At 52.0% G+C, this 138,344-nt stretch overlaps 8 protein-coding genes across 11 annotated transcripts; 3 read left to right on the top strand and 5 right to left on the bottom strand.

Moving 5' to 3' along the window:
- Window positions 1-36,656: 36,656 nt before the first annotated feature.
- On the bottom strand, window positions 36,657-38,495 carry FOXA2 (forkhead box A2). Its single transcript, XM_066547742.1, has 2 exons — window positions 38,409-38,495; window positions 36,657-37,904 (listed from the first exon to the last, which is right to left on the bottom strand). Exons 1-2 carry the CDS (start codon window positions 38,493-38,495, stop codon window positions 36,657-36,659), a joined length of 1,335 nt encoding a protein of 444 aa, XP_066403839.1.
- Window positions 38,496-56,438: 17,943 nt separating this feature from the next.
- On the top strand, window positions 56,439-60,015 carry SSTR4 (somatostatin receptor 4). 3 transcript variants are annotated; one of them, XM_066546099.1, is made up of 3 exons: window positions 56,439-56,555; window positions 56,885-57,025; window positions 57,492-60,015. In XM_066546099.1, exon 3 carries the CDS (start codon window positions 57,539-57,541, stop codon window positions 58,769-58,771), a length of 1,233 nt encoding a protein of 410 aa, XP_066402196.1. In that variant the 5' UTR covers window positions 56,439-56,555; window positions 56,885-57,025; window positions 57,492-57,538; the 3' UTR covers window positions 58,772-60,015. The 3 variants fall into 3 exon arrangements, with proteins under 3 accessions (XP_066402196.1, XP_066402195.1, XP_066402193.1); XM_066546098.1 differs by having other exon boundaries at window positions 56,440-56,560; XM_066546096.1 differs by lacking the exon at window positions 56,439-56,555 and having other exon boundaries at window positions 56,629-57,025.
- THBD (thrombomodulin) lies at window positions 59,476-62,941 on the bottom strand. Its single transcript, XM_066546095.1, has one exon. The coding sequence runs from the start codon at window positions 62,939-62,941 to the stop codon at window positions 61,307-61,309; it is 1,635 nt and encodes a 544-aa protein (XP_066402192.1). The 3' UTR covers window positions 59,476-61,306.
- A 3,044-nt stretch (window positions 62,942-65,985) lies between these two features.
- On the bottom strand, window positions 65,986-69,737 carry CD93 (CD93 molecule). Its single transcript, XM_066547741.1, has one exon. It carries the CDS (start codon window positions 69,689-69,691, stop codon window positions 67,949-67,951), a length of 1,743 nt encoding a protein of 580 aa, XP_066403838.1. The 5' UTR covers window positions 69,692-69,737; the 3' UTR covers window positions 65,986-67,948.
- Window positions 69,738-88,000: 18,263 nt separating this feature from the next.
- On the top strand, window positions 88,001-96,537 carry LOC136554248 (GDNF-inducible zinc finger protein 1-like). Of its 2 annotated transcripts, none has more exons than XM_066546091.1 (8): window positions 88,001-88,094; window positions 88,312-88,495; window positions 90,087-90,998; window positions 91,572-92,441; window positions 93,263-93,357; window positions 94,302-94,469; window positions 94,989-95,146; window positions 95,984-96,537. In XM_066546091.1, the coding sequence occupies exons 3-8, from the start codon at window positions 90,088-90,090 to the stop codon at window positions 96,224-96,226; spliced, it is 2,445 nt and encodes an 814-aa protein (XP_066402188.1). In that variant the 5' UTR covers window positions 88,001-88,094; window positions 88,312-88,495; window position 90,087; the 3' UTR covers window positions 96,227-96,537. The 2 variants fall into 2 exon arrangements, with proteins under 2 accessions (XP_066402188.1, XP_066402189.1); XM_066546092.1 differs by having other exon boundaries at window positions 91,572-92,389; window positions 95,984-96,130.
- A 119-nt stretch (window positions 96,538-96,656) lies between these two features.
- LOC136554249 (GDNF-inducible zinc finger protein 1-like) lies at window positions 96,657-105,180 on the top strand. Its single transcript, XM_066546093.1, has 6 exons — window positions 96,657-96,775; window positions 97,935-99,231; window positions 101,387-101,481; window positions 101,950-102,117; window positions 102,750-102,907; window positions 103,628-105,180. The coding sequence occupies exons 2-6, from the start codon at window positions 97,949-97,951 to the stop codon at window positions 103,937-103,939; spliced, it is 2,016 nt and encodes a 671-aa protein (XP_066402190.1). The 5' UTR covers window positions 96,657-96,775; window positions 97,935-97,948; the 3' UTR covers window positions 103,940-105,180.
- Window positions 105,181-105,625: 445 nt separating this feature from the next.
- Window positions 105,626-113,986, bottom strand: NAPB (NSF attachment protein beta). Its single transcript, XM_066546094.1, has 11 exons — window positions 113,787-113,986; window positions 111,849-111,928; window positions 111,440-111,556; window positions 110,647-110,693; window positions 110,492-110,569; window positions 109,754-109,809; window positions 109,441-109,525; window positions 108,760-108,864; window positions 108,449-108,517; window positions 108,191-108,241; window positions 105,626-107,234 (listed from the first exon to the last, which is right to left on the bottom strand). The coding sequence occupies exons 1-11, from the start codon at window positions 113,882-113,884 to the stop codon at window positions 107,130-107,132; spliced, it is 891 nt and encodes a 296-aa protein (XP_066402191.1). The 5' UTR covers window positions 113,885-113,986; the 3' UTR covers window positions 105,626-107,129.
- A 9,218-nt stretch (window positions 113,987-123,204) lies between these two features.
- On the bottom strand, window positions 123,205-136,571 carry ZC3H6 (zinc finger CCCH-type containing 6). Its single transcript, XM_066546088.1, has 12 exons — window positions 136,001-136,571; window positions 132,209-132,389; window positions 131,800-131,925; window positions 131,003-131,258; window positions 130,663-130,784; window positions 130,456-130,572; window positions 129,419-129,530; window positions 128,788-128,897; window positions 128,063-128,316; window positions 127,113-127,615; window positions 126,496-126,735; window positions 123,205-125,625 (listed from the first exon to the last, which is right to left on the bottom strand). The coding sequence occupies exons 1-12, from the start codon at window positions 136,090-136,092 to the stop codon at window positions 124,124-124,126; spliced, it is 3,615 nt and encodes a 1,204-aa protein (XP_066402185.1). The 5' UTR covers window positions 136,093-136,571; the 3' UTR covers window positions 123,205-124,123.
- Between the last annotated feature and the right edge of the window lie 1,773 nt (window positions 136,572-138,344).

The raw sequence follows: 138,344 nt of genomic DNA, 5'->3' as shown, positions 1-138,344 counted from the left end.
CCCAATTTTCCCGCGGCGACCCCGCTGTCTCACCCCTCTCCCTGAATTACGCCGGCTTTTCCGACGCCTCCTGCCGGAGTCAATTGTATGTGGCCACCTCCATATTTCATTCCCGCTTTTCCAATGTCTGCACAAGGTCAGGTTGATATTCTCCGGGAATCATCAAGTGACACTCGAGATAAACAGAATGTTTACTCTCTCCATGTGAGCTGGAGCTGATATGGAAATTTATCCGGCGGCGGGAATCGCATTTGCATTCCCGCTCTTGGGCAAACATTCCCGACTCCAAATCAAACAGCTTTGGGGGCTCGGCCCCCTCTTCCCACTGCCAGGCCAGGGAGCAGGGAGCAGTGATTTGGATTCAAATGGGAAGAGGGACACGATGGAGCGAGCCTCAGCCGTAATTGGATCAACTTTGCATCCCAACGCCCCGGCCTTGGATGCTCGGCTGCCCGGAACGGCGGCTCCGGGTGCTCCCGGTGTTTTTCCAGCTCCTTTATCTGCTCCGAGCAGGCCGTGCTCACCTCTCAGTCATTTTCCCTGCTGAGCAAATAAATCCTGCTTTTTCCCATTTTTTACCCTTGTATTTGCATGAAAGAAGGGGAATTGATTGATGGCCTCTTCCAGATGGAAAGTTTGGGATGAGATGGCATGGCATGGGATAAAAGCACCAGGGCAAGGCGGATTCCCAGCTTTGGGATGGAATAAAACTGGCAGGACCGGGTGGATTCCCAGGCTTGGGATGGAAAGGTCAGGATGGGGTGGGATAAATCCACCTGGACAAGGCAGATTCCCAGGTTTGGGATGAACGTTGGGCTGTAGGGAGGCTCATTCCCAGGAATCTCCCAGGAATAAAGGACTTTGTGGGCAAGAATTTTGCCAGGGTCCACAGATGCAGGGAATAATGGGAATCTTCCTAAAAATCCCCAAAAAAGGGAAGGTACCCAGCAGCTGAGGCAGAGGGAACATAAATTATGGTGGGATTTATGGATCAAAGGAGGAACACAAATTATCGTGGGATTTATGGATCAAGGTGGGCTGAGATCCCACAACTTGTTGCACTTGTGCCTTTGTCTCACAATTCCAGAGGGGGGGAAGAACACCACTTTTCCAGCCTGTATCCAAAGAAAAACGGATTTTTTGGGGTCTCTTAGACTCACACACCCAGAGGGGAAGGGACACCATTTTTCCAGCTTTTATCCAAGGAAAATCGGGATTTATTCGGTCCCTTAAACTCACACATCCAGAGGAGGAAGGACACTGCTTTTCCAGCCTGATCCCAAAGAAAAACGGCTTTTTTTTTTTTCTCTTTCTTTCTTTTCTTTTTTTTTTTTTTTTTTTGTCCTTAAAACTCGCGAATCCAAAGGAGAAGGGGCACCAGTTTTCCAGCCTGACTCCAAAGGAAAACCGGCATTTATTTTTGGGGATGCTTTCTCACAGACATTTGGGGCAAAGCAGAGCCAAGGGGCAAAGCCAAGGCCCAGAAGATCCCGGGCTGAGATTCCCGGGAGCAGGGGACGAATTTCCCGGGAACAGGATTGAGATTCCCGGGAGCTCTGGGCTTCCCGGGAGCAGGACTGAGATTCCCGGGAGCAGAGCTCAGATTCTCGGCAGTATAGGGTTTCCCGGGAGCAAAGCTGAGATTCCCGGGAGCAGAGCTGACCTTCCTGGGGATCAAGGCCGGGATCTGCTGAGCAAAGAATGGAAGGGGGAAAAGAACCGCAGAGGTGTTGGGATGCAGCTTTCCTGGGAAACGAGAGGTTTGGAGCCAGGAATGGTGGAGCCAGGAATGCTGCAAAAAAAACCCTGCAAAAACCAGAGCAAAAAGGAGAGGAAAACAAACCCGAAAATGAATTATTTCAAAGGCAAAAAAAAAAAAAAGACGGAGAAGAGCGGGGGGAAAAGCCAATTTTCCTTTTGCAGCGGCTCCCTTGGAGCCCCAGCTCCGGCGGCGCGAGGGCGGGAAGTATTCCTGCCATTCCTTGGAGCGCCGGGATGCCACACACATGGTGTTTGTTCACGGCGAGCAAACAGATTGTAAACTGGCTGATAATTTCGGTGCTGACAATGTCATTTACAGCTGTCAGCCCTTTGTGCGCCGTGTTTGCTTTATTCAAATATGAACCCGCCGCCCCTCCCTCCCCGCGCTTCCTTCTGCATTAAAATCCCATCAATTCCCTGCCAGCCCGCCTTATCTAAAATTCATTGGAGGCCAATCACTTGCATGAATGCTTTGGGGTTGCCATGGAGGCAAGAAGTCTAGTGGCGACTTCGGGGGATTAGGAAGTTTCGCTTGGAAAAGCCTTGGAGTGCTGGAGAGGGGAAAAAATTTTTAAAAAACCAAAACAAAAAGACCGCGGAAAAATCAGTGATTTCCGAGCTGATTTCAAGCCTCGCTTAGCCACCAATTCCCGGGGAAAAATCCCGGCGTCTCTCGCTGCTTCCCAGCCCGCTTCCAATAATAAATTCAAGGCCGGCTCCCGGTAGATTGATTTGGATCCAGCTGCTTCCCAGGGCGCTTCCCGCAGGTCGGGAAGCATCTCCCATTGTTAATGGAGGTCATGGCACCGCTGTTAAATAATTCACAGCGGCCTCTCCCCGCCTGCCCGGGGCAGCTGCAGATGTTGCCACCTGTATCCCAAACCTTTGGACATTCTGGGAATATCCCAATGATTTGTTGCTCCAGCCAGCGTGAAGCAGGAAGGATCCAGCGGGATGAATTTTGGGGGGATTTGGGTTTAGCTTGGAGCTTCCCGGTGTTGTTGCAGTTGGATTTTTGGGGGTGCTTCTCCGGGATAATTTGGGAGCCAGAGCCCCAAATCCCAAATTGCAGCTAAATCTTGGATCCATGGATTGGAGCGGAGAGGGAAAGGAGGTGTTTATCCAGGGAAAAGCGGGGATAAGACTCCTCCAGACTGACCCACAGGTGACAATTCAAGGCACCTTTTCCCATCCTGTGTCATCCTCCTTTTCTCTCCTGCCTCATCCTCTTTTTTCCCCCCACCCAGGGATTAAATCCCTGGAGTCAAACCTCAAAGGGAAAAAACCCCGGACTGGTTTGGTGAGTCTGGATTCTCCCCCCCCAGCCCCCCCCCCAAAAAAAAAATAAAAATAAAGGGTCCTTTATTTACCTTGGGGGTCCCGAAATTCCTGAATTGCTCTTGGAGCACTTGGAGCTCCACTGCCTGGAGCTTCCAGTGCCACAGGAGGGGCTGCAGCAGGGATGAGATTCCCAGGAGAAGGGCTGAACTTCCCAGGAGGAGGGCTGAGATTCCTGGGAGCAGAGGTGACACAGTCCCAGAGCCATCCCAGCCATCCTAGCATTCCCATAGTGAATGGATTCATGGCATCAGGGAGACTATGATGGAGGTGGGAATGACAAGGATTGTCCTGGGCATTCCCTATGATCCCATCCCCTTCTCCTCTCAACCTGGTGGCAGGTCCAGCCAGATTTTTGGGAAGGGATTCCCATTTTCTGTGGCTTCCTCCACAAAGTACACCTCAGTCTGGACTAATATTGAAGGGAGAATGGAAACGCCATATCCATTAATCCCAGAGCTCCATCTCCTCCTGGAAACCTTCCCATTATCCCACTTGTTCACAAGAACAAACACCCAACACACCCCAACCAAAACTTGTCAGGATGACCCAGGAAGGGATGGAAGGCCTGGGGGGGCATTTATGATTCCTGATCCCGTTCCAGGCCGTGGATGTGCCTTGAATAATCCCTAAGGTCCTGAAAGGGATTTCTCCTGGATCCAGCACCTAGCCCAGTGCTGAGGTGACTCCAAAGCTCACCCAGGTTTTCCCCACCACATCCTGGAGCAGTTCCTGCTATCCCAGGTTGCTCCAAGCCCTACCCAAGCTCTTCCTTGGGATGGGAAATCCACTCCCCTCCCGGGATCAAGGCAGTCCAGCCTTCCTGGGAATGACTGAAGCTCCTTTTTCCCTTTAATATTACATATTTAACTTGCCACCATTCCCCATTTTCGCCCCTTTTCCTCAGCTCCTCCACCTCGGGAAGCTTTGGGAATGACAGAGGTTGTTCCCTCGCAACCCTGGCGCATTCCAGGATTTGGAAATCCCCGGCCACGGAGCCGCTGACGGGTTTTGTTCCCTTGCTGCTCGGGCTCATCTTCCTTTCAAGTCGGGCTCTTTTTTTCCAAATTACAAAAGGGAAAAAAAAAAAAAAGAAAAGGAAAAAAGTGGGAAGGAGCTTTTCCCTGTCATTTGTCTTGCTGGGTATAAAAGCAGGAATAAAAGAGGGAGAGGAGAGGAAAGTTTTCCTTTGTTTCAGGAATGTCTCATTTCAATTTGAAACCAAAATCAACCTGTGTGTGCTGCTTTATAAATTCCAGCTGGGAAAAGGCCTTGGAATTGTGTCAGGGCTGAGGTGTTTTTCAAGCATGGGTTGCTCTGTTTTGCCCCAGAATGGTGAAGTCCAGGGAATCGTGGAATTCTGCTGTTCCAGTAAAATTTAATGCTCAAAACACCATCTCTTTGGAAAACTGGGTATTAAAATATCCTGGAATGGTTTGGGTTGAAATTGAACTCAGAATCTAAGTTTCATTCCAAGAGATACCTCCCACTATCTCAGGTTGCTCCAACCTGGATTTTAAAACTTCCAGGGATGTGGCAGCCACAGCTTTTCTGGGAAAACTCAGTGCCTGCCCAGCCTGCCAGGGAAGGATCCCTCCCCAACATCCCTGTGGCAGTGGGAAGCCAGTCCCGCTTATCCCATCACTCCCTGCCCTTGTCAAAAGTCCCTCTCCAGCCTAATTGCTATCAATGGGATTCGGGATCACTGGGAGATGCCGTGTGGTCCAACAAGCCCCACAACCAAAGCCCAAATCGACTCCCAATGGAGCTCCCTCTTTTTTTTCCCATTATTATTCCCCTTCCCTTTCACCCTTCCCGCTTTCTTTCCCAAACAAAACCGCCGCCGCCGGCTCAACCGCATGCCGGACAATGCCCCCCGCACAATCCCACCCCACAATTCCAGGCCTCTCCTGGGATATTTACGACACATCCCACAGTTGTCATGTCAACCCCCCAGGCGAGGGCGGCCCTAAATCAAGCTGTCAAGGGGCCGGGAGAATCCCACTATGGAAAAGGACATCTCTGAGTGACACCCCGGGAGCATCTGGCATTTCGGGATCGCTGCCACTGCTCCCTCTTTTTGGGTTTGGAAGAGGAGCGGGGCAAGGCAGGAATATCAATAGGATGGTGGGGATGGCTCCCATTTTTTCCTTTTGTTGCAGTGTCCGGTGGTGATTTTCCTTCAGGAATTCTGCGGTTAGCAGGGGTGGATCCAAGTGTCTTGGAGGTTTTTTTTCAGCTTATAAAATCCTGGGATTCCAAGTTCATCACAACCTCTTCCCTCTCTCCACATAGGAGGCAGCTCCTCTCCATCCTCATCCTGCCCTAAGGAATTTTCCTCCCTTGCACCACAATTTCCATGATCTCCAGGATCAGAAAGGGATCCTTCATCAGGAATTGGAATGATAGGATAAGGAGCAATGGTTCAAACAGAAAAAAGGGAAAATTAGATGGGGTATTGGGGAGAAATCCTTCCTTGAGTGGGTGGCACATTTTTCCATGAGAAGCTGTGGCTGTCCCATCCCTGGAATTGTTCCAGGTTGGACAGGGCTTGGAGCAGCCTGGATTAATGGAAGGTGGGGGGGGGATGATTGATCTCCCAAGCCAGACCATTCCATGATTAAGGAAGAGCATGGGATTCGATTAAACACCTCAGGCCCACCAAAACCTTCTGCATTCCTGTTGTACGGGAAAGGCTGTGTTTTCCAAGCCTGGAAATCCATTTATCCCCCCAGCAAGCCAAGCCTCAAGGTTGGAAAAACCAGGCTAAAAAGATTCCTGAGAGATCACAGCCCAAACCCTAAGGAAAGACTTCACTCCTGACTGCTTTAGACCAGGGTTTAGCTCTTACTTAGACCCAGGCTTCGCACCCCAACTGCTCCATTGATCCCGTGTTTCCAGCCCCGCGGGATCGCTGGGAATGGCGAGGCGCTGCTCCGCCGGGGTTACAACCCCTCGGAAGCTGCTCCCGGGCGGAGCGGCCTGGGTGGCGCTGCCACCATCAGCGAGGCGACAGCGGCGCGGGGGGCACAGACGGGGAGGTGCCAGGCAATTAGCGGGCCCAGCAGCATTCCCGGGAAAGCTCCCCGGCAGGAGGAAATCGCTCCCCGGCCCTCGGAGGAGCGGCTTGCCCGGTGGCCAGATGGCTCCCGAGGCTATTCCAGCCGGGAGTGACAGTTTTCCAGGGATGCAAATGACACCGCGGCGGTGGCAGCGCGGTTGTTCCCGGCTAATTGCCGGGCTGTCCATCATTATTATATTCCAAGCGGACACGGGTTTGCGGCATTCCAGGCATCGATTATTAGGTTTGAAATAAAAAATTGCGGGCGCTGCACGGGGGTGAAAAATCCCGGGATTTTTGCATCCCAGCGCGGAGTTGGCAAACAAGCTCCAAAGGGCGGGCGGGGAGCGCTTCCCTTTGTGTCCCGGCCGAGGGCACGGCAGGATCACAGAGCCCATCCCGGCGCTGTTTGCTTTGGGAACAATCGGGAATGGCGGGACAAGAATGGCACCCCCTGACCATGACTAATTGAATCCCGGCGGGAGCGGGGCCCGGACAAAGCGCCGCTCCCGCCGCTCCAGCCGGGAGCAGCCGACAGTGATTGATGCCGCCGTGATCCCGAACAAGGCTCCTGAAAGCCCCGACCCGCTGGATTTATCCAGAGGCTGCTTTTCCCCTTGGACAAGGTGCCCTTGGCTGCAGCCTCCAGCTCTGGCTGGGATTTCTGTCACCGCTTCTGGGATCCCAGTTTCTCTGCCTGGATCCCTCTATTCCCACTGGAACATTCCCATCCCTGCTGAGACCCTGTTGTCCCTGCCAGACCCTCACCATCCCTTCCAGGACCCCATCATTCCCACCAGCACTCCTCTATCCTTTCCAGGACCCCACCATTCCCACCAGGATCGCTCTATCCCTTCCAGGACCCCACTATTCCCACCAGCACCCCTCTATCCCTTCCAGGACCCCACCATTCCCACCAGGATCCCTCTATCCCTTGCAGGACTCCCCCATTCCCGCTGGATCCCCACCATCCCCAAAGGTGTCACCCTGATTCCCAATGAGATTCCAAATAAGTCTCCATCCACAACCACTGGCACATATGGACCTGCAGTTCCTGGATTTATCCATTCATTCCCTTAAAAGTCCTTCCAGAGGCTGCTTTGCCCCTTTGGAAAGGTTGGAGCAGCCTATGGGAGCAGCAGGATAGGGAAAGGCAGGAATTTTCCTTTAGCATCTCCTTATCTCTCTGTGTCTATCACAAAAAATTTTATGTTGGAAATCCAGAGGCAGAGCCGGATGGGAAAACCCATCCACGGCTTTTAGGATCAGCCAGGATACTAAACTTCCAGCTCAGCACCCTGGAGCAATGGTATTCCAAAAAATACACCTGGGAAAAGTGCAGGAGAGGAGCTCCACATCCCTGGGCTGGGGATGGCATTTCCACCCTATGCTTCAAGAAATCCTCACTTTTCCATCAGGAATTCCCACAGCAGCCACAAATCCCATGTCCTGAGGTTTGGAATGGGCATCACAGCAGCGGCTCCAATCCCAAGATCCTGAAAGGCTGAAAAATGAGGATTTGAGCTGTGGGCTCCCAGCCCGGGGCTTTTTCCAGCTGCCCCCAGCACACATTCCAATTTGGCTCCTTCTCCATGCCCTCCAGGCAAACATCCAGGCTCTGGGATACTTCCCTTGGTTGAGGGGAGGCCGGGAAGTCCATTAAATCCTTTCTTTCTGGATAAGATGGAGTGAAACGTCAGGGATTTATTTGCTCCTCCTGAAGTCAGGATTTTGGGATCCAGGTGCCAGCAGGGCCGGCTCCAACTCTGGAGTGGGAGTCAACAAAAGTGGGATTGAGCAATGGAAAACCCAAGGGAATCCAGCCTTTGGACCTTGCTACAGCAGGACAACGAATTTTGTGGCAAAGCCTTTTCCTGAGCTTTGTCTCAAAGCTTTTCCTGTGTTTTTTCCTGCCATGCCCTTGTCCTGGAGGTGTTCCTGGAGCAGCTCCTTGTCCGCTCCCACAGGGGCAAATCCTGGGAGAAAAGAGCTTCATTTCCCTCCTGGAAAAGGAAGTGACTCTGACTGGGATGCAGAGGGGAAGTTCAGGCGGTTGCTGGAGCTGCTGCAGGAGCATCCCGGGGATTGAGCTTCCCAGTGGGAGCAGCCCAGTGCTGTGTCCCTGATCCTTTGGGAGAGCCAGGGATGCAGCCGAGCATCCCCATCCCATCTGGACTTAGCCAAAAATGGAATAACTGGAATAATTCCTCTTTCACTCCACTCCCTGGGGAAGCCTCTGCATTCCAGGCTGTGGTGAGCACTCCAGGGCTGGAGCATCCAAATCCAGGAGCATCCCAGGACTGGAACATCCCAGTCTGGGAGCATCTAAGCCCCTGATCCCTCAGTGGAATCTCAACAGCACAACATCCCTATCCCAGGCCAATCCCTGCTGTTTGCGCTGGAATAACTCCACGTCCTCCATCCTTCCTGGGAAGCCGCCACATTCCAGGCTGTGATGAGAATCCCAGGGCAGGAGCATCCAAGTCCAGGAACATTCCAGGGCTGGACCATCCGAATCCAGGAGCATGCCAGTCCCTGATGCCTCAGTGAAATCAGGGAAGCAGCAGAGCATCCTCATTCTCAGAGCTCTCCCCTCAGTCCCTGGGAAGCCTCTGCATTCCAGACTGGGGCGGGAATGCCAGCACTGGAGCATTCCAAACCAGGAGCATCCCAGCGCTGGCACATCCCAGACCTGGAACACCCCAGTCCAGGCCTATTCCAGCCCCTCAGTAAAATCCAGGATGCAGCAGAGCAGCCTCATCCTCAGCTTTCCCCCCCCTCCCTGGGAAGCTTTTGCATTCCAGGCCATGTCAGCCACTCCGGAGGCTCCTGGTGCCCGGCGCAGCATTCCCGGCGCACGATCCCGCAGGATCTGTACACTTGGCCAGACTGTGTAAACTCTGACATGTGCCTGTCAATCTCTGCCATATTTGCCGACGGCTTTATCCCAGCCTGATTAGTTTCCCGAACAAATTGGAGCGAAGGAAAACATCACCTCCAGTCTGGAAAAGCCAACATTCCGGGGAGTTTTCGGATCTCTCTATTTACATGGACACGGGGTGTTTTCCTAAGGCTCTGGAAGTGATGGTAATTGAACAGTGCCAGCGTGTGAGGAGAGGCTGATGAGTGGGAAAGGTTTTCCAAACAACGCCGCTGGATTTGGCCGCGGCCTTGGCGGGAATGTTTGTGGAGCGTGCGCCCGGCGCAGTGTCAATATTCCCGAATTTCGAGGTGGCGGGAGCGGGACTTTGTTTGGAAAATGGCTCCCTGATATCATCAGCAAGTTTACAAACGGCCCGTGGCCAAATAGAGCCAGAGCTTAAGGAAGCGCCCGCCCAGGACTCAGGGAATGTTTGCTGTTTGCCCAGGGATCCCAAAGAACTTCCATAAATACTGCCCTTATCCCGAATCTTGGGAGGCAGCCCCAGCGTGACGTAGCAGCCCCACTGCTTCCGCTTTTCCAGGGAATCCCCGGGCGCAGCAGGCTCCCGATGAAGCTGTCTCAGCTTCAGGAATCTTCCTCTGCATTCCCATTGTCCAAGTACTACCAGGAGGAAACGGCAGCCCAAAATTCCAGCCCAAATTCCCATTTAACAAAATACTGCCAGGAGGAATCTGCATCCCAAAATTCCATCCCAAATTCCCATTACCCAAGCATTGCCGAGAGGAAGCTGCATCCCAAAATTCCAGCCCAAATTCCCATTTAACAAAATACTGCCAGGAGGAATCTGCATCCCAAAATTCCAGCCCAAATTCCCATTACCCAAGCATTGCCGAGAGGAAACCGCATCCCAAAATTCCATCCAAACATTGCCGTGAGGAAACTGCGTCCCAAAATTCCATCCCAAATTCCCATGAACCGCTAGAGGGCCCAGAAATTTTACCAGAGGGTTTTTCCCTCCTGCAATGAACTCCAATTTCCCCTTTTTTATTTTGTGTGTGTGTGTGTGAGAAGGAGGAGCAAGGCGGGAAGGGAACTCTGGGGGTTAATAAACAAATCCCGGCTCCGGAATTATTGATGGAAGCAGGAATGAGGCACGGTGACATTTAAAGGAGGAATTTGTGCTCCACAAATCCAAGCGTGACTGACAGAGCCGGAGGCTCTGGAATCAATACAAATAACCCCAACCTTAATTCCTTGATCCCGGGGAAAACAGCGCATTCCAAGAGCTCCCAGAAACTCGGGATCAGCCTGCTGGATGCTATCGACTGCTTGGGAGCAAGGACAATTAGGATGTTCCTTAGGGATGGGGCTTTTCCCGATGTTTCCCTGGCATTTCCACAGCAGCACTGTTCTTCCCATTCCCAAAATGCCAGGCTCATTATCCAATATAAAGGGAGATTTCCCAGGATCATCTCCCTTAAGGAATGAATTCCGGGTGCCTGGGGGAGATGAGGGGAAGGAGAGGTCGGATCTCCCTCTGGATGTGGGGGAACCCAGCCTCTAAACCATGGAAAACCACATCCCAAGCTGAGGTATCGCATAAATGTTGGGAGCAGGATGATATGGGATTCTGGGATAACTCCATCCTGTGTCCCCATGGATACATGGATCAAGGTGGGAGGAAGAGAATTATTCCTAAAACATCATTCCCAACACTGGGAATGTCCACCAGCACCACAAATCCCAGGAATCTCCATCAGTGCCACCGTCCCTTTAATGCGCATCCATTGGAATTTTGTTTGGAGTTCTAGGGAGAAGTGTGGCCAATGTTGCCTTTGGGAATCTGAGATCATGAGAATTTTCCAACCCCTCACTCCTTCCCAGCTTTGGGCACTCATTCCCTTTAGGAACATACAAAGAGCCGGCAGGGTCTCCCTGGCATCCCTGGGATTGTGGCTTTGGAATTCCCATCCCACCTGGAACCAATGGGAAACACACCTTAATTCCCTGTTCCCACAAAACCACAGGCACCTGACGTCCCCCAGACTCCCAAATCCCCGTTTTCCAAGAGCAGGACGACCCGGAGCACCTCGGGAGCTTATCCAGCTTTTTCCTGATGTAAGTACAGTATTTCTCCGGGAATTATGGCCACTGGAATTCGCCCGGCCTTGTCCTTGCTCCCATAAAAAACCAGGAGCCGGTGGAAATTATGGGATCAAATCAAGCCTTCCTTTGATTCTGACCCTACAGCCACGAGAGTTCCAGAGGGTCCTGCTTTTCTCCTTCCCACTTTCCCTAATTTATGGCTCATTCCCTCTTTTCCAATCAAGCTGGCCGGGGGCAGCTGCTCCCTATCCCGGGAGCTGCCATAAACCATGGACAGCATTCCTGCTTCCGGGTTGCTGTGGATAGAAAGTCCTTTATGGAGCAGGATGGGGATCCAGAGGGTGTTGGGAGGAGCAGGATTGGCTCAATGGATGGAATTTCATTCCCCCCTTTTTTCCAAGGCCTCCCTGAAGGGCTCGGGCAGAGCAGGAATGGCAGTGGGGTGGGAATACCCAGGGGGTTTGATATCCCCAAAAAAACCCACTCCAGGCTTAAATCCAGCTGTTTGTTCAATGGGAAATCACCCTTGGGAAGGTGGGAATGGTGGCAGGTGCGAGCTGGGACTGGGAAAATCCAGGAAAACAGCACCATGTCCCAATGTTTCTTCCTATTCCAGGAAAAAAAAAAAATCCCCCTTTGCCCCCCTTTTCTGGGATGGGGGAGGATCAGAGAATCCCGCAGAGCCACCTCCTGAATTTTCTTCTGGAGAAACAACTTCCTGGCAATTCCTCTTCCCAAAATCTCTCTCCAAAAATCCTTGGGAATGATCCTGAACCGCTCTTTGCTTCACGAAACCCATCCCAAAAAGCCAAGGCTCTACTTGGATATTTCCAGCTGGGCCTAAATACCCGGGAACAGAATTCCTGGGGATCTGTAAGAAGCAATTGTCAGGGATATTTCCATGCCAAGCTGGCCAGGATCCAGGGAGAATTCTCAGATCCCACAGAAACTCCAAGTGCCTTTAAAATCCTGTCTCCCACTCATTTTTTGGAGTCAAATCTGATGCCTGGAAGGATTTGGGAATTTTGGAATTTTTTCCCTGTGAAAACTTAAAAAGGGACATTTTTTGGTTAATTTGGAGTTAATTGGGGTGGAATTTTTAATTAATTTTTGTGGACTTGGAATTATAAAAATATTTTTTAAATAGTTCCTGGATGAAAAATTGTGGGATTTGGAAAAACCAGGATATTTTGAATGACGCTTTGAAATAAGTCTGAAAATCGGGAGCATTCCCAATATTCCAGAACAGCCCCACCGGCTCCATTTTGCTTTTCCTTTACTCCCAGACCCCCAAAAATTCTCATTTCCAGGATTCTCCAAGCATATTCCTTGTTCTCCTCCCACTGGGATGTAACTGGTAGCCCAGTATCCCAGGAGGAGAAAATCTGGGATCCAGGTGTTGGAGCAGGGACACAACCCCGGCTAAAATTCCTTCCAAAATCCAAACCCAGGAGGGTCAAAAGTTCATCCAGGCCCCAGCAACTCCTGGGAGTTTTTCCCCTGCTTGGAAAAGGGTGAAGGAAAGGGAGAAAAAAGAAAAGAGGGAGAAATCCAATAAATGCCAGGGTGGGAAGGGAGAGGGGCCGGCGGTGGGAAAAGCAAACAATACGGGAAAAAGGGAACAGGCAGCATGGAAAGGCCCAGGATGGAAGGCTGAGAGCAGATGGGAGAGGGACTGGAAGTGGGAATACGAGGGACTGGAAGTGGGAATACGAGGGGGTGAGAGTAGGAATGCGAGGGGGTGGGATGAGGCTGATATTCCATGTGCATCCCACCTCACAGGCTGGACTTCCTCATTTTTCCCCCCTCCTGTCCTTTTTTTTTAGGAAAAACTCCTCTTGGATACATCCCAAAGCCTCTGCCTTGCCAGGAGTCATCCTGGTCCCACAGAAAAAAATGGGATCAAACCCACAAAACCCCTGGAATTTCCCCCTGGATATGGCTGGAGCCAGGATCCACTTCCCTTGGTGTCCACCAAGGGAGGATCCCAAGGAAAACTCTCTGGAGTCCCTGGGAATGCAGGGAGGGAGAGGTGGAATGAAAAACTGCATCAGGAGCTGTTTCCCAATGGAATTCCAGACCCTCATCTCCATGCCACCCATCCCAGCATTTCAAGGATAACTGGGAAAAGCTCAGTGCTTCCTCCTGGAGCCCTTTCCATGCCTCCAACACCGGCTGCTCCCAGGTTTTCTGGGAAGCATTCCTGGGATGAGCAGAGCCCTGCCCCACTCTCGGGATTCCACAGTGTCCATGTGCAATTCCAAGGCTTTATGGCTCCCCCATGGAGCCTTCCTGATGCCCTTGGATCTTGATTATCCCGGGAAATGGAGCCTTTATGGACTCCAGCTGGGAAGTGGGACATTAATGAGCCCTCCTTGGCACAGCTCCATATGTTTTCCGCCTTCTCCCGAGATCCCGGTTTTTTATGGTGACATTTATTTCATGGAAATGAGCCTGGGAATGAAGATCCATGGCCCTTCCTGGAGATTTGCAGGAATCACTTCCCACTGCCAGGGATAAACCTGGAAGGCAGAGGGAAAACACAACTGAATATTCCTTCTTCCCACCTTGCCAGGAATCCAATAAAATCTGGGATTTAAAAATTTTTGGGGAGTTTTTTTCCAACTTTTCTCCCATTAAAACGCCACAACTTTTCCAAATCCCAGCTCCTGATTCCAAGAAAATTTGCTGCTCAAATGTTGGCATCTCCAAATGCAAATTTCCTTGGAAATCACCTCCTAGCAGGAATTCCACCTCCAACAATAAATCCTGAGGTGCTAATTCCTTGTTTTTATCTGAAAGGACCTTTCCTTGGATCCCCTTGGGTTTGGAATACAATGGACAATCCAGGGGCAAATCTAGGTGGACAAAGGGAATTTGGAGACAAAGGGAAAAGGGACCCAGGGATGGATGAACTCCCAGGAGGAGAGAACCTGGAGCTGATTTGCATTCCCAGGCTTTTCAGAGCCATTCCAGAGGTGCAGCTGGCGGGATTTTGGGAGTTTCCAAGGGGCAAATCCATCAGGAATGGGGTGGGGGGTATTGGATCTGTCCTGGTTTGAAACCCCTTTGTGGGCTCTGGGAGATATTTGGGATATTTTTGTCTCTTTTACCTGGAAAAACCTTGGAAAAAAGGGAGAGGATCAACCTTGGGATGAGCCTGGCACAGCAACTCCTCCCCAGATCTGGAATTCCCTATCCCATTTTTCTGCCAGTGACCTCAGTTAAACCAGCATGGGTTCCTGAATTCCAAGCCTTTCCAGGCCTGTTGACTTCCCAGAAAAGCAGGAAGAGGAGAAAGCCAGGAACTGGCTGCTCCCTCTGCTGCCCAAAAGGCAGGAGAGGGGGGGTGTGGGGCGGGAATTCCATCCAGCTCTAATTTATCCTGGATTTGAGCGTATTCCAGGTCACTGATCACATACTGAGTCAGGATATGGGCAATAAAGGAATTCTTTCCATCCCTTCATTTGCTTTCTCCCTAAGAAATCTTTATCCTGATTCCAACGGGATCACTTCCCTTTTTTTCTGTCTTTTTTTTTTTTTTTCAGGAAAAATATGCCTGGATACAGCTCAAACCCTCTGCTTTTCCACACTGGGTTTGGGAATCCAGCTTTGCCAGGAGTCATCCCTATTCGCACGGGAGAAATGGGATCAAACCCCCAAAACCCCTGGAATTTCCCAATGGATGCTGGGATAAAACTCCCTTGGTGTCTTGGAGGGTCTGGAATCACTGGGAATGCAGAAAGGGAGAGGGGGATATTTCCAAGCAGGAAAAGCTGGATCTGCTCCATCTTTCCCAATTCCAAGGGATGTCCCTGTCCTAGAGCAGCCCAGCATATCCCAGATCCCAGTTTTCCATCTTTTCCCTGCCTGGAAACCAAAAGCAGTGGATCAATGAGAAATGTTCAGCCAAGGAGTAAAGTCAGGTTGGATGGGGCTTGGGAACAGTGGAAGTTGTCCCTATCCATGGCAGGGAGTGGGAATGGGATCGTCCTTAAGGTCCCTTCCCACCCAACCTATTCTGGGAATTCATATAGGAAAAAATTCCACACTAGGGAAAAAAATGGGAGACAAAAATCTTTTATTTGGAAAGGAGGCAAATGAAGGGTTAAATTCCACCTGCTATGGATCAATCCAGGGATTTGGCTTTTCCAAAAGCAGAAACAGGGGGATGTTCCAGGTTGGTAATCCCCATTGGATGATCGGAAGTGCTTGGGATTTCCACTCCCCTCATTGTGAGATTTAGATTCATCATTCCCAGGAATTCTGGCCTCAATCCCAAAAACTGCAATCCCTAAAATGCCAAGATCCAATGGAAACAACATTTCCAAACTGAGCAATATTTCCCTCTCCAAGAAATCCCTCCAGAACTTTTCCCAACCCATTTTCGTAATTTCCCCCCACACACACACACATTTTTTTCATTTTTTCACTGGAAAACAAAGTTCCAAAGACATCCCGACAGTTTTCCCATTTTTCCCAGCCTCCATCCCATTTCCCCTCCTGTTTGATCTGCCTCATTTGGATGATTTGCATCCCAATTTCCTGGTTTTGTCCTTCCCTTCCCGAGTGTTTGTTCCCACTGATCCAAGGGCATCACTGGCTTCCATCTTTCCCAATTTAATGATATTTATCCACCATCGCCTGGGAGAGGAATTGGCTGGAGCTCAATTTGGCAAAATAAATCGGGATCGCTTCCAGGATAATCCCACGGAACACATGGAATTTAATGTCCCCTTTTAATGTCCCCATCTGCAGCCGTTGTCCTTGGGATAAGGTCTGGATGCTGCTTCCCAGTTCTCCTTGTGGAATTCTGCTCTCTGTCCCAACTCTCCTCCTGCTCCATTCACCAGGGCAGGTTGGTTGTTTTTCCTGGATTTTCCACATGATCCAGCAGCTGGATCAGAGTGATTTCTCCTAAAATCCACTTTGTGCTGAACTCACCGAGGCAATGGATCATGGAATTTCATCATGGACTGGGATACAAGGGAGCTTGTGGATCATTCCCCTTCAGCTATCCCAGGCTGTTCCAAGCCCCATCCAACCTGGATTTGAACATTTCCAGGGATGGGACAGCCACAGCTTTTCTGGGAAAACTGTGCCAGGACATCCCCGTCCTCACAGCGAGAAATTAATTCCCAATGTCCCATCTATCCCTGGCAGTGGGAAGCCATTCCCTGTATCCCATCCCTCCATCCCTTATCCCAAAACCACACCCTATTTGCACCAAAGACAAGCCCCATCCCAAAAAAACCCCTTGGATGGTGCAGACTGGAATCCTCCTCTCTCTGTGGGAGTTATCCCAATTTTTGAGGTGCAAATCCACAGGGATATTTATTCCACGGGGATAAACCTGCGGGAGCCAAGCCCTTCCTGCAGCAAAATCCACAGAATTGTTCCAGCCTGGATCACCTGGCGCGGCAAGGCTGCAAATCCCTCCCTTGGAAAAGCGGGACGCTGCTCCCCTCCTCCTTCCCGCCGGGAAAAGAGGCAGCATTCCCATTCCCCATCCCAGCGCTGCTGTTCATTCCCAAGGCTGCTCCCGGGAATTTTGCACCCCTTCTGCCATCTCAAAGTTCTTTTCTGGGACTCGATCCCCATTTTCTGCTGTTTGCTCCCTACAGTGGTTGGGAGCCGGGATAAATCTTGGAAGGGGGAATAAAACCCCGGCAATTCCTCATGGAAGCAAAGGAAACCACTAGAGGGACCTTCGGGCTGAGCCACAGCGAGGTCACACCCGGATTCCGTGGGGAGACATCCCCAAATTCCCCTTTTCCCTCCCCTCCCGCTGCTCCAGGGTTATCCCACAACATCCCACGCACGCGTTTGCTTGGGATTCCCCAATAAATTCCCTAAAAAAACCAGGAGTGCGTTTTATTTCCCTGTTTAATAACTTCCCTCAGCTTTTTCCACGTGAGGAGCCTTTGGGGGAGTTTTCCCTTTTTTTTTTTTTTTCCACTCCTTTTCTTCTCTCTCCCTGAAAGCCTCAAATGAAAAAAAAAAAAAAAAAGAAAGCAGGGAAAATCTCCCGGCAGGAAAAACGGGAGGCAAACACAGGAGTTAATTTCGGCTGGAATAGCTGCGGCTGTTTGTGGTTGTCCCTGACTCCGGAGCACCTGTGTTTGCTCACGAGCTTTTCCCAATCTGCCACAAAATGCCCGGGATTGTCACATGGGCCTGGAGCTTCCCGGCGCCTTGGGAATGAAAAAGCCGCAGCTTTTAGCGGAGTTAATCATTAATGCGCCGGCCTTTGTCCCGTTCCCCAGCCTGACAGGCCTTTGATATCCCAGATTTGCCAGCGGCGCCTGGAGCCAGGTACCGAGGAGCAGCCTCCTGCCTGGAGCTGGCCTTTCCCTTGGGATTCGCTTCCTGGGGTGCTCCGTGCACCCCTGGGCCCTTCCAGGAGTTTTTCCTGCAGCGCATCCAACCCTCTGCTCCAACCTCGTTCTTCTTTTGGGGTAAAAATCCTTCGGGATATCCCGCTGAGCTTTGGGATTCCTGGGAATTGTGGGGCGCTGGGACAGGAATGCAGCTGCTCCAACTCCTCTCCTGCTTCACTGTCCCTTCCCAAATTTCTGCCTCCCCACTGTTTTCCCAGGGCCTGGTTGTTCCAAGGGCACAGGGAGGGAAAGCTCCAAAATGGCTCCACATCCTTGGAATCTCCCTTAAAATCATTTTGGATCAAAATCTCCACACAGGAAGGCCTTGTTTTTCCAGGGGTTGTGGGAAAGAGGGAGAAGGAAAAGGGGGAAGCTCTCCCTGGGCACCAACAGTGGCTCAATTTCCTTGGAATTCTCCAACAAAATCAGTTTTCCACCAGCTTGGAGCAGAATCCTCTCTGGAGGAAGGCCCTGTTTTTCCAGAGGCTATGAGAAGGGGGACACAGAGAGGGAAAACTCTCCCTGGGCACTGAACACAGCTCTACTTCCTTGGAATTCTCCCATAAAATCATTTTGGAGCAGAAGCCCCCCCCCCGGAGGACAGAAGGATTCCCATAAAGCTGTTGGGAATGTGATTTGTGCTCCCTGAGCCCCGAGGCACAGTCAAACTCCAAGGTTCCTGAACTTTTCCTTGACTCCATCAAATCCTGACAGCTCCTCCATGGAGCTGCCAGGACAGGGATGGAGGTGGAGCTGTGCCAGGGACTTCCCAAGGCCCCGTTCCCACATTTATGGCATCCAGTGATAGAAATCCAGCTGGATCCCCCCATTTATAGCACCCAGGGATGGAAATCCAGCTGGATTTCTCCCATATTCCCAGCTGGAGAATTTCCATCCCAACTCCAAGTGCAGGTGGAAATCACAAGTCCCAAAATTTAAGGAGGAATTAAACAATTCCTCAATTTTTTGGCCACCCTGTTGCTGCCTCTGGAAGCTGGATAGGAAAACTCAGTGGGCCACGGATTGACACTGTTCCCTCTGGAATGCCTGGGGCGGAACTCTTGGAAAATTATCCAGGGGTTGCAGCCTCTGGGAAGAGTTTTGAGGCCACTTTTTCCCAGGCAATTCTGCCTCTGGATCCCTCCTGATCCTGGCACACCCCAAAACCACAAAGGAATGTGGGGCTGGCTCCCGTATTTTCAGATCCAAGAGGAAACTCCCTTCAATGTCCAGGATTTGCCTTGGTGACTCATGGAGATAAAGCTCCCAAGGTCACCGAAGGAAGGAGCCAGGAAACCTGGAATTCTCCCCCCACCGGCTCCCTGCTCGACTGGGATGTGTCTGGACAAGTTCCGAGCCATCCCTGGAGCTGCAGCATCCCCCCAGGAACCTCAGGCTGGAATATCCTGGGTTGGGTGGAATTCAAGGATCAGGCCTTGAATTGGGAGCAAATCCAAAGCAGAATTCCTAAAATCCAGGGAAACATTGGCGCTCCAATGTTAAAGCAGAGCTTTAATCCATCCCCTCACCTGCCAGAACACCCAGGGAGGCTCCGCTCTTTTGCAACTCCGACCAAGAATTCCACTTAAACCACTCCAGAGCTGGAGAGCCAGGATTCCAGCCCTTGGAGGACACGGATCCACCCCCAGGCCAGACTCCCAAGGGCTCTCCAGGCCTAGGAAATGCCTCCATGCTCGCGTCATGGCTGGAATGCTCTGGGAGCTGCAGCTCCTGCACCTCCAGCTCCAATCCCTCAGGATTACTGGCTCCTTGAAGCCTTGGAAAGGCAGCCAGGGAAACACAGGGGCTGGGGAGCCAGGATATGGGAAGCAGAGCCCAACTCCTTCCCACCTCGGAGCAGACCCCAGCTCCCTCGGGATTCCAGCTGGGAAAGGAGGTCAGATCCCTTTGGAGGGTGGGGCTCTCTGGGATTGGCCACCAGGAAGATGGGAAGCAGGATTTCCCCTCCTTTCTGCCAAATCCCAACGCTGCGGAGGTGGGAAGAGGCCTCGGGAGGTGGGAAGGAGCCTCTGGATTTCTCTCCACAGCCTCCAGCAGAATGAGGTGTGAAGCCCTTGCTTTGCTCAGTCCTTATGGAATTGTGGGAATATTCCAGCTGGAAAAGACCTCAGAGATATCAAATCCAACCTTTGTCCATTTCCCACTTTATCTGAGCACTGAGTGACAATTCCAGCTGTTCCTTGGACACTTCCAGGGATGAGGACTCCACCAGTGTCCCACTCCAAGCCTTTCCATAAAGAAATTCCTGACGTCCAACTGAACTTCCCCTGAGGCCATTCCTTCTTATTTTATAATTTGTTCCTGAGGAAATATCCCGATTCCCACCGGGCTGCACCCTCCTTCCAGGCAAAGGATACAGCTTCCCATTTGTAATTCCCAGAGGGAAGATTTTCCTTGCTTTCCACAGGCTTTAGCTGGGAGCTGGATGTGTCTCTTGCCCTGGGGGATAGCCATGAATTTAACACTCTGAACCTGAAGCTGGAGTGTGCTGGAAGCAGGAGCAGGGCTGCCCGGGATCATGGATAAATGAGCATGGGATCAGCTTCCTGGGAGGAAAACTCCAGGGTGCTAAAAGGCTCTTTGATCCAGCGGGGAGAAGATAAATGGGATAAATGGGATAAATAAACAGGACCTGCTGGAAGCGCATCCACACTGGGAACACAAATGATTAATTATGGCCTTTTCCAGCCACAAAACTCCAATCCCAGTCCTTAAAAAACTCCGGAGGCTCCGAGGGAAAAGCACATTTTAACACCGGCCTCGGAAACTGCTCTCGGAGTGAGCGATCCAAGCTCATTCCCAAATCCTTGTTTAAATATTTTCCCTGCTCCTTCCCCTCCACAGCCCGTTTGCGGTGTGCATCCCACGCCGGAGCCAGGGAGGAAGCGTTCCTGGAAAAATCACAAAGCCACTTTCAGCCGCAGAAATCCCCATCCCGAATCCAAACAGGGAAGCCTCTGTCCCTTGCCAGCCTAGGCTGGGTTTCCGCCCGGAATTAGGCAGGGAAAGGGAAGGGGCCGCTTTTCCAGCTGTGGGGTGGAAATCCTGCTTTTTCCAAGGGGCTTTTTCCAAGCTCTGCACACTGACGGGACAGTCAGGACTCCCTGGATGGATGACCACGGAAGGGAATGCTCCAGGGAGAGGGCTGTGGGCATGGAAAATGGGTTTCCATGGAAAAGCCTGGTCACTGCTCTAACAGCTCCCTCTGGAAGGGCTGGAAAAGCTCATTCCTGGAGCTGGAATCAGACAGATATTTGCTGGAATACGGGGTTATTCCAGGCCAGGTATTCCAGGGAAGGGGGGTGAGGATCTTCAGTTTGCCCCTTGGATCACATCCAACCTGCCTGGAATGTCCCGGGAAGCCCCCTCAGGATAACCCCTGGGCAGCAGGGGATCAATCAGCCCCTTCCTGGTGACATTCACGGTGACCCGGAGCCACTCCGATGTTAATGGGATAATGAGTCTTCTGTGGGGAAATACGGAATTCCAGGGGATGCTCTGGAGGGCTGGGATAGCCGGGATGTGGCTGCACATTCCAGGCATGTCCATTCCACTAATGTGATGGAAAAACACCCTTGTCCCATGGAGGAGAGGCTGGAAGGAGCCACCAGCAGCTCCAGGATTATTTTCCATTATTAGTCAGGAGCTGGACTTCCCAAGGTTTTCCATACAACCAGGAGGGAGCAGAGGGTGAGTGGCGCAGAACCTGATTTTTCCCAAACAAAGCTCCTTCCTGCTCTCATCCCGGCAACTCCAGTGGCAGCTGTCCCTGCATCCCGCAGATCCAGAGCTCATTCCCGCCCTCCTTGTGTCCCCTCACCATCATCCCACCAGATCCCGCAAGGACAGGCTGGGCTCCCTCCCAGGAAACCAAGGAAGTCATGGATCATCCTGATGTGCAGCACCAACATATTCATGGCAGATCCCTTCCAGATGGGATATTCCAGAGGCTTGGAGGATGCGGAGCTGGTGCAACCTGGAGGTGACACTTGGGATCAAGGTCTGGATGTGACCAAGGCATGGATGTAACCAAAGCATGGATGGGACCAAGGTGTGGATATGGTTGGATTATGGATGGGACCGAGGCATGGATGGGACCAAGGCATGGATATGGTTGGATTATGGATGGGACCAAGGCATGGATATGGTTGGATTATGGATGGGACCAAGGCATGGATGGGACCAAGGCATGGATATGGTTGGATTATGGATGGGACCAAGGCATGGATGGGACCAAGGCATGGATATGGTTGGCTTATGGATGGGACCAAGACATGGATAAGGTTGGAGCCATGGAGAGCAGGTCCATCCAGGGTGTTTAAGCACCAGGAGACTCCAGGATTTTGTTCAAAAGCCAAGGGAACAGCTCAGAGCCCCTCCATGGTGAAAAACCGGGAGCTGGGGCTCCGGCTGCGCTCCCTTCCCGCGGGATCAGCCGGCTCCCTGCTCCTGCTGGGCAAACAGGGCCGGATGAGATAAGGGCTGTGTGCACAGCTCTCCACCAGCAATTCCGAGCCCGACCTCCCTTCCCAACATCCACCTGCTCCCAGCTCCCTCCCTGTGCCTCAGCCGCACTGGCCTCAGCCCCTTCACCCTTCCCATTCCCACTGGGAATATTCCATGCTGCTCCCACTCCCACATTGTGCTGGGGAGATGGTGCTGGGCATGCAGCATCCCAAAAAAACTGGTGGGATACAACCCCCAAACAAAACTTTGGGAAGATGAGCGGGAGGTAGTCAGGATTTTGGGGTTGGGATGATGGGATGAGTCCCACCAACGTGGATCCAGCGGACTGGGAATGGTAAAACCAGGTTTAACATTAATACTGGGATTCCTGGGAGATTAATCCCGGAGATAAGCAGGACAACGGTGAGACTGGAGGGCCCCGTGGCTCAAACAAAGGGATCTGGGAGCAGGAGCAGGGAAAGACGGATGGGTTGTTAAACATTGCCAGCATACCTGGCTGGAGCTATTCCCGGGTCACCGGAAACAGCAGCCAGGATTTGGGGTGGCGCATCCAACCAATTCCAGCCAGCTTCTACCCTCTTCCTTATCTCTGGCTCGCACAGAGGTGATCTAGGGATTCCAGAGGCACTCCAGGACACGGAAAACATTCCTGGCTGTCTCAAGGTGACCAAACCCACCCTACCCAGTGGGGGCTGCGATGCCAGGGGCTCACAGTTTTCCCAGCATAAGGAATTTGGGAGAGCAGCAGTGTCTCCACCTGGGTTTCCCCTTCCAATTATTTTCCACAGGGTCCCCAGCTGGGCAATTTGGAATTTGCTCCAGCCTCTTTATCAGGGGCTTTTTACCCTCCCCAGGTGCTGCTCCTCTAACCATGGGATCCATCCAGCCTGCAGGATCAATTCTGCCTAAAAACTGGGAAAAACCATGGAATTAAAATTGGCTTAGGCAACAACATCCCCAGGCAACCTCTTCCCTGTTTTCCCATCAGGTGAGGGCTGTGCCTGGGGAGAAAATCAGGATAGATCCCATCAACTTCCCCACTATCAGCTTCCCTCTCTATCAGCTCCTCCACTCTCCATCAAATCCTTTCCTTGCTCTCCATCACCCTCCATCCCTGCTCCTCCATCAAATCCCTTCCTGGCGTCTCCCAGCAGAGACGAGCCACTAAAGAATGGGATGTCAGGGCCACTCGGCTGCTCCCCTCCATCCATTATCCCACTCCAAAGGTCTCACCTATCCAAGAGCCCCATCCATCCCCATTTCCAGGCAGCCAGGGCGGCCCCTCCCCTCCCAGCCCTTGGAGCCCTCTGCTTTCCATCAGATTTTCCAAGACAATGGGTGTCTGGAAGCTCCTTAACTCCTCGGGAAGTGTGGGGGGTTTGTGGACACAGCCCCAGTGCAGGGGGATGGCTCCCAGGAAAATCCTACTCCTGAAGGAAGGGGATATTCCTTCCTTTCCAATAAAATGGAATCACATTACCCCAGGTTTTTATCTGCACTTTTGATTAAGTTTTCCCAGCATTTTCCCCCGAACTGGACGTTCCTAAAATCCCTGGGATATTCAGGGGGGTAATTAATGAGATGTATGACTCTGACATCCCAAACCATAATTTGGGATAAGGAATATGAAATCCTCTGCCAGGGCAGCAGGTGAAATTCTGGGATCTTGGTATGAGGCCAGGAGTGGGAGATGCCTTGTGGGAGTCATCTCTTCTGGGTGGGATCCTCCTGGGATAACACTGATCTCATCACCTCCTGTGTTTGGCAATTCCCCACAGGAATTGTCTCTGCCCCCCCGTGCCTCAGGCTGGATCCAGGGAGCCCCAATTGTCCAAGAAACTTGGGACACCAGGAATTCCATACAAGCTGTCAAAAAATTCCAAGGAAAGGATTAATTATATTTTTAAAGATTTTTATTAATATTAGTGTTGATATTCCACGGATATTTTTGTTATTTTTATTATTATTCCCACCATTCCCAAAATTATTTTGGGGTTGGAGCTGACCATTCTCAGCACAGACAAAACATGGATTTGGGCTCACCTCAGGTGGGATTTGACTCCCAAAACAACCATGGATATTGGAAGCACAAAGAGGGGATGAGGGGCCCCAAATCCATCCAGCTGGACCTAGAAAACTTTGGGATGGTGCTGGAATGGTGCTGAAACGATCCCTCATTCCAGGGCCTTATCTCGTGGCAGAGAACCGGTGCTGGCACTGCTGCCAGGGGCACTTTATTCCCTTGGAAAGGAAGGCAGCAGAATTCCAGTGCCAAATCCATTGTTCCTGGAACAGGAATGACTCCAGGTCCTGCCAGGTTACAGAGCTCCCATTGTTATTCCAGAGCTCAGGATCACCCAGCTTTGAAGTAGCTGAGGCAGGAACGCTCCTTCCTCTCCGCTTTGCTGCTCTTATTCCCGAGTTTTTTCCCCCAGTTCCATGATTTAACTTTGATGGGGATTGGAAAAAGAGGAGCTTTAGGGTCACTTCCAACGTGAATCATTCCATGATTCAGGCTGGAAGCAGCATGGCAGGAAGCTGGGAGAACCCCCCAGGACCAGGAATGTTGTCTCTGGCTCTGGAGTTCGGATATTGGGATGAGCTGGACACAGGTGGGAACAACCAAATGCCAATGGCTTCCAGAGGATCCGAGTGCTGTTGGATCCGGAGCAGCGGGATCAGAAAGCTGGGAATCTCCACAGGACACGGGAATGTTGGATCATCTCCAGGTGCTTCCTGGCCACCTCTCCCTGTGTTATCCCACCCCTTGAGCCCGTGCATCCTGCGGGAAGGAGCCGCTCCCTCCGGCAGCTCCTTCTGCTGGCTTTGTATCCAATTTAACCGCTGGATTTGAAATGCCAACGGAGTTAAGAGGAGCTGATTAAAAAGCGGGAGCCTCATCCCAGTTTTTAAACACGGAGTTGCTTGGCCGTATTTACATTAGTGTCAACTTTAATTTAAATCCCGCATAACGATATTTGCTTCCCTAAATTTATTCCCCGGGAACGCCGCGCAAATTACCCGGCACCACCGGCACCTTCTCTTTGTCTCCGGCAGAGTGGCTCAGGAATGAGCTCCTGGAAGTGTCATTCTGCCTCTTTAACGTCTCATTAATTAACCCATCCTGCTTTTGGGATGAGGATGGAGCTGGTGGAGCACGGAAAAGGAATTCCAGCTGGATCTGCCTTTCAGAATGGGAGCAGGGATAGGGCTTGGTGAGCCTCATCCCTTCCAACTTGGGATATTCCTTGGGAAATCATGGAATTAAGGAGCCCAACTATGGTAAAGACATAAAACCCCTTTCCTGAGGGATTTTGGGATGAGCAATGCCAGGAATGGAAATCCAGTTGGATTCACCTTTGAAATGGGAACTGGGATGGGCTTGGTGAGCCTCATCCCTTCCAACTTGGGATATTCCATGGGAATTCATAGAATCAATTAATCCAGCCCTCTTCCGGAGGGATTTTGGGATGGGCAATCCCAGGAATGCAGTATCAGAGTATCAGGGAATATCCAGGTACTCCGGGATTTTAGAGATATGTGGGATGAGCTGTGGGCAGCCCAGGAACAACAGGAGCCTCCAGTCTGACCACCCTGCAGGAAAAAGTGGGAGAAGGGGAGAAAAAACACAAAAAATCCAGTGATTCCATGGATTTTTGGGACAGCAACAGAGCTCAGGGATTGCCAAATCCACAACCTTTTTCCTGTTCACTCCTAAAATCCTTTCAGGATTCTTTCTAACAGCCCAGGGCTATTCCCATCTCCCAGAACCAACAGGACAAAAAGTGGGAACAGCAAAGGATGGATCATCCCTGCTGGCCTTGCTCCCAATTCGTTTAGAATTCCAGCATTTCCCTGCCCCGAGCAAGAAGAGAGGTGGCCAGGCCTAGAAGCGGCAGAAATTCCCCTGGATTTTCAGGGAATTGGGGCCTGGGTGCAGTGGTACCCAGCAAGGATATTCCCAGTATTTTACATCTGGCTCCCAGATAGATCTCCCAGGAAGGCCGGCGCATATTTAGGATTTTTACATTGCAGGCTCATTGTGCCCTAAATAAATATGGAATTCTGCATTTGGCACCTCTGCATCTCCAGCCCAGGCTGGAAATATCCCTTGGAAGGTGGCATTCCTACAGCTTGCTTGGAATAAGGACAGAATTCCTTGCCCAAAAGGTTTTCCTTGCTCCAAGAGGTTTTCCTTTATCCAAGAGGATTTTCCCTTTATCCAAGAGGTTTTTCTCGCCCAAAAGCACTTCCTTTCCGTAAAATGTTTCCTTGCACTAAGAGGTTTCCTGTGTTTTCCCCTTATCCAAGAGGGTTTATTTTCCCTTGCTCCAAGAGTTTTCCTTGCCCCCAAAGGGTTTTCCTGCCGCTAAAACTTTTCCTTGTCCCAAAAGGGTTTCCTGACCATTTCCCAAAGATGCCAACCCAAGGCTGTGGGAATGCCAGTGGAGGCAGCTTTTGCTGGATCCATGGAGTCAGGGAAGGGCTGTGCTTTTACCTGGCTGAAAGAAGAGGCTCCACAACAAAAGGGATTCAGGATCCACAGAAAAACCATGGGCCAGAGCCCGGATCTTGGCTCAGGAATGCCAGCGGAGGCAGCTTTTCCTGGATCAGCGGGATAAGGGAATCAGGGAATCAGGGAAGGGCTGCAGCTGTGTCCTTATCTGGCCGGAGGCCGGGGCTCCACAACAAAAGGGATTGGGGAGCCGGGTGATCCATGGAAAATCCATGGGCCCGGCATTGTGGACGCCCTTCTGCTGAGCAAATAGTTCAAACTGTTCATTCCCATCTCCCATTCTCTCCCTGGAACGTTGTTTGTGTCCTTGCATTTCATTCCGCAGGAAGATTGCTCCCTGGGCCTATGAGCAAACAGTCCGGAAAAGAGCCAACTATCCTGGCTTTTCCCTGGAGAACTGGCATTTTTATTCCAGCTCCAAGCTGTCAAAGAGCTGGAGAGTTTATGTCCGGATCCTGAATTAATTGCTTTAAGCTGGAGCAGCCTCCAAATGGCCAGGAGATGTTTATTAATAACGGTTCTCCCGGTTTTTTCCGGAATTTTTTTTTTTGTTCCAAGCTGTGCTCTCCCATCCCATGCCCTCCATTAAGTGCCTGGCCCAAGGAAAAGCCACTTACAGGGAATTAGGGAACAGGTCCGGAGGTTTTGGTGGCACGGGGAGCTCCCGGTAGGACTTCGGGCACGCCGGGAAGGAGATGGAGATGGATCAGTGGGAGAAGGAGCTGGATCGTGTTTAATCCAAATATCCTCTGTAATTAACGAGGAAATTAATGCTGGAAAAAAATTCCAGGTGGGAATTAAATGGATCTGTGTTAGACATAAAATATTTGAAAGCTTTGAAATCCTGCTTTAAGGAATCAAAGAATAAAGCAATTCCAACGCCGCTGGAAAAGCAGGAGCCGGGAGCGCCTTTGTGTAAATTTTCCACTTGACTTTTCATTATCTACCTGCCCCAAATCCATCTGTATGGATGGGATCAACATGGAATGGGAGAGATAAAAGCCAGAATAAATGTGCTTTGCATATCCCACCGATAAAGCCCCCTCCCCTTTCCCCGGAGCCGCTTTTCCAGGCAGCTGCATTTTCGGGAATAAATCATTTTGCCGAGGAAAGGAGAGGGAAGCGGAGTGGGGCTGCTCAAGTGTTTGCTTGGAATATTGATCCTGTCAAAGGAACTGCAGTTAATGAGTAACCGGGAAAAATATGCCGGATCTGCCCGGGCTCCCTGCCGGAGCATGGATACAGCTCCTGGCCCCCTTTGGATCCAGGAGCAAAGCCTGGGATGGGGCCCTGCCTCCCACGGGGAGACCCTGAATTCTGGGGTGTTTGGAGTCTCAGGACTTTCTGTATCCCAGATCCTGCCATATGCCAAATCTTGCTGAATCCCGAACTGTGCTGAATCTCTCACCTGCAGTATCCCGAATCCTCCCTTATCCCAATCCCTGCCATATCCCAAACCTCACTCTATCCCAAATCGTCGTGCTTCCCAAATCTGCTGTATCCCAAACCCTATGACACCCTAAACCCTGCTGCATCCTAAATCCTGCCCCATTCCAAACGTTGGTGCATCCCAAACCCTTCCCAAACACCTCTGATTCCCAAACCTTTCCTTGTTCCAACCCCCTTGCTCATTCCTGTATATGATTCCATGGGATCAGCCTCTTGCGCATCTAGGTGGTTCTCCCTCTCCTCATCCCAACAGGAGCTATTCCTGATCCCAAATATCCCCAATTTCAGCTGGATGAAGAATATTCCTGACTTAAAGCCAGCTGAAATTCCTGCCTTATCCATGGGATGATCTGGAGCAAGCTCCCTGTCCTGTCCAGTTCTCCCTTCTCCCACATCTCCTCCTTTTCCATGAATCCCAGCACCTTGGAGAGCTGGATAAAACTCCTTTCTTTTTTTCCCCCTTGCGAGGACAGCTCCTGGTGGGATTTATTTCCCCTTTAGGAACAGGATAGGGAAAAGGTTAAGAGGCACTTCAGGAGATCCACCCCATTCCGGGGCTTTTATTCCTGCAGAAAGCCCGATCCCATTTCAGCAGCTCCCGTCATCCCAAGTGATGAATTCCTTCTCCTCCTCCTGCTCCTCCTTTTCCTTCTCCTCACATCCTTGTGCTGGGAAAAGGAGCCCTGCTCCAGCACCTGCTTCCTGCTGGATTTATTCTTTGGAGGATCTTTCCACATGGGAATTTCTCCTGGTCAGGCATAGGATTTTTGCCTTTCCTTATGGAAAAGGCCCTTCCTGGTCTTCTTCCTTCTCCCCTTAAAAATCCATATTGGGAATTTATGGGGAAGAGGGTGTGGAAGCAGACAAAACAAAGGGAAAAGCAGGGATGAACCAACGACTTCCCAAAGCAGAGATTTCCTCTGGATGCTCCCAAAAAACCATCTCTGCCGTCAGCTCGACATCTGCAGGGATTTTATGGGTTTGGGAATGATGGCTCCAATCAGACCCAAGGGGACAGAAACTCCTGAAAAAGCCCCTTTGGAAGCAAGTCCCACCTTCTGTCCCCTTTTTCCACCCAGGGCTGCTGGATTTGTTCCCCCCTCATTCCCAGGAGTGAGTCCGAAATGGATTTGTACATCCAAACTTCCATCCCTTCCCTGTTTTTCTCCCACTGTGGATCCAAGGTGGGGCATTTCAGGAAAGCTTTGCGAGGGGTTTAATCCCCACTCACTTTTATGAGATTTTTCCAGCTGGAATTTTTCCTCAGGAAACCCCCCCCCATGCCTCCCCCAAATTTCTGGGAAGCTCAGCATTCCCGAGGTGCTGTTGTGATTTTACAGCTGTTTGTTTCCATGGGGGCCAGCAGGATCCATATCCCAGCCAGGATCCATATCCAGGCCATGTCCCCGTTCCTGTCGGGAATTACTGGAGCGTGACCCAGGTATCGCTGCCGAGGACAGACACAAAGAGGCAATCGGAGATGGGAATCTTGGCCTTTAATAAGGATGAGGACATGGATGAATCCCGATTTATCCCAACTCCCGCTGCCACCGACTCCGTGTCCATTAGCTGAATAAATAAAGGAGAGGGCAGGGAGAGTGGGAGCAGGGAGCACAGAGCAGGGATAAGCAAAGCATTCCAAGGGCTCCCAAATCCCTCAGTATCGCTGCCTTGGGGAGCGGGGCAGGAATCAAGTCCCCACCTTTCCATTCCAGCTGTTTTCCAACAGAGATAAGAACATTCCTTGTAATGCTGGTGGAAGGAAAACCGTGCGGAAAAGTGCTCCTTCCCAAGGAAGAGCTCCTTGCCCGGCCTTCCCCGGGATCCGGATGCAGGAATCAGTGGAGTGTCAGGAATTCCACTTTGGTGGGAGGCAAAGCACAGCCTCATCCCAGATGATCCCTGCCTTTCCCACATTTTCCTTGGAAAAGGGCTCTGTGGTCCAGGGGAAGTGGAGAGGGTGGAGAGGGAATGAGGTGGGATGTGAGGAGGGGGAGCTGCTGGAATGGGATGGGAAAAGGAGAGAAAGGGGGGAAAGAATGAAAGGGGAAAAGGGGGGGAAATGGGGGGAAAGGAGGGAAAAGGGAAAGGAAAAAAGAAAGGAAAAAGGGAAATGGAAAAAAGAGGGAAAAGGGAAAAGTAAGGGAAGGAAATGGGAAAGAAAAAAGGGAAGGGGAAATAGTTGAAAGGGAAAGAAAGGGAAAGGGGGAAAGAAAGGAAGAGTAAGGAAAAAGAAATGGGAAAATAGGAGGAAAGGAAAGGAAAGGAAAGGAAAGGAAAGGAAAGGAAAGGAAAGGAAAGGAAAGGAAAGGAAAGGAAAGGAAAGGAAAGGAAAGGAAAGGAAAGGAAAGGAAAGGAAAGGAAAGGAAAGGAAAGGAAAGGAAAGGAAAGGAAAGGAAAGGAAAGGAAAGGAAAGGAAAGGAAAGGAAAGGAAAGGAAAGGAAAGGAAAGGAAAGGAAAGGAAAGGAAAGGAAAGGAAAAGGGAAAATCCAGCTGGAGAAATCCGCTCACCCTGCAGCCGCCTCCACCTCATTTCCTGGGTTTTAAACAGTTTTCCTTTTCCTTTCCTTTTTTTCCCGCTAAATTTTTCCTTTCTTTTCCCTGGAATTCCACTTCCAGCTGTCGCTGCAAACAGAGCAGCCCGGAGGGAGCTTCCATCCCTGCATCCATCCCTGCATCCCTGCCTGCATCCCTCCGTCCATCTTTTCCCAAAGAAATCCGGTCCCGGGCTCGGGGCAGCTTTTCCCGTTCTCCCGTTCCCTCTTCCCGGTTCTGTCCCTCTGGGATCCATCCCTGCGGGAGGCAGAAAACCCCTGTCCCCGCCGTCTGGAGCCGATCCTGGGATTTTCCCAGTGTTACACAGCCTCTGGACACGCTGGGACGGGAGTGCTCCTTTCAGAATATTTTGGGGAAAAATAACCAATTGCGGGGATATTTTTTCTACTTTCCCCCCCTTTCCCCCATTTTTTCTTTGTATATTTTTTGCTTCCTTTGATTTTTCTTCTTTTTTTTTCCTTTTTGAATTTTTCTTTTCTTTTTCTCTCCTTTTCTTTCCCTTTCCCCCCTTATTTTCCTATTCCTTTTCCTTATGTCTCTTTCCCCTATTTTTATTTTTTCCTTTTCTTTTCCTTTTGTTTTTATTTTTTTTCTTTTCCACTTTAGGATATTTTTTGGTTTCCTTTATTCCCTTTTATTGCCTTTTGTGTCTTTTAATTAATTTAATTAAATTTTTTTTTTTTATTCCAAGAAACCGAACCGCTCCCAAATCAACCTCTGCCACCTTTCCTCGGCTCCAGCGGGGTCGATATGGAAACAACACCAAAAAAAAAAAGAAAAAAAAAAGAAGGAAAAAAAAGGAAAAAAAAGAAAGGAAAAAAAAAGGGGAAAAAAAAGAAAAAAAAATCCCCGCCAGTTCCTTTTGCTCTTCCCACATCCAGCGGCTCCGCAATCCCAGGTTTAACATTCCCAGAAATCCGGAGCCGGCGGATTCCCCTTCACCCTTTAATATTTCCTCTCCTATTCCCGGGCACTGGGAATAAACTTCCAACCTTTTTTTTTTCCCCCCTCCTTCCCTTTTCCAGTCTCTTCCCTACCTGGGTTTTGTGGGGTTTTGGATTAACCGAAGCGGATTTTCCAAAAATAATCTAGGATTAGGGCAATTTCTGGGAGAAATAGTGGGAATTGCCTTGAGCCTGAGCAGAATTACAGCTCGGAAAAGAAGGCTCCATCAGTTTCCCGGGAGACGGGATAAGCCCTACTTGGGTGTTCCAGCTCTTTTTAGCCCCATTAATAATTAGTCCCATCCTCAGCCCGGAGTTGTCCTGGTTTTTTGGGGTTTTTTTGGTTGTTTTTTTTTTTTTTCCTTGGGATCATCCAGAAATGCGCTGGATGCTGCGGGCAGGGAAGGCAGGGCCGGCTCTTCCAGGGTTATCCTGGGGAAAAGGTTTGGGGGAGAATTTGGGATCCCACCGGGGCTTCCCCGTCCTCTTTGTGCTTTGATGTCCTTGGAGCCATCCCTGAATGTCATTAAGGGCCGGGATAATTAAAAGGGGAAAAAAAAAAGAAAAAAAAAGAGGGGAAAAAGTAGCTTTTCCTGGAGGGAGAAGTCATGGAAAAATAAAAGAAAACTACGGAAAACGGAGGGAAGAGGAGCTGCCGGAGCGGGGCTGATTTGGGAGCTCAGGCCCTGCCCGGTCCCGCTCGGCATTCCCCACCCGCATCCAAAAAAAAAAAAAAAAAAACCAAACCAAAAACCCAAACCCGCGATTTGACGGGGAACTGATGGGAAAGCGGATCAGGGGCGCAGCGATCCCGGCGATCGCGGAGAGCTGGGAATGCTCGGGAATGCTCGGGAAAAGCAGCCGGGAGCGGCGGGGCAGGAGCGGGAATGCGGCGGGATGGGCGCTGCCCCCGCGGGGGGGACGGGCGGGCGCGGAGCGCTAATTGGAGCTGTCAGCGTTAATTAGCCGGAGCTCATTAGCCGTGTCACCTGTCGCCGTGAGGGGACACGGACGGGGGGCAAGGAGAGGGACATGAGGACACGGCCACCCTCTCCGAGCTGTGACACCCCCCCGCCCACCCCGTCGTGTCCCCGAACCTCGGGAAGGGCCACTGAAATTCCCGGTTTTCCCGGCGAACACACCCGCGGGAATGTTTGGGTCCCGGATTTTTTGGCCCAGGCGGGTGCAGGAAAGCGGGAGCCGCGGGAATGCCACCGGGAGAAACCCCCTCCCGGAACAAAAGACTGGGAGAAAAAAATAGGGGGAAATGGAGAAAATCCGCTACAATTAAAATAGAACTCGCAAATTTCAGGGAAGCTCGGGAATTTGAGAATTTGGGAAGAGGGAGGGAGCCGGGCCCGCACGTCCCGTTCCTGTCCCACGGTTTGGGGCTAAATCGGAGCCTCGAGGTGGCCCCCACGCCCCAAAATCCCTCCTGAGCTCCAAGACTGGGAGACGGGACCCCAAAAACCGCGCGGGCTCTGCGGATCCCTGAATCCCCCCTGAATCCATCCCCCCGCGGCCTCCGCGGCGCTTCCCGCGGCCCCGGCAGCTCCGGGGCGAGCTGAGGGGGAGAAGGCTGAGCAAGAAGGGCTGGGAACGAAGCGGGAAGGGAGAAGGAAAAGGGAAGGGCAGGAAAAGCAGGAGAAGGAGCGGCGGGTGTCCCCTACCTGCGCCCCGGCCGCCGGCCCGGCTGTGCGGGAGCTTGGGAGCATCCCGGCATTTATTGGAGCTCCAACTGTGCCACTGTTGACTTTAGCACAAAGCAAAGATTTCGCCGGGCGCCCGTTTAAAAATGAATATTTTACCAAGATATCGATCAGCTTTATAAAATTCACTTCCAGCAGCGCCGCGGCTCCGAACGGCGCGGGCGGGGGGGGGGCGCCGGGAAAGGGGCCGCAATATAAGATCTGTGTAAATTTGCTGAACTCTGACGTGGTGGGGAAAGTTTACCCTCCTGGAATTTGGAGCTCCAGCCACCCCCCCCCCCTCAGCCGCTCCTGCTCCTCGTCCTTTTTTTTTTCTTTTTTTTTTTTTTTAGCCTTTTTTTTTTTTTTTTTTTTTGTTTACTGACTTTGTTTATTCACAGCTCACGGTTGCTTAACCAGGCAGGAGCAGAATGCGCTCGGCTGCGAGGTTGGGATTGTGTGGAGAGAGAGAGAGAGGGGAAAATGCCAAGGGGAGGAGGGAAAGGGAAGAAATAGCGCCCAGCCGGAGGATTTTTGGGTTATTTCCCTTTTTTTTTTTTTTTTTTTTTTGGGTGGTTTCTGACTGAAATCGTGAAGCGGGGAGGAGGAAGGGGAATGGAAAATGAGGAAAAAAAGAGGGGAGAAGAGTGGGGAGGGAAGAGGGAGGAGAGACAGGCAGAAGAAACGAAAGTGGGGAGGAAAAAGGGAGGGAAAAGGAGTGAGAAAAAAGGAGGAAAAAGAGGGAGAAGAAATGAAATTGGGGGAGAAAGAGGGACGGAAAAGAGGGAGAAGAAAGAATAAATGGGAGGAAAAGAGGGAGGGAGAAAAAAGGAGGGAGGAGAAATGAAAGTGGGGAGGAAAGAGGGAGGGAAAACAAGCAGAAGAAAAAAAAGGAAGGGAAGAAAGGGAGGAGAAGAAATGAAGGGAAGGAGAAGAAATGGAAGTGGGGAGAAAAAAAGGGAGGGAAAATGAGAGGAAAAAGAAATGAAAGTGGGGAGAAAGGAGGGAGAAGAAATGGAAGCGGGAGGGGAAAGCGGGGGGAAAAAGCAGAGAGAAAAAATGAAGGTGGAGAGAAAGGAGGGAGAAAAGACGGAGGAGGAGAAAGAAAAGAAAGGGAAGAAAGGAGAGAGAAAAATAAATGGAAGGAGAAAAGGTGAAGGGAGAATAAAAAGGGGAGAAAAATAAAAGGAGAAAATAAGAGGGGGGTAAAAGGCGGAGGAAAAGAAAAGGAAGTAAGGGGGGGGGAAAGAGCGAGGAAAGTGAAAGGAGGAGAAGAAATAAAGGAGAAAATAGACAGGGAGAGAATGAAAGGGAGGAGAGGAAAATGAAAGGGCTGAGGGAAAAAAAACGAAAGGAGAAAAAGTAAAACGGGAGGAAAATGCAAGAGGCGAGGAAAAAAGAGGGGGAAAAAACAAAAGGGGGAGAAAAAAAACGAAAAGGGGAGAAGAAATAAAGGAGGGAAGGAAGAAAAGGGGGGAAGAAGGAAGAAAAGGGGGGAGAAGGAAGAAAAGGGGGGAGAAGGAAGAAAAGGGGGGAGAAGGAAGAAAAAAGGGGGGGAAAGGAAGAAAGTAGAGGGGGAAAGGAAGAAAATAGAGGGGGAAAGGACGAAAGTAGAGGGGGAAAGGACGAAAAAAGAGGCGAAAGCTCCGCGGAGGGAGGGAGCGCGACGCGAGCGGACCCGAGCGGGGCCGGGCCGAGGCCGGGAGCGGGGGCGGGGGGGGGGGGGGGGTGTCCTTGTCCCCAAAGCGGCGACACCCCCGCGCCCGTGCCCGCTGGCCGCGGGAGCCTTTTATGTGCTAATGCCACCCCTTGCACGCCCCGCTTGCCATCGTGTGTGTCCTTGGAGAGATCCCGACACATTTCAGCCCCGTTTTGTTGGGTTTTTTTTTTTTTGGGAAGGATCTTTTTTTTTTGTCCCCCCTTCTCCTCTTTCCCCCTGCTCCCCCCTGCCCCCCTCGCCCCGCTCCTCCCCGCTCGTTCCCTTTCTCCCCTTTTCTCTCGCCGCGGACAATGCGGAATTTTAAGAAGGATTTGGATGTTAGTTGGGAAAGCAACATCGCGGCGTGGCCGGCGCCGCGTGGGAAAAACAACAAGTGGTTGGGAAGTGGGGGGAAAGGGAATGGAAGGAGAGGATGCGGGAGGTGTTGAAAATAAAAAAAAAAAATCTGCGCCTTTTCCACCGCCCGCGGAAAAACCGGGATGCTCTCCCGGGAAAGGCAGGGATGCGCTGCCCCTGCGAGTCCCAAATCCCTCCCGGTTAACGCAGCTGGGATGATTTTTCCAGGATCGCGGGGCTTTGGGAAAGGGGTCCCTGATTCCCACCTTGGGCGGGGGGTGCGGATTTTCCCTGCCCGCGCTGTCGGGGTGGGATGGGTGGGAATAGCGGGATCCTGGCGGGGATCCCGCGGGCATGGAGGTGTCGTGGGATCCTGGAAGGAATAGTGGGATCCTGCGGGGATGGGGGGATCCTGGAAGGGATGGAGGGGGTCCGGAAGGGATGGAAGGAGGGCGGCAGGGACATCGCAGATTCCAGCGGGGGCTGGAGGGGGTTCCCGCGGGGGATTGGAGCGATCCCAGCCGGGCATGGAGCGATCCCAGCCGCGTTCGGAGCGGCCGCAGCCGGGGCCGGCTGGCTCGCGGGGATCCCGGGAATGCCGGCAGGGAGAGCGGCGATGCCAGCCGGGAGCGGCGGGGGTCCCGTCGGGCGGCGGCGGCGGCGGAACAGAGATGCAGGGGGAAAAGCACCGCCAATACGACTTTAATGGAGTTCTGCGGCAGCGGCGGCCGCTCGCTACCAGAATACACAGCTCGAAGCCATAAATAAAGCATACAGAAACGATAAATTAATCAGATCCAAGTAGTTTACTCTCCCGGGAACATCAAGCATTTGCTTCAATTACAACAATCTATCCTGCCTTTTTAAATTTTTTTTTTACGTATTTTTTTTCTTTTCTTTTTTTGCTTTCCCCCCGTTTCCCCCCACCCCACCCCTTTTTTCCTCTTTCTCCTGTTTTTTTTTTTTTTTTTTTTTTTTTTTTTTTACAACGTTGCAAGACTTTTGGTTCTTGGTTTCCGAACTAGGAGTATTCACAAGGAAGGAGGGGTTGGTTCTGCCTCGGTTGGGGGTTATTTTTCGCCCCCCTCACTCGTACACAAAAAAATAGATATATTTAGACCTCGTGGCGACAACGACAACGAAAAAAATCAAAACAAGCCCCGGAGAAACACCCCCCCCCCATGCCCACCCCGCCAAACCAAACCACCCCACACGGAGGCCCCCCCCCCCTCCCCGGGTGGATTTGGGAAGGGGCCACACGGCTGCAGATTCCCGAATGGATGCAAACATCTGGAGCCAACAGAAAAAAAAATAAAATATATATATATATAGATATATATATATACTGGATATGTACCGTGCTCAGAGTCCACTGCGAGGGGTATGGGGGGGGGAGGGTTTTCCCCCTTTTCTAGGAGCATTTTCCTGCTTAGGAGGAGTTCATGATGGGCCGGGAATACACGCCTTGGTAGTAGGAAGTCTCTCCGGCCAAAGGCGAGGCCTCCAGGGTGCTTTTGTTCGTGACGGGCGCCATGGCCAGGCCCGCGGGCACGGGCGAGGCGTAGCCCGAGTAGTGCATCACCTGCTCGTAGGCCTTCAGGTCCATTTTGTGCGGGTGGTGGTGCTGGTGGTGCGGGTGGTGGTGCTGCTGCTCCGAGGAGGACATCAGGTTGTTGATGGAGAAGGGGTGGTTGAAGGCGTAGTGGTGCTCGGGCTTCAGGTGCCCCTCGTGGGCCAGCCCGGCGTGCGGCGGCGCCAGCAGGTGCTGCCCCGGTGAGGCCGAAGGCTCCCCGGGGCTCAGCCCTTTGAGGTCGGCCAGGGTGCGCTTGTGGTCCTGGCAGGGCGAGGAGCTGGCCGGAGACTCGGCGCCCGCAGAGCCGTCGGAGCCCCCCGAGGAGCTGCCCTCGCCCAGGGGCTGGCTGGCGGCTTGGCCTGGGCCTTTCTTGCTGCCACCGCCGGCGCCGGCAGAGCCGTCCTTGGCCGCCAGCTGCTTCTCGCACTTGAAGCGCTTCTGGCGGCGCAGGTAGCAGCCGTTCTCAAACATGTTCCCCGAGTCCGGGTGCAGCGTCCAGAAGGAGCCCTTGCCCGGCTTGTCCGGCGAGCGCGGCACCTTGAGGAAGCAGTCGTTGAAGGAGAGCGAGTGGCGGATGCTGTTCTGCCAGCGCTGCTGGTTCTGGCGGTAGAAGGGGAACAGGTCCATGATCCACTGGTAGATCTCGCTGAGGGTCAGCATCTTGTTGGGGGACTGCTGGATGGCCATGGTGATGAGGGAGATGTAGGAGTAGGGCGGCTTGGCGTGCGTGTAGCTGCGCCGGTAGGTCTTGGGGTCGCGCGAGCGGTTCAGGTTGGACTGGCCATAGATGGGGCTCATGGAGTTCATGTTGGAGTAGGGCGCCAGGGCGTTCATGGAGCCCGCCTGGCCGCCCATGGGGCTCATGCTGGGGCTCAGGTGGGCGCCCATGCCCGGCACGCCGGCCGAGCCCATGGCCGGCATGGCCCCCGCGCCCGGGGACATGCCCGTCAGCGAGGGGCTCATGCCCGTGTTGGCGTAGGACATGTTCATGGAGGTGGCCGCCGCCGTCATGTTGGCCGTGCTGCTCATGGCCGACATGGTCATGTAGGTGTTCATGCTGTTCATGCCCAGCCCCGCGTTCATGTTGCTCACCGAGGAGTAGCCCTGCGGGGACAAGCGACACAGGGCACGGGGATGGCGCGGGGGGGAGCGCCAGCCCAGCCAAGCCCAGCCCAGCCAAGCCCAGCCCGGAGCCGGAGGCGCCGCAGCCGCGGGGCTCCGCGGAGGGCACGGGAGGAAAGGGTTAAATCCCGGCGCGGGGTGGTGGTGGGGGAGGCGAGGGGGGGTAGGGGGGGGGGGTTGTTTTTCTTCTTAATGAAACCCAAATATATTTTGGTATCTATATTAAAAAAAAAAACCCGCGGTGGCAGCAGGAGCGGCGGAGCCGTCCCGGGAAGCGGAGTTGCAGAGGAAGGGAAAGGGAAAGGAACATCCCTGCCCGGAGAGAGAAAAATACCTGGAGGGGTGGGAGGGAAAACAGGGAAGAGTCGCCCGCACCCCCACCCGCACCCCGGGACCCCCGCCCGCAGCGCCGAGCCGGTGCCAAAGTTAATCCCGTGCGGGGCCCGGGACACCGCGGGGTTTTGGGGCTCCCGGCTCCGTCCATACCTCGGGCTCCCCGTAGTAGTTGCTCCAGTCCGTGTGCTCATGGCCTTCCATTTTCACCGCTCCCAGCATACTGGAAGTGGAGTGCATGGCAGTTTAAAATTTAACAGCCACAACAAACGACGGCGGAGAGCGACCCAAAAAAAAAAAAAAAAAAAAAAAGGAGGAAAAAAAAAAAAGGAAAAAAAAAAAGTCCCCAACCCTCCCTCCCCTCCGCCGGAGCCTCTGGAGGAGGAGGAAGAGGAGGGAGGGAGGAAGGGGGGGATGGAGCGGCGCTGGGGCTGGGGTGGGTTTGTTCCGCCGCCGCTCCTTGGGTGGGTTTTCGCAGCGCTCCGCGGCGAAGAGGCGCCCGGAGGCGATGGAGGAGCCGGAGGAGGAGGAGGAGGAGGGAGGAGGGAGGAAGAAGAGGAGGAGGAGGAAGAGGAGGACAAGTGCTGCAGTGACGTGGGTGCCCCAGTGATATAGCACGGAGCGGCCGGGCGAGCCTCCAATCCCCAGGTCCTCGGCTGCCCATTTGAATAATCAGCTCACACCTAGGCGGGAGCGGCTCCTCCGCGGCCCCGCGCACCTCTGCGCGCCTCCGCCACCGCCCCGCGCCGGGGGACACCGCTGCCACCCCATCCGCTCCCGGGGGACACCGCTGCCACCCCATCCGCTCCCGGGGGACACCGCTGCCACCCCACCCCGCTCCCGGGGGACACCGCTGCCACCCCATCCGCTCCCGGGGGACACCGCTGCCACCCCGCTGCCCGGACAGCCCCGACGGCAGCATTCCCCCGCAGCATTCCCGCTGGGAACGGCCCCGCTGGAGCCGCCGAGTGTCCCCCCGAAGTCCCCGGTGCCCTCCCCACGCACCTTTGCTGCCCGCGGCGAACGGGCCCCGGGCTCTGCCTGGCCGGCAGGTCGGGACGCGGCTCTTCCCGGCAGGAAAACCGGGAGTGAACGGAGCAGGGAGAGCAGGGAAAGGGGCGGGCAGCGCCGGCGGGGCCGCGGGGGCCGGCCCTGTGCGGATCCCGGTGCGGGTCCCGGTGCGCTCCGTCGGGGCAGCGCCGCTGCCGGAGCGCCCGGGAGCGGGGGAAAGCAGGAAAGGAGGAAAAGAGGGAAAGAGGAAGGAAGGAAGGACAGACGGGTGACCAAAATCACCCCCCCGCCATGGGTCTAAATCCGCGGTCCTGGCGACGGGGGGGGACCAAGGGCGGCAGGGAGGCACCGGGGGACTTCCCCCCATTCCCACCGCCCCTTCCCGGTGCCCGCCTGGCTCCTCCGGGAGCATCCCCGCCGCTCCCGGGGAGTGTTCCATGAATTCCCACCTCGATCTGCCCACCGTCATAAAAAAAAAAAAAAAAAAAAAAAGAAACAACAACAACAAAAAAGAAACCAAAAACCCAAGCCAACCGCAAACCTGATTTATTTGTTTTTTTGATTATTTATTTATTAATCTATTTATTTAATTACTTATTTATTTATGGAGCTTGCGCTCCCCAGGGGGCTCCTCCTGCCCCACATCGCCGAGAGTTTTTAACCCCTCCCCAAAACCCCTCCAGGATTCTTTCCCTGCGCTCCCAAATCCCTCAGGATCCATGGCCAAAGCAAAACAACCCCGCTCGCCCGCTTCTATCGCGATAGCCGCGGCGACAGCCACAGCCCACCTCCCTCCCAGCCATCCGCCGCCCCTTCCAGGCGTTTTCTGCCGGGATTTGGGTGATTTTGGGAGCACGGCCCGGGAGGGAGATGCCCCCCCAGGAGGGGGGACACCCCAAAAAGAGGGAGGGGCGGCCCCAGCGCGGTGGCGGAGCGCCCTCTGTCGCCTGCTGTGCCTGCGGGGGGACGGGAGCGACACCCCGGGGTGGCAGCGAGGGACACCCAGGGACCCCCCGTGGGGTCACTCCCGGGGTCCCCCCCCGGCACCCCCTGCCCGCAGCCCCAGAGCGCCCGTCCCGGCTGGGAGGAGGTGCTGGTGCGCCCCAAGTGCCGGGCCCCCACTCCCTGCGCTCCCAAGGAGCTTTCTGCTCATCCGAAGGCTCGGGAAGGGGGGAATTCTGGGAGGATGGGGTGAAATTTGGGATGCGGCTGCCGGGCAAGCTCAAGGATCCTGCTCTCTGCTCCTGGCTGGATTCAGAGGTTTTGGATGAGACCCCTCTGGTTTTCCACCCCCTTTTCCCTCGGACCGTGAGGTTTGTTCCGATGGATTCCGGAGAGGCCGGGATGAGCCTTTCCCTGGGCAATTCCCACCCTCAGGCCTGGGCCCTGCAGATGTTGGGGCAGATGTTGGCACAGATGTGAGCACGTCTGGCACCTCCACGTGAGGGTGGCCGGAGGTGACACCATCCCGAGCTCGGCAGCCTTTCCCAATTTCCTGCTTTTTCCTCTTTACCAGGTGCCGCTTCCCTGCTTTGGCTCCGCAGGACTTGGAATTTTGTCCCCACCAAAGGTGAGGATTTTCATCCAGGTGTGGACTGGGAGCTGTCCTTAATCCTTGGATTTTTGATCCTTCAGGACATTCCTACCATCCCAGACACTTAAATCCCGTTTTCCCTTTGTCTGTCCCACAATTCTCCCATCCTGCTCCACCCATGGAGCACATCCCGCCGGGAATGGTGGTGCCCATCCCATTCCATGTGCCCACAGGGACAACCACAGCCACCACATCCCACTCCTGCTCCTCAGACAAAGCCTTTGTCTCAGGAACACGAGGACACGGAGCAATTCCAACATTTGTATTCAGCAACGCGGGCCTGGAAAAGAGGCTGGATGTGGGATCGACTCCGGAGGCTCTGCTCCCACATCCAACCACCGCCCGCTCCCTTCTTGCCTTCCACACGGATAAAATTCATCTCTCCTAAGGAAAAGAAGCAGGAAAATTGATATTTTTCCCATAAAAAAGAACATTTTTAGGAATACCAGGATGGCTAAAAAAGAAAAAATTTCTGTGGTGTCTTATTTAAACATTCCCGGTTGGAAAGAGCGAGTTCCGGGCCATCTCCACCTGATTTCTTCTCTTTAATATTTAACTAATATTTATTTTAAATTTAATTTTGAAATGATGCTCTTATTTGCATTGGGAGCCAAGGCTTGGGAGGCGGCTCCCACTTCCCAAGGGATGGCCAGAGCCTGGATGGGCTTTTTCTGCATCCATCCCTTGCGGCAACGCCGGTGCCTTCCCTCCAAGCTGGATAATTATCCCTCTTCTCCTGATAATTATCATCATTAATCCAGGATAATGAACTCTCCCAGTTGTGCTGCTCCACTGAAAGAAAGGCAGGATTGGGTTTTTCCCTTGAAATCAGGAAATTGGGAGACGGTGTCTCCTGAAGAGCCGCCCTTCAGGAGGATTGCTGGAGACAAAAGGCAACTTGTCAGATTTATTGAGACCTTTCCCTGATAAGAGACGGAAATTATGGATGAATCAGTGCCTGGAAGTACTTCAGGAAGAGGTGAAGAGATGGGATTGAGGCGGGAAGAGGGAAGGGTGAAGGTGGAGCGGGATGGGAAAACTCCCATTGGTCCCGTGCTGCCTCTCACTGGGTTTTATTCCCAATTTTTCCTGTAGGATCCATCTTTGTAAGGTCAAGAGCTCTGCTGGGTTGAGAGCATTCCCAGGAGCTTCCATTCCAACAAGCAGAACAAACCACAGGAAGATGAGGATGAGGATGAGGATGAGGACGAAGATGATTCACATTCCTGAAGCTGGGAATTAAGCTGAGCATTCCCACCAAAGCTCTCCAGGAAGAGCCAACAGCCCATCCCAAGGTCACATCCAGCACCAATTTGGGAGCACACACCAGGATCCTGCTCCCACAAATTCCATACACTGGGCAAACCTACTTGAAGGACTCGGATGGGGACCACCAAAATTCCCTCTTTTTCCCCACCCACGGAGCCTCAGCTCTGGAACAGGTGCCAGAATTCCACTGAGAATTCCCACAATTACACCGGCCAATATGGACTCAACTATTTGAGGAACTCTTCAACCAAGTCCCTCCTAATTAGATTCCATATTAAATGGGGCTGCTTAATTCCAGGAAAGATTTTCCAAGGCCTTAGGAAGGCTAACAAAGAAAAAGTCGGGAGTGTGCAAAAATTTTGTCTCTTTAATATCCCAAGGATATCCATCCTTTTAACTCTGGAATGATATCCTTCAATCCCAGGGGCAGGCAACTTGGCTTCATCCACAAGGATTCCTGAGGATCCAGACAGTCGGGATACATCCCTATTTCTGGCATTTTCACTCCCTGTTTTAATGTTCCTTCTTGCTCTGTAATTATCCAATGTGTCAATGAAGGGAAGGAACTGCTGGAATAAAATAAACCCCTGGAAAATCCCAATGGGAATAAAGCCCCATTATTAGGAATGGAGCACCAGCAGTTATCCCAATGGGAACAACAACTTCCTGGGACAGCATTCCTAATGCTCCCTGGGGACAATGCCGGCATGAGGGGGGGATCCTGGGATGCTGGGATGGGATCACAGTGGGAATGGGCAAAACCCCCTTGGAAGAGCCCAGCAGCCTCTGGAAAAGCTCCGGAGCAAAATCAACAGAGGGCATCTGCCGGCTGTTTGCCGTGGGCCACGTGATGCCCATTCCCGGCTTTCCAGCAGCACGTTTTGCTGGATAAACAAGATGCGCAGGCATCTGGAATGACGGCCGGAGGAGCCGGCTGGCTGCGGAAAACCGGGAGTTAACGGATTCATCCCCAGCTCCCACGGCACAGGGAGAAGGATGGGAGCGGAGGGAGATGCCCAGATCAAGAAAGAAAGGAAAGAAAGTCTCCCTCACATCCCAGGAAAATCCTGCCGTGGATATTTTCTCCCAGCGGGCAGGGGAATTTTCACCTGACTGAAATATCCAGGGTTTGGGTTCATCCCGGGAATTATTTTTTATGTTTAATGATCAGTTGCTGAAAACTGAAATGTCCTTGGGTTCCCAAGAAGAAAACAAACAGGAAGAAAATGGAATCTGGAGCCTCCTCCCAAAACCCTGGGCTTTAATAGCTCCCTGTTATTTCCTAACAAAACCCCTGCGCTGCTGGAGAGCTTCCAGCCTGGCTGAGGTGCTTCCATTCCCACTGGGAATTTGCTGCTCAGTGCAGGGGGATGAGTGACCCCAAGGTCGGTCCGGCACATGATATAAGGAGCAGAATTAAGGGACCCAACTCCCAAATTCCTTACACATCCCACAAAAGCAGAGATGTGCCCAGTTCAACCAGTCCCAGCCATTCGGAACTGACGGGATTTGGAATGGGTGCCGGAGCAGGGAGACAGGAGCGTGTCCCAGCTTTCTCAGCGCTCTGGGAGGCTGCTTTTCCAAGGAGATCCATCGGAGACAGCCTCTCCGAGGATTCTGACGGACATTTATAGCCCTGTGAGTCATTCCCGGCCTTGTTTAAACCAGTTAGACCTGGCCAAGACCTTGAAAATAGCTCCATTTATCCCGAGCGGCTCCATTCCCGCGTTCCGGGTATAAATAGCCAACGGAGCTGCTCCGAGCTCGGCAACGCAGGCACCGCTCATTCCATGTCACCCTCCATGTCCCCTCCTGGCAGTCCGCTGCCAGGGCACCCCGTTTTCCTGGGAATGAGGTGTCCCTGGCAAGAGCCCGCAGCAAAACAGCCGGAGTGGAGATTTCTGCTTCCAAAAAAACCACGGGAGCTTGGGATCGGGCCCTGTCTGGGAGTCTGCGGTTCCGTGACCACTAATAGCAGGCCAGGATCACCCCATAAATCTGTTCGGGGTCGGCACAATCCCGGGTCTGTGCCTCGGGATGAGGCACCGGCGGCGCCGCGGTGGCAGCAGGACACTCGGATCCCCCCGCCCTCCGCCCGGCCCCGCTGGATCACGGTGGGAATTTCGGAGCCACCCCATCCCAGAACCGCCCTGCAGGTCGCTGCCACCTGCAAGGATGTTTTCATTCAGTTCCACTCTTTTCCAGGGGCAAAAAATATTCCATTTCAACTCAGGCTTTAAAATCCAGGGAAGCTTTGAGGGTGGGATCAGCTTAATTTTGCCAGACAAATGGAAATCCTTTGTTTCCACTAAAAAAAATGATTTTCAGTTTGAGGAGGAGCCTTTGACACCTGCTCCTAGCCCTGGTAAAGGCGGAAAACAGGGAATTTCAGGCTGCCCGTCCTGAGTGGGATGGTTGTGGCTCCCACAGCCACAATCCAGAATATTTCCAAGACTTCTTCCCCCTTAAAAGCTTTTTCCCCCTAGATACAGTGATTCTCTCCCAGTAAAATTCAGAATTCCTGTGTCCTTGGGACCTTGTCCCCTGTGCTGGGGGCCCATGGCAGACAGATGAATCCAGAGCCTTTGGATGCTCCAGTGGGTTCGGGCTACTAAATCCAGGGATTTTGGCCTTCAAAATCTAGTGGTGTTGGTTACTAAATCCAGTGCCTTTGGATTGGTAAATCCAATGTCTTTGGTTACTGAATCCATTGTCTTCAGGCAACAAAATCCAGTGTTTTGGACTACAAAATCCAGTGCCTTTGGATTGGTGAATCCATTGCCTTTGGCTTGCTAAATCCAGTGCTTTTGGACTTGCTAAATCCAATGCTTTTGAGCCTGCTAATTGCAGTGATTTTGGACTGCTAAATCCAGTGGATCTGGCCTGCTTAATCCCATGCCTTTGGGCTCCTAAATCAAATTATTTGGGCTACTAAATCCAGTGATTTTGGCCTGTTAAATCCAGTGCCTTTGGCTACTAAATCCAGCATTTCTGGGGCTACCAGATCCAATGCTTTTGGCCTGCTAAACCCACTGTTTTTAGCCTGTCAAATCCAGTGCTTTTGGCATCTTAAATCCAATGTTTTGGGGGCTACTGAATGCAGTGGTTTGGGACTGCTAAATCCAGTGCTTTTGGCATCTTAAATCCAATGTTTTTGGGGCTACTAGATCCAGTGGTTTTGGCCTGTTAAATCCAGTGCTTTTGGCCTCTTAAATCCAATGTTTTTGGGGCTACTGAATCCAGTGGTTTGGGCCTGCTAAATCCAGTGCTTTCGGCCTCTTAAATCCAACATTTTTGGGGCTACTGAATGCAGTGGTTTTGGCCTGTTAAATCCAGTGCTTTTGGCATCTTAAATCCAACATTTTTGGGGCTACTGGGCTGCTAAATCCAGTGCATTTCCAGGGGAGAGCTGTTCTGCAGAGGGATGGAAAAGCTCTGTGATGGCGGCAGCTCCGGCTCTCTCCAAACATTTCTCCCCCCTCACTCTGATTTTTTTTTCCCCTCAGAGGAAACAGTGCCCAAATCAACACCCGCCCCAGGAACGGTTTTCCGCGGATCGGACGGCACTTTCTGTCGGAAAAACTTCCAATCAGCTGCATTCCCGAGCTGGGCTTATTTTTCACAGTTTTCTGAGTGCGTTTTGTTTTGGTGCCAGAGTAAAGAGCTGCAGGGACGGACTCCAGCCCAACCTGCAGCAGCAGCAGCAGCAGCATCCTCGCTGGGTTTTGGGAAGGAGAGTGGGCTCTGACCTACATTCTCCACTTGGAAAAAGACAGGCTATCTCTTAACATCCCAAAGTGCTTCTCTCGGGATATGAAGCTGTGATTTGGAGGACGAAGGAAAACCGCCCTCTCCCCCAAAAGCAGCCTCCGGCTGTTTTGCAGCTCCGGCTGTTTTGCAGCTTCCCAATCCCTTTTCCAGAGGGTGGAACAGCCTTAACCAGAGCTTTTTAAAGCTCTCCCACCTTTGCCTCCTCTCTTCCTCCGGCTCGGTGTCCCGGCGGCGGCAGAACAAGACGGCTACAGAGCCCGCTGGAGCTGGTGGCGCGGAATACACTGGGAGGCCTTTTTTTTCCTTGGAAAATATTTCCCTGCCGCAGGCTGCGGTGACAGCAAACATTCCTGCCGGGGCTGGCGCGGGGAGGCATCACCCTGCGGGATGGCTGGGGCTCCCGGGGCGGCTCCAGCCCTTCCCTTCCCAGGGTGCGATCCCGCTGCCGCTCCCCAGGGATCCGGGCACAAAGGCTTTTTATGCTCCGGGCACCGGGGGTTGTTTTTCCAAGGGAGAAAAGAGGAGCTGGCGTGGCCCCCTGGGAATATCCAGGGGAGCCCTGGCCGCTCCGTGTGCCCTCGGCTCACCGGGAAAAAGGGAGGATTGTTAAAAAATAAAACACCTCGGATCCGGAGCAGGGAAGTCAGGGCTGTGGTTGTGAATCAACAGAGCTGCTGCTATTTCCAGCTTTTTGGGAGCAGGGATAGAGCCCCCCCTCCCCTGCCCTCCCTGGGCCAGGTGTGCACCGAGGGATTTCGGGAGCCGCCGGAATGGTGGCACGTGGCACACACGTGGATTTGGTCCTTCCCTGAGCTTCCACGGGCAATTCCGGTCCTATGGGAGAAAAGTCATGGGGCAGGACACCCTGGAATATCCATAAGCTTTTAATTGTATTTTTGTCATGGATCATGGAATTCCAGAATGGTTTGGGTTGGAAAGGAGATTAAAGCTCCATTCCATTCCATCCTGCCATGGGCAGGGACACCTTCCACTGTCCCAGGGTGCTCCAACCGGGCCTTGGACATTTCCAGGGATAGGGCAGCCACAGGTCCTCTGGGAAAACTGTGCCAGGGCCTCATCACCATCCCAGGGAAGGATTTTTCCCTCATATCCAACACGAATCCACCCTCCTCCAGCTTTTCCCCTTGTCCTCTCACCCCGTGCCTAAAGTCCCAAATGACCATGGAAAGGAGATATCCCGAAATCCCAGGAGCTCTGCTGGTACCAATACAAGGGACTCAGCTGGACCACAGCAGGAGCTCCTGGTTTTCCTTCTCTTTCACAGCAAGGAAAAGCCATTCCCTGGGGCCATGCAATGATTCCAGTCCCACCCAGCCCTCATCCCACCGGGAAGCACCGAGGGCTGAGGGCTCCGCTTATCTGCAGGAGCAGCCTCCCTGTCTCCATTCCCAACATTTCCAGCCCCATTTTTCAGCTGATTCAATCTCAGCCGAGGAGACAGCGCTTCCCGAGGTCTCCCACCAGGGATGAAATCCACTCTGGAGAGGACACAGCTCATCAGTCCCGGCTCCACTTGGGAATGGCGGGGCTGCTCCTTATCTCCAGAGATAGCAGCTGAGAGTGACCTCATCCACCGGGATTCACCTGATGGAGCACCGGGATTCTGGTTCATATTTTGGCGTTTATCCCAGCTTTCACTGGGAGGATGCAGGCATATCCCAACTTTCAGGGTGAGGGTGCCAGAGCATCCCAATTTCCACAGTGAGCATCCCAATTCCCCCAATGAGCACCCGAATTCCCACAGCGAGCATCCCAATTTCCACGGCCAGCATCCCAGTTCTCACGGCGAGCCTCCCAATTTCCACACTGAGCATCCCAACTTTCACTGGAGCACACAACTTTCACTCCCGCCCCTTTTCCCCCTCCACTTCCATCACAAAAGACTCCCTAACAGGACAACATTCCCAATCCACAGGCACCACCCCTGGCCCCTGAGGCATCCCTGCATCCCGAACTTCCACTCCACTCTTTGCCCTTTTAGGCTTGGGGCGTGGGGTTTCCCACTGCTTTTCCCAGCTGGCTGGGAAGCCGGGATGCAGCCGTGCCCCCCTGAGTGCCAATCCCAATCCCTGCTCCCATTAACACCTCATCAGCTCCCGGGGATCCCGACAAACACAGCGCCGCTATCCAAGGAAATACCGCGGGCCTTGTGATGCAGGGCCCCCGGAGCGGGAAGAGGATGAGGAGCGGGATATTTCCTGGCCCTTGGATGCGCAGCTGCTCCCAAGGCCAGCACCTCGGTGGGCAAACAGCACCTGGGAGCGCAGGGAAGCCAGGATGTGGATTCAGGAAGCATCCCTGCATCCCGCTGCTCCATGGAGATGTTAATGGGCTCCCCATTATCCCGGCTTCCCGCTGCTCCCGCCGAGGGATGCTCCCGCTGCTGGATTAGGAGCAGCGCGGGGGGCTCGGCTGGCACCCGGCCGCCGGCCTTGGGAAGGGAGGGAAGGAGGGATCCAGGATTTATTCCCGCGGTCAGGAACAAGGCGCTGACAAACAGCCGCCGCTGGCACCTCCTTTGTTGGGAATGCTGCAAGGAGCATCCGGAGGCTGCGGCGGAGATAAAGCAGCCTGGCAGCTCCAGGGAGGTCAGGGCTGGGAATTCAGGGTGCTCATCCATCCCTGCTCACCGGGAATGGGACAAAATTCGGGAGGGAACATCCGTTGGAGCGGCGGGAATGGGGGAAGGCACCCCCAGCTCATCCCGCTGCTGCTGGATCCATCCCGAAGGATTCAATCCCTGCAAACTGCTCCCACTTTCCTGTGCCATCACCTGCAGGGTCTCCCAGAAAATTCTGATCCACAGGGATCCTCAGCTCCCACTCCTGGACACCCCAGAATCCCACCCTGTACCTTAAGGCGTTTTCCAAGCATTTCTTAACAGGATTTGCCTGTGGAAAAGCTTTGGTGTCCCAAAAAGGGGATTTTTGGCAAGGAAAGTCCATGCCAAGGGCATGAAGCATAGGACACGCTTCCCATGCCAAGCTCCAAAACATCCCTATGGAATTTTATACCTCACTGTGCCAGAGCCTGTTCTATTTGGAAAACATTGGGAAAGGGGAATCAAACCTCAGGCTGGCCAGAGTGGGATGCTCAGAATCCCTCAGGATTTATCCCTGATGGAGCTTGGGATGGGAGCCAGTGGAATCATTCCCGTAATTCCCTAGGGATGTGGGTATTGCTCTCTGGAAGGCAAAAAGTCCGGCTCACGCACAGGATTCATCCAGAGGGAGACATGGAAGCTCCAAAGGGAAAATCAACCCATTTGGAAGCAAACTGGGAGCAATCCCAGTTATCTCCCAGTGGCTCTGGCTGAGTGATGAAATCAGGGATAATCCTGAGCTCGGGGCAGATAACACCTTCCCAACCCCTCAGAATCAGCTCCCGCTGCTGGATTCTCCATGCTGGAATTTCAACAAAACTCCCAGAGCTGCCTTGTCCAAGAGCAGCTGTTTTTTTGGGGGGAGAGCCAGTTTGGGAGCTTTGGGGTATTCCATAAGGTGGCAGGGATGGGAACACTGCCAGGATCAGCCCCATCCCCTCTCTCCTCCCAGGAGGAATTTTGTCATTCCAAATGCTGACATCATCAGGGGCAGCTCCCAGGACAAGGCAAATCCCAAGGCACATCCCAAGGGTTTCCCTGCCATCCCATTCTACCCCAGTCTCCTCCTGCAGCGCCTCCACATGGGAAGAGCGGCTCTGCCTGTGGGCCGGAGACTCCGGGGCTGGAAAACCCACATTCCATCCATCCCAAATCCTTTGGGATTCCAAGTCATGGATGAGCACAGGCCAAACTCCATCTCAAGCTGGGCCCTTCCATAAGGATCATTTTTCAGGAGCTTCCCAGGTTTCAGTTTAAAATATCCAGAAACATTCCCCAACCACAGAATCTGATGTTTCGGGAACAAACGGATGTGAAGCGTCATTTTCTAAGGAAAATCATGGAATCTCAGCAGAGTAAAGGCTGGAAACATCCAACCATTCCCTCACCACTAAACCACATTCCCAAGTTTTAAATCCCTCCAGGAACTGGGATACCTGGGCAGCTCTGCCAGGGTTTTCCAACCTTTTCCGTGAGGAATTTTTCCCTCCTAAAATCCATGGAAAAGAAAAGGTTGTGCCCCATCCCTCCCTTAGACATGGCCACACCTCCAGAGCTCCCCCACTGCCCCCAGTTCTGCCTCCCAAGGATTTATGCCAGAAAAAGAGATTCATTCCCTTCCCAGCATTCCCATTATCCCAGAATTCCATGCACACCCCGGCAGGCGGGAGCTGCTGGCGGCCGTGTTTGACTGAAATAATTTTATTTGAACACAATTCCCTGTTTCAACATTTTTAAGGAGCAGGGGGTTATTTAAGATGGATTCAGTTTTAATCAGTTTAATGGGATTTTCTGGTTTTTCATGGAAGAGCTTCCAAATGGTCCTGATTAACTTTTCCGAATCAATACGCTTAAGGGCAAAGCATACAATTATCCCAGCAAATGAGCCCCTCCATGGATCCTGCCGGAGCTCTGCCTTGGATCTGGCCCTGGATTCCCTTCCCTGACTTGTACTCCATGAGGAAAAGGGGCAGCACCCCATGGATCCCCTTCCCAGCTCATATTCCATGAGGAAAAGGGGCAGCACCCCATGGATCCCTTCCCAACTCATATTCCATAAGGAAAAGGCATGGCACCCCATGGATCCCTTCCCAACTCATATTCCATAAGGAAAAGGCATGGCACCCCATGGATCCTCTTCCCCAGCTCATTCTCCATGAGGAAAAGGGAGGGTCAGCCCCAGTTCTCCTTTCCCAGCTCACATTCCCTAAGGAAAAGGGGCAGCACAGGTGAGGCTCAGACCCCGGATGCCCTTCCCCATATTCCCTGAGGAAAAGGAGCACCGCAAGCACTGGAACTGGAATTCCAGAGGAAAACATCCGGCTCTTGCCTTCCTTTTCCCATCCCAGTTTTTAATTCCAACACATTAAACACCCCAAAAATGCCCAAACTCCTGGAAAAGCTGGGTTGGGATCAGCACTGGTGCTGGCACTGGGATAACCTCAAACTATCCCATGGGATCCCATATTCCCATTATCCCAATCCAACCACAGATGTGGGATCACATCTGTCTCCCATCCATCCAGAGGCCATGGATCACATCCTGCTTCCCATTTATTCCTGCAGGATCCAATATCCCCTGGCTTTTGGCAAGGTGCAACATTTGACCAAACTTCCCGAGGTGAAGAATTCTTTGGGAAATGTCAGAGTTCCTGGAGGATTAAGTGGGAGCCGGAGCAAACAGGAATGACATTATTGTAATTCCTGCTGTGCCGGGTCATTTTCCTGCAATATCACGGTTCCCATCCCAAATCCCATTCCTTGCATCATCCTTCCCATTCCCTGCTTCAAGGTTTTTATTTGTTCATCCCATAGATGAAAGCAAAGAGGAGAAAAAGAGAAATTTCTTCCTTTTTCCTTCCTCTTTCCTTCCTTCTTCCTTCCTTTTTCCTCCCTTTTTCCTTCCTTCTTCCTTCCCTTTTCCTTCCTTTTTCCTTCCTTTTTCCTTCCCTTTTCCTTCCTTTCTCCTTCCTTTCTTCCTTGTATTTGGGCAAATACAAACACCACTGAAATTCAAGGTTTTTCTAATCTCATTTTAGGAAGGCATTCTCAAACTTCCCCAGCAGATCCTGCACTGATATAAAAATCCATGGCAGCGATTCCCAGCCATGGGATACAAGGATCTGAACATGGAATTGATATATGGAAAAGTCAGGCCCCTTGGCAGAGCTGGGATCATCCAATCCCTAAAATCCAGCCCTTCCCACGACTCCAGGAACAGGGAACAGCCCCTACCAGGAAGGAATGGATTTGCTGCTTATTCAGGAACTTCTGGCTTCTTCCAGGATATTCCCAGCTTCCCTTTGGGGTTTATCCCTCTCCTTGTCCCACCAGCTGCTCCAATCCCCAAAACCAGCAGCAAATCCACCTTTTTCCTGTTTTTTCTGTGGGATCAACCAGCTCACAGAGGACTCCACAGATTTGGGATCCATCCCTCACATTCCCTCTTCCCACCGGTATCAGGTTTGGGGCTTGCAGGAACCACATTCGGGGGAATCAAAAGCTTGGGAATTGCTGCCCTTCCTGAGCCTCTGGCAGAGGATGAGCACAGGGACACAGGAGGAAAATGCTCCTGGGCTGAATTCCATGGGATATCCAACAGGAGAGCGCCTCCTGAGGGACACTGGGATCCTGGGAAGGGACTGGGAGCACCGAGACATTCCCTAGGGAATGCTGCTCCAGCCCAGTTTGCACCAGGGAATTCTTTCCCACCCTGCGGGTGCAGGGGCAGAGCCGAGCAGGAAAAGCCAGATTTAAGGGAAAACCTCTCCTGAAAAAGTGGGGAAACCATGGAATACAATTAGGAGCTGCTGCCAGGAAAAGGAATTGATTTTCCATGTTTTCCAGTGGTTTTTCCAGCTGTTTGCAGATGGGTTTGAGGAGGGCTTGGTGCCAGAATTTGGGAAGCACAGTAGGGATTTCCTCATGGGATGAGCAGCTGGGATTCCTGGGAAAAGCCTCTCCTCCACTCAGGAGCGATCCAGGCTGTGGGAATGGCTGGAAAAGGGCAGAATCCATGGATTTGAGTGGGAAAGGAAATCAATGTCTGAATTAGAAGAAGGAGCAAGTTCCCAGTGAGGGCGTATCTAAGATTTCCAGGTATTCCAGCCCATCCCAATGTCCCCATCCCAATTCTGGGAGCACAGGAAGCTTCCTGGCTCCCTGATTTCCTCCCTCTGGAGCTGCTCCAGCTTTTCTATTTTTGGACTCCATTCATCCCCAGCCGGCTTTCCATAAAAATTCCTGGTGCTTCTGGCCTGGAAGCCAGGAAAACCTCCAGGAGCCCATAGGAAGCAGCAAAGCCTCCGGATCCAGCGCTCCAAAATTATTATGGAATGAGGGAGTGTGTGTGGGGGGGGTGATGTCAGCCTGGATTTAGGGTGGATAATGCATCCCTCTGTCCCGGCTCCATCCTGCTCTTCCCAAAAATTCACCACAACCACAGAGGGAGAAACTTGGGAATATTCAGGGATTTCATATGGAGCTGTCGCTGCTTTCCCTCTATTCTGTATTCCCAGTTTTTTCCCTTTCCATCAGTTTTGGGATACAGAGCTCCCAGCAAGGAGAATTACAGCTACACCTTACACTCAGCCCAAATTCCCATGAAGTTTGCTTCCCAGTGCTCCTTTGGTGTTTCCAAGTTGGAAATCCAAGCTCATCCACTGCTGTTGAATCCAGAAGGATTCAGGCAAATTCCAGGTGCTGCTTCAATGTTAATCAGGATTTCTCATCCCTCCGAACCTGGGAGGAACTTTTCAAGCAGGTTTATGGAAAAGAGCCAGTGGGAATTGCCTCATCGTCCCCAAATTCCTTGGGAGCTGATGATCTTGAGATTGGGATGAGATTGGAGAGGAACAAGGATAATTCATGGCAAGAGCCACTGGAGCTTCCCTGCATTCCTTGGTCACGGCCCCACCCCACGGGGGCTGGATCCATTCCTGGTTCCTCTCCACAATCCCGGGATCCCCGAGCTTTGGGACACCACCACAGTTGTCCCCCATCCCTGCATCCCGATCCCCCATCCCAGTGGGAATTTTTTGGAGGAGCAGACACAGGAGCATTGAGCAGGGCCTGGAATGTGGCAGCGGCTGCCAGAGCCCAGGAGCTCCCGGGAAAAGAGCCAGGCCGGGAATAAGGAACTGCAGTGTGGATCCCAGACTGGATAAACACACCCCAGCTCCCACCTGGCATCGGGAATCAGGCTCTGACCTCCGGCTCCACTTCCCGCCGGGATAACGCCACCTCCTCTCCCACCGGGAAAGGGAAACGGAGGCCTTTACACGTTTTCCAGGTTTTCCAGGGAGAAAACAGCAGGGAAACACCCTGAGGAGCTGCCATGGATCCATAGAAGTGACATCCAGGATCCAAACATCACCAAAATTCCAGGCTTCCCAAATTTTTCAGGGATATTCACTTTATAAATTCCCAAAGTGGATAAATTCTTTTATTTTTTTTTTCCCTTATCATTCATCCTGGGATTCTCCCAAAATTTTTCTCCAATATATTAATGAACTACATAGGAATTTTTGGGAATTCCTTTACTTCCCAAAACAAATTCTGATTCTTTTTTTCCCCAGGAAAAAAATATTCAAATTTGGTTTTTCTGGAATTTGGGAAGGATCCTCTTGGCACCGTTCTTGTCATTCCTGGGAATACCTTGGAGATTTTAATTTTAAAAGCTTTAAAAAATTACAAACATTTCCAAGCATCCCAAATCCCAGGATTTGGCGGCTCCCAGGAGAGGGCAGCAAATCTCCATGTGTCGGGCTTTCCTCGGGAAAATCGGGAAGGAGGGAGGAGGGGGGGAGGAGGCGGGGAAATTTGGGAGCAGCCCATGGAAGTGGGGCTGGAACATCGTGTCTTTCAGGATCCCTTCCAAATATTCTGGGATTGTGTGGAATTCATTAATTCCGAATTGTTGGAGGCTCAGGGAAGATCCAAGGGGAGGAAAAAGGATTCCATAGGGAATTTACCTGGAAAAGGGGAGCGGGACCCTTTAAATGGGAATTTCTCCAGGAAAATTCCACCCCATTCAGGGGTTCATTAATTCCCAGAACCACAGGCTCCTCTCCACTTTTCCCACTTTTCCCAAGTCTTTGGGATCCAGCCCCGGTGAGAGAGCGGGACAGGGATCCCTGAACAGGGATAATGGGAAAAAAGAGGAAAATTAACTGGATTCCAGGATAAGGAGAGCTGAACAATTCCCTTGGACATCAGGGAAAACACATTCCACTAAACCCCAGGATGGTTTCCCTGGAATTCCTTGACTTTGAGGCTCCCTACGAACCCCGGATTTTAAAATCCCAGAACTGCTGATCCCAAGATCCACACATTCCTTGGGATGCACCGAGCAAATTCCGCTTTTCCCTTGCCATCAGATCAGGCTCCAAGGTTGGGATCTGGGGCAGCTCCTGAGGGTGGGATTGAGGAGAGTCCCAGGATTTTTAGGAGTTGGGCTCTTTGTGGGTCCCTCCCTACTGGGGATATCCCAGGATTTTATGGATGCTCCTGAAATGGGAAGAAAGCCGAGACTTCCTAATCAGGGCATCCTTATCCCACAGCGAGGCTCCAATCACCTGGAATTGTCCCCCTGGAGCCAAAGTTATTCCTGCTCCTCCCAGTCCAGATTTTTCCATGGAATTCTGGGACCACCTTGTGGCTCAAATCCATGGCGGAGTTTCCTCCTTTACAGTAAAGGAGCATTTAAAGGTTTCCTGTTGCTCCAGGAGGTGGAGGGGGCCCATGGAATCTGTGGCCACTTCCATTGTTTAATTCCATGTTTTCCGGTCTCCTGCTGCAACGGGAACGCCCAGAGCTCCTGAGCTGGCACCCGGGAATTTCTGTGTCAGCACTGTGGGATCCCATTGCCCTTTATCCCACTGGAACACCCCATGGAATTGGGAGTGGAGATGGGGTGCCAGCACTCCCTGGATCCTGGATATTCCCAGCAGGATCAGTGCCAGCTGCACCATTAACCACGGTCATAGATTTAAGCAGCGAGGAGGAAATCCACCTGTTTTCCCAGGATTTCCAGGCACATTCCCAGGAGTATCACATGGACATTTATCCCTATTCCCATCCTGGCAGTAGGGCCCCAAAATGGGCTCATTCAGCCAGCTCCAAATTCCCAAAAATTCCCAGTGCTGTGATTTTGGGATGACTGAGGCAAGTTTGCTTCATCGCTTCCTGGCCAGGGTTGGGATAAATCAGATAAGGAGGAGCTGAGGGAGAAGGGAATGTTGGAAAAAAGGAGGATCTGGGGGAATTTCATTCCCTACAAGTCTGTGATGGGAATTAGGTGGGAACTGGTCTCTACTCCCAGGGAACAAAAGACAGGATAAAAGGGAATGGCCTCAGGGGACGTTTAGGTTGGATATCAGGAAAATTTCTCTCCCAGGGCAGTGGTGGACTCCTTATTCCAGGAGGGATCTAAATTCACGTGGATGTGACACTGGGGGACCTGGATCAGTGCTGGGTTAACATTGGATTCCATTATTTTAAAGGGCTTTTCCAACCTCAGTGATCCCTTTATTCCATGACGCTATTACTCTTTGATTCCACAATTCTATGATTCTATGATTCCATGATCTGGGCTGAGCTGATGCCAGGGATAGGATTCCCTGGATCCCTCCCATCCAAAAAAACCCCAAACCCAGCAACGGATTTAAAAAAAAAACAAAAAACAAACAAACAAACAAAAAAAAAAAAACACCAAAAAAAAACCCAAAAAAGATGGAATTTCCTCCTATTATTTCTTCTTGCACCCTCAGTTCCAGCACAGACTGCGGAATGGGGTGGAATTCCCGGTGGGTTGGGATGTGGGGCCAGGCCGGGCTGGCCCTCACCTCTCCAAACGCGGAATCCTGGGATGCGGTGCCGCAGGGAAAGGGCTCTAGCGGGAAGGATCCGGGGGCCCTGCAGCGCTGGGAAGGCGGGAATGCGCGGCAGGAATGCGGGATGAGGGATGCGTTGCCAAGGCAACCATTCCTTCTCCATCTCCTGCCTCTCCCCGGAGCCACGGGGGGATGCGAGGGCGGGGTGCGGGATTTGGGATGCGGGATTCGGGATTCGGGATTTGGGATGCGGGCGGGGGGAGGAGGGGGGGATCGGGCTGCGGATCCCGCCCTCCGCAGCGCCGGGAAGGAGCCGCTGGAGCGGGAATGCTCCGGCCGGGAGCCGCAGGACAGCGCAGCCCGGCGGGAGAAGGGCGGAGGGCGCTGCGCTGTTTTCCAGAGGAAATCCTGGAGCAGAAAGTTGCGCCGCGTTTATTTTTTCACGGAAAGCCGATGCCTGCGGCATAGGGATGCGGGAGAGGGGGAAGATCCTGCGGGTCCATCCCTGCTTTGTCTTTCACTTTAAAAGGTCCGGATCTTCCCGGTCATCTGATCCAGGTCAAGTAGGACTTTCCGTTGGCGACGGATCCCACCGGAGCATCTTCCCACAGCGGCTTCTTCCCCACGGCAGGAAGTCGTGAGGCTCCTTCAATCCCTGGAATACTGAAAGGTAAAATATTCCCGGCTGACTTTCTCCTTGGCAGGGTGAATGAAATCCTCGAGATTTGCAGGGGCTCCTTAAGGTGGATGGCGTTGATTCCCAGGCAGGGTTGGGATTGATTCCCAGGCCGAGCTGGGATTGATTCCTAGGCCAGGTTGGGATTGGTTGCCAGGCCTGGTTGGGATTAATTCCTGGGCCAGGTTGGGATTAATTCCTGGGCCAGGTTGGGATTCCCAGGCCATCCCACCTGGTTCGAGGAGCCCCACGGAGGGTTAACTCCCACCCCACCCCACAGCCTCTGAGATCCCAAAAAACCAGGATCCTCCGGCCTGAGGAATGACGTGGAGGTGTCCAGGCAGGAAGGGGGTTGATGGAAGGAGTCAGGGGGTGGTGGATGGAGGTTCCCAATCCAAGGGGAACGTGGCCACTGGGATTTCTGCGCCCCACAGCCCTCACCCCTGTGCCCTGCCCGCAGGTTGACCCCATCGCCGCTGCTCTCCCGTCCATGGATCACCTCCCGCCATGAGCACGGACGGCGAGCAGCTCCTGGCAGCCGGAATCCCCCTCTGGAGCATCTCCAGCTGGGCCGGCTCTGAGCCGCCCCCCAACAGCAGCACAGTGGCAGCGGCAGTGGGAGATGCCAGCCGGCCCCCGGGAGCGCCGGAGCGCGGCGGGAGCACGGCGGAGATCGCGGGCATGGTGGTGCTGCAGTGCATCTACGGCCTGGTGTGCCTGCTGGGGCTGCTGGGCAATGCGCTCGTCATCTTCGTCATCCTGCGCTACGCCAAGATGAAGACGGCCACCAACATCTACCTGCTCAACCTGGCCATCGCCGACGAGCTCTTCATGCTCAGCGTGCCCTTCGTGGCCACGGCGGCGGCGCTGCGGCGCTGGCCCTTCGGCCGGGCGCTCTGCCGGACCGTGCTGGGCGTGGACGGCCTCAACATGTTCAGCAGCGTCTTCTGCCTCACCGTGCTCAGCCTGGACCGCTACATCGCCGTGGTGCACCCGCTGCGCGCCGCCTCCTACCGCCGCCCGCGCGTCGCCAAGCTGGTCAACGGCGGCGTGTGGCTGCTGGCGCTGCTGGTGGCCTCGCCCATCCCGGTGTTCGCCGGCACGGCGGTCACCCGCGACGGCCGCGCCGTGGCCTGCGACCTGCTGTGGCCCAGCCCGGCGTGGGCGGCCGCCTTCGTGGTGTACAGCAGCGCGCTGGGCTTCGTGCTGCCCGTGGTGGCCATGGCGCTGTGCTACCTGCTGCTGGCCGGCAAGATGCGCGTGGTGGCGCAGGGCGTGGGCTGGCAGCAGCGGCGGCGCTCCGAGGGCAAGCTGACGCGGCTGGTGGTCACCGTGGTGGCCATGTTCGTGGTGTGCTGGCTGCCCTTCTACGTGGTGCAGCTGCTGGAGCTGCTGCTGCCCGGCCGCCTGGACGCCAGCGCGCACAACGCCTCGCTGCTGCTCAGCTACTCCAACAGCTGCGCCAACCCCATCCTCTATGGATTGCTCTCCGAGAATTTCCGCAACTCCTTCCACGGCGTGCTGCGCCGCTGCCGCGACGCCGGCCTGTGCTGCTGCCGCGCCGCCGACGGGGACGGGGGGGACAGCGAGGACGAGGAGGAGCCGCTGGATTACTGCGCCGCGCCCCGCGGGGATGCCAAGGGCTGCGTGTGTCCCCCCCTGCCCTGCCAGCAGGACCCCCTGCGCCCCCAGCCCTGCTGCGCGCCCGGGGCCCTCCTCCCCAAAACCACCCCCTTCTAGGGGGCCCCAAAATCGGGGGTGAAAGGGGATGCTGGATGGAGAGGGCCCGCGATGCCGGGTCCGACTGGCGTGTGCGCCGCGCCGTTCTCCGAAATAAAAAGCCATAAGACTGGCCTGGGATGGAGCAAATTCCATGGATTGAGTGGTTATTGCCGTTACTCCGGCATCCAGGAGCCTTCAGCAGGGATGGGGAGGATCCCAAAGTGTTAATCAGGAGCACATGGCCCTCCTGATTTATAAATGATAAATCCCCATTTCTTCCCAAGAGACGGGGAGACATCGGGAAAAATCCCAAAGCCCATCAGCTCTGCTGCATCTACAGCAGAATGAGAGCCCATCGTACACATCTCCCTACCCAAAATTCCTAGGATCTTATCACATCCAGGACCAGATTTCCACCAAAAGAACCAACAAACCAGGATAACCAGATTTTGGTGGGCTTGGAACCCCAGGGTGAGGAACAGCACATGGAGGCCCCATGGAGTGAGCCACTTCCAGCTTTATTTGGGGTGCAACTTTGTCCTTGGAATGGGATCGGTGTTGTCCATTATTCATGGCTCATTCCTTCCATTTTAATCCCACTGGGGAAGTAACCAGCCGGGAACATTTTCATCCCTGTGCTGCCCTGAATGCTCCTGGGTTTTCCTGGATTTCTGGAGGAATTTTTGGGAAGGGGAGAAAGAACAGGCCCTGAGCAGTTCCTCTAAACCAGACTGGCAAAACTTTATTGGTGTCCACACAGGATCTCCATGAGACAATTCCATCAGACAGGATAAAATTCCAATAAATAAATAAGGATTTACAAATGGGCCCGGGGGGAGCAGGCCGGGGTGGGGGAGAGGATAAAACAGGGAGTGCTGGGAATTCAGGACTCCGATGCACCGTAAGGAAGGAATTTGTGATAAGATAAAACTCCGCAGTGGGAATATGAGATTAGGGGGGAGGAGGAGATTTTGGGGGTGTGGTGGCAAAACCTTGGATCCACCAAGGAACGAGCAGGGGTTTGAGCTGGATAACAAGGAAAGATCCATGGGAAGCAGATCCTGCATATGAGATGATGCCTCAGCGAATTCTTTCCTCTCTCAAACCTTATCCTCTCTTTCCCTTCCTTTTCCTTGGATATTTTCCCAAGTGACACCTTTATATTTTGATATCTCTTTCTGGATAATTATGGATAATCACAACAGCTCCCTCCTTCCCACTGCAGCCAAACTGTCCTAAAATAAACCTGGCACATCCACAGACTTACAGCCCTCACTCCATGTGGTTTCACTTTAATCCATCCCCAGGGATCCATGGACCCTCAGTTACGCAGCCTTCAGGATAACGACCTTTTAGGAAAACCACAATTCCTACAAATGCCTCATTTTGATTTTCCTGGGAATTTGCAGCGGAGGTTTAGCATTCCAGGGGGGATGCTGAGTGCTGGGAAGTTCATAGGGTGGGAGGGGGGAATGTGGGGGAACAGAACCACCCTGTTCTGATCCCAGGCTTCCAAAACTTCTCTGGGATAATATTTCACGGGCATAAAGCTGCCAGTGGCCGCTCGGACAGCAGCCGGAGCAGGACCCCTCCTTTGGCTCCCCAGGGAAGGATGGAGCTGGAAAACCAGATTCTTCTCAGAATTCTCCCCCCAGGCCGTGGCTGGGAATGAGCGGCGCGCTGGAATCCCGCCCCCTGGGAATGTTTTGCCTCGGGCTAGAGTCAGCCCTGCACGAGGGAACAGGGAAAATCCCTGTGGGTAGCAGGGGTCAAATCCAAATCCAAAATCCAACAATCGAGTTTAAAGCAACAACAGCGGAAAGCCATGGAGGGACCTGGATGTGGCTCTGCAGCACCACAAACCTTTCCTACAAAATTCACCCCAGCAGCCTTCGTGTCCCTGTTTAACCTCCACATCCCGCAAAAAAAAATAAGGAGAGGGAATGGGAATCAGGAATTTCAGTCCCACCTTGGTGACACCGAGCCGGGTCCCTGCTGTCACCAGTGGCTTAAGGTGACAAGTGCTCCCCACATCTTTGCTCCTCCTTCCCTCAGCTTAAAACAAACAAACCCCATCTCAAATAAAAGCAGGAGCTTCCCAGCTCGGGAAAAACATCCAGCCCGGGGGAGGGGGATTTCGGTCAAGGAGTCCTTCCAAAGTCCCCGCCTTGGTCACGCCGTGCCCTCATCCCACGGATTTAGAGTCACTTGCACACGGAGCCGTCCCTCCTGGATTTTTCCTTGCGGTTTTCCCGACCGCCGGCTCGGGAAAAGGAGAGCTGAACGCCAAGGAAGCGGGAACAAGGAGCAGGAGCGGAGCAGCCTCGGGGTGTTCTGCTGTCCCCGCTCTCCTGCGCTGGCATTCCAAGAGCCGGCTGGGAAGCAGCGGGTATTTCTGGGAGTGATGTGATCACAGCTTTTCCCGAATTATCATTCAAAAATTCCAGCCGGGGCGCGAAAGGGCGGGGTGGGGGGGAGGATAGCGGCGGATAAATGTCACCCAGTTCGGCCTCCCAGTGTCCAATGTCCGTCCGTCCGTCCTGCCCGCTGTCCCTACGGCTTCTGTGCGGAGGGGACGGGCTGAAGTCCCAGCTCCTTCTCGTGGGGGCCGCTGTACTTGTAATCCATGGAGCCGTGGGAGCGGCAGCGCTTCCTGGCCAGGTAAAATCCCAGAGCCGCCAGGGCCAGGAGGCTCAGCAGGGCACCCCCGGCGATGCCCACCAACACCCCGGGGTGCAGCGGCTCCGCTTTCGGCGGGGGCCGGCTGGGGACGGGCGTGTGCGGTTCCAGCTCCAGATCCCCCGAGGACGTTTCGTCGCCATCCCCGTCCAGGACGAGGATGCAGTCGATGCCGCTCAGGAGATAGCCGTGGGGACAGTGGCACTGGAAGCTCCCGGGGGTGTTGGTGCAGTTGAACTCGCAGTGGCCGCTGTCGCACTCATCCACGTCCATGCACAGGTTGTCGTCCTCGTCCAGCATGAAGCCCTCGGGACACTTGCACTTCCCGTCGATTTCGCACAGGGGTGGGCACTCGGTGGTGTTGCAGTGCGGGAGGCAGCGGGAGGGATCCTGCGGGTGCACGGCGTAGCCGGGGTGGCAGCCGCAGCGGTCGCCGTCGGGCAGCTCCTCGCAGCGCTGCTGGCACGACAGATTCCAGCAGGGCGGCAGGCGCTGGCAGCGCCCGCCCACCATCCTGTAGCCTTTGTGGCACCGGCACTCGAAGCCGCCCTTGGTGTTCTCGCACTTCTGCTCGCACGGGCCGGGCTCGCTGGCGCAGTCGTCGATGTCCTCGCAGCTGACGCCGTCGGCCGCCAGCTGGTACCCGACGGAGCACATGCACACGAAGGAGCCGTCGGCCACCACGCAGTGGTGCTGGCACTGCGCGCCCTCGCACGGCGAGCGGCACCCGCGCCCGTCCGGCGCCAGCACCGCGCCCTCGGAGCAGGAGCAGCGCGGCCGCCCGCTCTCCTCCGCGCACGTCCCCGCGCAGCCCCCGCCGCCCAGCTCGCACGGCCACGCTCCCGGCGTGTCGCGGCCCCAGCGCGGCCCCGCGCCATCCCCGTCCTCGCAGCGCAGCCGCAGCCCGAGGTCAGCGATGTCCGCCACGCTGCCCGGAGGCAGCGCCAGGAAGTCCGCTCCGCGGGCGCCGAAAGGGGTGGTGTAGGTGACGGGGACGCCGCGCTGGGTGGCCAGGCGGGGACAGCTGCCTCCGTAGCTGTACTGGCAGAGGAAGCCGTCGGCCGGCTCCTCGCAGCGCCGCTCCTCCCAGCGCAGCTCCCGGGACACGGTCACGCAGCGCTCGCCGCAGCGCTGCCCCGACGGCGCCCAGTTGGTGTAATCGGTGCTGCGGTCGCCGGTGACCCAGCGGAAACCGCGGAGCCGCCGGCTGAGGTCGGTGCAGGACAAGGAGGGCGACAGCGACAGCCCGAGCCAGAGCCGCCCCTCGCGGTTCTGGAGCAGCAGCGCGATCGCCTCCTCGGCCACGGTGGAGCGCACGGTCATGAGGTGTCCCCCGCCCCGCTCGCAGCCCTCGCTGGCGGCGGAGAAGGAGCGGGACGCCCAGAACACGGCGAAACACTCGTGCTCCAGGCACTGCGCGCCCGCGGGGGACAGGTCCCGCGGCTGTGCCAGCGCCACCGTCCCCAGCAGCAGCAGCAGCAGCGGCGGCGGCAGCAGCAGCGGCCGCATGTCCCGCGGAGGGGGCGGCCGGCGGCGCCCCGAGCTGAGCATGGCCCGCTCCTCCCGGCCGCCCCCTTTATAGCGGCCCCGGCGGGGGAAGGAAGCGCCCGCGGGGCCGGGAGGGAGCGCGGCGGTGAATCCCGGGCGGGCGCTGCCCCCGCCCCCGCCCCGCCGCCCCGGCCGCCCCCTCCCGCATCCTCCCGGCGGCTCCGCCCCGGCGGGGCCCGCCCGGCTGCGCGGGGGGAGCGGCAGCGGCCGGGGCGTCCCGCGGGAGCCGGGGAAAACAGGGTGAGCCTCGGGAAAAGGGGGAGACGGCAGCGGGATTTCACATGGCAGGAGGGGGCGTCGGGGTGGGAGCGGCGCCCGCTGGGAATTGTCACCCCGCTGGGAATTGTTACCCCGCTGGGAATTGTCAGTCACTCAGTTGCTGTCACAGTGGACTGCGGAGGGCACAGCTCAAGCCCTGCGTCCAGCTCTGGATCCAGCACAGAGCATCTCTGTGTCCAGACATGGGAATGGAGCCGGGAAGGGGCGGCAGCACCAGGAGGGAGCTGGGAGAGGGGCTCAGCCTGGGGAAAAGGAGGCTCCAGGGGGGACCTTCTCCCTCTCGGCAATCCCTGACAGGAGGGTGGAGTCAGGTGGAATCGGGATCTGCCCCCGGGGGATAATGAACGGGATGAAGGGAAACGGTTTAGGTTTAATTAACGAAAACTTCTTTAATAAAAAATTAACATATAATTATGTGTTTCCATCTACAGTTATATATAATTTATATAGTTCTACTATTTGGTATTATTATTATTATTAAGCATTATTATGACCTTTCTTCCTATCTCCCCCATTCCCCACAGACACCTCTGAATGGATATCCCATTCCATCAGTTTATCCTTGGGGGATCCCCCTCTGCTGCCAGAACAGAGCCAAGAGCGACCTAAAAATGCAACCTAAATGTTCCAAGCTTCTCCACTCCACAAAAAGGCTGGTTTTTGCATGGAATTCCAACAGCCCCGGGCACTGCAATTGGCCTTTGGGATGAGCAGCAAATCCCAATTTCCTCAGATCATGGCAAGGAGGTTTCTTTATTAAATTCTAGTGAACTTTATTGAACTTTGTTGTCCTTTCTTCAACCCTCGGGGTTTGTTTTGTCCTCTCACAACCCTGGGTGCTTCCTGTAAATCCCATGAGGCTGTGGGGAAAAGGGAAGTTTGGAGGATTATTATTATTATTATTATTATTATTATTATTATTATTATTATTATTATTATTAAACATAAACATAAACATAAACATAGATATAGCCATAGACATAAACATAATCATAAATATAAATATAAATATAAATATAAATATAAATATAAATATAAACAACTATTCTTTAATCCCATTGGGCGTTTCGGATCTGCCCCAAATATTGAAAAAAAAATGTCCATGGAATTTAATTCCAGCAGCAGGGATGAACCTCAAGGAGAAAGTGTCCATGGAGGAGCTTGGAACAAAGAATTTATCCAAGCAGGATCATTCCCAGAAGTCTCCTGGGAGCTGGATAACTCTGACCTTTACTGGCTTTAGGAACACCTGTTGTTCCCACAATTTTCACTTCACTATTTCCAATTCTTCCTCCACTTCTCCTTTTACTTCTGCTTCTGTTTTCTGGAGAAAACCACCAAGAGAAGGAGGAAAACATCCTGGCAAACCACAGGAAAAGAAGGAAAACAGAATGTGGTGGAGATGAAAAAAAAAAAAAAACCAAAACAATAAATTTCTGCTCCTGCTGTTATTTTTTTTTTTCAGTAACTGCAAAGCCAGATAAAAAATTCCTTGTCAAGGTTTTTTCCAGGAAAAAACAGAGCCTTCCCAAACAATGATCCCACTTCACTGGCCTTGCCCGACTGACAACGTTTGTCCCTAAAAGATAATCGGGATGGGGTGGGAGGAATGGGATTAATCACGCTTTCATAATTCCCTTTTATCCCACTGCTCTGCAGGCTGAGTCAGGGTGCCAGCACTGCCCTGCCTGCTGACAGGCTGCTTTTCCTCTTCCCCAATCCCATTAATCATGTTTTCCCTGCCTTTCCCTTTGGCTCTGACTCATCCCGGCTGTCCCTGTCACTCTGCTCGGAGCGGGCACTTGGAATGCTTGTCCTGACCCCCGAATCCGGGAGTTTGCGTCAACAAGGGGGGGAATTTTTGGCTTCTTTGCAGGGTTTTGGGATGAGGTTGCTCTGTTGGAATGCTGGCAATTGTCCATGAAGGAATGGAAAGCAATGGAATGTAAAATAATATGAAATATCATGGGATAATAGGATCTAAAAGGGGTCTATCCTATTATTTGATCCCAAAAAAGCTCTCGCGCAGAGAGGTGCTGAAATCAAAGGGATTGCTTGTGGATTTGGGATCTTGGCCGTGGGATTAGGGCCTTGGTCATGGGATTGGAACCTTGGTTGTGGGATTGGGACCTTGGCCATGGAATTAGGACCTTGGTTGTGAGATTGAGACCTCGGCCATGGAATCAGGACCTCGGTTATGGGATTGGGACCTTGGCCATGGACTCAGGACCTTGGATGTGGGATTGAGAACATGGTCATGGGACTGGGGCCTTGCTCACAGTTTTAGGAACTTGGTCATGGTCTTAGGACCTGGCCCGTGGGTTGAGGTCCTTCCTCATGGGCCTTCCTTGTGGTTTTAGGAACTTGGTCATGGGATTAGGATCTAGCTCATGGACTTGGGCCCTTCCTCCTGGGTTTAGGGCCTTGCTTGTGGGTTTGGGACCCTGTACATGGATTTAGGGCTTTTCTTGTGGCTTTGGGACCTTTTTTATGGGTGTAGGACCTTCCTCGCGGATTTAGGACCTTCCTTGTGGTATTGGGATACAACACAGCCCATCCCAATGCTCCCACCCCATGGCCTCAGCAGGGATGAAGGGAATGGCCCCTGCCCAGGAGCACAGATCCTGGGAAAGGCTGAGATCATGGAAAAAGCTCTAGGAAAGGATTTGGCTCACCACCCACCCACCCACCGTGGGGAACACAAACATTAGGAGTACCAGACCATGGATTTTTAGGAATATCTTTATTAAAACCCACTGCAAACACATTTTTATTCAGGTTTTCTTGGAATTTCATCCAGAGAGAGGTGTTGGGATAATTTCATCCTGTAAATCCAAGAGTTTCATTCTGAGAAAGAAAAACACTCATCCACAACAAAAAATTCCAAGGAGCAGGATGAACATCCCATCTCCTGTGGAAGACAGGGCACCAAATTATCCTGCTCCAACTTGTGGGATTCACCAGTCCCTGGACAACTCCCTAAGGAGGCCACGGATCAAGATGTGGCAGGAAAAATGAGAGACATGAGGCTGGATCCAGGTGGAATTGCACCAGGAGGGAGGATGCTACAGCAGGAAATATTCCATTAAGGAGAATCCAATGTAAACCTTGGCACAAATTCCTGTCTTCCCCTAGATCCATCATCATTCCCCAATGGAATACACAAAGGTTGCAACAGAAATCAGGATTTTGATTTTTGGGGAATAAACAACTCACCTCAGGTATTTCCCACCTCTGATTCCACCCTCACCTTTTCTTTTCTTTTCTTTTTTTTAATAGCCTTATATCCCATAAAAAAACCCAAGGCTGTCACTTCCCACAGACCCCAATCCAGCATAATTACATGGGATTTCCTTCATTGATCCAGCTATTTCCAATGCTCTGCTGACTTGGGATTTGGGAATTTTCGGCAGGATTTCCAAGAATCCTGCTGCTGCATTCCCTCCCTTTCTCCCAACTCAAGCAGCACATGGAAAACGTTCCTATCAGCTCCATTTTTCCTGTTTGCAGCTCACAATGGAGCCCCAAGACAAGAAAAAAGCAGGAAAGGGTTTTGCTCAGCACATGGAATGACAGGATGCAGCTCCCTGCCCACCACAAACTCCTTTGTGTTCTATTCCCATTCCTGGAGCAATTCAGCTCCAGGGACAAAATAACTCCAACAGAAACTTCAGGAACCTGCTGGACCCTTCAAATCCCGTGGCTGATCTTTTCCAGCCCTTCATAGCACAGATAAACCATGGAGGAGGTCCTGCTGGGTGTGCCCTTCAGGATTTGGGGCAGAATTCCTGCTGGAAAGGCTGGAAGAGGCTCAAGGAGTTTTGGGAAGTACCTGGGGAGCAACTTGGCCCAGAGAGTTTTTTTGGGAGTTACGAGTTTTACACAGAATAATCAGCAAGTATTCCAATTCCAGCGTGTTCCTTACACAGGGAGAGAGGGAAAACATGCTCAGCCTGGAGCCGGGAAGGATCCTTCCCAAAACAAATGATCCAACAGGAAAAGCCCAGCCTCTCATGTGGCTGATGGGAAGGAGAGCATTGTTTTCTCTGTTTAGAAGTGGATTTAGGCAGGATACTCAGGAAATGAGGAGGTGGTTACTCCAAACACAGCTTTTCCTACCTTTATGCCATTCCTTGGCTCCATGATGAGCAGTTTTCCCTGGTTTCAGGTGATAGATTTTTAACAAAACCCCAAAAGTAACCCTTAAACCCCACCCTGGTTGTGCCTGCAGGGGCCTGCTCGAGCTCTGCTGAGGCACATCCCAGTTTCAAACCCTTTCCCATCCCAGCTTCAAACCCTTTTCCATCCCAACTTCAAACCCTTTTCCATCCCAGTTTCAAACCCTTTCCCATCCCAACTTCAAACCCTTTTCCATCCCAACTTCAAACCCTTTTCCATCCCAACTTCAAACCCTTTGCCAGGAGAACGAGGCAAATCCAGAGGGAGCAGTGCACAAGGGGCTGCAGAATTCCAAGTGAGCAGTTTTCCTTTAGGAACGCGATCCAACAATTCCGAATTTGCCTTTTGGAGCAGAGCTGAGGAGACAAAATTCCACCCCATTCCCTCTCCCCTCTCGTTAACCCTTGGAGTAGCAGGACTGCAAATCCCACTGGAACAAACAGCCCGAGGAGCTCGCTTTGGGCACAAAGCATTCCCTCCCACCCTTTCACTGGGATTTTTAACCCTCTCCTACCTGCGCTCCCCGCGGCTCTCGGGCTGCTCGGGCACCCAGCAATAATTATCGGCCGCGTTTTTGGCCGGAGGTTTCTCCCTCTTGGCCGCCCTTTTCCTGCAAGCCACGAGCGCCAGGGCGAACGCCAGCAGGAGCAGGATGGCCACCAGGCTGCCCACGATGTAATAGAGCAGCAGCCGCGGGCCGTCGGCGCTGTGCTCGTCCGAGCCGGCCCCCAGTCCCGCGGTGGGCATTCCCAGAGAACGCGGGATGCTCGTGGTCCATGGGATGCGCGTGCTGCGGGGGATGCCGGAGCTCGGTGGGATGCCCGAGCTCTTTGGGATGCCGGAGCTCTGTGGGATGCTGCCGGAGCTCCGCGGGATGACGGTGGAGCTCTCTGGGATGCTGCTGGAGCTGTGTGGGATGCTGGAGCTCTGCGGGACACTGTTTGGGATCGCCTCTCCGGGGCTGCAGCCGTGGCCATCCGCGTCCCGGAGGGAGCCAGGCGGGCACAGGCACTCGTAGCCGCCGGGGAAGTTGTGGCAGGCGCCGGGACACGGATCCCTCAGGCACTCATCCACATCCAGGCAGGACTCTCCCCCCGGCTGCCGCTGGAAGCCGGGCCGGCAGGCGCAGCGGAAGGAGCCGGGAATGTTGATGCAGAGCTGCGGGCACGCGTGGGGCTGGGCACACTCGTCCACGTCGTGGCAGTGGTGGCCAGCGGGCCCCGCGGGGCGGTAGCCGGGCGGGCAGAGGCACTGGAAGCCGCCGGGAATGTTGTGGCACTGGTGCTGGCACGGCCCCGACTCGCACTCATCCACATCCGAGCACCCGCGGCCGTCGGCTGCCAGGGCGTAGCCGGGCTCGCAGCCGCACTCGAAGCCGCCGGGCAGCGGGCGGCAGGATCCCTGGCAGGGGTTGGGATGGCAGGAATCCTCGGGAAGGCAGGAGGCCATGTCGGCGGCCAGCACGAAGCCGGGGTGGCAGGCGCAGCGCGGGGGCTCGCCGGGCGCGTCCAGGCAGCGCTGCTGGCAGCCCCCGTTGTGGTGCCCGCAGTCCACCGGGCACAGGGGACCCGGCGGGTGCCAGGCGAAGCCACCGCCGGCCAGCGGCCCCTTGCAGACGGCGAAGGCCGAGGCCCGGCCGCTGTCGCACTGCACCTCGGCCAGCGTGCCGAAGGGAGCGGCGGCCAGGCGGGCGCTGCGCACCCCGAACGGCGTGGCGTAGGTGACCTCGCCGCGGCCGGCCAGCGGCAGGAGCCCGCACATTCCCTGGAAGCTGAACTTGCAGAGGAAAGCCGGGAGCGTGCTCCGGCAGGCTCGGTCGGCCCAGCCGCCGGGTCCGTGCGGGCCGGGCGGCCGCAGGGCCACACAGCGGGCGCTCACGCAGGTGACGGCCGGCTCGGATGCCCACTGCGAGAAGTTGCCCGGCTCGCCTCCGGCCACCCAGGAGAAGCCTCGCAGCGGCTCCTGCGGCCGCACGCAGTGACCCCGGGGCAGGGCGAGCCCGAGCCAGGCCGGGCCGGCCCAGCCGGCGCTGGCCAGCAGCTCCCGCAGCCGCTCGGCCTCGCCCGCGCTGCCCGCTGGCGCCAGGTTGCCTCCGTTATCCTCGCAGCGCTCCTGGGCGCTTTTCCAGTTGCTCTCATGCCGGTGCAGGGTGTAGCAGGCGCTGCCGGCGCACAGCACCTCCGCGTCCTCCCCTCCGCAGCGCCAGGCCAGCAGCAGCAGCAGCAGCAGCAGGAGCGGCCGGAGCGTGGCCATGCCGCCGGACAAGTGGACAAATGACCAGCGGAGTCACATCCCGCTGTCCCGCCGAGCTCTCCCGAAACACATCCTGTGCTCCAGGCTTTCCTATTTATCACCGGAGGCCGTGGCTTCCTGTAGCGTGCACCCCGTTGTGCTTCCCGGCTTCCCTTTGTAAGAAACACGTTTGCTCTCCTGTGAAAATGCAGAAAGTTTAATAAAGGGCAGCAGGAGACAAAGCAAAGCAAGGATTATGGCTGGGCGCATCCTGGCACTCAGCCAAGAGCACCCCCTCACCTTCGGGGATATGGAAAACACCTTTTCCATTACCTCTGTCCTTTGCATCTTCATAGAGCCTTGTGCATATCCACAGGGCAGTTTACATATTCCGGGAAGTGTTTTGCACGGCCTCTCCTCGGGTCCGCCTCTCCAGAGCACGCGTGTCCCTCGGGTGTGGTTTGGGCTCCTCTTTATCGCTTCCAATGCGGGGCCTTGGTCCGTACTTCCATCAGGGCGCAGATGCTGATAGCTGGCGTATCAGCAGCGGGGTCCCCATGGCACGTCTGCTGGATGTTATCCCCGCCAAACAGAGAATTCGCTCACTCACAGCCACCACCACTGGCATGTCCGAGGTTTTGTTAATTGCAGAAATAAAAACAAAGTTATTTTAACATCATACATACAGAACTCATGCTAATATTTGCAAAAAGCCAACAGGACAATATGTATTTATAGCACCTTTCCCGCCGGCTCCGTGCTCCCATCCCAAAGTTTTGGGTAAGACACGCTGCGTTCCTGCTTTTATGCTTTTATTTTTGTGTTGTTCCTGCTTTTTTTTTTTTCCCCCCCCCTCCAAGAATTTGATTTATTCCCTCCGGCAGCAGCTGAGTTTTCCAAGCCCTAATAGGGGCCGAGATTTTTCAGGCACGTGTTGCTAAAAGGGGAAGGAAAACATCCCGGCTAAAAAGCCGTGGGATCTGTGGATAGCAGCCTCTAAAAAAGAGGGAATATTTGACGCGGCCTCTCCCGCGCATGCTCAAAGATTCCAGCACATTTTCCCCTTTCTTTAAATAGATGGAAGAGCCCTGAAATAGGAGCTGGGTCGTGGGAAGGTCCTGGGAATACCGGGATGGAGCCAAGCCCGGCTGGGCTCCAGTGCCATCCCAAACAGCGCTGTCCTGGCATCCCATGGATGAGGATTCCTCACAGAACTCGAGGTTTGGGCTGGAAAAGCTCATCCATGAGCAGGGCGGGGACAATTCCACTGGAATGGGCTGTCCCAGGGCAGGGACAATTCCACTGGAATGGGCCATTCCAGACTGATGCTGGGATGCTCTGTGGTAACAACTAGGCTAATCCCAGTTCCCTCCCTGCATTCCCAGGATTTCTCCTGAAGCATCACTTCGGCAGCAGCAGATCCAGGATTTAACCCTGGGAGTCTGGATTTAACCCTGGGAGTCTGGGGAGCCTTTTCCTGCTTGGCACAGCCATGGATCCACTGTCCATTCCAGGATTTCTCAGGTTAGGTGGGTTTGGAATTCCTGAGGGAATGGCTGTGATCCAACAGAGAAATTAAAATCAGGAATCTGCTCCTTCACTTCCCTCCTAAATAAAAAAGCTGCCAAAAATCCCAATAAAAACTGTGGGTTATTCCCAGACCTGCTCATGCACAGCATTCCTGGGAAAGCCCTGACTGCTGGGATATCTTCTGGAATCTCCCATCTGAGTGAAGGTTCAGGGAACCACAGCCAATGCTCCCAAACCAGAGCATTGAGGAAAAACAGCTTTCCAAAAAAAAAAAGGGAGAAACCCCACCTGGATGCCGTTTCTAATTGGATTTATCCAGAATTCCAGGAGTGGGGGAATTTTTTGGGCTTGGAATGAGAGAGCTCAGCATAGAAGCAGTTCCCTGCTGCCAGCCTAGGACATGGCTCCACTGTTGGAAAAACATGGATCATGGTTTGTCCACCCAGCTGATCCCACAATTTTCCAACTGACAACTTCTTCCCACAGCCCAACCTGGCCTTTTTTATCCAACCAAGTTTTCCTGGACAAAATCTGTGAATTTTTAACTAAAGCTCCTCTGGATATTCCCAAACTGGGGGAAATCCCAAAATATTTGAATATCATTTAAATATTAAAAGTCATTCCAGGATAATCAAGGAATTGATGGGAATGTTCTTTCTTAGGGTGTGTAGGATGTCCAATCAGGAATCCTGTCCCAGGGAAGAACTTCCTTTTCAAAACCATGGAATATTCATGGAATGTTTGCAAAAATAAAGCTAAAAACATTTTCCAGTGGTTTGGGTTTGGTTTTTAAAAAAAAAAAAAATAAAGGTTTATCCCTGTTTCCAAGAGTTTAATGGATAAGAAAGCTCCCTCCCATCACTTTTAGTAAGATCTCCATGTTCCAAGCTTACGTGGGAATATTTTTGAGAATTTTTGGTGCTTCTTTGATTTTTATTGACTATTCCACACTCCTTAAATTTTCTTGGATGTTCCCATTGAAAATCCAAGTCCTGGCTCCAAACTTTAGAAGGATTTTCTCTCCCAACCCCCTTTGGCTGAACACATAACCATATCCATAACCCCCCATTTTCCTTAGGAATCCAATCCCAATGATCTCCTGGAGACCGGAACCCCCACCAAAGGGAATATCTAATACGGTTAACTAAAAGCAATAAGAAAAAATCGGGAATTGCTGAAAATTAAGGAATTGGTTTAAAAGTGTCTCTTGGAGGTTAAAGAAGGAAAAGGGCGTGGAATGTGTGACGTCAGCGGCGGCAAATCCCAGGACTGGGATGAGGGACAATGGAGCCGGAGTCGGGGACACCTGGGCGGGGGAAAAGAATTGGAGGAACTCGGCTCCCTCTGGAGACATCACAAGGACACGGAGCCGGGGTTGGGAAACTCCGGGAAGGCTCTTGGAATGGGGGAGCTCCTGTTACACTAAATTTTGGGAATTTGGGCAATGTAGAGGAGCAGGAATTAGAAGGGGTTTAATGGGAACAGAATTCCAAGCACCAGGAAAAGGAATTGCTTTGTTTGGGTTTTCACATCCTTCACATCCCTTCTCCTGTGCTCCGGGGAAGTCCCACCTGAAATTCTGCATCCAGGTCTGGCTCCCAGCACAGGAAGGACATGGAGCTGTTGGAGCAAATCCAGAGGAGGCACCGGAATAATCAGAGGGATGGAGCAGCTCTGCTGGGAGTAAAAACTAGGAGAATTGGAATTGCTCAGCCTGGCTCAGCTTCAGGATAATCAAATTGTGGCATCCCAGGAGCTGAAGGAGACAAGGAGGAAAGCAGGGAGAGATTATTCCCAAGGGATGGAGTGACAGGAGAAGGGGAATGGCTTCCCACTGCCAGGGAGCAGGCTTAGATGGAATATTGGGAATAAATCCTTCCCTGGGAGGGTGGGGAGGCCCTGGCACAGACTCCCAGAGAAGCTGTGGCTGCTCCATCCCTGGAAGTCTCCAAGGCCAGCTTGGAGCACCCTGGGATAGTGGGAGGTGTCCCTGCCCATGGAATGAGATGAGGAACTAAGATCCCTTCCCACTGAAACCATTCCATGATTTTTTTCATGGAGTTGCTGAATGCCCACCTAGATGGAAATGAAGAAAGGAAGGAAGTTCCCATCCCAAATATTCTGTTCCTTCCAGGCATCTCCCTCCTTTTCATGGAAGCAGGGAATTGGTTCCTTGGAGTCCAGACTCCATGCTGGCATTTTTGATTCTTCCCTCCCTTTATCCTGTCCACAATTTTCCAACGTTGGACCAACTTCCAGGAATTCTGTATCTCTCCAAATAAAATCCAAGACAGAACTCCAGGAGCTCCATGGGGTCTCTGCCAGCTGGGAGGGAGCTGCTCCAGGTGTTTTGAGCAGCTCCAAGGAATTTGATGGATGCCAAGTCAGGACATGATTCTTGAATTTTGTCCCATTTTTCCAGCCCACCTTGTGCTTAAAACCAGGAATTCCATTTCTGTTTCCATTTGGAAGCTGTCACTGCGATTCCAGGGAGGAGAAATCCCACCGGCCCCCAGCAGATCCATGCTTGGAAATTTCTTTGGGATAGAAGTGGGGCACTCTTCCCAAACTCTTTCCTCCTGGAAGTGGAAGGAGTGGAGCACAGCTGGAATATTAACTTGGATAGCAGCTGGAAAAGTGGGAATCTTGCCTCTGGAAGCCTTCCATCCAAGAAGGACAAGATTCTCAGATCCCAGTGGGAACAGGACAAACACCCTGAGGAAAATCCTCACTCCAAGGGATGTTTTCCCTCTTCCTTTGTTATCTGAGGGATCCTTTTATTATTCTTGAATTTTTCATGTGTTCAGAGCCTTGGAATTGCTGACTGGACTGTCCTGGGTGGTCCAGGGTGGGAATGTGGGCTGGGAACAACCTCTCCTCCAGATGGAGCCAGTTTAGGAAAAAACAGGAATTCAATCAGAGGCTTCCATGGGGATGGACCCTTCCTCCCACCAGGAGATTCTCCAAGGAATATTTCTGGGGGAGCTCTGGAAAAGCAGGGGGGAAGATGAAGGGGAGGACGGAGATTAAATCCCAACCCAAATTCCCTGCTTTCATTCCAGCAGGAGATTTGGGGATATTAATGTTGGAATGCCACCAGGACACCTGGAGAGCACACACACAAATAAACTCCAGGATTTCTCCAAACAATCCAACCCATCCGGAGGGGCTGCATTGGGATTTGGAGCTCAGACCAGCCAGAGTGGGGGAAATGCTGCAGCTCTGAAAAATTCCCTCTTATTCCCAAATTTCCTGGTCATCCAGAATGAGCCATCAGGGAATTTGGCAGCTCCTGCTGTTCCTGAGGGAATTACAACTCACCTCCCTAAACAGGGATTGCCTAGGGAAAGGAAAATTGGGAATTTTTCTCCCCCAAAATACAAAGAAAGTGGAGAACTCACTAAGGATGGGGAATTCCTGTGTGGTTTTTTCTGGGATTTGTGTGTCTGTTCCTTGTGGGAAGCTGGAGGCAAGAGGGAACATCTTTAGGATATTTGGGAGGGTTTTTTTTGGCATAAATTGGGGGTTTCTGCTGGGCATTCCCTCTCTTAGCTCATCCCGTTTGGTGGCAGGATTGGTTTTCCAGGTGGAATAATCAAGGATTAAATAAAAATTTAAAAAATTAAAAAACAAAAAATAAAAACATCCTAAAACTAAAACCAAAACTAAAACTAAAACTAAAACTAAAACTAAAACTAAAACTAAAACTAAAACTAAAACTAAAAATAAAAATAAAAATAAAAATAAAAATAAAAAGGAGTGTATCCATAGGCAGGTGCTGCCTGAATAAACATGGAATTACCATGGGAAGGAACCATTCCAGGGGATCCATGAGGAGTTGATTCCTTCTTTTCTCCCCCTCTATCTCACACTTTTTTCCCCATTGAAAACAGGTTTTCCCTGCCCTGGGGAACAGAATTCCCAATTTCCACCAAAAATCAGGATCAGGGGATCCAAGGTGATCCCTGTATTCCCATGTGGTGCCAGAGGGAGAATTCCAAAGGAAGCAGTTTAAGACGCAGCCTCATGATCCCAGAAATGGGGACAGGCAGGTCTGGAAAAGGCACTGGGATCCTGGATGGAGGATTTGGGTAATCCCATTTTTCTTTGGGATGTTTAGGACAACGATCAAGGAAGGTGCATCTGTAGATCCATTTTTTTTTTCCTGGAGCAGAGGCTGGGCTCTCTTATTACATATTAATTTCCCCCCTTTGCACATCCCACAGAATTCCCTGCCTGTGTTCCCTCCCCCTCTTGCTGGAATTCCCACATTTGTGGCACAATCCAGACTTCCAGTCCTTCCCAAGTTCCCGCAAGCAGCAAAGACCAAGGATGGGGTTAAAGCGGGATCTGGGCTGGCTCCGGCTGCTCCAGCTCCACCTTGCGCTGAGCCAATCGGGATTTGCTGCCATTCCCAAATGTCGTTCCCGGCCGGAGGGGCTGGGAGGGCCGGGAATGACTCAGCCCTGGCACGATCCCAGAGTTTCCAACACCCCCAGCTGGATTGCTCCCTGTTTTCCCATTTACCTCCCGCTTTTTTAACGCTGTCCCAGCCCAGCTGCGCTGAATCGCTTTTCCCGCTGATGTGCCAAATCCTGGGAACGAGGTGGCTCTGGAATGTGAAGGGAAAGGCAGGGTTGGAAACCCACCCGAGGCTCGGGAAGTGCCGGGTGTTGCCCGGCAAGGGCGGCAACAACTGGAAGGAAAAGCAGGGTGGGATTCTCCAAAGGGATGAGCGGCTCCTCCAGACCCTGCCCAGCTTTCCCGGGATCACGGCAGCGGCGTGGGATGGGCTCGGAGAGGGGGATAAAAGTGAAGACATCCCAAAAAAACAGGGATGTGGCTCCACAAAAGGGCAAATCCAACCTGCAGGGGAAGCAGGATAATCAATTCCTTGTTTTCCAAAGGGGTTGGGAATGACATGGGCTTTAAGGTCATTCCCAACCCAGCCCAGCCTGGGATTATTGTTCTCCTGATCCTGATCTTTCCAGAATCTTCTCCCCCCAGATGATCCTGTTTGGAATGTGGGATCCCTTTGCTGGATCATGTCACAGAATAAATTCCATTAAAAAAAGGGAATTATAAATATTGGCATCCACTGGGAAATCCAGAGCCGCCCCCACGTCGGGATGTGGCCGCTCCAGCCCCTCTCTCCATCCAAGGAGAGATCCCAAAATTCAGAAGGGAGAGGAGCTGAAAGTTCAAATATTCCTTAAAATTGGCAGGAAAATGGCCCTGAAGCACCTGAAAACATCGAGGTCATTCCCGGCAGGAGCTGATCCCAGCAAAGCCCAGACTGATCCTGCCAGCAGCGTCACCATTCCTGCTTCCCACACTGGGCTCTTTTCCAGGTTTTTCCTTCTATCTCACAAATCTTCCTCCTTGGAGAGGAGGAGGAAGAGGGACAGACTCCGGCAGGGCCTTGGATTTGCCCTGGGAATGGGGTAGCACTGATGATTCCAGGGATAGGAGGGGAATCCTGAGGGAAAAATCATCTGTTTTCCTTTCTGCTGATGGAGTTTGTGGCTGGGAGGTGAGGAAAATGGGATATTCCCACTGGAATTTTATGGTTGGATTGAAAGATTATCTCAGCAGGATAATCCCTGTGGCAGGATCAGAAGTATCCCACCTCCTTCTGGGAGGTGCTGGAATGACAGAATTCCCAAAGAATTCCCATTTTACCCTCTTCAAGCCCAGGCAAGTGTGACCTTGGTTCCCACCGTTTGTGTGGAACAGATGGATTGAAAATCCATGGCAAACAGGAGGGAAGAAAAGCCCTCTGCTGTTGGTGCACCAATTCCATTATTTGGATTGGGAAAAAACACCAAAATTCCTTTTTTTTTTTCATGGAAAAGATTCCCAGTCTTGAGCAAAGCCTGGTGGGATTTCCAGAGCAATTCCAAGATGCTTTTCCTTTTGCTCCAAGTTTTCTTCCCTTTGGTTTTGTCCCCTTTAACTCTTTTCACTCTTCCTCCTCCTATTTATCCAAGGAAATGGGGCTGCTTGGGAAATCAATGGGAGGAAGGCGGGAGCTGCTGGCTCCGCATCTGGAGGCTGCTGGGGGGATCCTACTTTTTAATAGGATTGAGGAATAATCTCCTATCAACTCCACTGGAAAACTGATAGAAAAACAAGATCCCAAAAGCTGGAGCCAGGGCAAACCAACTGTTAGGGAATTGGGAAGTTTGGGAAAGGGGGAAAACAAAACAAGCTCTACAATTCCCGGGAAAAGTCAAGCAAGGTTTTAATTCCTTGCTTGGGCTCTGGGAAGAAGCAAATCCTGCCCTTTTTGCAGCATCACAGGATCTCAGGTTTTCCTGGAATGGGATGGCCTTTGCTCTGTGCTGGTGATTTAGGTGGGAATCAATCCCTGCTCCTGACCCTGGGATATCTGGGGTCACTGAGCTGGGAGTGAGCTGGGAAGTTGAGAAGTGGCTGGGATTCGATCCCAAATGTGTTCCCAATCCCTCTGGTGTTGGGACGGGGCTCTGTGGCCCAGGGGAATGTCCCCAGATCTTCCCAGAATCTCAGAATCCCAGAATCCCAGACTGGATTCCAGCCAGAGGTCACCACTGCTCAGGCAGCACCTGCAGCTCCCTTTGGATTCGCTCCATTTGAACAGAGGCTGGATTAACAGAATTTAGGGATCAAATCACTGCCTTAAACTGGGTTCTAAACCCCATCCCAAGGTTTTCTTGGAGCTGCTTTGGGAAGCCAGGGCGTCACTCCATGGCCAAGGCAAGAGCTCCCAGCCCACGGTGGAGCAGGACACAGATCCTGGCAGGATTTGTCCGGAAAACTCCGCGCTCCCAGTACAATGCCCAATTTCCTGCTGGGAGGGTCCCAGCAAGGCAGGAAAACATCAGCACTTTTCCAGGGGCTCCGAGCTCTGCCTCCCTGCTCCCAGCTGCCTTCAGGGCAGGGAGGATCAATCCTATGGTTTTTGCTGGAATTGCACTGCTGTCAATCCTCACCTTGGATCCAGCCCATGGATGCGCCAGAGCTTCTCATAACCTTGGGGATGAGAGCTCTGTAAATAAAACTTGGGATTGTCAGGAATGTGGGCAATAAAGATAAGGGCTGGGAAGGCTGGGCAGAGCTTTCTGGCTGGAGAACGTGTCCCAAGGCTGCTCTTTTCCCTCCTTATCGCGGCTCCACAGGAGGTGGGTGCTACTGCCAAGGGATGTGCCGGAGCTGGGACTGCCTCAGCTGGAATTTCCCTGCCTCAGCAAGGGAAAAAAAAAAGGGAATACGAAGTGAAAATTCCCTGGGCTGCTGGGCAGGGAATCACAGCCAGAGGAAAATCTTCCCTTGATTCCACACCAAGCTCTAAGGTGGTTTCTTTAACCCTGAAAACAGGGAAGAAAATGCTTCCTCAGAGTTTTAAAAGGACTTTTCCCTCTTTTCCAGCATTATTTATTGGTGCTTCCACAGGATCCTCCTCCATGCCATGGCTGTGGGCATACAATGCTGGATTTGCCTATGGAAAGGGAATGGATGGAGCAAAGGGAATTCTGAGGCTTTGGTGCAGAGCTGGGAAAATGGAAACAGCCACAAAAAACATGGATTGGGACCCATTCTCCAGCTCCTGAGACGGGGTTTCATTGGTTAATTACGATCACATTCCCATGTTGGAAAGGAATTAGGGATCATGTTCCAGGTGCTCCCTGCCCTGCTGTAATTCCAAGGGTTTTACCTTTCCCGGGGAGCCAGCCCAGCTTGCCGGGTTATCTATGGCTGCTTCCGGACCTCCCCATGGAATTTGGTGAAGGCCAGCGTGGAAATGGGAAGAGCCCTGTGGATAAGCATCTGGATCCTGCCATTGTTATCCTGAAAGGAGCGGCTGGAGAAAGGTGGGGAGGAACCAGAGATGCTCTGAGGGGGGCTGATGTTTCCAAAGGGATAAAATCCTTGGATTCTTGTCCCTCCCAGCCACCTGCAGGCCAGATCCCAGCTGGAGGCAGCTTTTCACTGACCTCACTGGGTAAACATTCCCTCCTCCCTGGTTTTGCAGGGAATGAGACACTGGATGCAAAAGATTGAACGAAAAATCCATGGCAAAAAACAGGAGCCTGTTCCTAAAGGCTGAGCCCATTCCCAAATCCTCCTGGGATTTTCTGAGGGCTCCAACTGAAATCCAAGATGGATGCCTTCAGCTCCAGGAGGTCTTTTTCCCAAGGAATGTGCTGTGCCAAGGCCAAGCTTCCCATTAATTCATCCTGCTGGAGCCGATTCATTTCCCAGCTAAACATCCCAGGTTTGGTGTGGTTTTTCCAAACTTCCCCGGAAAAGCTGGAAAAGCCTTATCAGGCAGCTGAGATATCCCAACAGGGCAGCCAGAGCTGGGTAGAGCCAATATTATCCCTAGGGAAGTGGGAAGCATGAACTGGAAGTGGGGCAACTTGGAAAATAATGGGAATGTCATTCTCATCTTGCAAAGAAACAGAGGGAAAAGAGATGGGATGGATTTGATCCCAAACAAATGGGATTGGTTGGTTTATTGCTGGCATTGCCACAGCATCCATGGCTCCTCTTCCCACTGTGTTATCCTGGATATGGGAATTCCCAGCCGTTAACCAGGATTGCTCCCTTTGAACTATGCCTTGGCAGGATTGGAACCGGGCACCATCTCCAGGATTTTTAACAGGAAGAGATGGAAAAGTGGCATCCACTGGCTCAGCCGATGATTTTAGGAATGTGCAGTGCTGGCACTGCCTTTCCTCAGAGTTTTTCCCTGCCTGATTTCCCAATCTTTATTTCCAAATCTGTAGCATTCCACACTGATCTCCTATGGAACTCAGACTATAAATTTCCCTGTCAGTTCTGGCTCTGAGTGGGAATGCTGATGTTGAAACACTCCCACCTGGATTCCAAATGCCATTCCCTAAAGGTGGAGAATCCACCCTATCCTGGGGTGATCCATCCAGGATCAAACAGCCACGGCTCCAGGGATGAGGAGTGAGTGGTTTCTTTTGGCGGGATCTGTTTTCCCCCCTGGAACTGCTCTCCAGGCATTCCAGCTGTTTCCTGGGAATAGCAGCTAATTGTTCTTCATAATTCTGTGGGATTTTAGGGATTGTACTTCCCACTTCATTCCCTCCTCCTCTAGAGGTCTTGGTGCCAAACTGGGGAGCCCAAACTCCCCGTGGGAATAGCCTGGAATGTACCCGGAGCAGCTGGAAAAATCCCAAGTTGTGGTCCCAGCTCTGTTGCCATGGAAAGGAGCTCTTGGATTCCATGAGCACAGTGGGGTGGGGTCATTCCCAGTTCTCCTGCTTGCTCCAACCAGGATCGCAGCAAGAACAGGGCTCCTTACCATGAGCTCCACATCCTTATCTTGCTTTTCCAAAGGGAACTGTTCCAGCTTCTGCTGCTGGACACAGCAGGATCTGGCGGTCATTCCCTGCTTGGAATGCCCTGGGATGGCCGGAGCAGTTTCTTGGGAAAGGGGGATTGGAGGGAACAGCCTCTTTCCGTCAGAGCAAACTCTGGCTCCTGCCAACATTTCACTGGGAACAGCGTGAAAGGACTGGAAAAGCCCCAGGGAACACAGATCCCCAGAAGAGATCGGCCTCCTCCGTCACGGCACACGTGATCCACCGTCACTTCCCGCCTGGATGCGAATTTGGGATTACTCAGGGGTGAGGTGATGAATCCATGAGTGTCCCAGATGTGAACCCCCGGGATGGGATGTGTCAGCACACATTCCCAAGAATTCCCAAGAAGTGCTATCCAGCTGGGATGAACTTTACTTTTCCAAAGCCTGGAGAAGGAGGGGTTATCCTGGGTCACGTAGAGCTGCCAGGCTTGGAATGAGCAGCCCCTGTGGAAGGAGCAAGGTGTGGAGATCCTCTTGGAATTCTGTTCCCAGCAAAATAACCAAAGTGGCTTTTCCACCTTTATTGGGAATGTTGAGAAGAAGGGAGAAGTGCCAAGGCACCCTCCTGTGCTCCATTCCCAGCCGCTCCATGCCAGGGGCAGCTCCTGCCCCTTGTCCTTGGAATTCTGGAGTTCTGAGCTTCTACTTCCTTCCCATACACTCCCATTTTCCAGAGGAACAAAGTTCTCGCCTGATCCTTGTGGCTCAGCCCTCAGTGATCTTGTCCCAGCTCTGGGAAAAGGCAGGAAAGCTCGGATGTTGGCATTGCAGTTGGGACTTCTGGGCCTATAAATGGCTCCCTGCTCCTATCCCAGCTCCAGGTGCGTGTCCGGAATTCCCAGTTTTTCCTCCGGAAAGGAAAGTGCTTGTGGAGTCACACGGATCCACTCCTGAATTTCTCCACAGCCTGTTCCTTTGGGAAGTTGGAAATGTGCATCCACAGCATCTCCTGGATGAGCATGGATCCTTGGAACCAGGTCCATGGACCTAAAAATGACATTTAAGGAATTTGGGATCTTTTTTCCCTTCCTTTTGGCTTCCTTCCCTTGTCTCTCCCACATTTTTCCCTGACACTTTCAGGCTCCAACCTGTTTTCCTATTTTTATATTTTCTAAGGATGGGCTTCCATGTGTTCACATGCCTGGGAGTAGTTAGGCAGTAAAAACACAGATCCATCATATTTTGGGATGTTCTTCCAGCTTCCAATGCAAGCCTAGGCTTGGCAACCCCACTGCAGCCATCCCGCTGCTCCCAACAGATTTTTGGGATAACCTGGAGCCAACTCTCCAGCTGCTGGAAAACCTCCTGACTCCATGGATCCCTCTGAGCTATAAAAACAGATCCATAAAATCATCAGCTTTTGGAATGTTGGTGGGTACCCAGTATCTGATGTTGTGATTTCCATATGGAAAAATAAAGGAATTTTAGACAGAATTAGGTGCCACATCATGTCCAGCTCCCAGGTTTTTGTTTGTTATAATTCCCTATGGAATGTGTTTTCCCTGAGGAGAAGGTCCCAGAGGTTTGATCCATCCCTTTCAGTGCAGGAGTTTGCCTTGCCTGTGGGTATCCCAGAAAATTCCTCCGCCTTCTCCGTGCTTGCAGCAACATTCTCCTATTTCCCTGCAATCCCAGTTTATAAGGGATAATGAATCCAGATGGGGAAAATTGGGGCAGGACATTCTGGGGTTTGGAACTCCAGCTCCATCCAAAGGGATACTTTTCCTTTATCCACCTTGGCATTCCTCCATCCCTGGAATTCCTGGCAATCATTAAATATCCCAGAGTAAAAGCAGATGCTTTAACAAAGAGTTCATGGCCCGACCCAAAGCCATTCCTGCTGCTTTTCCAAAGGTTACCCAGCCATTCCCAACCCCACTGCTCCCAATGAATATGAATTTTTTAATCCCAGTTGGGAAAATATTCCTTTAAAGACGAGTGGTCGGTCTGGGAACACTTCTGGAGATGGATTTTTGTATATTTGAAGGCGGACATGGTTCCAAAAGCCATTCCTGAAATTAATTGGGATAATTATTGTGATCGTTATTAGGGATAAGCACAAAGCTGGGAAATTAGCGGTGGGAAAACTCAGCAAATCCTTCTCCTCCTCCTCCTCCTCCAGAAATCCCTAATCCACACTTTTATCCCGAAGGCTGGCACGACCCTCATGGTCATTCAAGTCTCACTCTGCAGTTCGAAGCTTAGCGACCGTGCCTAATGACCGTGCCGGGGGCGATGGGGATGGATCAAAAGGGATTAATTGGGATTTTAATGATCTTGGACACTTGGCCTGGGATGAGTCCCTGGTGTTCCGTCGGCTTTGCGGGGATGGATCTTGGCATAGACCTTCTCCAGGCGGGAGAGCCGAAAGGAGAAAAGATGGAATAAGATGAAGGCAGATGGGAGTTTCTTAATGGAATGGGGCGTTAGCATTGGAATCGCTTGGGGAATTTTGGAGTTCCTATCCCTGGAGCAGTTCTGGAATGGGATAAAAGCAGATGGGAATTTCGTGATGGAATGGGTTGTCAGGCTTTGGAATTGCCCGGGAAGGTTTGGAAGCTCACTCCTGGAAGTGTCCTTGAATTCCTAGAGATGAAGGAGATGGGAATTTCTTCATGGAATGGGATGTTAGCATTGGAATTACCCAGGGACATTTGGAATCCTGGAACAGCCCAGGGATGGAATAAGAGATGAAGGCAGATGGGAATTTCTTCATGGAATGGGTTGTTAAGGATTGGAATAGCGCAGAAAGGTGTGGAATTCCCACCCCTGGAGGAGTCCAAGGAATACCTGGACGTATACCTGGCACTCCTGGGCAGGGTGACAGGTTGGACACGATAATCCCGGAAGTCTTTTCCATCCTCAGTAATTCCATGGGATTCTGTGGAATTAAAGGCAACCTCCCGAGCTGCAGCTGGGGCCAAGCTTCCCCAGCAAGGCCCGGGATGACTCATCCTGAAATTCCCCAAAATATTTTGCCAGGTGTTTGTTTCTCCAGGCAGCTGCTCCTTCCATGTTTAGTCATTCCTGTGCCAAGATTCCACACCCAAACTGGGACTAAAAAAGGGCATTTTCTCATCCTTGCAGGAGCACCTGGAGGCAGGAGTACTCTCCCTGAAAACACTCAGGCTCGGGGCGCAGATATAAACTGAGATTCCTGCTTTTCCCCCAAATAATTTGGATTTGCAAACCACGGTGAGCGCTCAGCACTAAGGAAAAATAAACACTGAGGGAAAAATATTATTGCTGGGAAGCCAGATATTTACATAAAAAAAAAAAATTGGGATAATTCTGGTGGCTAAAAGTCAAGAGGCTTCTGTAGGAGGACATGAAGTTTGGGATCTTGGGAGGGAATGCTGCTTTCTGGGGAACAGCAGAAAAACACAGCCAGCTGTTGGAAAAACACCACTTAATCTGATGTATTTAGATTTATTTTCCTTATAATTTTCCCCGGTGAACAGCTGTGATCAGCTGGAATTTGTCTGGAATCACCTCCATGAAATCAGCAGCTCTTTTAATCAGAGTCTTGGAACACCAGGAGCGTAAATCTGGCAGGAATTCCCTCTTTTCTTGCCCTTAGGAATAACTTTGGGGGTTGTTTTGCTGGATTTTTTCTGGCTGGCAGCAAGGTGCGAATCTGAATTTACTCCCTGGGATCCTCTGCATTCCGTACAGCTTTATCGCAGAGTATTGAGTTGGAAGGAACCCTGTGGAGAAGAGGGGGAGGGAAAAAAGGGATTTTCCTCTCCACCTCCTATTGCTAATGGAATATTTGTTTTATATTGAGCTGTAACTAAACAGGAGGCAGCTCCTTTCCAAGCGGGAAAAGCATTAACATCCTGTCCATTAGCTTGAGACTAAACATTATCCACCTGTTTTCCAGACCCCAGATGGGGAAACGGGATCTTTAGGATATTCCATAACCCCCAGACTCACCTATTTCAAAATTCAACCAGAACTCAGCTATTTAAAGATCAATTAAAACAATTTCAATTTCGGCTTGACTGGGAGTGTTAAGGAGTTAAAAATACATGGATCGGGCCTTCAATATCCATGGAATGTGATGGAAAATCCTTTGCTTCCAGAGGCAACTTCTGGGTTGGATGCCCACGGTTTAGCAGGGGTTAAAATATTTGGGAGAAGAAGGAAAAGCAGTTTGCAAAGTGCCAAGAGCTTAAAAACGTGTGATAAACAAGTAAATGAGCTGTGCCGAGGATTTATTTTGTGCCAGAAGGAAAACATCATAGATACACTCCCAGAATTTGGATTTCCATCGCCCTAACACATCACTTGTCAGGAGTGTAGGGTCAGGACTGCAGGGAATGAATCCCAAAGCAGCCCCACTCCCTCTTCCCCTGAAGCTGTGGGAATACATCCTATCACAAACACCGCTACACAGGAATGAGCTCCCGAGAAAAATTAGAGGGAACGTCCGGAATTCACAGCCCAGAGCCAAAATCCTGTGTGCCTTCATGCCCAGGGTGCTGCTGAGCTGGCTCCAAGTTCATCCCAGAGAAACCTTCCCAAACTGGGGTCTTGACCTCGGTGGGAGCCCTTCCAGTGACTCCTGGATGTGTCCCCACATCAGGGACACCGGAGTTGGCATCCAAAGTGTTCGCTCCATAACTCCAGGGAACACAGAAGGGTGAAAAGGGCTTTTAACTGATTTGTTATTCATTTTTTATTTAATTATATTTTATTTAATTCATTTATCGCCTTGATCCGTAAAAGTCATTGGTTTCCCAGAGCTCCAAGTGTTCAGCCTGGAGAAAAGAAGCTTTGGGATGACCCAAATGTGGCATTCCAGGACCTGAAGGAGCTACAAGAAACATGGATTATTTCCACAGGCCTGGAATGATGGGACAAGAGGAAATGGTTTCCCACTGCCAGACAGCAGGGATAGATGGGATATTGGGAAGAAATCCTTCTCTGTGAGGGTGGGGAGGCCCTGGCAAAGGTTTCCCAGAGAAGCTGTGGCTGCTCCATCCCTGGAAGTGTCCAAGGCCAGGTTAGAGCACCCTGGGATAGTGGAAGGTGTCCCCTGGCAGGGGGTGGGACTGGATCATCTTTAAGGTCCCTTCCAACACAAACCATTCCATGATCTTGGACTGGACTTGATGACATTAAAGGTATTCTCCTATTCCACCTTGGTTTGCTCTGGTGTTCAGGTTTTTCCCACCAGAACCTTGGTGGGAAATGAACTTTGCTGGATTTTAGGATTCTAAAATCTTCTTTTTCAGACAAAACACACACAGACTTCCCTCAATTGCCGTGTTTTCCAAGTGACACCGGTATCTTGGAAGCATTCTGCCAGGATATACAGAACTCCTTCTCCTTGAGACTGAACATGACGGGGAGAATCCATGGGAGGTTTGATTTGTAGCATGATCCCATGCCAAGATTTCTTATGGAGAACAGGACAAGAGGCTAAGCAGCACTCAGTGCTGACACACGGAGCAAGGGCTGCTCTGTGCTTTCCATCAGGATTTTCTCTGGAATTTGCATTTTTAGCCCGTGCTGAAAGCTCTGTCCCTGTTTCATGGATGATCTGGAGGTTTGCTTGGCTGCTGAGAAAAGGCTTTTGGAAGCTTTCTCTGCAGTGCCATGGTTGATATCCATGGTCGGATTCCTCTGGATTAAGGGGATGAGCAGGGCTACAGTGCGGGCAGCTCTTTCCGAAGCCTGCAGCATCCTCTGGTGGAGCTGTAAGGAAGGGATATCCATCCAGGGAAAACACACAAGGATGCTTCATGGGGGGCTCCAAAATGTCCCCCAGCTTTGCTGGGAAGAGCCAAAATTACCAATGCCCCGGCACCACTTCCTGCTGTGTCCAGGGGGAAGGAACCTGGGATTTGGGAACACTTCCATCCCTTGCTTTGCTGGAGATGTCCTGGCTGACCTTGAGCCACAAACACCCCATGGATCAGAAGCAGAACCGGACTGGCAGAGCCAACTCCCAATTTTTCCCCTTTTCCTGGTTTATTCACCATGATCAAAACCCGTGGTATTTCTCCACTCCCAACCAAGGGAAGTGCCCAGATAAAATCTGAGTTCCCAGGCTCCAGTTCTTTCCTGGATTTTGTTGTTTTGGCTTAACAGGTTGTTTTATTTCGCCATCCCAGCGCCTGGAATTCTTCACCCACCACAGGACACCTGGGACTGGCATCTCTCACAGCTGCCTCCCACGTGTTTCATCCCTTCTGTTAAAATTGCAAAATTAGGGATTGGGAAAGAGCAGCTATGATGCTCTTCCTTCTCTCTCCCCACAGGAGAGACATGGAGAATTCCACGGGTTCTAGAGAGCCCATGGAAACACATCCAAGTGCACAGAACATTTGGAGAATCAAGTGAATCTCCTGAGAAACAAAACTGGTGGCAAAGAGCAGAGCGAAATCCAGCCTTGGGAAAATCCCTCCTGGGACGGACACACAGATACAGCCCAGCAGTGTATCCAGAAATTCCCTCCATCCTTGTGGAATTCAGACTAAATTGGCTGGGAGCTTCCCAACTCCTCTGGGTGAGAGCTGCCGAGCACACCAGTTTTCCGATAAAGGAAAAGCAAACACCATTCCCTCGTGCGAAGATACAGGAATATTATCCTGACATTTTCAACACGGATCACTCATATTGCTGCTCGTTCTTCCCGCTCTGAGAGCTGTGTCTGGACAATAGAAACATTCCCTGGCTACAAACAAAATAATCAGGATTGAAAACGTGGATAACACAGATGTCCGCCTTTCCTGATTTATGTTTTTATGAAGTAATTTATTTTATATTTCCTCAGGGAATTACAGTCATCCAACATTTTTACAAACTGTTTAAATGTGAAGATTTTAAAACGTGCACTTAAGTGGGGAAAAAATGCTTCAAAAGAGGAATCTATCTTTGAAAAAAGATTGGAAGTGCTTGGTAGCCCACCTCGAAATTATTTTATGTGATAACAGACAGGAATATGGGCTCACCAGTGGGAAGAAACAGGGAGACCCTGTGTTTGTCCTAATCCCAGATTTATCCCACTAAAGTTCAGAGCTTTATAGTGGTTTATATAAACACCTCTCTTAACTCTGGCACTGTGAAAAATGCGTATTTTATGATTGGCTCTTTGCAAATATTAAAATGAATATTATATGTGCTATGTTAGAAAGTTATGCTGGCGTTTTTCACAGGCACTGATCTCCCAGTATCCGCAATGGATATCCCAGTATCCACACTGGGAGAGCCTGAGGAGCTGCCCCAGCAAACTGAGGCACGCATCACTGAGGTCATTTAACCTCATAAAACCCGGCTTTTTGACAGCGTGAAAACAAATAGTTTCCAAAACGGGTCGTTTTGGGAATGAGGTTTTTTTTTTTTTTTGGCGGGGGGATTCGGGTCGATTTAAGGCGCGGTTTAAAGGGTTTTTCCCCAGCTGTGTGGGAACGCCCTGCCCTCACTCAAAATGGCGGCGGCGCTGCGGCGCTGAGGTCGCGGCCGCCATGGCGCTTTCGGGCGGGAGCCGGCGGAGGCGGCGGCGGGGTAAGGGCGGGCCGGGGCGGGAGGGACCCTCGGGATGGAGCCCGGGAGCGCCGGGAATCACCCCCGGGAGCGGCGGGAGCGATCTGGGCTGTTCCTGCCGGGCGGGAGGCGATTCCCGGCTGCTGCCGCCTCCGGCGGCGCACAGGTGACCCCTCATGTCCCGGAACGCTGAGCCTGCCGCTGGGATAAACATTCCCTATCTCTGCTTTCCTCGCAGCGCTTCTCAGACATCTAGGGATAAAAATCTTGTGGCTGCATTCAAAATCCAGAAAATGATCCCGGCTGTGCCAGTAGGAAAAGGACCAACACGGCACGGCGGCATTCCCGAAGGATGGTGAGCGCCGGTGCTGGGCCAGCCTTGAATTCCTCGGGGGAGGAGCCTTTCCAGGGGTGTCCCGAAGGTAACGCGGTTAGGGAGAAATCGAAGTGATCTGTGCTTCAAAAAAAACCCCAGACTTTAGGACTTTTAGAGGAATTTGGCCAGCAGTTTGCTGGAGAGAGAATGGAAATTCTCTGGAGCATAAATGGAGGTTTTTCTGGAGCGCAAATTGAGTGGTGTTTTTTTGTTGTTGTTTTTTTTTTTGGGGGGGGGGGGGGTTGTGTGTTTGTTTGTTGGTTTGGGGTTTGTTTGTGTGTGTGTGGGTGGGTTTTGGTTTTGGTTCGGTTTCTTTCCTGGAGCATAAATAGGGATTTTCCTGGAGAATAAATAGAGATTGGAGGGTTAAATGGAGATTGATCCTGAACGATAAATAGGGATGCTCTGGAACATCATAAATGAAGATTTATCTTCATAAATGAAGATTTCAGGTGGATAAAATAGAAATTTTTCCAGCAGGTAAATGGAGATTATAAAAATATACAAATATAAATATTTTCTCGGAGATTCAGGCCACTGCTGGGCTTTATTTTTTAAAGGAGTTGTACCAATTCCAGTTGTGCTGATTCCAATTCCTCATCAGGAACTCTGTAATTGAATTGTAATATGGTTTGAGTTTTGCATCAGTTCTGATGCAATTAAAGCGTCTTTGCAAATAATCTCTTGGATTAATTATGCTTTCTGCAAATCTTGCACACGTGTGCATATTTTTTAAGTATTTACTCCCGAACTGCCAGGGAAAAAACTGGAAAGAAGTTACAAACAAACCCATAAAATGAGGAGGAAGTGGGGATTTTGTTTAAATCCTTGGAGTGAGTGTTTTGGAGACTTAAGGATTCGGCAGCACTTTGGAAAACTAAAGATCAGCTTCCAAATGGGAGCAGAAAATACACATCTCAGGGTTTTTTTCTGAAGGAAAAAATGGTGGGAATTGGTGGATTTATGGAAGGATGCCTCAGTTGCTGGGGAGGTTTAATCCAGAAGCAGCTGAACTCAGAGATGATCTTGGAATTCATCTCTCCCATCGGGCTCCATGAAAGATCCTGGTGTTAGAGGAGCTCTCATGGGAGCACGGATCGGGATCTTATCGCAGATGGGAATCTCGCAAAGGAGCAGCAGGAAATTAGCACGTGCTGCTCTCATTGATTTCTCTAAGCACTGCACACAAACCAGGATTTCCTGCTGGAAAACACTGAGGCAGCAGATGGGCTGGAAGCTCCTGTGGATTTTGGAGCTGAACCTCGGGATATGCACTGCTTCCAGTGTGCTGGGGTTGTGTCTCCATGTGGGAATGGTTGGCAGGTGTGTTGGGTCGGGAGCATTGCAGAGATCCCTGCTGGCTGTGGGAATTGCCCAGTAGGAATCTGGATGTGAGCAATCCTTTTCCAGCAGAATTTAGGAAGCACTCTTTTGCCCATATTGCCTCAATTTCCTGCTCCTGGGAGATGGTTTAGTTCAGGTGGTGGCGCTCCATCAAAGGTTGGAGGTCTTTTCCAATCTCAGTGGTTCTACAATTCCACCTGTGAAGGGTGAACAAGGAATTAGGGCATGGAATTCCACTGGGCTTGAACGGAAAGATAGGAAGAATCATTCCCTTTTTCTGTTTCTTCTGGCAGGATGGAGAAGAAGAAAATCCTGATGAAGTCCAAGGTTGCTGCTCCCAACCTCCTGAGGGCTCTGCATTCCCTGTACCGGCTCGGGCACCTCTGTGACGTGACAGTCCTCACCCAACATCTGGGAATTCAGGAGGAATTCCTGGCTCATAAAGCCGTCCTGGCAGCTTCCAGCAACTACTTCAAGGGGCTTTTCCTGCACCAGGAGATGCTGGACACCCAGAAGTGCACGGTGACTCTGCAGGACATCTACACCGAGGAGTTCACCTCCTTCCTGGAGTTTGTGTACACAGCAGAGGTGGAGATCGAGGCGGGAAAACTCCAGAGGATGAAGGAAATAGCAGAAAGGCTGGAATGCAAGGATTTGCTTGATATCTGTGAGGAAGTGAAGGCAGAGGGCAGGAAGGGCTTGGATTTGAGCCTCCACCTGAAAGGGCAGAGGGGTGAAAATAGGGGATCGCAGTGGCCTTGTATCCAGCAAGAGGAGAACCCCAGGAACTCTTCCCAGGTCGTGGCAATTCCCATGCAGAGGAGACTTTGGGATAGGCAGAAACATAAGGAGCTGCTGCCGGGCTATGAGCTCATTGGAGGCCAAGAAGGAAGCCTGGAGCAGGAGGCCACAGCTTTTCCAGCCCCAAAATCCAGGCCGGCAAAGCTGCCCGAGTGCAACAAGCCACATTCGCCAGCCAGGCTGGGTGTGGATATCACCAGCCTGGAAAGCAAGGATGGCCATTCCCTCCGCGGGGGGCAGGAGCGGAAGCGGGAGTCCCAGGCGTGTCCCTACTGTGACAAGGCCATCAGCTCCAAGTGCGGCCTGGCCGTGCACATCCGGACACACACCGGGGACGGGCCCTTCCGCTGCCAGCGCTGCCCCGCCAGCTTCGCCCACAGGGCTGCCTACACCTCCCACCTCAGGTACGGCATTCCCGGCAATGCCCTTCCCTGGGAGTCCGGGATAGATCATTCCTGGAGTCCTCCCTGACTCAATTCCAGAATTCCTTGGATCTGACTCGAAGCGTGTTGAGATAGGGATTTTTCACTTGGCCTTGCGGTGAGGATGTGTGGATTGAGGTCTCCTAGATGGGCAATTTCCCATTGGATTAAAGGGAACTTGTGCAACCAGATTTCCTTGGAATCCTCAGATTTGGGGTTTTAAGTAGGAATTTTGTGTCTCTATCTGGGCATTTAACTTCCATTTCCTTTGATTTAAATCTATAATTTCATGGCCTAGGAGGAAAAGTCCATCCTACATTCCCGCTCAGGTGAGAAATACAGATCTTAAGGCGTTTTAATTTTCTTTAATTATCTGGTCCCACTCTTCCCAAAATCTCCCTTTTTTCAGGCTTTCCAAACACGCTGGGAATTTCTTAAACGATGCAAGGAACAATTCAAAGAAAAGGACTCTTCCCCCAAGGCCTGAATTAGAACAATTAAACAATTAATACGTTTCAATTAAACCTAATGGAAGTTGTCCTCCATTTTTAACAGGAAAATCCATGAGTCTGGGCAAGAGAGGAAACTCCTGCCTGTCTATTGGATGGTGGTTCCACCCACACATGGCCCAAACCCCACAAGCCGTGACAAAGATCCCGATGGAGAGACTTGGGATAGGACACTGGAAACCTCAGGGTGTGAGGAAGATGCTGGGAATTCATCTGTTGCTGAAGCAGAAAGGAGCAAGGAGCAAGAGGAATCCCAGGAAGCTGAAGGAGGGAATGAAGATGAAGGTGGAATGAGTGTGAAGGGTGAGGAGCAGGGGGACTATAACACAGGATACTCGGGAGTTGAAGGAAGCAGGGACAACGAGGAATGTTCTGAGGAGGAGGAGGAGGAGGAGGATGAGGATGAAGCCTCCACAGAGAAGGACAGCAGAGAACCTGAACCAGGGTTTAAACTAAAGAAGGCCAGCAAAAGTGTGGCCAACAAGAAATCCATCTACGTGATCCAGTGTGACAAGTGCCAGGAGCAGTTTGTCTCCCGGAAAAAATACGTGGATCACTGCCGGGACGTGCACCAGAGCCTGCCTGGCAAGGTGTACCACTGCGAGGTGTGCAGCAAGGCCTTCGCCAGCTACACCAGCTGGAAGGAGCACCGCGCCTGCGTGCACAGCGAGGAGAGGAGGTTCTCCTGCAGCCTCTGCCAGGCCACCTTCAAGAGGAAGCGGGATGTGAGGACTCACTCCATGCGGAAGCACGAGGGCAGGGCCAAGCGGCCGCTGTGCTCCGTGTGTGGCAAGATCCTGAGCTCCCGCACGGCGCTGGTGTTCCACATGCGGACGCACACCGGGGAGAAGCCCTACGAGTGTGGTGTGTGTCACTCCAGGTTTGCTCAGCCTTCCCAGCTCAAGATCCATACCAGGTCAGATTCCAGGCATGCACATTCCTTGCCCCTTAGAGCAGGAACAGCGGGATACCGGGTTCAGTGGGGTCCGTGATTAATTCCCTTACGCAAAGGCTTTGGCTCCACGTTGTGTCTCCCATGGTTGGGATTTCGACATGGATACCCTGTCCAAACTTGCAGGGAATATCCGTCATTTGGGACAGGCTCTAAAATCGCACGATGGCCCTCAGTGATGAAGAGTGAGTCAGGGATTTTGGAGAAACAGATCCTGAGCCGTGCCTGCTCTCAGAGCAAGGAATTGCCATGGGATTTCATCTCCATGTGCAACTCCAAATCTGTGATGCTCAGCTGGAGCTTGACGGGATGAGTTGCTGCCTGGTGGTGTCTGTGTGGATGTGCCCTTTCCCAGGAGAGGGTGAATCATCCCATGGAATTTCCCATCTTTCTCCAGAGCAAGATTGATGATAATGCTTTGTCCTGACAGCTCAAAATCAGGAATGATTTTGGACATCATACTGTTTGGGTTGGAATAAGTTAAGATTGTGCTCAGATTATTCTGATTCTGTGTCATTTTCTGTTATTTTCCCTTTTTTCTCCTTTCCCATGCTCTGAGCTGTCTGGGAAAAAAAAAGATGGATTTTTTAGGGCCTGAAAGCGAGGAAAAGGTAAATTTTAAATGGGAGTTTTACTCCTGGAGTGTACCTGGAAACACTCACTTTTCTGAGGGAGCAGAATTTCCTTTCCCCACTACATTTAAAACCCAAACATTGTTTCAAATCCAGTATTTTAGGCATCAAGACCTAATTAATTACTGATCTTTGGTGTTTTCTCTCCATTAGATCCCACACTGGGGAGAAGCCCTACATTTGTGAGGACTGCGGCGCTTCCTTTGCTGACAAAGGAAAACTCACCGGCCACAAAAGGACACACACAGGTGGGAATTCAATATTCAGGTGGTTTTCCCATGCCTTTCCTGTTTTATTGCTGAAATATGAAATAAATGCCCCCCCCCCTTTTTTTTTTTTTTTGTAACTCATGCAAGAGTGTCCAAGTACCAGGAAGGAATTCTTAGGGATAGAAGGACTTCTAGCCTGGAAAAAAGAACAATGACTCTGGAGGGACTTTGTTGCTTTCCACAATTCCCTGATGGGAGCCAGGGGGAATTTGGCTCTGCTCCCAAAGAACAAGTGATAGGATGAGAGGAATGTCCTCAAGTGGTGCCAGGGGAGGTTCAGGTTGGATATCAGGAAAAATTCCTTCATGGAAAGGGTTATCAGGCATTGGAATGGGATGGAGTCTGTGGTGGTGTTCACAGGGGTCCCAGGACGAGAGAAGAGACAGAAGTCTTGACTCCATGTTTCAGAAGGCTGATTTATTATTTTCATAATATAAAATATGTTATATTAAAATTATACTAAAAGAATAGAAAAAGGATTTCATCAGAAGGCTTGAAAGGAAAGGAAGGAATGGAATGATAACAAAAGCCTGTGACTCTCAGAGAGTCTGAGACATCTGGACTGTGATTGGCCATTAATTAGAAACAACCAACATGAGACCAATCACAGATGCACCTGTTGCGTTCCACAACAGCAGATAATCATTGTTTACATTTTGTTCCTGAGGCCTCTCAGCTTTTCGGGAGATAAATCCTGGCAAAGGGATTTTTCAGAAAATACCATGGCTACAGGAGTCCCCATGCCTGGATGTGCTCAGGGGACAGCTGGATGTGGCTCTGGTTGCCGAGGTGGGGATTGGGCACAGGTTGGACTCGATGACCTTGGAGGTCTTTTCCAGCCTGGGTTCTGTGATTTGCAGACTGACTCTGAAGGACAAAATTCCACTGGGAGAATTCCCAATGTCCAGTTTCTCTTTCCTCAGGAGAGCGGCTGTTCAGGTGTGACGTGTGCGGGAAGCACTTTGCCACCAACGAGTACCTCAAGTGCCACAAGCGCTGTCACCTGGGAGCCAAACCCTACAGGTGTGAGGTCTGTGGCAAAGCCTTCGGACTCAGAGCCTCCCTGGCCCAGCACAGCAACGTCCATGCAGGTAATTCCAAGGCTGGGAAAAGGAATGGTGGCTTTGTGGTACTTCCCGGTGTGGATGGTGACATTCCAGCCCATTGCTGAATTAGAGGATCCCAGAATCATTAAGGTTGGAAAAGAGCTCCAAGGTCATCGAGTCCAAGCTGTGCCCAATTCCCACTTTGTCACCAGCCCAGAGCACTGAGTGCAGGCATTCCTTGGACACCTCCAAGGATGGAAATTCCGTTGGGAAGCAGGGCTCATGGGAGCGTTGCATGGTGTCCTAGAAAACTGAGGCTTGGATTGTACAGCTGAAGGAATTTGGAGTAGAGGATGGAGTAGAGTAGCCTTGGCCCATATTGGGAAATATTTATCAAGGAATGGTTGGGATTGGTAGGGGCCTTAGGGGTCATCTCATTCCACCCGCTGCCATGGACACCTTCCACTCTCCCAGGTTGCTCCAAGCCCCATCCAGCCTTCCAGGGAAGAGCCAGCTGCTCTCTCCTAAGTGCCCCTAACCCTTTGCTGTCGCTGTTATTCCCAGAGACCCGTCCCTATTTCTGCGAGCAGTGTGGCAAGGCCTTCACTCAGCAGGGAGCTCTGCGGCGCCACCAGCGCATCCACACCGGCGAGAAGCCCTACAAGTGCCGCGCCTGCGACAGGCCCTTCACCGACATGTCCACCCTGCGCCGGCACGTGGCGGTAGGACATCCTCCCGTGGCACCTTCCCCGCCCTCAGTGCCACCTCCAGCCCGCCAGCACCACCCTGGCAGCGGGAATGTCCAGCCCTCTGGCGGGGCTGTGCTAAGGATGAGTTTCAGGGCACGGCGGTGAGCCGCCATCTTAAAGCCACCATCTTAAAGCTGCCATCTTCTCCTGAACTTGGTGGGATTTTGCTCCAACAGCACGGCAGCTCCCACTGCTGGATTGGAGGTGACCAATCCTGTCATTTCCCAGCCCTAGGGGAAGGGTCACCATCCCTGGGAGTGACTGGATACAGCACTTCCTGATGGTCGTCATCTCTGAGATCTTTTCCTCTAAAAGATTCCATTAAAATGTTGCAGGAGGGACTCGAGATTTTAGATTTTTTGTGGATTAACTTCAGAGTCTCCAGTGCTTTAACCCTCATTCCAGCCTCATAACACGATGGTTTATTCAACCTCATGCCTCACATTAACAAGAATTCACACGTTCCCAGCGTTCCGCTGGAAAACGCTGAGCTCTGCTCTTCCCAGCGACCTCCAGGTCCTGGAAGTGACAGCACAGACAGAACAGGAGGTTCCCTTCCAGCTCCAAGTCAATATTTTGCCTGTGTGCTGAAATTCCAGCTGATTTTGGATGTATTCCATGGCAGCAGAGCCAGAAATTCAGCACGGATTTGGCAAAAGAGCCTTGTTTGTGTTTGAGTTGAGACTTGGAGCACGGGATCGTGGAGTTATCCCAGAATTGTTGGATTTAGCTCTGGATGAAGTTAAACATTTGGCAGTTAAAAATCAGATCTAATTGTTTTCCTGTCCCACTCCCTTTTGTTTTTCCCAGATCCATGACCGGAATGCTCACTGGAGAAGCTTCTTGATCGACCTCACACAAAAAAAGGACCACAACTGGTCCAAAATAGAGACTTTAGTGGAAGCACATTCGGGAGGAGATCCCGTGCCGGAAATTTGGTCGGTTGACCACGGGAAACTTTATAAACCAGGAAGTGCTAAAGCAGCAGCAGCACATGTGACACCTGGGCTTGGGAACACCGGGGACACTGACCCCTCCCTTTTGTACTTATAAAGTCAGGTTTAAAACAAAAAACGGTTGGAGGCAGAATGGTGGGAGCTATCCTTTGGAATGCAGGGAATCATTCCCAATGGTCACTGCAGCTGCCTCGTGAGCTGCGTTGCTGGTGGTAAAGGGGTAATTCCTCATGAGGGTATTTATTCCACTGAAATTTTTGCATCTGTCCAGAGATTTATTTTCCCCAAAGCGGTGGGATGATCCCATTGGGAATGGGCAGGGCGGGGTGTGTGTTGATACAAACACAGCGCGGTGCCGCCCCTGTAAATCACCAATTCCTCCTTTAATAAAGCTGCCAGAGCCGCCCAGCCCGTCCCTCCTTCATTCGCCCGCATTTCCCAGGGGAAAACACCGGGATTTGGGAATTCCAAAGCCGGGGGCGGGATATGCCGCGTTGCCTAGCAACACCCGGCGCCACACGTGACGTCATTTCCGGCGCGCCTCCGCCGGGGTCGTGGCGCGTCAGCGCTTCCGGCCGCGCCCGGGGCTGAGCGGGAGCAGCGGCCGGGAAGGGGCTGGGAACAAACCGGGAACGGGCCGGCAGCCGTGAGTGCAGGGGCCAGGGCGGGTTGGCCCTGCCCGCCTTCTCTTTCCCCCTTATTCCTACCCCCCCCCCTCTTTTTCCCCCTTTTTCCCCTCCTCTTTCTCCCCCTTCTTTTCCCTTCCCTTTTCTTCTCCCCCCTTCCCCTCCTTGTTTCCGCCCTTTTCTCATCCCTTTTTCCCCCCGTCTTTTCCCCCACCCCAGCATTCCCATGTGATCCAGGGTCCTTTGCAAATGGAGTTGGAAGTGGGCACTGTGGGGTTCTCCATGACTTCAGCAGCAGCTGCCTGGGAATCCTCTCCCCACTGCCCTTTTTGTCTCTTTCCAGCCAGTTTTGCCTCTGGAAGGGGAAGTATTCCTGAGAAATGGACAGTGCTCAAATGGAATTAGAGGGGTAGTTGTGAAATAACACGAGAAGTAGTTAAAAATCATTTTATTGGGGTAAAAAAGTGGCATTTTGGTATCACTGATTGTTTATAAAGCATTGGGTGAGACATCACTTAATTCCCAGGATGTGGAAAGAAATTCCTCAGATTCCAGTAGGAACAGGGTTAGACTCAACAGATTCCTCAGAGCACCTTTAAATCCATAGAGATCTGGTTTGTTCTGGGGTTAGATATTTGGGAAAGCACCCCAAAACTTCCACTCTTTTTACAAGCTTTGGAGCAGCTTCAAACATTCCTGAGAAATAGGGCCTGATGGAAGGTTGGAAATGGGCCTTCAAAATCTGCAGGCTGTGAGTCCATTTTGAGGAATTCCCATCATTTTGGGGATTTTCAGTGTGTGAATACAATTATCCATCACATAAGAGCCTGGAATTTTATGTGGAAGGCATTTTTAGGCAGCTTTTTAGGATTGCAGTGAACTTTTTGCTTAATTCTGCCTTCCTTGTATTATTGCCTGGTGAGGCCAAGAATCATTCCTTAATTCCCGTTGCCACCTCTGTTTGCTCTGTCTCAAAGGGTAGGTTCTGACAGCCCAAAGGGTTTCATGGAAAACTAGGGTTGGGATTGCAGCTCTGATTCACTCCATGGTTTTCCTGAGGAGCTGGAGTTGGATTATACAGCCTCGGAGCTCTTCCCAAGGCCAGTGATTCCACGAAACCCCGACCCCAGCTGCCCCAAACCCTTGGAATCCTGCTGGCTGATGTGGAGATATCTTTAGCAGGGAGAAGGAAGATGGAAAGCAACCCCGTCCTGCTGGAATCCAAGTCCTCCCCCATCAACCTGCTGAACGAGATGCAGCAGCTGCGGCTGCTGGGCCACCTGTGCGACGTCACCGTCAGCGTGGAGTACCAGGGCGTGCGTGCCGAGTTCCCGGCGCACAAGGCCGTGCTGGCCGCCACCAGCAAGTTCTTCAAGGAGGTTTTCCTCAACGAGGAGCCCGTGGACGGCCCCCACAGCAACGTGTTCCTCAACGAGGTGCAGGTGGCAGATTTCGCCTCCTTCCTGGAGTTCGTCTACACGGCGCGCGTGGAGGTGGAGGAGGACAGGGTGCAGCGCATGCTGGAGATTGCCGAGAAGCTCAAGTGCCTGGATCTCTCCGAGACTTGCTTCCAGCTGAAGAGGCAGATGCTGGAGTCTGTGCTGCTGGAGCTGCAGAACTTCTCGGAGTCGCAGAATTCTGAGGAGGAGAGCGCCGCCCGCCCCAGCGCTGTGCCTGCGGCCAAGGCCGAGCGGGACTCTCCAGAGTGTTCCGTAGCTGCGCCCAGCCGCGGAGCGTCTCCCGAGGGGCCGGCTGCCAAGTCCAAGGAGAAGGTGGACAAAAAGAAGGAAGTGCTGAAGGCTCCTTACACCAAGATCCGCAGGGCGAGCGGGCGGCTGGCCGGCAGGAAGGTGTTCGTGGAGATCCCCAAGAAGAAATACACCCGGAGGCTGCGGGAGCAGCAGCGGAACGCCGAGGAGGAAAAGCAGCCCAAGGGCCCTCCCGAGGAGGGAGAGCGGGAGCAGGAGGAGAACTCCGGCAAACCCGAGGGGGCCTCCCCGGAAAACCCCGCCAAGGGCGAGGAGGAGGAGGAGGAGGACAAGAAGAAGCGTGGCGGCGCCTTCAAGTGCGGCACGTGCCAGAAGGAGTTCCTGTACGAGAAGAGCTTCCTGAAGCACATCCAGCAGAGCCATGGGATCGCCTCGGCACTGGAGTTCCGCTGCGAGACGTGCGCGCAGACCTTCGCCAACCGCTGCAACCTGCGCAGCCACCAGCGGCACGTGCACAGCAGCGAGCGCCGCTTCCCCTGCGAGCTCTGCGCCAAGCGCTTCAAGAGGAAGAAGGACGTCAAGAGGCACGTGCTGCAGGTGCACGAGGGCGGCGGCGAGCGCCACCAGTGCCACCAGTGCGGCAAGGGGCTCAGCTCCCGCACGGCCCTGCGGCTGCACGAGCGGACGCACACGGGGCACAAGCCCTACGGCTGCCCCGAGTGCCAGGCCAAGTTCTCCCAGCCCTCGGCGCTGAAAACGCACATGAGGTAGGAGCGGCTCTCCCCGTGCGCGAGGTGCAGCCCTCAGGGCCTCCCAAATCCCCGTTTTCTCCTGATACGGGATCCAGTCCTCAGGGCCTCCCAAATCCCCATTTTCTCTTTCAGGGCCTCCCAAATCAGTTTTCTCCTCATATGGGGTGCAGCCCTCAGGGCCTCCCAAATCCCCGTTTTCTCCTGATACAGGATCCAGTCCTCAGGGCCTCCCAAATCCCTGTTTCTTCTTTCAGGGCCTCCCAAATCAGTTTTCTCCTCATATGGGGTGCAGCCCTCAGGGCCTCCCAAATCCCTGTTTTCACTGTAGAGTGCAGGCCTCAGGGCCTTCCAAATCCCTGTCTTCTGTTTCACGGCCTCCCAAATCCCTGTTTTCTCCTTATATGGGGTGTAGCCCTCAGGGCCTCCCAAATCCCTGTTTTCATGTAGGGTGCAGAGCCTCCCCAGTCCCTGTTTTCTCTTTCAGGGCCTCCCAAATCTCTGTTCTCTACTCATATGGGGTGCAGCCTTCAGAGCCTCCCAGATCCCTGTTTTCTCCTCAAATGGGGTCCAGTCCTCAGGGCCTTCCAAATCCCTGTTTTCTCCTGATATGGGGTGCAGCCCTCAGGGTCTCCCAAATCCCTGTTTTCACATGGGGTGCAGCCCTCAGAGCCTCCCCAGTCCCTGTGTTCTCTTTCAGGGCCTCCCAAATCCCTGTTTTTTTCCTTAAATACAGTCCAGTCCTCAGGGCCTCCCAAATCCCTGTTTTCATGTGGAGTGCACCAATCCTTGTTTTTTCTTTCAGGGCCTCCCAAATTCCTGTTTTCTCCTGATACAGGGTTCAGCCCTCAGGGCCTCCCAAATCCCTGTTTTCTCTCTCAGGGCCCTCCCAAATCCCTGTTTTCTCCTCATATCCCGCATGGGCCAGGCCTGTGCTGCAGGGAGATCCAGGTGGGATTCCTCCAGCACATCCTCAGACTCAATACAAAGACAAGTGTGGAAATATTTGGGAAGCATTTTGCAGGGTTTTCAATGGGAAAATGACAGATTTGGGGGCGAAGTAGGGAAAACAGTGGATCTGGGAACAGGAGGAGGTGGCGCGTCACCGATGTCACCCACACGGAGCTGATCCGGCACCCGCTGGGTTTTATCTGTCCCAGGCTGTTTTTATCAGGGAAAAAAATCACCTCTGAGGGGTTCTAACCTGATTTTGTCACTCTTTTATCTACCTCAGGGCATTTTGGTAAGGGAAAAATCATCCCTGAGGGGTTTTAACCTGATTTTATCAATTTTATCTTTCTGAGGGCATTTTGCTCAGGGCAGAAGTTGATTCTGAGGGGTTTAACCTAATCTTATCCCTTTTCTTAATCTGTCTCAGGGCAGAGTCCTTTTCATGAGGGCAAAAATCATCTCTGAGGGGGTTAACTTGATTTTCTCTGTTATTTCATCTGTCCCACGGTGTTTTTATCAGGGTAAAAATCATTTCTGAGGGACTTTAACCAGATTTTATCAGTTATTTCATGTGTCTCAGAGCAGACATTTTGATCAGGGCAAAAATTCCTCTCTGAGGGGTTGAGCCTGATTTTATCAGTTTTATTTTTCAGAAGGTGTTTTTATCAGAGCAGAAATTAACTCTGAGGGGCTTGAACCTGATCTTATCAGTCATTTTACCTTGTCTCATGATAGAGACCATTTTATCAGAGTAAGAATTTTCTCTGAGGGGTTTAACCTGATTTTATCAGTTATTTTATCTGTCTTCAGACAGAGACATTTTTATGAGGGAAAAAACCCTCTCTGAGGGTTTAGACCTGTTTTTTTTCCGTTCCCAGAGCCCTTTCAGGAATTTTGGACACTGGAAACTCAATGCTGCCTTAATTTGGGTGTGGTGGTAGCCGGTGGTGGGGATTTCTCATCCTTGGGGATGTATTTTGCCACGTGGATGGGCCTCTCTAGGAACAGCAGCCACCCCAACCCCCTGAGAAGCTTTCCCTCACATCCCAAAGGATTTGGCACCACAACCTGGAGAGAATTTTCTGAATTTGGCTGCATTTCACCTTGAAAAATTCGCTTTTACCATAACATTTTTGGATGTGGGTGTTTACCCGGCAGTGAGGATCAATGGGAATGAGGGAAAGGCTCATCCTGGAGTTCCAACATTGCTTTTTCCTTGCAGGATCCACACAGGGGAGAAGCCCTTTGTGTGTGACGAGTGTGGGGCCCGCTTCACCCAGAACCACATGCTCATCTACCACAGGCGCTGCCACACAGGTGAGGCTGGAAAACTGGGAAAATCCAATCCCAGCCATTCCAGGGAAAATGCTGCCTTCAGAAAAAGCTTTTTGTCTGCATTTTTTATGGATAAAACGAGATATTGTCATCTCTTAGGTGGGATTTGCCTGAGAAAGGTTCTCAAGGATATCCCGTGGTTTGAAGCTGAGGGAGGGTTGATTTAAATTGGATTTTGGGAAGAAATTCCTCCCTGTGAGCGTGGTGAGGCCCTGGAACAGTTTTCCTAAAGAAGCTGTGGATTCCCATCCCTGGAATTGTTCCAGGCCGGGTTGTGAGGGGCTTGGAGCAACCTGGGATAGGGGAAGGTGTCCCTGCCCATGGAATGGTTTGGAACTGGGTGACCTTTAAATATCCCCACAGTGAGGACATGCTCCAGAATTTCTGTGGGATTTTAACAGCATTCCCAAAGCTCTGCTGGTTTAATCCTCCTTTTCCCCCCTTTTTTAGGGGAAAGGCCATTCATGTGTGAAACCTGTGGGAAGAGCTTTGCCTCCAAGGAATACTTGAAACACCACAACCGGATCCACACGGGATCCAAGCCCTTCAAATGTGAGGTTTGCTTCCGGACCTTTGCCCAGAGGAATTCCCTGTACCAGCACATCAAAGTCCACACAGGTAGGATGTGTCCCTTTTCTTGGATACACAGGTAGGATGTGCTCTTTTCCTTGGATACACACCCCTCACTGCTGCAATATTCCAGCAAGGAATTCTCAGCCAGGTTTTTCCCCGTGTGCACTGCTTGATGTCTCATGTTCTCCCCTTCTCCCACTAGTCCTGAGTGACAGCAATTCCCTGGAATGCTTCCACAGGCTGTGGAGATACCTTTATAACCTGCCAGGATCATTGGTGATGGAGAGCTCTGGTATAGCTCCGAAGGTTTATCTAGGGAAGGAGGAAAATGGGATCTCTTTCCAAACAGGGAGTTTGTGGTGTGTTCAGAGTGATCCCAGGGCTGGGAGTGGCTCAGGGGTTCTTGCTCAGAGAAGAGTGAACAAGGGGGAGGAAATACTTGGATTATGGGCAGGACTTGAGTCTCTAATGGAAAATCCATGGAAAACCAGAGTGGCAGCACATCTGTACGGGCTGGGAGGAGCTTGTGCCTGCAGACGGGTCGCAGTGTGACATTGGTGCCCCCAGGATGTTTTCCCTGAGCACTCCCTGTCAGCCAGGGGTAGCTGGGCACTCCCGGGGCACAGCAGCCGTGCTCTGCCCGCGTTCCCAGCCTGTCTCCCGTGCCGCATTCCCAGGGGAGCGGCCGTACTGCTGTGACCAGTGTGGGAAACAGTTCACGCAGCTGAACGCGCTGCAGCGGCACCACCGCATCCACACCGGCGAGAAGCCCTTCATGTGCAACGCCTGCGGCAGGACCTTCACCGACAAATCCACCCTCCGCCGCCACACCTCGGTACGGCCCATCCCACAGCTAGGGGCGATGCTGGGAAGGAACTGTTCCCTGGGAGGTTGGGATGGCCCTGGCAAGGTTTTTCCAGAAAAGGTGTGGGTGCAGGACCTTCACTGACAAATCCACGCTGCGCCGGCACACCTCGGTACGATCCCACAGTCCTGGGGTGCCTGGAGCACAATCCAGCTCCTCCGGGCCACATTCCATGGGACTGACGGATCAAGCCCAGAGCAGACTTCCAGTTCAAGCAGATGGAAGTTGGGGTTAAGTGGGACGTTGGGAAGGAATTGTTCCCTGGGAGGTTGGGATGCCCCTGTCACAGTTTTCCCAGAAAAGCTGTGGGTGCAGGACCTACACCGACAAATCCACACTGAGCCAGCACACCTGAGTACAACCTCACAGTTAGGGGGGATGTTGGGAAGGAATTGTTCCCTGGGAGGTTGGGAAGGCCCTGGCACGGTTTTCCAAGAAAACCTGTGGGTGCTGCATTCCTGGAATTGTTCAAAACCCGGCTGGACAGGGGTTGGAGCAACCTGGGATAGGGGAAGGTGTCCATGTCCATGGCAGGGGGTGGGACTGGATCATCTTTATGATCCAGTCTTCCAATCCATAGCATTCCATGACTCCAGAAACCTTTTCTACCAACATCAAATACAAGCTCGATCCAAACTTTTCCTTGTCATCCCGTATCCAGCCTTCTCTGTCCTGGTTATTCCTTTGCAGATCCATGATAAAAACACCCCCTGGAAGTCCTTCCTCGTCATTGTGGAAGGAGCTGCAAAGAATGACGAGGGGCACAAAACGGAGCTTCCTGATGAGGAATACGAGGTGTCCCCCAAAATCCCGGAAAAGCTCCTGTCCTTCCCAGTGAACAGCCCCTACCAGAGCCTGGCAGCAGTCCCGGGAAGTGGGAATTCCAGCACGGACTGTAAGGCCTCTGGAGCACAGGAGTCCCTGCTGGGAGAACTCACCGTGCTCCACACGCAGACGGACTCTGGGCAGCCCCAGCTCCATGCCCTGGTGAACATGGAATAATTTGGGATTGCCTCCTGCTCCTTAGGCTGCACCCCTTGTACAGTCCTTGGCCTGAGGGAGGCTGGTGGTGGGAAGCTGGGAAAGAGTGGGTTTCCAGCTTTCCTCTGGGAATTCCTTCCCCAGCTCCATCTCCTGATGGTCGGGCAGGGTGGCACCACAGCAGGGAATTTGTGGGAGTTGATCCCCTGCGAATTCAGGGGGTGGCTCAGGTACCTTGGTGGTGCAGGTTTGTTTTCCAGGGAATTCAATGCCACATGGACAATCAGGAGAACTGATGTTTCTCTATGACATTTGCTGCGTTTTCCCCAGTGGAATTTCATCCAGGAGAAGTCTGGCTAAATTTGCTTTTCAGGAAATGTTGGTTTCTCTCTGCTTTTGCCAAAGATCCCAACGAGTGGGAGCAGCTTTGGAGTTTCATTCCAGGAGTTTGGAGTCTCTGAGCAGCAAAAAGGGGCAGGTGGCAGCCAAGTGCTACTTCCTTGGTTTTACAGTTGCAGGGAACTGGAGCAGTCTGGCACTTGGATCCTGTCAGTTCTCACCTTCCAGCTGCTCCAGCTCCCATGGATTTGGGCACTAACTTAGGAGAACAGAACATCTAGAAGAAAGTCTGTGAAAAGGAGCTGTGCTGGAAGGGTTTCAGTTCAGAGGCTTTTCCTGCTCCATTTTGAGTGGAATAGGATTTGAGGGATTTCCCCTGGGCAAGGAGGGAGCCTTGGAGTGTTGTTCCAGCTGGGCTGACTCCTCTTTTTTCGCAACAGCAGCTCACTGTGCTATGGTTTAATGCCTCAAACCTTGGGATGGGCTTCCCAGTGTAAAAACCCACAGCTTTTTCCCATTCTTTTTCCCATTTCTTTGCCTGTTCTTGTAGTATTCCCACAGCAGTTCCTCAGCTGAAGCTGTGAGCAGAACTTTGGGAAAGGTAAGCACAATCCAGCCTGGTGAGATCCAGCAATAAAGACACCCCCCCACCCCCACCTGTGGCACAGAGCTATTTTTTGGGATAAAGGGATGGCGGAGGCGTTCTCATGGAACTTTAAGATAGAAAAAAGGGAATTTTTGTACCAGAGGACATTTCCAAGAGGTTATATTTGAGATATTTATTCCCAATGGAAGGAAAGGGGTTGTAGATATATTTAAGGGCTGAGCACTTGGATCTGGAGCCGGGGAATGTTTTGTACTCCGCGAACACACGGAACTGAGTTACTTGTTTGAGATGTTCCTATTAAAATATGGAATATGGAGACCTCCCAGTGACTCGGTCGTATCCAGTGGGACACTTTGGGATATTGACACCTGAAGAAGAGAAGGTTCCCTGGAAACCTCAGAAGGGGCCGGCAAGGGAAAGTGTGAGGGATTCTTCATCAGGAATTATAGTGACAGGACAAGAGGGAGGGAATGGCTTCCCAGTGACAGAGGGGGAATTCAGGTGGGTTATTGGGAAGGAATTCTTCCCTGTGAGGATGGGGAGGCCCTGGAAGAGTTTTCCCAGAGAATTTGTGGCTGCCCCATCCCTGGAAGCTGGGATAGCAGAAGGTGTCCCTGGACCAGGATGAGCTTTAAGGTCCCTTCCCACCCACACCATTCCCTGATTCCAAACAGGACCTGAAGGAATCACACCCCCCCAGCCTCCCTCATCCCACCATGCTCCAGCCTGTTGAGTTTTTCAGAAGAACCACTTCTCCCTCCTTCCATCCATGATTTTCACTTTATTCATGTACAGAGTCACACCAAACATGATATTCTTGCTAAGGCCATTTCCTTAAATAAGTTTTCCAAGTAGAGAGTGATGGAGGTGGGGCGGGAATACAGCGGGAGTGGCGGAATTGTCACCTGGGAACCGTCACAATTCACCATGGATACAGCAGAGGACATGCTGGAGCTACTCACACACAACTACCAGGTGTAGGGATGGAGTAACAGCCCTCCTGCTCCTCCTGTCCTACAACACCGACACAGGGAACGGCAACAGAACCGAAAAAACACCGGGAAAAGTGGAGCCTTCCAAGCTGTGCTTCCCCTCATCCCGGCTCTCACAGTGCTGGACGCCTGATAAAGCCATTCCTAAGGGTGGGAATGGATGAATTCTGTGTGCTTCCAAGCCTGGAGCTGGGAGACCCCCCCCCCCCACTGCCTCCCAACTTATCCATCTGGTTGGGATGTTTGGGATGAACACAGGGACCTGTGGGAAACAGAGATCGGGAAGGGTGGGAAAACACCAAACCAAGGAGAATTTGGCATGGATCGGGATTTTTGGTTTTCAGAACTTTAGAGCCCAACGAGCCAAGCTCTATCCAAAGCCCAGCATTCCAACCTGACTTCTTCCAGAGGAAAGAGGGGCTGGGGCTGCCTGGAGCCTCCAGAGCAGCCCTCAATTAATGACTTCACTCTTCCCAAAGAGTGACAAATTGCACAGGCTCCCGACGCCTCCGACGCATCCTGGAAAAACCAGGCAGCTCAATCCTCTCTCCTTAACCACACACCCATCAATTCCTGCAGGAATTTTTCAACTTTTCCCGAGCAAACTGTGCCCCCCTGCCACCTGAATTCCAGCAAGGCTCCCATGGGATCCACGTCAGAATTTAGGGATTGTGCCCGGCACACGCAGAGGGTGAGGTACAAAAATAGATCCTTCCTCGGGTGGAATTATTTGGAAGTGGAGGGATGGGATGCACCATGAACTAAAGTGGAAAATCAATCCAAGAAAGATGGAAACCAACCAGGACCTAGGGCCGACATGGATCCTAGGCTCCTGGAATGCCTGTGGCGTGGTGGGGGTGTGTGGGATATTCCCAATTCCCAAAGCCTCTGCCTAGCACCATTTCCAGACCCCCAAATCCAAGTGTATCCAACACTTGAGAACGGGAAAACGGGAACACAACGGGCTGGAAGCGCTTATTGGTACTGTGCTGGCCCGGATGGAATATTTACATGCTGGAATCAACGGAACAGCAGGAAAACCGGGAGCTGCGAGTGCAGGCACCGGGATGGGCGGGACCAAACCCGAGGAGGAGAAGGAGGAATTCCGCTCCAAGGGCTTCTCCAGCCTGGCATCCGCCCGGAGCGTCACCACAGAGCGGGGGCTAAAGAAACACAGTGAGCCATGGGAGTGGGAAGCGACGAAAGAAAGCGCGGGATTGGGTCGGGAATTCCCGAAAAGTCCTCGGCTGGAGGCGGGAAGGGCCCGCGGGCGTCACTTGAGGTCGCCGTCGCCCTCGCCCTGGATGGTTTTCTTGATGCGCAGCAGCATCGTGGTGAGCCACTGATCCAGCCGCGAGATGGAGTCGAATTCCTTCACCTGGCACCGGCAAAAACGTGGATCAGGGAGCGGACGGGAAAGGGAACGAGGCGGGAATGCGACAGGGATGGGAGGGGGGGAGTGGCACTCATGGGCTCGTCCTTGGAATAAAGGGAAGGAGGGAAAAGGAGACAAAACGGAGGGGGGGGATGCAAAAAAACAATAAAGGGAAAGGGGGGGGAAACAAGGGGAAAGGGAGGGAAAAAATAAGTGGAAAAGGGAATAAAGGGAAACAAAGTCAAAGGTGAAACAAGGGCAAAACAAGGGGAAGGGTGGAAAAGGGGAAGAGAGGATAAAGGGGAAGATGAGGAAAAGAGGAAGAGGAGAAAGAGAAAGAACCAAGGGGAAGGGGGGGCAGGAAACGAGGGGGAAAAAACAAGAGGGAAAAAAACAAGGAGGAAGGGGGGGAAAATGCAAGGGGAAAGTGGGGAAAAACAAGGGAAAGGAAAAACAGTAAGGGGAAAAAGGAAAGGAAAGGAAAGGAAAGGAAAGGAAAGGAAAGGAAAGGAAAGGAAAGGAAAGGAAAGGAAAGGAAAGGAAAGGAAAGGAAAGGAAAGGAAAGGGCAGCAGAAAGGAGGAAGGGAAAGAAAGAAAAAGAGAAGGGGCTGAAAAAGAGGAAGGGCAAAAAAAAAAGAAGTGGGGGGGAAACAATGGAAAGCAGCAGAAAAAAAGGGAATAGAGGGAAAAAAAGGGGAAAAAGGGAAAAGGCACAGGGCCACAGTCCAGAGAAAAGTCTCTCCAAACCCAACCTGAGCTCTTTAAGCTCCTGTCAAACACCAAGGGAGCTGGACCAAACCCAGGCAGGATCGGAACTCTCCATGAAAACCCAGGAATGTTACAGGAGGAAGCTGGGACCTTGCTGGAGCAGCTGTCCCCAGCCCCTCTCTGCAGGGCACAGGCATCCCAAAAAAGAGAAGGAAGAAGCAGCATTCCCAAGTGCACCCATGAGTACTCACAGCCTCGGTGTAGGCCTCACTGTTCTGCTCCTCATGAGCTTCCAGCAGTTTCTGGGAAAACACCAGGAAAAATTAGGGAATGCTCTATTACTGCATGTTCCTGCTCTGGCATCTCATCCCAGGGAACAGAGACCCGTGAAGAGCACCACAAACAGGAATCTGGGCCAAACCCAGGGAAAAGTGAGGCTGATGTCCTTTAAAATGCTGGGATAAAGGAGAAAACCCCTGGAAAAGTGGGAAATCCCCCTGGATACTCACTTTCAATAGCTTGCATTCCCGGGAATCTGTGAAAGCCGGGAACATTTCTTCGTATTTCTCCAGTGCAAGCTGGAAGAGAGAAGAGATCCCTTCGCACACCATTCCTATTTTTTTTTCCCCAGGATTTGCCTTCCCATCCTCAAACTTAGGAAAGTATCCACCAAGAATCCAACGTGACAGTGGCACATCAAGAATTCCAGCCACTGCTGAGGAGGGATCAGGGATTTGGGGGTAATAGCTGTGAGCCCATCAAGCTTCTCCCAGCCGGCTGAGGCTGGTGAGGAGGAATTGGGAATTCTGGGATAACTGACCTTGGCATTCAGCTCATCCACGATGAAGTGGCACAGGGCAGCTTTGAAGAAATATTCTTTGGCGCTGTACTTGAGCAAAGGGTTATCCATCGTGTTTGTTCCCACCTGGACAAAAAAAAAAAAAAAACATGGAAAAAAGGGAAAAGAAAGCCTGGATTAAACCGATTCATATTCCACCTGAGACACAGGGCTGGGAAATAAAGGCATGGAAAAAATGTCAAAAAGCTGTTGGAAAGCAGGGAGGTTTTGAACTCATCCCAAGGGAAGTCAGATCCCACCAGGCTGATCCTTGGTTGATGAGGAAATGGAAAAACAAATCCATTTGGGAAAAAGATGCTGCAGGATTAACCCTCTGGATGCACCAAGCAGCACTGTTGGTATTTGCAGGAAAATATCCAACAAAAGACAGAGTTGATAAATCCAGGAGGGAATTTTCTGCCAAAGGGAGTTGAAAATACATTCAAAGGGGAATTTTTATGGATTTCTCCCAACCTTTTCCTGGAAACACTGAAAATCATGGATGTGGCACATAGGGACACTTGGCCATGCGGAGGGAACAGTGGGACTCTGACCTCAGAGAGCTTTTCCAGCCTAAACAATTCCCTGATTCTGGCAGTTTTGCAACCCCTGGGCCCTTTTCCTTGGGAAGAGGTGCAATTCCCATGGGATTTGGCTCCTGACCTGCTCGTAGATCTCGATGGCTTTCTGGTACTGCTCCAGCTGCGCCGCGTAGGCCGCCACCTTCAGCAGACACTTGTTGGCTGAGCTGCAACCACATCCCAAAAATCAGGCCCTGAATCCCAGGAATTCACCAGCCCATGCCCCCAGCACCCCTTCCCAGAGAGAGAAGTGGGAACCCACAGCTGGGATTTAGAGGAATTTTCTTGAAACAGCCCAAATTAGAAGTGTGCTGGTTGTGGGAGTGTCTGGGATGGATCCCTGTCCCAGGGATGGATCCCTGTTCCAGCCCTTCCCGCTGATCCCAAGGACTTGCCTGTTGGATTCCTCTCCCTTGTAGTAATCCGCAGCCTGCTCGTAGTGTGCGATGGCCTGGGGACGGAAATGTGGGATCAGTCACCCTGGGATAAAGCAGCCAGGGAACAGCACCAACATTCAGGGAGAGAGATGGGATCCAATGGAGCGGAGCTGAGGAAGGAATCCTTGCCTGGAAAATAACCCCTAAATCTCATCCAGTTTTATCCTGCAAAATTCCAGCAGGAGATCCGCAGCAGGATTCCTGCTCAGGGAGTTTGGAATTGGGAACGAGGGAATCAATGCTGACGTGGGAACTAAAAGTGACTAAAATGGCTCCATGACACTTCCAAAGAGCTTTTCCAGTGGGAAACACCGAGATGGATTCTCACTGGCGCGTTCGGCCAGTGCTGCTGGCACAGGGACACACCAGAGACTTGGGATTGCTCCGTGAAAGCCTCCAGGCTGGGAAAACCACTAACTCCAACTCAGGGCTGGATTGCACCTACCCCAAGAATTCTAGCGCTGGATGGGAGAAGGGAATTGTTGAGCTCAGAGCAAGGAAATCCCAGAGTGGTTTGGGCTGGAAGTGACCTCAACTGTGATCTCCTTCCACTGGGGGGAACGACTTTCACCATCCCAGCCTGCTCCAGCTTGGCCTTGGACACTTCCCAGGATGTGGCAACCACAAGTTTTCCGGGAAAGCCGTGCCAGGGCCGCCGGTGACGTCACTGATGCTGTCACCAACGTGTCCCCTCACCTTCTCGATGTCCACCAGCTCAGCCTCGTAGATCTCAGCGATGGTGATGTGGTGCTTGGCGGCGATGGTGAAACGGCCCTGGGGACGGGAGGGGAGCGGGATGAGGCGCGGCGTTCCCGGGAAGCCGCGCGGCGTTCCCGGGAGCGGGGCCTTACCATGTCCGTGTAGATATCGATGGCTGCGTTTAAGCAGTTGATGGCCTCTGCAGCGTGTGTGAGAGACAACAGCGTCAGCCACCTCCCGTTCCCAAACCCACCCGGCGCCTGCTCCAGGGAATAGCTGCCCACAGAGCAGGGCTCTGCAGTGACCTCAGCCCCAGCACCCCCAGCAATTCCCAAAGGGAACAAACACCGGGATGACCCAACCCCAAGTTTGCTGCCTGCATCACCCAATGGAGCAAACTTCAAGGGATCAACTCCAAAACGCTGCTGTTTTCCAGGGAATTTGGGAGTTTCGCCACTCTAAAAGGGTGTTATCCAGCCTGAGTTTGTTCCCATGTGTCCTGGGATAATGCTGGTGGGAGGTGGGGGGTTTGCTTCCAGATCTAGCTAGGGAAAAGTGGATTGGAGACCTTCCCAAAAATCACAGCCCGGTTGAAAGAATCCCAGATCTTTTATTCTCATCCCAACAAAGGCCAGGACTGGGGAAAGCCTCGGGAACATGGCAGGGCTCCTCCTGCAATCCAGCCCAGTGAGTGCCTGAAGCCATTCCTCAGGAAGCCATTCCCTAAAGCCAAGCCAAACCAGGATGGAAGCTGCCAAAAGTCCCAAACACCCTTCAGCATCCCAAATCCCAACAAACACCAAGAGGAGACGCCAGGCTAGCGCTGACCTCCTGCATCATCCCAAAGCACCTTCTGGAAAAGCAGGAATGCGGCTGTGCCAGCAGCGAGCGTTTGGCTGGGAGCAATCCCACATCCCTGGCCGCTGCCGGGTCCCGCTGCCTTACCTTGCGGATCTGCTTTTTTGTAGGCATTCCCAGCATCCACAAAGCTGGTGGCTGAGTCGTGCTTGCTCTGGAGCTGCATGTGCAGCTTGGCTGCCTGGCAAAAGGCATTTCCTGCCGCTGGAAAAGAGGGAATACCCATCCCGTGAATCCCATGAGTGAGCGGGAATGCGCTGCTTCCAGGACCTGGGGAGACTCAGGGATGAGGGCTTCCCAAGCAGGATCACCAGCTGGCATCTTAAAATTCCTCCAAGATCCTTCAGCTCATTCCCTTTGTCCACTCTCCCAGTATTTAAATAGGAATTGCACGGACACAGAGACCAAGACCATTCCCCATGGAAAAATTCACAGGAAGACGTTTGAGCGGTCTGGGATCACCCACGCCCCCCAGATCCCAGGATTTGGGACTCACCACTCCAGTTTTTGGCGATCTTGAACATGTTGGCAGCCCTGGTGTACATCTCACAGGCCTCCTCCACCCGGGTGTTGCCCCTGGAATGCAGCGGAAATGCTCCTGAGGCCAGGCTGGGAGGGAACGGCTCCAGAGCCAAAACTGGGATTGGGAATTGGGAATCTTGGCCTCTTCAGGCTCTGTGAGGCTGATCCCATCCCTATGTGAGAACACTGAAAGGGGAATGCTGGATTTGGGGGCTCTCCCAGAATTCCAAGATGCCAAAGGTCAGATTCCATTTTTGGAAAGGAAATGCAGATTTTTCATGGAAACTCTGGGAAAAAAATGAAGCTCTGAGGGGATCTCCTTGCTCCCCGTAACTCCCTGACAGGAGCCAGGTGGGATGAGGCCCTGCTCCTACAGAAAAAAAGGAATCCCAGAATCCTTAAGGTCGGAAAATCCCTCGAGCCCATGAATCCAACATTCTCCCAAATCCATGTCCCCAGGTGCCCCATCCACACTGCTCTTAAATCGACCCCACAACAGGGATTATTCAATATTCTTTTCCATCCCCTGGGAATTCTGGCACTTTTCTCCCCTCACTCTCTCCCTCTGGCAGCCAAACACAGTCGGTTTGGAAGCACAGGAGGGATTTTTGGATCCCTCCTTGCCCTTGGAAGGCACCTCTGGCATGAGCCAAAGCCAATGGAGGCAGCACCGAGGAATGCTACACTCGGAAAGGCCCCTGGAACAGAGCAGGTCCCAGCCTTTTAATCCCAAAAACTTAGAAATAAAGGAATAACAGCTCTTGTGCAAGGTGATGGAGCAATTCCAGGAAGAGCCCAAGTGGGAAGAAGGCATTTGGCCGGCACTGGGAATCCTGGACATCCCGTTTGCAGGGAAGATGCCAAGAGCCGAGTCACCCCCACCCCCCCACCTTTCCTTCCTCTTTTTTTCCCTCCATCTGTTTTTAGCCCTGAAAATTAAAAATTCCTCTCTCGAAATCTCTGCCTGTTCCCTCCAAGGATTTTCAGGAATTTGCCACCCGGATTACGCTCCTGGAGCAGGCCCTGACTGATTAATCTGCCGGAGGCCAGAGAGAAATTTCTATTTAAAACTTGTGGATTTTCGGGCGGCCGCAGCCAATTTTTCCGGGCTGATGGATAAAAACCTCCCGGCCTCCACAGAGCATCGCTCCGGGAATGTTCTTTCCTTAAAAAAAAAAAAAAAACAAAAACGGAAGAAAAGCAGGAGCGAGGTGGCCAAACCACCCCGTTTCCAGGCACACCCCCAGGAACAGCGAGCCCGGAGCAGCCAGGCCCAGGGAAAAGGACGCTCTGCCATTTTCTGGGATAACGCCGGCCGTAGTATTGGGGTTCCGGGGTTCCCTGGGGTTTCGGGAGAGCCCATCCGTGCCAGGGCGAGCCCCGGGGATGCCGGGAGATGATTCCCCCCAGGATAAGGCCGGGATGAGCGCGGGGAGGGGACAGGAGCCGCAGAGGCCGAGCGCGCCCGTCACATCCCTGTGGCCAGGAATGGCCAGGAGGGGCTGATCCAGGGGAATCCGCGTTTGGATCGGGATGGGAGCGCTCCGTGTGCCCCCCCTCCGTGCTCTGGCAGGGATAAGGAAGACTCTCACCCACACTGGGGGACAGGAGTTGGGAAAAAGGAGGAAGAAGTCGGGAAGGGGAGGATGGAGGAGAAGGGAAAGGGGGGCAGGAAATAGGGAAGGGGGCGGATGTAGGAGATGGGGAAGGAAGGGATGCAGGAGATGGGAGGGGGGCCGGGGGCTCAGGGGGTGATTCAGGAGCTGGGAATGGGGGTGTGAAGGGGGGCAAGAGCTGGAGAGGGGGATCCAGAGCCGGGGAAGGGAGGGGAGATGCAGGAGGTTGGAAGGGGGGAGCAGGAGGTGGGAAGGGGAATGCGGGATCCGGGCGGGGGGAATGCGGGGCCGCTCACCCGAAGAGCCCCCGCAGGAAGGAGTGCGAGCCCTTGACCCGCTTCTCGGCCTCCGCCATGAGCTGCACGGCCTCCCGCTCCTTGCCGGCGCTGTCCATCGCTCCCGCTTTTCCTGCTCTCCTTCCTTCCTCCTCCTCCTCCTCCTCCTCCGCCGCGGCACCGGGAGCGCGCCGGGCGCGTACGCGGGGCGGGGCGCGCGCAGGATGCGGGATGCGGGATCCGGCCGGGATCGGGGATGAGCGGCTCCTCCCGGCGGGTGGGACCCGCGCAGCCGCGGCCCTCGGGCTGTTCCCAAAGCGGGATTCCTTCGGGAGCCAAATCGAAAGATGGCTGTGGGAATGGGAGCGGGATCCCAGCTGGAGGTGGGATCTGTGGCAGCAGATCAGTCCTTATCCTGAAGGTCATTTATGTCACTCTCCGAGTTTCCAGGGAATTACCTCACCTGTAAACTCAGATTCCCGGGAGGGAAGCTACACTTTCCTGGGAATATTCCACACTAAGGATAATCAGGAGAAGGGTCACCTGTGTCCTGCCCCCCCTTACATGAGCGCACATTTGAGTTGTTCAAAAAGGCCCTTGGAAGGAGTGAGCCCTGTACGGGGAAAACTGGGATGGATATTCCTGCCTGATCCCTCCCCTGCGCACCCGGGTCGAGGGAATCCCATGACGCGAACAACCGGTCGAACTACAACTCCCGGCGTGCCCCGCGGCCGGCGCGCAGCATGACGACACCACCCCGCGCCCGCTGTCTCCATGGCGACACTGGCGCATCCCGGCGTCGCTCCCATGGGAACGTCCCGCATGGCGTCCCGGGAACCGCGGGAACTGGGCAGGAAAGACCTTGCTCCGCTGTCCCGAATCCCTCCCTGTGAGGGAATGCCGGCTCTGCAGTGCCGGGAACACCCTGTGATGCTCCCCCGGGAAAGGAAGTCCCGGCTCCGGTGTCCCAGGAATTCCAGGTGAGTGACCTGGTTTCAGGGCTGAGCGAAATTAAAGCCGGGAGCGTTTCCCAAGCCAGGAACTGCCATCCCTATCCAAGCTTGCTGGAAAACTGTTCCACGCTGGATCCAAATTAACCCCAGGGGTTTTTCCCTTTTCCAGGCAGGACGACATGGAACCTTTTTCTCTCTCTGAGCTTGGGCTCCCAATAGAAAACAAAGCTATCCAGGGAATTCTCTGCCCTATGGCTGTGGAGCTCTGCCACCTCCTCCTCGCCCTGCAACGGGAAGATGGGATTTGTCCGACCTTTCCCACTTTGGGGGAAAAGGCAGGAAAATTAGCCAAAGCTATGGAAGAACTCGCTGCTGTGGCAAGGAGGTGAGCTGGATGGGAGTCTCCCGGGTGGATTTGGGGGCTGGGAAGAGGTGGAAAGAGGGAGCCTGCATCCCCCTGGAGAGGCAGGATTGGGAGTGGGGATTAGTGCTGAGCCCAGTCCTTCCATTCCAGGCTGTCCGAGGATTCCAGCGAGGAAGGGAGCACGGAGATGTGTCCTGTGGGTGAATCCCTGCTCCAGGCTGGGAGGGACGTGGTGCTGGCAGCATTCCAGCTCCAGGAGCATCCGGACAGCCCTCGGCACCGAGAGCACCTGGCAGCGGCCGCCAGGAGGAGTCTGATGGAGACAGCAAAGGTGAGGGGACGCCGGGAAGGGACATGAGCAGGGAGAAGCTCCAGCAGATCCATGGAGCAAACCACTCCTTCCCCCTCCAGGAATGGAAAGGGAATGAGAATTCCTGACCTGAGCATCTTTTCTGCCTTGTTTCCTGGTTAGATCCTTCAGCTGGAAGAGGCTGCAGGGATGAGGAGGATCAGTGGTGCTGCCAGCTGGCTCCTGGAATGCCTGAGCGTGCTGCGGGATGCCCGGGACACTCCAGGGCTGCTGGCTGCATTCCAGCCCTTTTCTGAGGCCGTGCTCCTGCTGAGCCGCCTGACAGCCAAGCGCCTCCAGGAACTCCGGGACTGTCCTGCAGGGAAGAGCTTGGCCCAGACCCTGCAGCTGCTCCACAAGTGCGTCTCACTCATCCACACGGCCCTGACACGTTCCAGGGATAGCCAAGCTGACCTCTCCCAGGATTCTGTTTTCCAGCTGACCGAGAGGACCATCAGGGAGCTCCTCTCCATGCTCACGGAGCCCCAGGACAGGAGTGGGATCTTCTCCCAGCAGGTGAGCAGGCTCCAGGCTCTCCTCTCCCACCCTGACCCCCTGAGCCTCTCTGAGGGCGGGTTCAGCTCCCACTTGGAAGTGGTCATTCTCCATGGAATGCTGCTGGCAGAGTTATCCAGGCCGGATCTGCAGCTGGAGCTGGTGGAACATTGCTGGGCCCTGCTGCAGCTGAGGAGGAGCATCTGCAGCCACATGAGCCGGAGGGAGGGCAAGGGAGAACAGGCACTGGAGCGGGAATGTCACAGCTTGAGGGAGGAGCTGGAAAACCTGGACCGAGCAGCGCTCAGGGCCACGCTGTGCCAAATCCTGGATGGATTCTTCGAGGAGAAGGAGCCCCTGAGGCAGCTGGTTGAAGGTGCCCTTAGCCTTGCCCATTCAGGATGTTGTCCAGCAGGACCAGGAGGAGTTTTAAGGAAGCTCCAGCCCCTGATTGCCGCCTTCTTCGCTCAGGCCCAGCGGATACTCCGAGCGGCCGATCTGCTCCTGGCCAGGTGTGCCAAGGCCCAAACCGCCAGGGAAATCCGGGAGGGCGTGGAGCACTTGCGGAGCCTCCTGGCCAGTCTCCCTTCCCTGCTCATGGAAACAAGTGGAAATACCAAGGAGCAGCTCCAGGCCCTGTGCTGTGCCTGGGCCAGAGCCACCAACAGCCTTCTGTGCTGCTTTGAGGAGACCATCGGCATGAGGGAATTCCTTGAGTTATCCATCCTGGAGCTGGCCAAGCAAAAGGAATGGTGTGAAGCAGCACTGGAATGCTGGGATCCTGAGGGATTCTCCTGGCACAGCGCTCGCCTCATGGGCTGGGCGCGCTGGGTGGTGGGAGCCTCCACCCGGCACGTGGACAGGACCACGGATCCCATCTTCAGGAATGGTTTGCTGGTGTGGGTGGAGCAATTGGCCAAATCCATCCTGGAGCTGGGAGCAGTCACGGCCCTCATCCCAGGAAGGTTTTCCTGCCTCCAAAGCCAGGGTGCTTTTTCCCAGGCAGCCAGCTCCCTGATGGACTCTGCTCTCCGTGTCCAAGCAGGGCTGGATGGGTCCAACCACCCGGAGATCCTCAGCCCGCTCCGGGAGCAAGTGCGGAGCACCAGGGTGGAAAAGGGGCTGGAGCTCAGCCCATCCCACGCTGGGACACGAACCAGCACGGATGAGGCAGCGTTCCAAGGAGATATCCAAAGTCATCCGTCTTCACCACCAGCTAACCTCCACCTGGATCCATGGAAAGGGGATACACACCCAGTCGTCACAGCTCTCCTGGGAGCATCCCAGGCCGGTGACATGGACACTGTCCGTGCTGCCTGCTCCATCCTGCTGGAGCTCTCCGATGGATATGTGGAAGCAGCACGGGAAGCGCTGCCTGTGGCTGAACCCCCCCAGCTCCAGGTGCTGGAGCAGCACTGGGATATCAAGGCACTTACCCCAAGGATCATCAGCCTGGCCACAGAAACAGCCCCTGGGCAGCTCCCTGCTCCAGGCAGGCTTCTCCAAATGGCACTCAGGCTCTCGGGAAGGATCCAGGAGACTCGGGAGTGCCTGGCAGCTGTGGCAGGCTCTTGGAATGGTCTGGCCCAGCAAGTGCTTGGATTTATCCTGTCAGGTGACTTTCCAAGAGGGAAGCAGGCTTTGGATGAGACCCTGCTGGGTTTAGCGGGAGCAGTGCAGGCGGCAGGAGGCATTGCAGGCACAGCCTGCAGTAGGGGAAATCCCAATCCCTCTCGTGTCCAGGAGAGCTTTCTGCAGCTCCAAGCCAAGTTTTCCCGTGCTCAGCTGAACACCAAAGGGTTCCTGGAGAAGGCAGTGTCCTTCGGGGAATCCTGTGGGATGGAAAAGGCCATCCTGGAGCTGCACAGTGTCCGGTGGGCCATTGGCATGCGTGTCCTGCTGGATGCCGTGGATCAGTTCGTGGGCAGGGATGTCCTGTTCCTGAGGGAGCTGAGCAGAGCCGTGAGGAACAAGGTTGGCCCACGGAGCCTCCTGGCTGCTGTGGCTGAGAATTCCCTCAGGTTGCAGGAGGCTGCCCGACTCTCCTACTTATCCTGCCCTGGAGATCACGGTGCCAGAGAAATCCTGGTGCTCCGGGAGGAGATCCAGGTGCTCATGGAAGCGCTGCTGGATGTGTCCAACACCCTCCTGCTCTCCCCACTGCCTACTGCCAGCTTGGCCACACGCTTCAAGCTCCTGCAGAGGGATGTGGCCCTCAGGGCCAAGGCGTTGTTGCTCCACATGGAAAGGGTCAACAAGGAACAGCTGCAGCTCATCCAAGATGTGGTTGGAGCAGCTCTGTCCAACCTCCCCCAAGAGGAGAGGCAGAGGAGCAAAGAAGGTTTTGAGGAGAAGGCAAATCAGCTCATGGCTGATGTCCAGAGGGTCAGAAACACCCTCCAGGGTGCTCTGGGGGCCGGTGCTCAACTGACATCACAGCCCAACCTGCTATCCATGGCTGACCACCTCCTGCTCCTCACGGCTGACGTGGTGGGAAGTGCCCGGCGGCACTTCCAGAGCCACCAGGACACTGGGGATCCCTGCCAGGACCCTGGGGATCCCCACCTGGAAGGCATGGTGTGGTACTGGTCGGCCAAGGCACACTACCTTGTCACACAGCTCTGGGTTATCCCTGGAATTGACAGGGACATCCTGAGGTGCCTCACAGAATGCCTGCAGCAGGAACGCTTCCCAGGATCACCCAGCAGCACAGCTGGACTCTCCCCAGCCCCAGAGCCCCCTGAGGCAGCAGGAATTCATCCATGCAGGAGCAGAGGAGCGAGTGGAGCCGTGCAGGAAGCGCATGAACTGGTACGAGAGCTCTTTTCCCTGGCAGGGTGTTGGTCTGGGCTGTCCATCATTCCTGGTGCTCCCAGCATGGAGCAGGAATGCTGGCAGGGCCTCTGGAGGTCAGCAGGCTGACCCTGGGCCACTCAGGCAGCTCAGGTTGCTGGCAGCCCTGGATTCCTGGATATCCGATCGGCCAGGCTCTCCTACATCCATCCCAATCCATTTCAGAGGCAGAGAGGCTGTAACACTCTCCCTCACCTCCACACATTCCCTCTGGGAATACCAACAACTCCATTCCCATGGGTGTCAGGAGCTGGGAAAGGCTTTGGCACAGACCCAGGTCCCTCAGCAAAGTGCTTTAGAGCTCTCATTGTGCTGGGAATTAATTGCAAACTGTCAGCTTGCAGGACACCCCATTCCCATTTTGAGATGGCTCCAAGGGCTTTGGATTTAGGGAGAAGGGCTGGTGGGAAGGTAGAGTGGACCCAGAAGGGGGTGGGCAGCTCTCCCACCAACCTTACTCACCAAAATTTCCTTCAGAAACATCCAGGTGGAGGAGACCACTCGGCATTGCTGTGTCCACACATTCCAGGTCTGGAATCTGCTCCATTACTGCCCCGACAGCACCAGGATGGCCCTTCCAGCACCTCCCCTGCAAAACAGGAGAGAGGAAACTGTGACAAGTGGCAAGGTGGCCCCAGCAAGGTGTCCCAGGTGACCCAGGACATGGCCACAAGGAGGCTCCACATGGCTCAGTTCCTGCGGAGGAAGGGCCCCATTGCGGTAAGGCAGCGTTTCATCCCTCTAGTTTTCCCTTAGGATCATGGCAACTCCATCCCAAATCCCTGTGTCAGCCAGCTCTTGGCAGAGTGGCACCAGTTCTATTTGTGCAAAATACTCCAAATTCCTTCCTCCTGGTTGGATGTGAGCTTGGCATCCTGTCCTTTCCTCAGGATGTATCTGAGCCTCCTGGACCTTCCCTGTTCCGCAGGAAAAGTTTTTTTTTCCCTTCTCTCCCCAGTCCCATTGATTTTTATCCCATTCCAGAGCAAGGAGCAGTTTGTTGCCTGTGCCAGGCAAATGGTTTCCGATGGGCAGGTGGTTGTTAAGTTTGGGAACATCCTCGCCAAGCACTGCCTGGACCAGAGGTGCTCCATGGAGCTGCTCCGTGCCACTGAGCACACCCAATCCATCAGCAGCCAGCTCGGCATCGTGGCCAGGTGAGCTGCCAGCAGCTGGGATCACCTCTCCCAAGGTCATCCAAGAGGGATCCCTTCTCCAAGGAATGTGGGTGGTGGTCCCCAGAGGTCCTAGGGGAGGTGGGTATTGTCCAAGAGTTGAGGAACAATTTGGAGGCCTCCCTTCCCTCCATGGGTTTCCCTGGGAACAAGCTGGGTTTGGAATAACAACACTGTCAGGATGTCCAATGTCCTTCCAATAAAATCCTTTGGAATGTCTTTGAAGGGTGAAAGCAGTGACTGGGGAGAGCAGGGCCTCCTCTGAGCTGCTGCTCAGCAACGTGCAGAACCTCATTCAAGCAGTCCAGCACATCCTGAGGGCGGCCGAGGCGGCGTGTGTCAAAGTGAGTCCATCGTGGAATCCATCCTGGAATTGCTTGGGTGGGGAAGGGTTGCTCCAAGCCCCATCCAGCTTTGAGCAGTTCCAGGGATGGGGCAGCCACAGCTTCTCTGTGCCAGGGCAATTCCATGCTGTGGGAGTTTCTCATCCAGGTCCTTCTATGGCAGCTGGGATCTGGCTGCTGTGGGGCTCCAGCTGGAGCAAATATTCCTCATGGAATACTTTCATTCATCCCAGGCATTGACTGTCCTTGAAGTCACCTTTACCTGGTCCATTCCCCACTTAATTTTTGGATCATAGAGCACCCTTATTTGGAATTAGTCCATGCTATCCTCTTTATTCCCAAAAGCCAAATTCCCAAGAGTTTCCCATCCAGCTGCCATCTACAGCCACCTGGTCTGACTGCAAAGTCCATGGGACTAGATTTCTCCTGAAAACAACTGGAAAACAAGTGCAAACATCACCAGCCTCTCCCTGAGGCAGCATTTCCATCTGGATCCCATCCTCCTCTATAATCCTACTGCTTTTCCTGGGATCAGCATCTCTTTTTGAAGGAAACACAGATTTTTTAGAATCCCATTTGCTGAACAATCAGCCCCAAAGGTGACAAAGCTCTTCCTGTGCTTAATTAAACTTAGCACTTCCTCTATTTGCCCATTTTTCACTTTGCTGATGCTGAATTAATTAATTCATTAATTTTGACTATGCAGATCCCAAAGCCCTTATGACCTGGAAATTTCCCTGCTTATCAACAAACTGCCCTCCTTTCCTCTCCCTGTAAGAAGCTTTTGAAGCATTCTGAAGCATTCTGAAGCATTAAGAGATAGCGATGCCATGTGGATCATGCACACATTGGCACATCCAGACTTTTCCATCATTTAGGATGCACAGGGATACATTAAACCAATTCCTTCGTCCAACAGGGTTTGGGACAACCTCCAGCAGACCCTGAAGAAGAAGAAGTTGCTGCTTTCTGCCAGCAGTGGAGGAAAACCCTGACACAGCACAGAGCCAAGGAGGCTTTAAATTCCGCCCGGGATGAACTGGGGCTCCGGAAAACTCGAGGGGCAAAGGCTGAGCCCACCCTGATGGCTCTGGTGCAAGAGCAACCCCCTCGGAGCAGGAATATCCCAAAGCATCCCAATCCTAGGAAAGGACACACAGTTATGGACAGACATCTGTAAATCCAGAGGGGCTCCTTGTCCCAGTGCTGTTGGAAGCAGAGGGATACTTTGCAGTGTGAAGGATTCATGCTGGAGTTTTTCATTGTGGCAGGAAAATCTTGGAACAGGCTCCGTGGGGAGGCCAGGAATCTTCTGGTGAGTGTTTTACCCCCAGGTGGTGAGATGGGATGGATGGGGCTCTGGAGAATCCTGATCCAGTGGGAGGTGTTGGAGGTATCCCTGCCCATGGCAAAGGTTGGAATGGGATGAGTTTAAGGTCCCTTCCCACCCAAACTATTCCAGGAGTCTATGATCCAGGGATGCTCAGGCTTTGTGCCATCTTTCAGCCTTTCCTCTTTCACATATCCAGGGATACAGCAGTGGGGAGTGCTTTGTCTCACCTGCTGCCCCTGAGCCTGCAGATTTCTTCCCAAAATCCCACTCAGCCCCAGGATTCTCTCCTATCCAGAGTAAACATTCAATCCCCAAGATCACCTACCTCACAGCTTCCAGAGCATCCTAGACTGGTGACACTGCTGCTCCTGTATCCTGGCTCTCCACATCCATCCTTCCAGTCTCAGGATCATGAATTGTCCGATGGAAACACTGCTCCATGTTGGAATTCTGCAGGAGAGGTGGAAGGGAGCCTCCTCTGTGGAATACACAATCCAACACCACAGCAGATCACAACTGGCTCCATGGTGGCTGCAGCCCATTCCAGCCCACCTTGGTGTCCCACCTGCATCCCAACCACCTTCCTCAGACCAGGAATTCCATTACGGGCAAGGCAGCGAGGAATCTCCTCCATATTCCAAGAAAAAGCAGCAGCAGGCACACTGGAGACTCTGGGAAGCTATCTGCAATGGATAAAGCAGGGGAGGGAAGGAGGGAGGAAGGCAGGAAGGAAATACACATGGAGACAACAGGCTGTGAGGACTCACAGGCCTTTGTATCCATGCCCTATTTCCACACTATTTTTCCCTGCTGGCTTGGTTTTTTGAGGAAAACCTCAACCAGCCACACCAGTGAGTAGATGAAGAAATAACAGATTACTAATAAGGACTAATGGGTTACTCCAAAATCACAACCCAGTGCCATGTCTATTCTCTACTTCTGCTACACAAAAAAAATCATAAAATTAATGGAATTCATGCTCTGGCAAACCAGGAAGACAAAATGAAACCACGACTGCCTTCGGAGATGCCTCCTCTGCTGTGCAAGAATCACAAGCTTCCCTTGGCTCACCCATCCAAGGCAAAACCTCAGAATCTGGGATAAACACTCTGTTGTCCCAATGGAAACACCACTTGGCCAACAAAAAAGAGGAAAAGGTCCATGACCATCACTTGGCCAAGGGAAAAACAAGAGGAAAAGGTCCACCAAGGAAAAGACTTAAAGCAGAGAAAGCTTCCAAAGGGGTGGGAAGCAGATGATTGACTGAGAGGCTGGCACATTTTGATTGGAAAAGCAGCTGCCTAGGAATGACTGCACTCCCTCTGGAGAAAAAGCAGCCCCAAAGGCTGGACGGGAGGTCTGGAGGACACAGTTGTGCTCTCCCATACAAAACCTGGGGAATTCACAACATGCAGGATGTTCCATGATGGAAAATGGCAACTCTCTCTCCATGAGACCTAGGGATCAGGTACAAGGTTATGTTAAAACCCCACGAACCATCCCAAAAAAAAGCCCAGCTTTGGTCCCCCTCCTCCCAGCTGCCACCATATGCGCACGGAGTCATCACCAGGAATTAACTGTACCCTTTTTAATTGTTTTGTTAAAAATGTCGTCGAGACACCATGAATACAAGTACTGCAGTTACAGCCATACAAAAAAAGCAATACAAATTAAGCAGCTGAATACAAAAATACGTTGAAATACATGAACACCACAATGGAACTTGGAGCACTAAATCCCAATCGTGTAGGCGTGGAAAAAAATTAAATAAAAACCTTTTTTTTTTCGTATTAGACAATGTAGTTTTCTCCACTTTGAACAGTTACTTTTGCTAGTTATGTACTTCACAATTTCTTCTATGTACAGCATAGAATAAAATACTTTTAAAAGATATGACATTTTTCATCCTCAATATGTGATATAGTCTCTTTTACACTAATATTGACTGCGGGAATAAAAACTGTCCGTGTCTTACATCAACTCATTGGAAAAGGAGGAGCGACGCTTTCCTTTGAAATCATTTCCGTGAGGTTTTCCATCAGTTCAGGGGGTTTGGCAGTCCTGGAACGGCATCTCTCCCGGGAATTCATGTACATAATATTGCTTGGATCTATACAAATGTGGCAATCGGATCTAAGTGGTGGTTGGGAAAGAGGCAGCTCACACATATACAGCTCTGGGAATTTTCCATGACTTATTTACAATGAAAGTGCTTTTCTCAGCTCTAACACGATCCGGGGGGATTGGTTTCCTTTCTACAGGTCAATTATTAGTCTCCCTGAAATTGGAAAGAAAAAAGGATTCTCTAGAAAATACCACAGCTTTGCAAACACTCGAGCGTACTGGAGAACTGCGTGTGGTTCGGAGATTAGCAGCTGAAAAGTGGTGGGAATTATAATTTAAAAATAAATAAAGCCAAAAGAGGTAACCCAGGTACAAAACAGCAGAGAACTGCAATACCCACAACGGTAAAAAGACTCCAAAGCCGTCTGCTAACAAAAGGGGGAAGCAGTTGGATCAAAAGTCTTGAAAACATCTTTTAAGGATTTATCATCCGACTCCCCGTTGGGATCGCTCTCCGGGGCCTGCGTTACCTGTCCGGGCTGCCTCACCTGCCTGGGGTCGCTGTACTGTGGCCGGATTAACCCCGACAGGGCCTGGATTGGGAGATTATGGACGGCAGGGGCAGCGCTGGAGTGTTTAGCCTGAGATTTACTGGTGCTGTTTGCCTTGTCTGAAGCAGCTTCCGCTGATCCTTCCGTGGGTTTTTCCGTGTTGGAGGCAGCCTTCTGCTGGGACGCATCTTCCGCAAGACTCGGCTCATTTTTACTGGAATTTTTCAAAATGCTTTTTTTCTGGTTCTCTCCATTCTCTCCCGAACTGGCTGGAGCCGTGTCCGAGGATGAGCTGTGATCCCTGGGATCGTACAAACTGATCCCGCTCAGGATGGAGCCGGGAGTTCCCAGCCTAACACCACTGGATGATAATTTGGGTGCATAGGGAGGCAGAGCATCGGGGTCGGATTTTGGAGTCGTGGCTTCTGAGGGCTGGGATGAGCTGGCAGCAGCTCTGGCAAGCCGGGGGTCAAACTTGGGAGGGTGGGAATCCTTCCCGACTCCGTGGTGAGTGTCTGCACTCGACAGTCTGTGGAGTCTGGGATCAACGTTCTTTTGCAAGCGAGGATCCCCCAGTTTGCTGGAGCTACTGGCATGGGAATCTGTGGATGGATCCAAGTAGCCACCCCGGCCCACAAGGCTGTTTTTGGCCTTGGCAGCGAGCCGGGGATCAGCTGGCATCGCGTTGGGGTGTGGATCGTTCTTCAAATTCCGCAGTTTATTCAGTCTCTGGTCAGCAATGAGTGGAGGGAGAGGTAAATTGATGGAAGAGACGGGGTCGGGTTTAGGCAGAGGGATTGGGAGCAAGTCCTCGGGGGCCCACACAATGTGCTTGGCAAAGTTGGGTTTCATCAGGGTCACATCCATCTTAATGTGGCTGAACTGCCGCAGCTGGGAGCGGGGATCCCGTAACGTGACGCCCGGCAGAGGCTCCAAGGGAATGAGGAAAGCTCGTTCCCTCAGCTCCCTCTCCGAGTCCTCCTCATCATCATCCAGCCCTTTCTGCTTGACCTTCACTCCGGCGTGGGCGTGGTGCAAATCCAGCTTGGCCCCGGGCAGGGAGGGGCCGGGATGGCCGCCCTCGCTGACCTTGTGCATCCGCGGATCGCGGGCCAGCCGGGGATCCAGGGACGCCGACTCCGAAGGTTTCCTGGGATTGGGCCTTGGAGACGCCCGGAGTCTCGGGTCAGCAGCCTGAGGCCCCACACCTTTGTCTTTTGCCAGCCTGGGATCCGTCGGCATCCCAAGCATGTGCTGCTCCGTGGAATGTTGTTGCCGATTCCTAAAGTTTTCGCTTTGTTTCTTTAAGGTTTTGAGGATTGATTTAACACTGCTCCCCTCTTCCTCCTCACTACTGGAATACCAGTTGACATTGTCATCTAAAAATCAAAGAAATGCCACAAAATTTAGATTATTCCAGCAAATAATTCTTAGAGAATCCAACACTCCCTAATGGGAGTAAATTCAAACTGAAAAGATCTGATATGAAATCACTCCCAGTGTCATAAAAATCACAACCTCAAATGACCAAAATCCATGTAATTAAAGAAATGCCATTACACAAAAACCTGGAGATAGTGGAGGTAGAATACAACACAGCCTGGGAGTGTCTCCATATCCATCAATATTAATTTGGGAAAGTAACCTGCTTTCAAACAATCCTTATGGGTACTAGTAAAAAAAAGGTATCTAAAATCTGAGTCTTGACTGGAGAAGGAAAAGTAAAATGGCCCCTTGCAGTGGTCTTTAATCCAATTACAAATTTAATTACAAATTTGCTGCCTTACTTAATCCAAATCCCAAAGTTTGTAGGAGAGGTTGAGATTCAGGAAGGGAAGAAATTACAGTATTTTATTTTAAAGGATATCAGAGAAGGAAAAATGCTGCTCTAGAGGAAACAGATCAAGAAGGGCACCTGAAGAAACAGGACAGAGAATGCACTTCCAGTCCTGGCAGCGAGAAACAGCCCCTCTGGTCCAACAAGGGATTTTGTTGTAATTACCAACCAAAAGTAATTATCAACCAAAAGACCTTTTAAAAGTGCAACTAGATTCAAAAATTATTCACTGGAGCCAGGATGGACTGAACCTACACTAAGATCCTAGAACAAGCTGGGAAGAAGAGCTGAAGACACTGAGCTGCTGCTGCTTCCAATAACAGTGAGCAGTGACATGAGGCGAGCCAACGCCAGCCGACCTGCTGACCACGGCCATTAAGTATGATGAGAATTCCAACCAAACCCTGCTCACCCTCATCTTTGCTCATGGCCCGCTGGCCCTGGCTGCTGGCAGAGTCTCCATCCCGCTGGTGCTTCTGGCTGAGCCTCGCATACAGGGCCTTCTGCATGGCCGGCAGGAAGTCGGGCACGTTGATGCCCTGGTTGTGGCCCATGTGCCCACCCATGCAGTCCGACTCGCTCCCGCCCGGATGCGACTCCGGAGCCATGAGGTGAGCCTGGTGATCCGTAAATTCTCCGTGCCATGCTCCGTCTGCAGGACAAAACTCCAGTTAGCAGTTATCCTAGAGAAATGTTGATAGCTGTAAACATGGACTCATGGAATGGATTGGGTTGGAAAGGAGCTTAAAGGACATCCAGTTCCATGCCATGGCAGGGACGCCTTCCCCTATCCCAAGCTGCTCCAAGCCACATCCAACCTGGCCTGGAACACTTCCAGGGATGGGGCAGCCACAGCTTCTCTGGAAAAACTCTGCCAGGGCCTCCCCACCCTCACAGGGAAGGATTTCTTCCCAATATCCCATTTCACCCTAGAGCATAACATGACTTAACAACACAACCGAGAAAGCCAGAACACTGAAGACATTCCCGGAAGCTTCTATCCAAAATTCATCCAGCAGATGTCCTTACCTCCAGAATTATTGGCTGGCTGGAAGTTGTGTACAGCTTGGTGGGAATAATAGTTGTCATAGAAGTCAGCCGGGTTCTGCATGGGCTCGTACTCGCCGGGCATCTGCTGGTACTGTGGCCCCGGGGGGCAGTGATTGTCCCTTGGCATGTTCACCATGTGTCCCTGCACTCCAGGGGAATTGTAGGACCCTCCCATCCCCGGCGGGGTGAGGGGTGGCCCACCCTGCTGCCCCTGCATGGGCATTCCAGTCTGGTTCTGCGGGCCCATGTACCCCGGGGGAACGCCCTGCATGGGGGGGCTCTGCGGCATCCCCGGCCCTTGGGGGCCTCCGCAGGGATGGTGCCCAGGAGAACCGGGGTGCATGGGGGGCCCGTTGTGTCCTTGGGACATGCCAGGACCTGGCCCTGGACTCGAGCCTGGATTGTACATGTGCTGGGAATGGGGGTCGTTGCCCTGGAACGGCGGCCGCGGGGGTGACGCGCTGTTGTAGAAGGTTGGTGGCCTGGAAGCAGAAGAAAATCAAGGAATCAAATTTTGGACCTACAAACACCAACAGTTGGCTCTCTTCACCCCCTCCCACTCTAAATTGATCTGACATTGGATAAAATTCCCAAAGGAGCATTAATTTCCGACTACACCTATTCCACATTCCTTAACTTGGCCAAAACCACATTTTTTCCAATATTTGCTCAGCTCCATCAGTTTTGCCCAAAACAAAGCCAACTACAAAAAGACTGGAGCAGGGAACAAACTGCTCCACCTGCAGATGGAGAGGCAAACCAAGAGTCAACTTCTGGAAGGTCAGGCCTAAGCTCCTTTCTATGGAAAACATGAAATAATCCTGGTATCAACTATCTGGCAGATCCTCAACTTAGCCCAGAATCCTGACAGGAACAATGATTAAATGATAAATATCCAGGAGAGTTCTCCCCAGAATTCCAACACCTACTTCTTCCCAATTTTGTGTGCCAAATCCACAGTGGGCTTCACAACGATTTCAAAAAGCGATGGGATTTTCTTATAATCTCCTGAAGGATCTTGGTAATTTTCCATGTCGGACTCGGAGAAGGGATATTGCTCTGGGGGGGTTGGCAGGAGGCCGACCCCCGGCGGGGGTTTGGGAAGGGGAACAATGCCCCGCTTCCGGAGTTCCTCCAGCTCCTTCTCATCTTCATTCTGGGGCTCCTCCTCATTATTCAAAACCTGGAACAAAGCCACGTGGCAAACATTTAATCAGTTTTTCAGTATTCCAGTTCAATTTAGTCTTGTGCCTTTTATTGAAATATTATTTCCATATTTAGATAAACAACTTTCCTGTTATTTGCTACAATACTGCTGGATATTGACATCCAATTCAAAGGAATTCTAAACCCATTTTGGGAGTTGTTTTTCAGGGCACCAAATCCCAGCCAAGAAAATACTTCTCTATTTCAGGAAGGAACAATTTCCCACAAGTCCACTTAGTTCAAACAGGAGCGGAAGGAGTTATCCCTCAAATTTCTAGTGTTGGATTCACACCCCTTTTCTTTTAAGGCCTGGTGGGCAGTGAGTGGAGAGGGAGTATCCCAATAAACCAGAGCTCAGGGTCTCCCAGAGCACAAGGAAAAGGCTCCTCCCTCCCTTCCCCACTCGGAGTGTAGCAATCCCAATATTCCCAGTGTCTGGATCACTCACCTTGTCCAACAGCTCCTTGGTTTCTGCAGTCAGGGGCGCGTGAGAGAATTTGCATTTATCTCCTTGATAACACTTTGCTCCTGTGTGGTAGAACTTGCAGGGGAATTCATGTGAGGAAGGAATTAAGGATTTCTAACAGTTTGGGAAGGTTGTAAAATCCAGCTGGCAGCTATCCCTCAATTCTTCATCAGGAAGTCATCGTTATGGTAGGAATTTTGGAAGCTAACAACCAACTTACCGCTTACTTCCATTTAAAATTCTCCTAAAAATGGCATTTCTGTGGCCTTCAGATTTAATTTTCCAATTGTGATTAAAAAGGGAAAGGTCTCAATTCCAAAGGAAAACACCAAAATACTGAGAAATAGGAAGAGATCAGGGTCTTAAAAGTGTGGATAAATGTATCTAAAATTCCTGGGATTTTATTTTCGAAAATGTTACAAATCAGTAATTCTGTATTTATTTTTTCCTCTGAAGAATTTGAGAAAAAGAATCTTGTAATTAATCTATACAGTAGATGGTAGAGTCTCTTAAAAAACATTCACCTTTACAAATCCTTTATATCAAAATAAATAGAAATAAAAGAATAGAAATTAACATTGCAGATCAATTTAGAAGTACTTTTAAAGGATATTGTGCAAATAAATGCAGTTCTCTCCTTTGGTGCAGTAACCCTGGATGTAAAACTTACAGATTTCCTTTTTCTTTTCAATCTCTGCATCATGATCAAATTTACACTGTTCTCCCTATAAATAAATTGGAAGAAAACAAAACAAGGAAAAACCATTATCCATCTGAAATGCTGAGTAATTTAATTCCATAGTAAAAAGAACATCCTCCTCAGCTGAATTTAGACTTTTCATCTTTACCAACATTAAATTCCATTATAAACAGTAAAAACTGTAAATAGAGGGGATCTGAACATAGAGAACATTCCTGGATTGGAATTCAAAGGAATAGATGGAATGGTGACAGAAAACAATCCCGGTTCCCTGCCTTCACCTAGGAATTTGCATTAAAAAGGCACTGAAATAATATTTTACTGAATTACTTTAATATATTCTGTTATTCTTTAGAAATATTTTGCTGGATGGGGGTTTGGGTATTTTTTAGGATTTATTTTCCTGAAAAAGACACCAAGTGCTCTTTCAGTCCCTTGTAAAACTGAAGGTGGCAGCAAATAGTCATCTGAGCCAAAGGTATTGAAAGACAGCAAGAAACACAACATTTCACTTTTATTTTTACCATTTGGGTTAGAAACAGAAAATTCCACTGCTAAATCCCAAGGAACCAAATAAAAGTGAAAAGCATTCAGTGGTTGTGTTTTCTACCAATCCCACTTTTTAAAGTTTAGCACCACAAAACAATTCTTTCAAAGTTCCCAAATCAGCAGGAAATAATTTAATATATTCAGGAATTGTTGCCTATTTAGATTCCAGACCTGTGAGAAATTATGTCAGTAGTACCTTATCATTCTCAGGGTAAGTTTAGGATGCTTTTATTAATAAAAATATTAATTTTTATTAGAATTTACATCAAAGTGTGTAATGGAAGGGGATGTTTTTCCACAAATAATTCCATCTAGAAATCTTCAGCACATCAGAAATCAAAATACTGAGTTTCAACACCCAAGTTTGCTAAAAATTTATTTTAAAAAAGAATTAAATTTACCTTAATGCACCTCCCTTCGAGGAAGTATTTACAGATCTGTTTGCCCTTGTGCTCCACTGTGTGCTGGTTTATGAACTCCTGGCTCATATTAACCCATTTCTTCACTGGTTTGCCATCCTGGAAAAAAAAAAAATCCACATTTTATCAGCTCCTTTTTGGAGCACCGGTGATGCAGACACTGGGAATAAGGACTGGAATTGCAGGTACCTCGTGGAAGCCATCGGATCCTTTATTGCCGCCTCTGCCCCTGCCACGATCTTTGCGCTTCAGTTTCTTTTGCATTCCACGCCCTCTTCCAACGTTGTAGTTGTTCCCTCGTTGGGAAATGCCTGGAAAACAGGAATAACCTCTTAAAAGGATCACAGAAATTAAGGGAAAATGGTTCTTTCATGGCATCAAAGAAAGACAAATGGATTAAGTTAAATCACTCTCTTTTTACTATTGGAAATGTTATTTCTGACCAGCCAGAATATCCCAGGAAAACCATTCCTGGCAGCTTCCCTCATCCAGGTCTCCACCCCAAAAATGCCACCAAAACTCCCCTTACCTTTCTGGATCCCTTTCATGCCCTGTTTCTTCACTGGTTCCTTTGAGAACGGAGGTCCCAAATCCCCACTGGAAGTCTCTTTAGCTTGTCTGTACTGTTTGAGCTGGTCAGCAAAATCCTCATCCTTTTCCTCCTCGTTGTAATTGCCAAAGTTTTCATCACTGTAATGACTGTAGTTGTCATATTCCTTACTTTTGACATTTTTTTTATGCTGCATTTTCTGGGAACTCATGTAATTCCCTGACACGTGTCCATGCTGTAAGGAAAGGGATTGCATTAGGAAGAAATTCCATATTTCCAAACCCCAGCCCTCCAAACTGCTCTAAAAATATATTTTTGGGGCTGTTTTATCATTACCAGATTTGCCAAAAAAAAAAGCATCAGTAAGTATTCAGGAAAAATTAATAATTTTAATTCACCAGCTGAGAAAAGCCAAGAAAATTGGGCTCCCAAAAAGCAGAATCAACTTTAGATACTGAAAAGTGGCTTTTCAAGAGTTTTTTCTTTTGAGGCCAGCCTAAATCCAGTGCAGGCAATAAAAAGATTCCTTAATAATAAAGATTCCTTAATTCCTGATGCCTGATGGAAGAAAAATTTGTATCAGGCTTATTTTCTACCACAGATCCTGCTTTACATCTGGGAATCTCCTCAGGGAGATGAGAACTGGATGTGCTTCCAGAAATCCAGGAGAACAGGCACAGGGATGGAGCCAAACTTCCAAACCCACAGTGTTTATATCTGTACTTTTGGAATGTCACCTCAATAAGGACATGAGGAATGAGTTTGAAACTTCCTACCTGACTGAAGGAGGAATCATAATCCCTGTAGGAAGAGCTGCTGCTTTTTTTGTGGGGCCTTTCCGTGCGCTCCATGTCAGAGTCGTGGCTGTAGTCGGAGCTGTCATCGCTGGAAGGGGAGTTATGCTAGAAAACAGAATAAAAAAGCTGGGAACTTTGAAGAAATCATCTTCTTCCCATTAATATAATGAGCACAAAAGTGATACATTTACATTGTGCATCTTATCCTAAAAACTCTCAAATCCCTCTGGTTCAGCTTCCAAGTCCTGCGCTTAACTTGAACATTTAAGACCAGTTTAAGTCTTAATGGTAATAAAACCATTTTAATTCCTTTGCCAATTTCTTGGATCCTTGTCCTGGACACCCATGAATCAAATCAGAACTTCCAAAATGTTGGGTTTTTCCTAACCTTATGCTTGTCCCGTCTTCTCCTTTTGGATTTTTTCTTTTCCTTCTCTTTTTTGCGTTTTTTCCGGGATTTCCGGTGGCCTTTCTCATTTTTCTGTTTATCATCCCCTTTTGAGCCGTGTTCCTTCACATCTTCATAGGCTGCATCATCTATTTCCCCATCTTCCAGCTCTCCATCTTCCCTGAAAGAGGGATACCAGGAAGACAATAAAATTCCATGTTATCATCCAGCTCACCTGTCACCGGAAAAAAACAGTTAAAAATTCTGAAGTAACCCAAAGCTGTGATTTTTGGGATAAATGGATATGCCAGGGAGAAGACATGACTGCTTTATGACCTGGAATTTCTTGGAATTACATTAATGAAATAAAACTGGAACATTATTATCCCTGAAACACCTGCAGCTATCCCAAAAATCCAATTATGTTTTGATTATATCAGTTAAACTCATTCCCTCAAGGATCAATTAAAATATCCTCTTCCATGAAATACCTATGGGAAAATGCTCCTTGGGAACAAAGTTGCTCCCATGTCTCAATTCCTATGGGAATTAAACTCATGGATTTCCAATTCTGGGATGCATCCAGGACTGGAATAACTTTCCAGGTAAACCAGTCTCAGTAATACAATCCCTTGGATTGCATGGCAGAGGGAAGATTACAAAAGCCCTCTAATCTCTAAATTCTTTCCACAACATCCAAGCATTTTCCAAGGACTGAGCTTCAAGAGTGTAAAAAAGGGGATGGGGAAAGGAAAAAGAAGGAAAAATCCAACAACTGGATAAATATGGATTGAAAAGATAATGGTCAAATACACCATTTCTTGGAAATTAAGTTATTTTTCAAGGAAGTGCCAAGGCAGGAATGCTTTTCTGGTTCAGCTGCTTTTATTCCCATTTAAATCCCAAACTGGAGCTGTGCACCAGGAAGGGAGAGCAGAACCTCCTTTTCAGGAGATCTCCCCTCTCCCACAGCCTCCAGATACTTGGAGCTAGATGTGAAAACAATCCCAGAAAACATTCCCACTGTCTGAGTGCATTCCTAGAGCAGCCCTCAAATGGATCAGAAAGGCACAGAAGCCAAATGACCTTCCAGGGAAAAGCAACCTGATGAAATCCCTGAGCAGTTCACAAATATTTGAGAAGGGAGAATCAAAAAACCCTAATTCTGGTATTTTAATTTCATTTCTAACCTTTAAACCTGGATTTTAGCTCCCCTTCCTTGACCTAATTTCAGGTCATCCTTAAAAATAGAATTCTTTATGCCCAAAGCAGATTTACTCCAGAAGCTCCTTAAGTCCAAGATCCAAACCCAGAATGCATTTTCTGAAATATTCTGGGAATCTTTACCCTCAAACATTATTGAGGATTTCATTCCCCATCATTTCATTTAAAAAATTTACTTTAGGTTAAAATTCCCTGATGGCTAAAATTCCCCAAATGTTGATACTAAGGTGCTGCTTAAGAAATTAGGAATTAATAAGGAAAATAACTCCAAATAGCAGAGAATTTTCACTGGGAAAATCAAATAAAAGCAGAGGGTGGCTGGGAGCAGTAAAAAGTGAAAGTAAATTAATTTCAAGCTATTTTCTGGGAAATCTGGCATTGATTTGTGTGTAAATAAACTTGCCTCCAACTTATTCCTTACCCTTCCATGGATTTACCCACACAGAATCAGGAAATCCTCACAAAATCCTTGCAGGAAAAATCTGTCCAGGATCCCTGTGCTGGAAGGCTCAGACCCTTCATCACCAAAATATTGTCAACAACAGGAATTAAACTAATTAAAGGACATTCCTGTCTTGAGAAAACTGCATTAAAACCTTCCAAATTGGAATATTCAAAGTGTGGACAGACAGGGTTTTTAAAATTATTTTTTACTAATTAGTAAAAGTAATTACTTTATCATTCAACAGAGCCGCTCAAATCAAACTATTAACAGAATTCCTGCTGCACAAATTGATTGGGAATCATGAGGTTGCCAGTATGGGTGTTCCCTGAACTGGACTGGTTTTACTGGTCCTACAGTTGCACACCTGATGTAACACAAAAACTTTGGAGTTGGGCCTTTTTTGAAGTGAATGAACTCATTTTACAGAGCTGAAGTTTTAGAAAAAGTACAAGTTATGATCTCCCAGGTCACGTGTATTGTTGCTGTTCACCTCATAAATTAAAACATTATAAAGCAACACTTGTAAATTAAAATTAATTAGGTTGTTAGGTGGCACTTATTGGCTCTATTTCACAATTACCAGTGTCACAACTGGTTGTACTGGTGGGAACAGCTGGTGAGAGGATGAGAACTCCAAGCTGGAAAAACTCTGCTCCCAGCACTACCCGGAGTCACTCGGGCTTGTCCTCAAGGTTTTGAGAACTCCAGATATTTTCAATCCCTGAAACAGTGAAAAGTCACAGCCTGATTGCAGGAACTCCACAGCACAGCTCTGCCCCAGCTCCAGAGATCCCAGTGGATTCCTGGTGTGCACTCAGCTCGGAAAACAGAGCATGACACAACTTCCACCCTTGCCCAAGGACAAGCAGGAAGGGGAAAACAAGAACCGGGAGCTCTGGGCTCTGCCTTGGACTTGCACTAAAGCCCAGGCCCATTTTAGGGATCACTTCCCGAGGACAAGCAGGAAGTGGAAAACAAGCACCAGCAGCTCTGGGCTGTGCCCTGACCCTTGCACTCAATCCCAGGAGCATTTCCCAAGGACAAGCAGAAAGGGGAAAACAAGAACAGCAGCTCTGGGCTCTGCCCTGACCCTTGCACTAAACTCGAGGAGCATTTTGGGACCACTTCCCAATTTATAACACAGAACTCGGGACTCTTTTCTCCAACAAGGAAACAGTTTTGCATTTACCCACAACCCTTTTTTTGTTGTTGTTTTTTTGTCTGTTTGGTTTTTTTTCCCAGTGTTTCCTGGTCCTCTGAAGTACCACAAATGGTTGTGGAGCTGTGTGGGGGGAGGCCAAGCTCTGGGAATGGCAAAACCTCGGCGTTTTTAACTCCTGCAGCTTTGTCAGGAACGCTCAGGGTAGGTGTAGGCTCAAGCACTGGTAACTGCCACCCTGGCACAGTATTTTTGGAACTAGTTAGGAAGGCCAGAGCTGCCTGGAGAAAGGATTTGAATTTCCAGCAGCTGCAGGAGAGAAAAGGAGGGAGGGAAGGAGGGAGGGAGCAACAGAGGTCCTTTCACCAGGAACAGGACTCTGGGTTTCTGCGCATGGGGATTGAGAGGTGGCAAAGATAACGTCAGTCAGCCCTTAATCTGCATAAAAAAGATCCAGTTAAATGTGTAAGGTGGAATCTGGCAAGAAAATGACGTTAAATATGGCTCTAGTGAGAGATTGTGGTATCAACAAAAACAGCCAAAAATAAAAAACCCGCCCAACTCGGAGCACCCTTTCCTGCCTGAGACAGAGAACAATGGTGACATTCAACAGACACCCCCTGGAAAGTGCAATTTATGGAAAGAATGGCAAACAGCCCCCCTTCCCAGCCAGAATAAATCAATGAAGATGTAAAAACGCATGCATTCCAAAAGGAAAAATTAAAACCTTGCTAAAGAAATGCACTTTTAATGCAGTGACACCCCCCTCCCCAATTTGCATTCCCCACCACCACCACCCCGCTCCAGCCTGAAGGTGACCTGCCCCCCAAAAACATCGTTAACCCCCTCAGGCACATTAACAGAGCATCATCATCATCATCAGCATCATCATCATCATTACCAGCATCACCCCACTAAGTACCACCATTATGAGAAGCGGAGAGAGAGAAGAATGTTACTCGACCTTTCGTCCCCTGCATGTTGCCTGTCAGAGTCGGGCATGTTTGGGTCAAGAACTGGGTTTGGGGGTTTGGAGAACAGGCTTTCAAAGGCCATTGTGCCTGGCTGTGGTGTGGTGAGGAGGAGGAGGAGGAGGGAGGTGGAGGAAGGCAGGGCCCCGCCGCTGCCCGCGGTGCGGAGCGGCGGGAGGAGGCGGCGGCGGCGGCGGCGCGCACGGCCGCGCTGGGGGCGGCTCGGTGAGGAGGAGGAGGAGGGCCGGGCCCCTCAGTGAGGAGAGATGATGAAGGTTTGCACTCACGGTTACTTAGTGAGACACTAACGGGCACTCAGCGCCCGGGCCCGGCCGCCCCGCGCGGGCGCTGCGGGGAGGCGGTGGCGGCGGCGGCGGCTCGAGCGGCAGCCCCGGGGCACAGGAGAGCGGGAGGACACACACACGGGGGGAGGGAGGTGCTGCTGGCCGGAGATGGCGGCCCTAATTCTTCCTTACAAACATGGCGCCCGCGCGAGGCACTCGCACAAAATGGCGGCGGCGGCTGAGGGAAGAGAAGGAGGAGGAGGAGAACGGCGGCAGCAGCAGCGGCGGCAGCGGCCCCCGGCGCTTTGCCGCACACGCTCGCTCAGCGCCCGCGGCCCGCACGCGCCGCCGCCGCCGCCGCCACAGCGTCTTCCGCGCCCGCCGGGGCCGCGATGTCGTCGCGTCCCCTCACGCTGCCGCCGCCGCCCGCCGCGCTCCTCCTCCTCCTCCGCCGCGGTTCTGGGCCCGCCCTCCCCGCGCGTCGCCATTGGCCGCGGCCGCCGCGTCTCGCGCGCCCATTGGCTTTTCGCCACGCCCGTCAACCTCGCAGTGACGTCACGAGCGGGCCCCGCCCTCCTCCGCTTCCCCTCGGCCGCCGCCGCCGCCGTGCGCGCGCGAAGGGGGCGGGGCCTCGCCGCGCGTGCTGTCACGTGCCCCGCGCCCGTCACGTGGCGGCGGCGTCCCCCCGGGAATGGTGGGGAAAAAGGGGGGAAAAGGGAGGGAAAGGGGGAAAAGGGCGGCGGCTTCCGCCTGGCGAGAACCGGGACGGGCACCGGGCGCGGGAACGGGCCTCCCCTCCCGCCACTGCGTCATGGCCGCCGCCCACCCCCACCTCCTCACGTAGTGTGGGCAGCGCCCCCTGGCGGCCGGTGCGTGTGAGGGGAACCGGCCCGTGCGTCATTAATTAGTGACGCTCGTAATTAAACAGAGAGTGTGTGGCCCCAGGGCGGCACAGAAGCGGTGCCTGGAGTCGCTCTCGGGGTCAGGGCGTGACAAAACCCGGTATAAAGCGGTTCCAAGACAGTCACTTAATAAAAATGCGGTGGGCGAAGGGAAGACGCGTTTGTCAGAGGCGCTTCAATAACGTTTAATCAAACGTTCCCGGGAAAAGTTACATTTGTATCCTGTCCAGCTGCCTCCCTGCCTTTCGGGGCTTTTCAGGACGCGGGACTCGGCTTTTTTCAGTGCTAGCAACCGAATAAATTTTATAAAAACAAAGCGGAACACTCGCATGAATTCCCATGGGATTCCGAGCGGGAGGAGCCTCAGATCCTTCAGGGAAGAATCATTTCCCTTGGGCCTCACACACCTGAGCAAGGCAAGCAGGACCCAGGGTCCTGATCATCGGGGAAATCAGGCAAATCCAAGGAAAAGGCTGGAAAACAGCATTCCTACAGGGGATAAGGTGGTGGCGGCTGGGGAGCGTCATTAGAGCTACTTAGGACTAATTAGCCCCATCAGCACAGATGCAGCCCTGGAGCTGATGCCCACAGGGCTCAGCGTCATCTCCCTAGGCCGTAGGCAAGGAAAAAAGGGATTCTAAATCTGGACTCGAAGGAAGAATCCTAAATTTTTGGTTAAATATTCTGGGGGTGAGAAATGGTGGTTTTGGGACAGCACATCTGGTGCCAGCTATGCCCACCAAAGGGAAGCAGAAGTATTCCTGCTATTTTTTCAGCTCCCAAATATTATTATCCCAAATGAAAGTTGTATTTCAAGACCGGAAGAGCCTCTCTCTTCAAATTCCAACCTCAGGAAGTCTGAAAGATGCCGGAGCGGCTGCTCTGGGAAGGGGAAAAAAAATCTCCTTTAGTCAACTGGAATGGCAGCCAGAGGTTGAGAAAGGCAAAGAGCCGAACTTAAACTTTTCCAGGGCTGGAAGGGAGAAACCAGCTCACCCTGGCCTCGGGAATTAGGAAAATGTTGTCAGTTTGGGATGGTGCCGCAAGGAAAAGCCTCCGGAGCGTGGTCCAGGCGCCCGTCTCCAGCTGTGTTATCCAGAGAAAGCAGCAGATGGAAACTATTCTGCCCTGTCAGGAGCTTGTCCTCTCCC

This window comes from Molothrus aeneus, chromosome 3, assembly GCF_037042795.1.
Source record: "Molothrus aeneus isolate 106 chromosome 3, BPBGC_Maene_1.0, whole genome shotgun sequence".
In the NCBI taxonomy this organism is placed as follows: Eukaryota; Metazoa; Chordata; class Aves; order Passeriformes; family Icteridae; genus Molothrus; species Molothrus aeneus.
This window is presented reverse-complemented; position numbering and strand designations above follow the sequence as displayed.

Coding starts and splice junctions, on each gene's coding strand:
- THBD (XM_066546095.1), bottom strand. CDS start 62,941: ATGCGGCCGCTGCTGCTGCCGCCGCCGCTGCTGCTGCTGCTGCTGGGG.
- ZC3H6 (XM_066546088.1), bottom strand. CDS start 136,092: ATGGCCTTTGAAAGCCTGTTCTCCAAACCCCCAAACCCAGTTCTTGAC. Junction 131,259..131,799: donor ATGATTCCTCCTTCAGTCAG/GTAGGAAGTTTC, acceptor CTTTCCTTACAG/CATGGACACGTGTCAGGGAA. Junction 130,573..130,662: donor GATCCGATGGCTTCCACGAG/GTACCTGCAATT, acceptor TTTTTTTTCCAG/GATGGCAAACCAGTGAAGAA.
- LOC136554248 (XM_066546091.1), top strand. CDS start 90,088: ATGGAGAAGAAGAAAATCCTGATGAAGTCCAAGGTTGCTGCTCCCAAC. Junction 90,999..91,571: donor GCCTACACCTCCCACCTCAG/GTACGGCATTCC, acceptor CATTTTTAACAG/GAAAATCCATGAGTCTGGGC. Junction 95,147..95,983: donor CCCTGCGCCGGCACGTGGCG/GTAGGACATCCT, acceptor TGTTTTTCCCAG/ATCCATGACCGGAATGCTCA.
- LOC136554249 (XM_066546093.1), top strand. CDS start 97,949: ATGGAAAGCAACCCCGTCCTGCTGGAATCCAAGTCCTCCCCCATCAAC. Junction 102,118..102,749: donor GCACATCAAAGTCCACACAG/GTAGGATGTGTC, acceptor CCGCATTCCCAG/GGGAGCGGCCGTACTGCTGT. Junction 102,908..103,627: donor CCCTCCGCCGCCACACCTCG/GTACGGCCCATC, acceptor ATTCCTTTGCAG/ATCCATGATAAAAACACCCC.
- FOXA2 (XM_066547742.1), bottom strand. CDS start 38,495: ATGCACTCCACTTCCAGTATGCTGGGAGCGGTGAAAATGGAAGGCCAT. Junction 37,905..38,408: donor ACTACTACGGGGAGCCCGAG/GTATGGACGGAG, acceptor TTGTCCCCGCAG/GGCTACTCCTCGGTGAGCAA.
- CD93 (XM_066547741.1), bottom strand. CDS start 69,691: ATGGCCACGCTCCGGCCGCTCCTGCTGCTGCTGCTGCTGCTGCTGGCC.
- NAPB (XM_066546094.1), bottom strand. CDS start 113,884: ATGGACAGCGCCGGCAAGGAGCGGGAGGCCGTGCAGCTCATGGCGGAG. Junction 111,929..113,786: donor TTCCTGCGGGGGCTCTTCGG/GTGAGCGGCCCC, acceptor GCTGCATTCCAG/GGGCAACACCCGGGTGGAGG. Junction 108,518..108,759: donor TGGATGAGCTGAATGCCAAG/GTCAGTTATCCC, acceptor TCTCTCTTCCAG/CTTGCACTGGAGAAATACGA.
- SSTR4 (XM_066546099.1), top strand. CDS start 57,539: ATGAGCACGGACGGCGAGCAGCTCCTGGCAGCCGGAATCCCCCTCTGG.